This window comes from Carcharhinus amblyrhynchos, chromosome 9 (assembly GCF_965287045.1).
Source record: "Carcharhinus amblyrhynchos chromosome 9, sCarAmb.v2.hapA, whole genome shotgun sequence".
Taxonomy (NCBI): Eukaryota; Metazoa; Chordata; class Chondrichthyes; order Carcharhiniformes; family Carcharhinidae; genus Carcharhinus; species Carcharhinus amblyrhynchos.
Window position 1 is genome coordinate 93,371,402 of NC_137332.1, and position 144,179 is coordinate 93,515,580.

Genomic DNA, 144,179 nt, shown 5'->3' on the forward strand with positions numbered 1-144,179 from the left:
TTACCTGCAAAAATCATTCTAAAGATTTCTACAGTGTCCCCCCTCAGCCTTCTCTTTCCTAGAAGAGGAAGTGCTAGCCTGTTCAATCTTTCCTGATCATCTACAATCTCTTAATTCTTAACATCATTCTTATTGATGATTTTTTTGTACTTTCTTCAGTTCCTTTCTGTCCTTTTTCAATATGCTGATCTGAACCATACACAAGCTCTCCAAGTGTGATCTAAACAAGGCTCTAGGCAAGTTTAACATCGCTCCTCAGCTTTTCAATTCTGGTCATTATCAGATTGCTGTGTGTGGGAGCTTGCCATATACAAATTGGCTGCCATATTTCTTATATTACAACAGAGACCACACTTAAAACAGTGTTTCATTTTTACAAAGTATTTTGAGATGCTGAATTTATGACAGTTGATATATAAATGCAAAGCAATGAAGATGTGATGAAGGGTCATCCAGACTGTAAACATTGGCTTTATTCTCTCTCCACAGATGCTGTCAGACCTGTTGAGATTTTCCAACATTTTCTGTTTTTGTGTGTGATATAAATGCAAGTCATTTTTTCCTTAGGGAAATGTTCAGCTTCCTGTGAACTGAAAATTCTAAACTCATTGATGGAGAAAGTATACCAGCCCCCAGTGACATTGACCAATATATTATTGTTAAAAATTGGGCAAAATTAAGATTAAAACGTGAAATTGAGATAAACTAAAAGGCGTAATTGATAAGGGTAACAGACTGACAGGGTTTTGATATGCAAATTAGCATATCAATGAGGTCGAGTGACTCGGGGAAAACAATGGGGTATTCAAGAGGTAGCTTCAAAGTGGGGAGATAATGAAATTAACACGTGCAAAAAGCCACAGGGTGGGTAACATCAAAGAGAAAAAATGATATATCCTTAGCACAGTAATTGAAGAAAGGAACACAGTAGCAGGAGCAACCATCACAGCCACACCCAGCTGCAGAGAACAGCCTCCTGAAAACCAGGAAAAAAGGCAGCTGGTTAAGATCCAAAAAACAAACCCCTTCACTGAAACTGAAGGCAGTTTTCCCAATCATCAACAAATATCTTCTGCATGTTAATTATCCAATTATGGATTTAACTTGGAGTTGTATAATATTGGATGTTATTTGGGATGTTTCAGAGTTGGTCATGTAATACTGTGTGTGTGTAGCTGTCTGTGTAGTTAAGTGTTATAGTTTATTCCTTGTGTCTTTTTATGTTAATATTCTTTTATTAATTGATCTCAAAATGACTGGGATATTCATCTCTGCATATCTTTTCTCACAGTATGTCAAATTGAAAATGTACACCACTAAGAACCAGTGTTCCAAGTTACTGTTTTGGGTTTTGGGATGCCCTCACATTTAACATTATGTTTAACAGAGTTATAGTATTGTGTACAGGACTCTTACTGTAGCTCCTGAGTATTTCAATGACGATGAACACACCATGCTGATGAACCAGGTAGTCTGGTTTAAACATCAAAATGTGAGTTATAAATTGATACAGGGCATTGATAAAACAGCAAACAAACAACAACACAATATTCAGCTTACACCAAACATCAACCAAAATAACAAAGTATTTGAAAATGACTCAAGATCTTTCTCAGAACATGAAATGAATCTTGGAAGAATGTAAGGTAACATATCACACTGTTATTATATTGAGGTATGATGGGCTGAGGGAATTCAGGTCTGTAGAGACTCAGCCCCACTCCCCCACCATACTCAAGATAGCAGTCCTCCCAGACAGGAGAGTACAAACATTACCCATGGTACTCGTCAAATATGCATCACCTGAGGAGGATCTGTCTATAATTCACATCACCAACTAAAGCAGGGTTTGATCCTACCCCATACCCACTCCTTAGAGCTGACTCACTTTACTAACACACACACACACAAATCTAATTTTCAACTCTCTGCCCTTTGACTCCCCATTTACCACAATGCTTCTGTAGCTGTCAATCTGGTAATCCAACCTCTAGACAATTGTTCCCAAATTACCTTTACTCTCTTCCTTCCTGGTTGATCACTCTGCTTCTCAAGCTCAAAGAGTTAAAGATTTGAATGTATCTGGTCATCCATTGCCTGATCAGCTAAAACTGCACTCTCACAGGAAGGTTTTGTGAGAACAGGTCATGTGACAAGTAACCATTTTGAAATCTCCTTCTTACAGTTACTATGCTGAGAAGCAGTAGCGGAAATACTGCCAATGAAGTACCAAAGTAACATCTCACTCTCTCAAATTAAAGTCCCAGTACAGCCTAAAAGTCCTGCACGGAGATAGCGCATTTTCATCAAAGGGAACTTCAAGGGAAAACTCTTTGATTTCAAGAAAAGACAGATTAAGGAATGAAATTTTGTGCAGAAAGTGCAGTTACACAGACTTCAAGCCAGCCTCTGGAATTTTGACCAGCAAATTATTTTCATCTTTCAGCATTGACATTCCAATTTGGCAAAAAATGTATAACTGGTAAAATCTTCCATCCTTATGTCTGATCAAATATGTATCCCAGAAGCATGGGTTTACATGTTTTAAAATTTTGCTTTCTTTACCTGGGTGGGTTTTAACTCAATAAAAATTAACCCTTTGGTTAAGAAAACATAAATGAAACATTGAGAAAATTTCTTCATCCTCCTAAATTCAGAAAAAGTCAGATCTGGAGGTGTAAATTAGGTGATTCAGCTTTGACCCCTCCTCATGTGTTCATCATGGATCTGACAACTGTGTGAAGACTTTATTATAGAACTCATACTGATCTGTTTTGTCCCCATGTGAGTACATTGATGGATACACTGATTGTGTGAAAGCTCTTTCACACACCTCACATCTGAATGGTTTCTCTGGTTCTTCTGGAGGAGTGGTGAGAACTTCATCACAAACACTGCACCTGAAAAGTTTTTCCCCTGTGTGAATCCTCTGCTGCCCCAGGCAGGTCAAAGGCATCACCAAAGATTGTCACCACAATCATCATATTTTAAGATTTATTCCCGTGTGGATCTTCTGATGGAGCAGGAGGTACAATGACCTTGAGATGTTGCCCATCTCAGACGTGAATGATTTCTCCCTATGTAAATCCTCAGGAGTTTCATAGACATCACAAAGTTTTTATCACAAACATCACATTTAAAAGGTTTTTTCCCCGTGTGGACTGTCTGAAGATGGAGGAGGCTTCTTAACTCTGTGAAAGCTTTGTCTCACACCTCATACTTAACTAGTTCTACCCCATGTGAATGTGTTGAGATGATGTGGGTATGCCGGCGTTGGACTGGCGTAAACACAGTAAAAAGTCTGACAACACCAGGTTTTAGTCCAACCTATTTATTTGATAATATACTCACTAGCTTTCGGGGTTACCCCCTTCATCAGGTGTCTGAGGCCAGAACTCTCCATTCACCTGACGAAGGGGGTAACCCCGAAAGCTAGTGAGTATATTATCAAATAAATAGGTTGGACTAAAACCTGGTGTTGTCAGACTTTTTAATGTGTTGAGATACAGAGGTTCAGTAAGTGTGAGAATGACTTGAAAGACATCTCACATATGACGATTTCTCCTCACAGAAGCTGAGGGAAGACCTGATAGAGATATACAAAATTGTGAGAGGCATAGACAGGGAGGGTATCCAGAGCCTTTTACCCAGGGTGGAGGTGTCAATGACAAGGGGACACAGGTTCAAGGTGAGAGGAGAAAAGTTTAAGGGAGATGTGCAGGAGAGGTTTTCACATAGATTGGTGGGAATGCACTGCCAGAGGAGGTAGTGGAAGCAGGCACACTAACAACATTTAAGAGGCATCTGGATGGGCACATGAATAGGGAGGGATATGGACTGAATAAGGGCAAGTTTTTTTTTAAGTTTAGTGAGGGCATCATGATCAGCACAGGTTTGGAGGGCTGAAGGGTCCATTCCTGTGCTGTACTTTTCTTTGTTCTCTGTGATTATGTTGATGTAACAGTAGATCGGAAGATTGGGTGAAAGCTTTCCCACAAACCTAGTGACTGAATGTCTTCTCGCCTGCATGAATACGCTGATATTTCCTGAGTTTTGGAGAATGACTTGTCACATACCACGCACGTGAATGGCTTCTCCCCTTTGTGACTCCGTTGATGCGTGTGGAGGTTCGGTAACTGTGAGATTGATTTGTCATACATCTCACACTTGGATAGTTTCTTTTCTGTGCAAAAGTGTTGATGCACATGGAGGGACGAGGACTGTGCGAATGATTTGTTGCACACTATGCACATGAATGGTACCTGTGCGAATGCATTGGTACTTATGGAGATTCCATGCTTTGGAGAAGGATTTGTTACACACATTGCATTTGAATGGTTTCTCCCCATGCATAGGCAATAATATCACCTCCACAATCATCCTCAACACTGTTCCCCCACAAGGCTATGTTCTCAGCCCTTACTACACTTCTTATAAACCTATGACTGTGTGGCCAAATTTTGCTCCAACTCAACTTTCAAGTTTGCTGACAACACCACCATAGTGGGTCAGATCTCAAACAATGATGAGACAGAGTATAGGAATGACATAGAGAATCTGATGAACTGGTGACAATAATCTCTCTCTAAATGTCAACAAAATGAAGGAGATTGTCATCAACTTTAGGAAGCATGGAAGAAAACATACCCCTGTCTACATCAACAGGGACGAAGTGGAAAGGGTCAAAAGCTTTAGGTTTTTAGGTGTCCAGATCACCTGGAACCCCCATGCCGACATTATAGTTAAGAAAGCCCACCAATGCCTCTACTTTCTCAGAAGACTAAGGAAATTTGGCATGTTAGCTGTAACTCTCACCAATTTTTACAGATGTACCATAGAAAGCATTCCGTTTGGCTGTATCACAACTTGGTATGACTCCTTAAGATAGTCATTAAGACACACTGCTTGGCTTTTCTTAGGTACCGGGATGATGGTCATCTTTTTGAAGCAGATAGAGACCTCAGATTGTTGTAAAGAAAGGTTGAAGATGTCTGTGAATACCCCCTCCAGCTGATCCACGCAGGATCTGAGTCCTTGTCCAGTCGCTTTCCGTGGGTTGACCTTCAACGAAGCTGCTCTGACATCTGCAATGGTGACGCCAGATACAGGTTCATCCGAGGCTTCCAGAGTGGACCAAGAGGTCTCACTGACCTCTTGCTCAAAACGAGCATAGAATGCATTGAGCTCATCAAGGAGGGGTGCATTGGAGCTGGCGATTTTACATGCCTTCATCTTGCAGCCTGTTATGTCTTGCAGACCTTGCCATAGTTGGCGGGGGTCGGTGTGGCTGGCCTGGGTCTCTAGCTTGGTCCAGTACTGTCTTTTGGCATCTTTGATGGATCTCCCTCAATCGTATCTGGCTTTCTTGTATAGGTCAGGGTCGCCTGACTTGAATGCCTCAGATCTGGACTGCAGCAAGCAGTGGATATCCCCTTTGATCCATGGTTTCCATTTGGGGATTATGCAGATTTGCTTCTTTGGCACACAGTCTTCCATTCACCTACTAATGAAGTCAGTTACTGTAGTGGTGTACTTGTTTAGAGTTTTTAAATACTGACCAATCCACTGACTCTAAGCAGTCCCCATTCAAAATTTATCCCATTTAGCATAATGATAGTGCCACACAACACAATGGAAAAGCAGTGCTGTGCAGTGATCACTCCCACAGATACTGTCAGGGCCTTTTGGCTAATATCAAGTATAGTATCGACATGCTGTGCTTGGCTGAAGTCACTAGGTTACAATTTAGCTTCATTTGAAGCAATTTTTAAAAATGCCATCTCAGCCTTTTAGCTAAGGTGCAAATGAGATCAAGCCTTGGAGGAGGAGCTATGCCTACTCCAATCAGCTTGGATCATGTAGATCAAACCCAAGACAGGAGGTGAGAGTCCTGTCTTGTCAGCTTGGATCGGGAATGTCTCAATTTGTGGAGATTCTGATTTGGACTTAATTTGATTGAACTGGATTTAAAAAAATACTGTCAGGGACAGATGCATCTGAAGCAGGGAGGTTAGTGAGGACAGTGTCAAGTGTATTGGATTCTCAGAGGCTTTTTCCCAGGGCTGAAATGGCTGCCACAAGAGGACACAGGTTTAGGGTGCTGGGGAGTAGGTACAGAGGAGATATCAGGGGAAGTTTTTCACTCAGAGGGTGGTGGGTGAGTGGAATTGGCTGCCGTCGGTGGTGGTGGAGGCAAATACAATAGGGTCTTTTAAGAGACTTCTGGATGAGTACATGGGACTTAAGAGGATTGAGGGTTATAGGTAAGCCTACTAGGTGGAGATATGATCGGCGCAACTTGTGGGCCGAAGGGCTTGTTCGTGCTGTAGTTTTTCTATGTTCTATAGTTTTCCTTCTGATAAAAACAAAATACTGCTGATGCTAGAATCAGAAACAAAAATGAATTAGATTTAAAAAAACAGAATTTGCTGGAAAATCTCAGCCTGTCTGACAGCATCTGTGGAGAGAATAGAGCTAATGTTTTGAGTCTGGATGACCCTTCTTCAGAGCTAAGAGCAAAGGGAATTAGCAGAGATTTATACTATGGGGGGAGGAGTGGAATGGGACAAAGGGAATGTAAATGAGGATGCAGAAGGCCAAGAATGGTGTTTCAGCTCTGACAAAGGGTCATCAGACTCAAAATGTTGGCTCTATTCTCTCTCCATGGGTCTTTTCCTCTTGGTTCCCTTACCACCTGCCCCTATCTATCAGCTATTCCTTTAGGACCTGGCCAGCTGAGTCTGTGCTACTACTGAGCCACTCTTGAAGTCTGTCACTCAGAATATGTCCTGTGCCCCAGCCACTTCCCAGAGTGAAGTGGTGTTCAGTGTCGAAGAGTACCGATTCATTTGCTGAGGAGTGTTAAAGTATGTCGTGCCTAGGTTGATGCTGGTGGTTTCATTTCCTTTTGTAGACTTTCTAGCAGTTTTATTTGACAAAACTCAGTGGTTGGCTGGGCCATTTCAGAGGCCATTAAAGAGTTGACCATATTGCTGTGGGTCTGGAATTAACCATGCCAGACAAGGTATGGATGGCTTATGTTGTCTGCCTACCACCCCCCCCCGCCAATCCCCCACCTTGTCTCCCTCTTTCCAGTGCCCCCCTCCCCCTCTTTCCCATGCCCCCTTTTCCTGGTGTCCCACTCTCCACTCTCCCAAAGCCCACCTTCCCCATGTGGGGCCCATCTCTAGCTCTCGTATCTCTCTCCTACATGTGCTGATCCCAGGATTCTGTGAATATTCCTCTTCTGATCTACTGTCAAACACATCCAAGGCTACATACTGATGTTGTCAGTTTGACAGCCTTCAAGGATGAAGAATGCTATTTCCACGCTAGAAATCTCTGTCAAACTTTTACCGGGGGAACTGAGACAGCAGCTGCAATAAGTGAGGTTTTATTCAGATGGGACAATGACAAGTTTAAATCCCCACCTGATCTGCTGCTCAAAGTCTCCTCCGTTTCCCTGGTCAGTTTCCCAAACTTCAGGAAACTCCTGTTACTCCAGAAATATTGGGATTGGCTGTGAGAGACGTCAATCAGAGAGCCCACCCACTCTGCCCATTCTCTCCTCTTCCTCTTTCACAGCTGCTTCACTTCCTGTAGGGACTGAAAACCAAGTCAGGAGATGGTGAGTGAAGTGTGTCTAATTTCGCAGCATAACTCGAGCTCGTAGTGAATCGATAGCCTGTTTCACACTCCACCTAACGGCCTTTTCCATTGCCCTCACGGTGCCTGGGAAGTTGGAGACTGGATGGATGAAAGAAAGTAGCCACGTTGTCTGCTCCAAGTCACTATCCAGTGTCCTTGCTGGAAACACAGGATTTGTGACAGTTAAGTGAGAAAAGAGAAAGGATTTGTTTCTGATTTCCCCCACACAGGGTAATAGCAGACTAACACTCTCTGTGGAACAATCACTAACTGAGGAGCCAGACCCTTCATCAAAGGAGGAAAGGGAGTTGGAGGAAATCATGTTTCCTTTTCCTGTTTTACAGAAGAATTGTACCATACTACACCAGAGAATACGGAGAGGATAGACCCTGACCATCCCAAGGAACAACTGCACAACTGTGGGAAGACATCCAGTCCCTTCACAGCATTGCTCAATACAGAAAAGGTTGGGGAGCAAATCTGGAAATTGGATGGGTCAGGGGAACTTTGAAGTATCATCAGATCTGAAACAGGTCAGCGGTGTGGAACCTTCCATCGGAACCAAACTTTCTGAAGGTTCAGCCGTGGGTGTTCAGTCAGGGTGAGGCTGGGAAGAAGTGTGAGTGGATTCCAAGTGTGGTGAGAACTTCAATCATTCATCGAGCATCATGAACCAGTAACTCATTTCTACAGCTGAGAGGCTGTTCAAGTTTGAGGTGTATTGGAGATTTCACAGTTCAAAGATCTTCTAAGGTGCATTTATTACAAGTACTGTTGGCAGAAGAGCAGGGCACATGGAAGGGAAACTATTCAGGTGTGATGTTTGTGATGAAGATTTTATGACGTCTCTGAATCTTCTAAAACACCAGATGATTCACACAGAGGAGAAACCCTTCAGGTGTGATGTTTGTGACAAGGCTTTCACTCGATCCTTCCATCTTCTATCACACCAGAGAACTCATAGAGGGGAGAAACCATTCAAGTGTGATGTGTGTGACAAATCATTTATATGGTCATCAAGCCTCAGCGAACACCAGCGCCTTCACACTGGGGACAAAGATAAACTGTTCGGGTGTGATGTTTGTACAATGACTTTTAACCGAAATTCCCATCTTCTATCACACCAGAGGATTCATACAGGAGAGAGACCCTTCACATGCGAGGTGTGTAACAAATCATTCTCGGAGTCATCGACTCTCCGTAAACACCAACAAACTCACACAGGAGAAAAACCCTTTAAATGTGAGGTGTGTGGTAAATCCTTCTCGCGGTTATCAAATGTACGTGAACACCAAAGCATTCACACAGGGGAGAAAGGAAAACGCTTCAAGTGTGATGTTTGTAAGATGGCTTTCAGCCGACCCTCTCATCTTATATCACACCAGAGGATTCACACAGGGGAGAAACCCTTCACATGTGGGGTGTGTGGCAAATTATTCTCGTGGTCATCGGCCCTCCGTAAACACCAACGCCTTCATGCAGGGGAGAAACCATTCATACGCGAGGTGTGTGACATATCATTCTCGCAGTTGTCACACCTACACGAACAACAATGCCTTCACATAGGGGAGAACCCTTTCCCATGCAAGGTACGTGACAAGTTATTCTTGGACTAACTGGTTTTGGCATACACCGACATATTCACATGTAAGGTATTTGACAAATTATTTCTTAAGTCATCGACCCTGCACACAGACCCATTCATTCACACCATTTATATGAGAGGTGTGCAACAAATTATTCTCATGGTCATCAGCCTCCAAGACACCAGCGTTTTCACACTGCGGCTCACCTGCTTCCATTATACTGACAGTTGTCTGTGTCCCTTACTCTCCAAATCACTGTCTGTCTCAGCATTCTGTCTCCAATCTCTCCCACTATCAGTCCAATCGTTTCACCAAAAGAAGACATCAATATGTACAGAAACTTCTGCTTATGCACAAGTTTCCCAACAACGGATAAGAGGGCAATATCTGAATATTAAATATATATATGTTAATTTCTGAATTTTAGTTGAAAGTACAGAAAGATCACAAGATTATTTCACTAATGTTATGCGGTGTTGTAAAATGCAATCATCTTGGAGATGGCTCTGACTTTGCCATAAGATTGATCTCTAATCAGATGCCCCCTGGGTGCAGGCTAAAAGCTGTCTCCAGCACTCAGAAAATGTGTCACAAGACATCACAGCAAAATCTGGACCATGATTCATTTTTAATTTTCATTTCTTCCTTTAGGTAAAGCTGGCCCAGAACACCCAGGAGCGCTCGTTGACTGGAGGGCAGGTTCCGTACATCAACACAATGAATGGTAGGATGCCAGGAAATGCAGAGGACCAGAGAGATCTTGTTGTGCATGTCCAAAGATTCCTAAAGTCAGCAAGACAGATAGATCAGGTGATTAAAAAGGCAAATGGGACACTTGCCTTTATAGCCGAGGCATAGATTATAAGAGCTGAGAGGTTGCGATGGAGCAGTTTAAAATGCTTGTTACCCCAAAGTGTAAGGATGTGATTGCACTAGAAAGAGTGCAGAGGAGATTCACCAGGATGTTGACGTAGCTGAAGCATTTCAGCTTTGAAGAGCGTCTGGATATTCTGGGGTTATTTTCCTTAGAGTAGAGAAAGCTAAGTAGGGACCTGATTGAAGTGCGCAAAATTATGTGGGATATAGGGTAAAATAGGAATAATTTTTTCCCCAGAACAGAAGGGTCAATAACTGGGCTGTAGATTTAAGGTAAGGAGCAGAAAATTTAGAGGGGAATTTGAGGAAAATGTTTTTTCACCCAGAGGGTGGTGGAAATCCAGAACTCACTGTCTGAATGGGTGGTAGAGGTGGGAACCCTCACAACATTTCAGGAACATTTAGATGAGCATTTAAAACACTATTGCACTATAAGGCTATGGACCAGTTGCTGGAAGTTGGGATTAGAGTAGATAGGTGTTTGATGGCAGGTGCAGTCTCTTCTGTGCTGTAAAAACCTATGACTCACAAGGAAGCTGTTTGGCCTCCAATCCCACGATAATCAATGGTGGATCAGATATGGGAATGAATGAAGGTGATGTCAGCAGCTGAGTGTTTGAACCATCAGGAGGAATTTATTTGACAGAAGAAAATAATTGTGATTTTCTTCCTCTGACAGATACACAAGTGTCGATGGTCACTTCAGAGGGTGATAGAGGAGAGTTGGCAGCAGCATCTGAGGTTCCTGGAACGGCTTTTGAGGAAGGGACGAAGGTGAATACATCACAGCAATGTGGCATGGCAGCTGCAGAGGAGGGAGAGGAGTGTCAGGAGGGTAAGATGTCTGATCTGGAGGGTAGTATTGATGAGTTAAAGTTAAATATTGTGGTTGTGAAGGAGGAGCCCTGTGATGCTCTAGCTGGTGTGGTGGAAGGAGGGCGAAATTCAGAAATTCTTCAAAATTCAGAACCTCCCAGAGATGAGGAACCTATGGCTTTGGGAGCAGAAGCTCTGCCCTCTCCGAGAGCACACGGACAACATCAAGCCCAAACTGCTGGTAAAGATCATGAAGATGATCTGAAATTTCTTAAGCGTTTATATCAGGAACAGGTTCAAAGTACGGAGAGTTATCAGGCTACTTCTAATTTGCTACAGCAAACTTTATCTGAATTTAAGACAGATGTTAGCCAGAATCTGCAAAGGAACAATGAAATTCTTCAGCAGCAGAATGAGGTTCTGAGACGGCAGAATGAGATACAGAACCAGCACCTACAAAGAAACAATGAGATTCTTCAGCAACAGAATGAGATTCTTTGTCAGCTTCTACAAAGAAGCAACGAAACTTTGAATGAAATGAGGCAGATTCTGTCTCAGATTGTAGTCCCTTCACCTTCTGGCCAGCAGCAGCCCAGTGCAGAGACACCTGCTGCTCGACTTGCCTCTGACACAGGAGAGGTCACATTACTGGGATGAGGGACACACAGGAGGAGATCCCTCCCTCTTTACTAGGTCCTGTGTCATTATTCTCCCCTCTTTTTTATATCATGAGGGATATTTTTCTTTTTGGTCTGGATTTTTTTGTCACAACAGAGAGTCTCTCCTTCATGAGGACAATAATGGAAGAGGACTGAATCTGAAAGTCCTACCCTTCCCTTCCCCTGCCACAGATTATTTTCATGGATCTTGATTGGTCTGAGTTGGAATTTGCACATTTCACAGAGCTGCTGCCAATAAAAATCAGCAGTTGCCTCCACTCGTAGTGTTGGGTGAGGGGTGTCTGAAACCTGACATGCAGATTAGATAAGCTAGGAGCTGGTCTGAACTTCATGTATTTGTTTGGATAGATTGGGTCCCTTTGTTGAGTGGAACATTTGGATATGGTCCCCTTTGGGAGAAGTCAGTGTTCTTTAAAAATTTTAAATATAAAATATTTAAAAATTAGACATAGATTATGCATAAACATGGAACTGAAAGGTCTTCAAAATTGTCAAAACAATTGTCAAGAAATTCAAAATGAACTGTCAAGGGAGCTGTCAAGGTAAAAAGCCATTTAAAACTCCTGCATTTAACTCTTTGAAAAAGCTATCGGGATGTAACAAAATTATTGCCTTTCCTTTTATCTGTTGACACAAGCCTCAGAGATTGATAGAATTAAGATGAATGAGAGATGTCACAACCACCATTGTCACAGTAGGGTGCCTGTCAATTTGATTGACAGCTTCAACTGGTTATGGACACTTGAAGTGGGACAATTAATTTCAATTCTTGTTTTTATAGGGGATGATTCAAATGAATAAAATGTTTGTAGTTATAATGATTAACATTATTGAAAGAATTTAAATGTAGCCATTGTTTTTTGATGAATCGGTGTTGTTTGAAAAAATAAAGTCTACAACTGTCACTTGGAACTTTATTTTGTTTATCTCAGCATGGGTCTTAATGTTTGGATTGTGGGTGAGTGATGTGGGTGGTGTAAGGGCAATGGGTAGTGGGTATGAGGTTTTTTGAGTTGACCAAGTTGGCACAGAGGTAGAAAGGACAAATAGAGTGGATGAGGGGCAGAGGTTGGATATAGGATATGAGGGGCCATGGGAATGGCTGGGGTATTGTTTGACATGGATGGGAGGTGGAGAATGTGTGAAGGTTTTAGAACTTTGATTACAGTTCCTATGCTCCTTCCAGCCAGCTCACCTCCTCACCCAGCATCCTCTACATTCATTCCAAGGTTACCCAGCATGACACAGCCTAGAATGAATGTCTCAACACCCAGATTGTTTTGCTTCAGTCAATCAGCTCAGCACAAAGCACCAAGTAAACGGGTCCCCTTGCTGGATCTTCTCACACAGCATAAGGGACATTTCCACACCTGATTCCCCACAGGATAGTCAGACTGCCTGAATGTTTGTGCGGAAATTATGGGGTTAATAGGAATCTTCATAATTCACTTACTCACATTCGTTCCTGAATGAGTGTGGATATTACAGAATGCCATTTCAAAAAAAAACTGCTTCTTTCCTGGTAAATGTTTGACAGAGATTTGTAGTGTGGGAATCGCATCCTTCATCCTCGGAGACTGACAACATCAGTGTGCGATATGTAGCCTCGGATGTGTTTGACAGTGGATCAGAAGAGGAAGACCTTTAGCATCCAAGCGAGTGTTGATGTGCAGTGGTGGAATCAGCACATGCACAGGAGAGAGACACACAGGAGGGAATGAATAAAAGATTCATTCTGTGACTGGGTTTATGACTTCATCCCTCACTCCTCGGCAGACCTCACTACTGACCTCTTGTCCCTCACCTGTTATTATGCCCTGAACCTGACCACCTAATATAGTGGCGACTAGGGGATTTTCACAGTAATTTCATTGCAGTGTTAATGTAAGCCTACTCGTAAATAAACTTAAACTAAAACTTGATACATGCCTCACCTCTTCCCTGACCCCATGTCCCTTTCCAGGATTTGGGAGGTTTAAGGAATTTGGAGAGAAAAGGTAGGTTGGAGATGGGGCAGTAGCTTACAAGGACAGTATCCAAGTTTTTTTTGGTTGAGCAGTGGGATTAAAAACAGCAGATTTAGAGGGAAGAGGTACAACGTCTGAACAGAGAGAACTGTGAACAGTATCGGCGAACATGGAGACCAGGAGGGGCACTTAAGTGCTCAGCAATTTAGTGAGAATAGGGTTGAGGGAACAGAAGATGGGTCTCATGGACAAGGTGAACTCAGAGAGGACATGAGGGGAGATAGGAGAGCAACTAGAGAAAGATGTGAGTTCAGGGCTCAGGCAGGGGGGAGCAGTAATTTGTCCAGGTGGGCTAGTGAAGGAGAGGAAGTGGCAGAGGCAGCTGGTGGAATTGTTTCAATCTTATTACCCTGAGCAGAGACATCAATAACCAGAGCACAGAGCTTTAAAGTCATTGATGGAAGGATTAGAGAAGAGTTGAGAAGTGATTTTTATTAATCAGTGGATGGTGAGGGTCTGGAACTCACTGTCTGAAAGGGTAATAGAGACAGAAACCCTCATCACATTTAAAAAACACTGGGATATGTACTTGAAGGAATAACTTTTCCACATTTAAGATGGGAATGGAGTAATTTCTCCATGTTGACATTGTTCCATCAAACACTCACAGAGAAGGTACAGAAAGGGTTTGATACAGAGTCAGCTCCTGCACACTCCTCTGGAGTATGGAATTAACACAGTAAAAAGTCTGACAACACCAGGTTTTAGTCCAACCAATTAATTTGATAGTAAACACACAAGCTTTCGAGGTTTCTCTCTTCGTCAGGTGAATGGAGAGTTCTGGCCTCGGACAGAGCATATAAAGCACAGTATTCCCACCCACCACTAGTTGTGCTGGAAGGACTCTCTCCCTATTTACCTGGCTCCTGCTTCCAAATATCACATCCAATGACATTAAGGTCAGTACTACAGGTGTGTCTGGGTAACTGAGGCAGGTGAGTCTTGATCCTGATCTGAGTCTGTGAGTGACCTGGGTTAATTCCATACTGTGGGTGTGCCGGCATTGGACTGGGGTAAACACAGTAAAAAGTCTGACAACACCAGGTTTTAGTCCAACCGATTTATTTGATAGTAAACGCACAAGCTTTCGAGGTTTCCCTCTTCGTCAGGTGAATGGAGAGTTCTGGCCTCAGACAGAGCATATAAAGCACAGACAGTTTACAGATTACTGATTAGAATGCGAATCTTTACACCTAACCTGCTGTTCAAGTCCTAAAGTGGCTGACAATGTGAGTGGAAGGAGCACTGATCACAGGTTAAAGAGTTGTGTATTGTCTCCAGACAGCACAGTGAGTGAGGTTTTGCAAACCCAGGCAAGTCACGGGGGTTACAGATAGTGCGACATGAACCCAAGATCCCTGTTGAGACCGTCCTCATGTGTGTGGAACTTGGCTATCAGTCTCTGCTCAGCGACTCTGCACTGTCGTGTGTCGTGAAGGCCGCCTTGGAGAACGCTTACCCGAAGGTCAGAGGCTGAATGCCCGTGACCACTGAAGTGTTCGCCAACAGGAAGGGAAAAGTCTTGCCTGGTGATTGTCGAGCGATGTTCATTCATCTGTTGTCATGGCGTCTGCATGGTCTCCCCAATATACCATGCTTCGGGACATCCTTTCTTGCAACGTATCAGTTAGACAATGTTGGCCGAGTTGCAAGAGTATTTACCGTGTACCTGGTGGATGGTATTCTCACGTGTGATGATGGTATCCATGTCGATCATCCGGCATGTCTTGCGGAGGTTGCTGTGGCAAGGTTGTGTGGTGTTGTGATCACTGTTCTCCTGAAGACTGGGTAGTTTGCTGCCAACAATGGTCTGTTTGAGGTTGTGTGGTTGTCTGAAGGCAAGAAGTGGGGGAGTGGGGATGGCCCTGGCGAGATGTGCGTCTTCATCAATGATATGTTGAAGACTCCGGAGAAGATGTCGTAGCTTCTCCGCTCCGGGGAAGTACTGGACGACGAAGGGTACTCTGTCCACTGTGTCAACCTTGCCACAGCAACCTCTGCAAGACATGCCGGATGATCGACATGGATACCATCATCACACGTGAGAATACCATCCACCAGGTACACGGTAAATACTCTTGCAACTCGGCCAACATTGTCTAACTGATACGTTGCAAGAAAGGATGTCCCGAAGCATGGTATATTGGGGAGACCATGCAGACGCCACGACAACGGATGAATGAACATCGCTCGACAATCACCAGGCAAGACTTTTCCCTTCCTGTTGGCAAACACTTCAGTGGTCACGGGCATTCAGCCTCTGACCTTCGGGTAAGCGTTCTCCAAGGCGGCCTTCACGACACACGACAGTGCAGAGTCGCTGAGCAGAGACTGATAGCCAAGTTCCACACACATGAGGACGGTCTCAACAGGGATCTTGGGTTCATGTCGCACTATCTGTAACCCCCGTGACTTGCCTGGGTTTGCAAAACCTCACTCACTGTGCTGTCTGGAGACAATACACATCTCTTTAACCTGTGATCAGTGCTCCTTCCACTCACATTGTCAGCCACTTTAGGACTTGAACAGCAGGTTAGGTGTAAAGATTCGCATTCTAATCAGTAATCTGTAAACTGTCTGTGCTTTATATGCTCTGTCTGAGGCCAGAACTCTCCATTCACCTGACGAAGAGGGAAACCTCGAAAGCTTGTGCGTTTACTATCAAATAAATCGGTTGGACTAAAACCTGGTGTTGTCAGACTTTTTACTGTGTTTACCCCAGTCCAATGCCGGCACACCCACAGTATGGAATTAACCCAGGTCACTCACAGACTCAGATCAGGATCAAGACTCACCTGCCTCAGTTACCCAGACACACCTGTAGTACTGACCTTAATGGGTGGAGGCTGCCTCGCTAAATATTTTTAAGAAGCGGGTTGATGGGTTTTTGATAAGAGAGGGGATTAAGGGTTATGGGGAGAGGGCGGGAAAGTGGAACTGAGCCACGACAGATCAGCCATGATCTTATTGAATGGCGGGGCAGGCTCGAAGGGCCAGATGGCCTACTCCTGCTCCTATTTCTTATGTTCTTATGTCATTGGATGTGATATTTGGAAGCAGGAGCCAGGTAAATAGGGAGAGAGTCCTTCCAGCACAACTAGTGGTGGGTGAGAATACTGCAGACCTTCATCATTCAGGAATACCAGGAATTTTCAGACAATGGTTGTTCTGGAGTGTGGCTCTATTTGAATCCTTGAGATTTAGGATATTTAGGTTTTTGCTTTATGTGCAGATCCTCTTTTAGTACCAAGTCTGTAGGTTGTTCCCCGCTTCTGAAGTCTACAATCTTTTCTCCTCCTTCCCCCCCGATTCCAGGGAATTTACCATCTTTCAAAGTTTCAGGAACAGCACATTGGTGTTTGTGAGAGCTTGTTGTGTGCAGTTTCCTTTCCTACATTGCAACAGTGACTACACTTCAAAAAGCTCTTCATTGACTGTGTTGTGGACAAATGCTACTAGGGATCTAGAGTTGGTCAGAAAAAGGTATTCTTTATTACAAACTCAGAGGAGAAATATTCAGAGCTGCAGAAACTCTCAGAATGACAGTCACAATACACAGCACAGCATAGGTTAGCCCCATGCCTGAGTGTCTTTTGTCTGCTCATGGCCTTATGTGTCCCTGATAAATATGTACTATAATAATCTCACAGAAGGAGGTGCATAGCAAAGTATCTTGTCTAACTTCATCTCTGTATATATATATATATAGAGAAAAATATCAGATGTATGGGCCAAGATTTGTGTTGGATAAATACAGTGAGAGAGAGAGAGGCAACTGTTATGAGTATATCTTGAATATCACTTTATAACATATTATTCATATTAAGCCTTTGCTTCCCACATCTGGCTGTGAGGTGCTTTTCGACACTGTTATGGTTCAGGTTAGAAATTCCAAAGTGTTTTATGAAGCCCACCTGAATCATAGAGCCATAGAGGTTTACAGCATGGAAACAGGCCCTTTTTTTAAAAATCCCTAAGCTAATCCCAATTGCCCACATTTGACCCATATCCCTTTATACTCATCTTACAGATGTAAATGTCTAAATGCTTTTTATAAGACAAAATTGTACCTGCCTCTACTACTACTGTGACAGCTTGTTCCAGACACTGCACCCTGTGTGTGAAAAAATTGCCCCTCTGGACACTTTTGTATCTTGCCCCTCTCACCTTAAACCTATGCCCTCTAGTTTTAGACTCCCTTTACCTTTGGGAAAATATATAGACTATCTAGCTGATCTGTGCCCTTCATTCTTTTATAGACCTCTATAAGATCACCCCTCAGCTTCTACGCTCCAGAGAAATCCTGTCCTTATAACTCAAACCACCGAGTCCCAGGAGCATCCTAGTAAATCTTTTCTGCAGTCTTTCTAGTTTAATAATATCCTTTCTATAAGTTTTGCATCTTGAATTTGGCTAGGATAAGCATAACATGTTCTGCTTCAGGTATGATTCAAGAGACCCACTAGAAGCTTTTATCAAACAAAGTTTACTTAAGAATATAGTTAACATGTACAGTAAGAAAATTAGCAATAACTTTTATCAAGTACAAACAAGAAACAAAACAATCAATATAATTGTATAACCTTTAACAAAGATATCTAATGTGTTCCAATCAAAGCAAAACAGGTGCAATACAGCAAAGTCTACTGCTCACATGATAATGAAAATTGAGTCCTTCGATTGGAGAATTGAAAACTCAGTCTTGGCTTATTCAGAACAAAAATTGCATTTTTGGGCGCCGCACCTGCGCAAAGATATTTTGGCCTTGGAGGGAGTGCAGAGGAGGTTTACTAGGCTGATACCGGAGTTGAGGGGGTTGAGCTATGAGGAGAGGCTGAATAAACTGGGCTTGTACTCGTTAGAGTTTAGAAGAATGAGAGGAGATCTCATTGAGACGTATAAGATGATGAATGGGATGGATAGGATAGAGGTGGAAAGACTCTTCCCGCTCAAAAAAGACAATAGGATTAGGGGGCACAGCCTCAAGATAAAAGGGGAGCGGTTTAGAACGGAGTTGAGGAGGAACTTCTTCACTCAAAGGGTGGTGAATCTCTGGAATTCTCTGCCCGTTGAAGTGGTGGAGGCTACCTCGCTAAATATTTTTAAGACGCGGGTTGATGGGTTTTTGATAGGAGAGGGGATTAAGGGTTATGGGGAGAAGGCGGGAAAGTGGAACTGAGCAGCGACAGATCAGCCATGATCTTATTGAATGGCGGGGCAGGCTCGAAGGGCTGGATGGCCTACTCCTGCTCCTATTTCTTATGTTCTTATGTTCTTATGTCAGCTACAACTCTCACCAACTTTTACAGATGCACGACAGAAAGCATTCTTTCTGTTTGTATCACAGCTTGATATGGCTTCTGCTCTGCCCAAGACTTCAAGAAACTACAAAAGGTCGTGAATGTAGCCCAATCCATCACGTAAATCAGCCTCCCATCCAGTGACTCTGTCTCCACTTCCTGCTGCCTTGGCAAAGCAGCCAGCATAATTAAAGACCCCATGCATCCCGGACATTCTCTCTTCCACCTTCTTCTGTCAGAAAAAAGATACAAAAGTCTGACATCATGTACCAACCAACTCAAGAACAACTTCTTCCCTGCTGCCATCAGACTTTTGAATGGGCCTATCCTGCATTAAGCTGATCTTTCTCTACACTCTAGCTATAACTGTAACACTACATTCTGCTCTCTCTCATTTCCTTCTCTATGAACGATATGCTTTATCTGTATAGTGCGCAAGAAACAATACTTTTCACTATATGTGACTACATGTGACAATAATAATCAAATCAAATCTGACTCGACCTATTTCCAGATGATGGTTTCATTGCCCAAGCTTCTTAATATTCAGCAATGCTGTGAAGGGGCTGGATGTCTTTCCACAGTTGTGCAGTTATTATTTATTGCCCATTCCAAATTGCCCTTGAGAAGGTGATGGTGAGCTGCCTTCTAAAATGACAGATTCATCATTCACTAAAGTAGCTAGACAGATCAACAAGGACGTTCTACTTATAAAAATCCCACTAAGTACTGGGGTCCGATTTTGGAGAAATAGAATTGAAAGAGAAGTGATGCTAAACTTGCATAGAACCTTGGTTAGACCACACTTAGTTCAGATCAACATACTGAAAAAGGACAGTAAGGTACTGAAGAAGGTGCAAAAACATTGATAAGGATGATATTGCAAACTGAGGTACTGTAACTATCAGGAATGACTGAACAGTCTAGCAGTCTTTTCCCCAGAAAAGCGAAGACTGGTGGAGAAAATCAAAGAAATCTTCAAAATTATGAATTGTAAAATTAAGAATTTGAGGGTAAATATAAAGAAAATGTTCCCACTTGTGTGAGCGAGTCCAAAATTAGGGACCAGAAATATAAGATGATCAATAATAAATCCAATGAAGAATTCAGGAGAAACTTCTTTCCCAAGAAAATGATTAGAATGTGGAACTTGCTTCCACAGGGAATGGTTGAAGCAAATAGATTTGATGTATTTGGTGGGAATCCTGGTAAATAGATAAAGGAGAAAGGAATACAAAGATCTGCTTACTGACAGGTAGCTGCAATGGAACAGCTTGGCTGGAAGCGCAGCAATTTCTGGAACACAGGTTGTTGGTGGGGTGCCTGAGGTGACCAGTACTGTCAAGACAATACATGAATCACAAGGCCAGTGTTTCTGAATCAAAGACTTTATTTAAACCAGAAGCTGCTAGGAGTTCAGCAAAGGGTTAAGTGGTTCTGGCATAGAACAACAGAACCTCTCGATGAATCTAATGATACAATCAAAAAACAGATCAATTATAGATTTTTCTTATCAATCATCTTCAAGATACACAAATCAACAATAATACCTGTCGAATACTTTGGCCGATCGCATTCCACTGCTCAACTTAACAGTAACTCCTGTCTTGGCTGACCCCACAACTAGAAGCCTTAGATGCTTTGCCCAGAGAACAAATTACATTCTCACGGGTTTCCTTGAAGTTCACTGTCTAACCAGACAGATTCAAGGCACTACGTCTGGGCACCAGTCTATCTCGTCTAAAACAGTGAATTAGCCCCATTCATCAATTATGATTCTAACTGTTCTTCATCCAAACCTTTAGCTGATAAAACTTGCATATTCCCAAGATTGAAATATTCTCTTGAAATATGACTTTGCCCTAATGATTTTTACCATGATACTTTGTGATAAAATGCTCTTTGACCAAAGGATGGGAATATTTTTCAGAGCTTCCTCCAATTGGTTGTTTGGTTGCCAAGTACCATTCACGACTGCAGAGATTAAATCTGATCCGCTGGTTGTAGAATAGCTGTGTATCCCTTCAACTATCACCATTCTGACAGTTAACATTGACCAGAAGCTGAACTGGACCAACCATATAAATACTGTGGCTACAAGAGCAGGTCAGACGCTGGGAATCCTGCAGTGAGTTCCCAAAGCTTGTTCAGCATCTACAAGGCACAAATCAGAAATGTGGTGGAATGCTCTGCACTTGCCTAGATAAGTACAGTGCCAACAACACCCTAGATATCTAACACCATCCAGGACAAAGCAGCCTGCTTAATTGAATGCTCATCCACAAGCATTCATTCCATTTGCCATCTACGCAGAATGACAGCAGTTTGCACAATGTTAAAAAAAATGCCCTGAAGTAACTTACCAAGATTCCTTTGAGAACACCATCAAATATGCCGGGGCGATCTTACTAAAAAAGTTCTAAGTATCAAACAAGCATGAAAATGGGAGAGTTTCAGATCTGTTTTTTCGGCGAGGCCACAAATGAAATGTTATGGCACTTAATGTAAAAAACGATCTGATCGCAATCTGATTCCTGCCAGTAGAGGCTGGGGACAGAGTCTATTCTCACTGGAAAGCCAGCTGCTCACACTAGAGGGCACTATCATGCATGTGCAGATCTCTCTGTTCTGTGCAACAGAGATTTGTTAGTCATCCCCTCACCTGGATATCACTTCGTCTCCCCCATTGCCCACCCTGGTCCAGCTGATCACCCCCTCCCAGTCGATCATTTCCCTCCCTCAAGGCCCAGTTGACCTCGCCTTCCAGGCCAGTCAATCGCCTTCCCAGTCAATCACCGTTTGCAGAGTACACAGCTAACCTCCTCCACCCCAGCCAATCCTCAGTCGCAGACCATCTGCCTCATAGGTCCTGTCCCATCATGGTCCTGCCTCTCCCCTAAGGCCTCGCCCTTTGCACTGCCCAGTGATCAAAGGGTAGTGCATGGCTGACAGTGCCCGTTGAGTAGTGCCAGGATCCCAGCTGGCAGTCAGGCTGGCACTGCTCAAGGGGCATCACGCAATGCCTCTGACCACCCATCAGTAACACAAGAACAGCGACATGGAAGAGAAACCATTCAAGAGTGAAGCGTATGATAGAGCTTTCACACATTCATCAACATTGCGCACTCACCGACGCAATCACATAGGAGAGAAACCTTTCAAATGTGAGTTCTGTAACAAATCATTTTTACAGTCCTGGTGCCTCCTGTAGTATCAGAGGAATTCACACAGGAAAGAAACCCTTTAACTTTGAGGAGTGCGACAAATAGTTCTTTCGGTCATCAAGTCTCCTGATCCATCAGAGGATTCACACAGGAGAAACTGCAAGGTTTATGTTGAGTTTGCTGATGTCTTTGATCTTTCAGATATCAGATGATTCAGATCGGGGAGAAACTCTTCAGCTGTGGTATTTCTGTCAAGACTTTTACTCTCCCCTCAAACTTTCTAAGATAAGCTTTTCCATATGGGCCAGGTTGTGGCTCAGGGTGCCCTTCTATGTAGTCCATGGAAGCCCTCTTTATGACCCTGTGTGTGTGAGGGGCATATGTGTGCATGTGGGGGTGGGGGGGAGGGGGTGTGGCTGTGCACATGAGGAGGTTGTGTTTGTGTGTAACGGAGGGAGGTATGTGTATGTGGGGTGAGAGGGAGGCCAGAATGTGATCACATTCACTCAGTCTCTAGCTCACTCAGTCTCAGTGTTCAGAATCACTCTCATCCAAACACATCAACTCACCTGGTGGTAGGGAAGTGAGGCAGCACATGAGCCTGGGAGACAACTGGACACATTCTCACTCTCTGACACTCCAATGGTCATCATTATTTGTCACTCAATTTTTAATAAATGATCAATTTATTAATTTGACCTGTTCTTTTTCTCAACAAGTTGTTTCCCTTCATAAGTCAGCTATTTTTAAAATTCACATTGAACGTTGTTTCAAACTTTTAATATCTGAAATATCTGAGTGAGAAAAACTGAAATGTCGCCCCGCCCTCTCCATGCAAAAAGGTTTAATAAGCCTCTTGTAGAAGGTGGCTGTGAGGGAACGATTAAAGCAGATTGACAGCTACAGGAGCACTGTGGTAAATGGAGGGTCAAAGGGCAGACACTTGGGAATTAGAAAGCACTAACGAACTCACCTGGGCGAGGAGTGTCTTCCAGAAATGGAAACTGATTGGTCCATGGACCCACTTGACCACTGGATCTCTGTAACCATTGCTGGGTTTGTACGATGGAAATGAGCTCCATCCTGTGTCATTAAAGTTCGGTGTCATTTCTGACATCGGAATTGGGAGCCAAACTATAGCACAGGGATTTTAAAGAAACTTCTGTATGTAGTATTTAGAAAGAATTTCCCCTGATATGAATGTGTGAGTGTGTGTAAGTAAAGTGAGCCAGTTCTCAGGAGCAGGTATGGGGTAGAATAAGACCTTGCTTCAGTTGGTGATGCGAATTATAGACAGATCCTCTTCAGGTGACGGGTGTTGACTAACACCATGGGTAATATTTGTGCTCTTCTGTCAGGGAGGACTAATATCCTAAGCATGATGATGGAGTGGGGCTGAGTCTCTACAGACTTGAGTTCCCTCAGCTCATCATACCTCGATGTAATAACAGTGTGATATTTTCCCTTATATTCTTCCAAGATTTACTGGGAAGGGTCTTGAGTCATTTTCAAATGCTTTGTTATTTTGATTGATTGAATGTTTGATGCAAGCTGGACATTGTATCTGTTTGCTGTTTTATCAATCTTCTGCATAGATTTATAACTCACAATAATTTTACGTTTTTTGCTTAACTCTAACTACCTGATCTATTAGCATGGTGTGCTCCGATTCACTGAAACACTCAGAAGCCTACAGTATGAGTCCTGTACGCAATACATTGGTCAATGTCACTGTGGGCTGGTGTACTTTCTCCATCAAAGGGTTTATAATTTCCAGTTCACAGGAAACAGAATGCTTTCCTGAGAAAGAAAGCTTAAATTTATACATCATCTGCTCTCACAAACAGAAGTATAACAGCTTCAGTGTTCAAGACTATGGACTTTGCCTTAAACTCACAACCTTCTGACTCAGACAAAAGTGCTAACTAAGCCTCAGCTGACAATAAAATATAATATTTCTGCTATATTAGATTCAGTTTCTAAGGGGTTAAGTCCCCAGGCTGTGTACAGAATGTTTTTCATTCTGTAAACTGGCATCCTGAAAGTTTGATTTGAGTTAAAGTGATTACAAGTTAGAGCTGCAGGTGTCAGTGTTGTCTTTGTGTTTGGGCTCCTGAAGCAGTGAAAAGTGTTAAAGTCCTGAGTGTCAGAAGTGAATCTGATGGAGAAAAGAAGGTAGACTCCAGGGGTGAGGAATAACCTACAGACTTGGCACTGGTAGAGGATCAAGCAAAAAATTCAAACATCCTAAATCCCACTGACTCAAATAGAACCACACTCCACAGCAACCATCCACTGTCTGAAAATCTCTGTATTTCTGAGTGATACTGGTCTGCAGTGTGCCCTGCCACCATTAGATGTGTTGTGTCTGGAGGACTCCCTATTTACCTGGCACCTGCTCCCAAGCACTACATCCAATGACATTAAGGTCAGTACTACAGGAGTGTCTGAGTAATTCAGACAGGTGAGGCTTGATCCTGATCTGGGCGTGTGAGTAGCCTGAGTTAATCCCGGTTTAGGCGGACCTTGTCTCTGTAATCTAACCCATGCTGTACCTTCTCTGTGAGTGTTTGATGCATTTATACATCATCTTTACCCTGGTGTTGTGAGACTTCTTAGTGTTTGATGGGACAGGGTCAACGTGAAGAAGTTATTTAATCCCCATTTCAAATGTGCAGAAGCCATTCATAGAACCCTACAGTGCAGAAAGAGGCCCATTGGCCCATCAAGTCTGCAGCCAACACAATACCACCCAGGCCCTACCCCCATATCCCTACATATATAACCCACTAATCCCTCTAACCTATGCATCCCAGGACACTAAGGAGCAATTTCTTAGCATGGCCAATCAACCTAACCCATACATCTTTGGACTGTGGGAGGAAACTGGAGTACCCAGAGGAAACCCACGCAGACATGAGGAGAATGTGCAAACTCTACACAGACAGTGACCCGAGCCGGGAATCGAACCCAGGTTGCTGGAGCTGTGAAGCAGCAGTGCTAACCACTGTGCTATTGTACCGCTCGTTCCTTCACTTTCGTATCTCAGTTTTTAAAAAAAATGTGATGAGGGTTTCTGCCTCCATCATCCTTACAGACAGTAAGTTCTGTCTTACCTTTGGGTGAAAACATTACCCCTGAATTCCCCTCTAATTCTTCCATCATTAAATCTTTAAAGGTTTAATGGGTTATTGACCTCTCTGTTCAGGGAAATAAAATTGGAACAATCCCATCCGCTGCCTCTGCCACTTCCCTTTCTTTCACTTGCCCGCCTGGAAAACGTTTAAATCCCACCTGATCTTTGGCCTAAATTCGCCTCCGTTTCCCTGGTCAGTTTCCCAAACTTCAGGAAACTCCTGTTACTCCAGAAATATTTTGATTGGCTGTGAGAGACGTCAATCAGAGAGCCCACCCACTCTGCCCATTCTCTCCTCTTCCTCTTTCACAGCTGCTTCACTTCCTGTAGGGACTGAAAACCAAGTCAGGAGATGGTGAGTGAAGGAGCAGAATTTATAATAATTACATTGCATCATATCCACACTAATGTTCAGGCAGTCTGACTATCCTGTGGGGAATCAGGTGTGGAAATGCCCCTTATGCTGTGTGAGAAGATTCAGCTGAGAGACCTGTTTACTCGGTGCTTCGTGCTGAGCTGTTTGATTGGAGCTGTGTGTTGGATATTGAGTGTGTTTATTGGAAGCATTTCCCTTCTGATTTACAGGCTGAGTTTTGTCGATGGGTCATTGCTGAATATGAGATGAGGTGTAATTATCTGGGAGGGGCAGAGATGCATTTATTGAATTATCTTTTAATGTCTTCTTTAAAGATTTTACCTGAAGGCCTCAGCCTTCCCCAAAAGCCTGGGCTTGGATTTGATAGTTTTGTCCTGTGCTGTGTCTGATAGCTGAATTTGGGATGTGCAGTCTGAGTGCAGTGTATCTAATTTCCCAGGATACCAGAACTCTTCAATCAGCTACACTGAAGCTACACTTCTAGCTCTTCCTATCTACTGTGTCTTTTAATCCTTCTGGAAAACAACAGGACAAATTTCAAAATTGCCACTGAATTAATATTTCTCTTCAATTTTTTTAATATTAAACATGCACTCTAAAGGTAAAACTGGTTTTCACCAGCCTGACTCAAACTCTTAGTGAATTAATAGCCAGCTTTATGTTCTGCTAGACTATCTTTTCCATTGCTGATTGGGAAGATGGGGCCTGGGCAGAAGAAAAAAAAGTAGCCACGCTGTCTGCACTGGTCACTATGTAGTGTCCCTGCTGGGAGCAGAGGTTGTGTGACAGTCAAATGAGAAAAAAGGAAGGACTTGTATCTGAGCCCAACACAGGGGAACGGCAGACTGACACTCACTATGGAACAGTCTTGAACTGAGGAGTCAGTCCCTTCAGCAAAGTTGGAGGAAATCATGTTTCCTTTTCCTGTTTTACAGAAGGATTGTACTGTACTACACCAGAGAATACAGAGAGGATAGACACTGTAGCTAGATCCTGACCATCATCCAAGGAACGACTGCACAACTATGAGAAGACATCCAGTCTCTTCACAGCATTACTCAACACAGAGAAGGTTGGACAGTGAAACCATCATCTGGAAATTGGTTGGGTCTGGGGAGTTTTGACATATCATCTAATAATAAACTGGTCAGTGATGTGGAACCTTCCATCAGAGTCAACCTTTCCAAAAGTTGAGCTGTGGGTGATCAGTCAGGTTGAAGCTGAGAAGAAGTGAGTTGTTCAAGTGTGGTGAGAGCTTCAATCATTCATTAAGCCTCATAAATCACTGACTCATTCCCACAGCAGAGAGGCTGTTCATTTGTGAGGATGGCTTCACAAGCTCATACGATCTCCTAATATGTACCTGTTGTATAACTGGTAACACAAAGGGAGCCACATGGAAGAGAAACCGTTCAAGTGTGAAGTGTGCGACAGAGCCTTCGCACAGTCATCAACACTCGTGAATCACCGACGCATTCACACTGGGGAAAAACCATTTAAGTGTGAGGTGTGTAACAAGAGCTTTACGCAATTATCAGGTCTGGTGAATCACCAGCCCATTCACACAGGGGAAAAGCCATTTACCTGTGAAGTGTGCAACAAATCATTCTCGCAGTCATCGACCCTTCTTGTACACAAACGCATTCACACAGGGGAGAAACCATTCCGGTGCAAAGTATGTATGAAATCATTTTCAGATTCATCAACCCTCCGCAGGCACCAACGCATTCACACAGGGGAGAAACCATTCATATGTGACATCTGTGATAAACCATTCTCGTCGTCATCAGATCTCCGCATACACCAACGTATTCACACAGGGGAGAAACCGTTCATGTGTGAGGTGTGTGACAAATCATTTTCGTCATCATCAGACCTCTGTGTACACCAACGCATTCACACTGGGGAGAAGCCATTCAAGTGCGAGGTCTGTAACAAATCATTCTCACAGTCAGGGAACCTCCGCACACACCAACGCACCCACACAGGAGAGAAACTGTTCAAATGTAACTTGTGTGAAAAATCATTCTCTGACTCAACGAGACTTCTTCTCCATCAGAGGATTCACACAGGGGAAAAACCATTTAAGTGTGAGGTGTGTGGCAAATTATTCTCAGTGTCATCGAGCCTCCGTGTACACCAACGTATTCACACTGGGGAGAAACCATTCACATGCATTGTGTGCAACAAATCGTTCTCAAGGTCATGTAACCTTCTTGTCCATCAGAGGATTCACACAAGGGGAGTAACCCTTGAAGTGTGAGGTTTGTGGTGTGGATTCACATAGTGGAGAAGCACTTCGGGTGCGATGTTTGTGACAAGGATTTCACCCAATCCTGATATCCTAAAGCCTCAGCAGATTCACAGTAAGAGAAACCGTTCAGGTGTGTGACAAGGCTTTCGTACAGTCAGTGTATCTCTTGGTCCATCAATACACTCACAGGGGAGAAACTCTATTAGTGTGAGATCCGCAATAAAGTTTTCACAGTTCTCATAACTCCTGGAAGGTCAGTGAACATACACGAGAGACAGACCCTTTCACTGGACGTGTACCAGGATTATTTCACTAACTCTTCCTCACAAAGCACCAACTTCTCCACAGGGACTTTGAACTGGGTCACCTTCTCTCTAATTCTCTTTGAAGGAAGTGATGATGTTGGTACAGAGTGTGAAATCTTCAGATTCAACAACAAGGAACAGCACAACATGCTCTGGAATCATCAACTCAGCAGAGACATTGAATCTGACATGACAAGGGTGTTGCTCAGAGCAAGCCAACTATAGACACACTTGTTACTGAGAGAGGTTATTGGGCAGATAGAGCTGAAATGATTTACAAGTTGGCAACTTGTACAAAGGGATTGGTGTCCTTGTACAGATCCCTGTGGTACCCAACTAGTCACTGCTTGGGAAAAAGACCTTTTTTATGCAAACTCTGTGCCTCCTATTTGATAACCAGCTTTCTATCCATCTCAAGACACTACCTGCAATACCATGTGCTTTAATTTGACATAGTAGCATGCTATGTGAGACCTAACTTAGCTTGATCCCTAAAGAGATGAGAAAAGAGATATTGAAGCATATTGACACAAACACAATCAAGGATTCGAGTCTGAGGAAGGAAAGAGAAGTGCTCTACTGGTCAAACATGAGCAAGGAGATTAAGGGCCACATTCACCAGTGCACTGCTTGTACTGAATATCAATTTGAGCAAAATCTCATACAGCAGACTATTATGTGAAGTCAAAGCACATGGAATTGTGAGTAGTGTCTTGAGATGAATAGAAAGCTGATTAGCAGATAGGAAACAAAGAATTGGTGTAAGTGGCTCTTTTTCTGATTGACAGGCAGTGACTAGAAGGGTACCACTGTGATCTGTGCTAGGACCTCAACTGTTCACATTATATATTAATGTTTTGGACAAGGGAACTAAATGTATTACCCTTAAGTTTGCAGATGATACAAAGTTGGGTGGGAGGGTGAGCTGTGAGGAGGATGTAGAGATACTTCAGCATGGACAGGCTGCCTAAGTGTATATGAATGGCAGATGCAATATAATGTGGATAAATAGCAACTTTGCTAGCAATAATAGGAATACAGATTATTATTTGAATGGGTATAAATTGAGAGAGGTGGATACTCAGCGAAACCTTGGTGTCTTTGTGCATCAGTTGCTGAAAGTAAGCATACAGGTACTGCAGGCAGTAAAGAAGGCAAATAGTATGTTGGCCTTCATAGTGAGAGGATTTAAGTATAGGAATAGTGATGTTTTAGTGCAGTTCTATAGGGCCACACCTGGAGTATTGTATGCAGTTTTGGTGTCCTTATCTGAGGAAGGATGTTCTTGCTATTGAAGGAGTGCAGCAAACATTTACCAGGCTGATTCCTGGGATGGCAGTTCTGTCATACGAGGAGAGACTAAGCCAGTTAGGATTATATTCATTGGAGTTTATAAGAGTGAGAAGGGATCTCATAGAAACTTATGAAATTCTAACAGAATTGATAAATTCAGAAAGAATGTTCCCAATGATGGGGGAGTCCAGAACTAGGGATCATAGTTTGAGGAAAAGGGGTAGAACTGAGGTGAGGAGAAATTTCTTCACCCAGAGAGTGGTGAACCTGTGAAATTCGCTACCATAAAAAAGTAATTGAGGCCAAGGTGTTATGTGATTTCAAGAAGAAATTAGATATAGGTCTTGGGGCTAAAGGGACCAAAGGACATGGAGGGCGGGGGGAAGGGGAGGTGAGGCAGGGGAATAGTGGGATCAGGATATTGAATTTGATGATCAACCATGATCAACAGGTACAACAGGCTCAAAGGGCTGAATGGCCTACACCTCCTATAAAGAGCTGCTCATGACTCATGACATCTCAGGCAGGTCATGGATGAAGCTTGGAATAGAGCTCGTCACACTGTTTGGAACTGTTTTTCTCATCACAGTCGACTGTTGTTCAGACACCTGGAGTTAACCTAGCTGACATCAATAACTACCAGAATGCCTAAAAAACATACTTCAATCGCCATGGTATCCCTGATATTGTGATGAGTAACAATGGCCCTCAATTCATGAGTGAAGAATTCAGACACTTGATCAATGATTGGAAAATTCAGCACTACACGTCATGTCTACACTAACCCCAGTCAAATGAGGCTGCGGTGAAAAAGATCATTTAAAAATTGACTCTCCAGATATGTGCAAGGCAATGTTGAAGTAGAGAAACACACCTACTGAAGGCATGGAAAGTTGTCCAGTGCAGTGGCTAATGTCATGCTGCACCCAAAATACTCTTCCAACAGCTAAAAAAAACTACTGAGGCCAGAAGTAGTAACAGGAATGAGTGACAAGATCAAAGTGAAATTTCAGAAAGACAAATTTTGCTTTAATAATGCTGCCACTTCATTACCTGAGCTGAGAGTTAGAGAATTGATACAGTGCAAACATTCAACAAACAATAATAGTTAGCTCACTGGGCAACTTGGGACCTGTGTACAGAAGTTGTCACCTTGACTGTACACAGTGAAAGTGAACGACCAGATCTATTGTCACAACCTCAAACATCGATATGTAACTGGAGAAGCTACTCCTTCACAGCAGACTGCTGATGAAGAAGATCTGATTTCACCAAATGAGCAAGGAACTGAGTGACCATCAGTCCTAGAGGTTAACTGGTCCATAACAAATGTAACAGATCAGCAGCAACAACATATGCCACTTGCCACAGCAACAACATTCCCCAGAGAGACAACATCACCTCAGGAACTAGCAGACACCAGATGAACAGCTAACAAAGAAAATTACAGGAACAGACCCTTTGGCCCTCCAAGCCTGTACTAACCATGCAACCCGACTGAACTAAAGCCCTCTATCCCCATCCTATTCACGTTATTTGTCAAGAAGCCCTTTAAAAGTCAGTAACATATCTGGTTCCATTACTTCTCCAGGCAGCGAATTCCAGGTACCCACCACCCTTGTGTAAAAAAAAACTTGCCTTGTACATCTCCTTCAAACCTTGCCTCTCACATCTTAATCCCATGCCCCCCTAATAATTGACTCTTCCACCCTGGGAAAAAGCTTCTGACTGTCCACTCTGTCCATGTCTGTCATTATCTTGTAGACTTCTATCTGGTCGCACTCAACCTTTGTCATTCCAGTGAGAACAAACCAAGTTTCTCTAACCTTTCCTCATAGCTAATGCTCTCCAGAGTAGGCTACATCATTGTAAATCTTTTCTGTACCCTCTCCAAAGCCTCCACATTCTTCTGGTAGTGTGGTGACCAGAATTGAACATGATATTCCAAGTGCAGCCTAACTAAGGTTCTTTAAAGCTGCAAACATAACTTGCCAATTTTTAAATTCAGTATCCCGGCCAATAAAGGCAAGTATGCCATATGCCTTCTTGACTACCTTCTCCACCTGCATTGCCACTTTCAGTAATCTATGTACCTGTTCACCCCGATCCGTCTACCTCTTAAAGGTTCTGTCATTTACTGTATATTTCCTATCTGTATTAGATTTTCCAAAATGCATTCCCTCACATTTGTCCGGATTAAACTCCACCTGCCATCTCTCTGCCCAAGTCTCCAACCAGTCTATATCCTGCTGTATCCTCTGATGGTCCTCATCACTACCCGCAAATCCACCTACCTTTGTGTAGTCCACAAACTTAGTAATCAAACCAGTTACGTTTTTTTCCAAATCATTTATATAAAATACGAAGAGCAAAGGTCCCAGCATTGATCCCTGAGGAACCCCACTTGTCACAGCCTCCATTCAGAAATGCACCCTTCCAGTGCTACCCTCTGTCTTCGATGACAAGACACTTCTGTATCCATCTTACCAGCCCACCTTGGATCCCATGCGACTTCACTTTCTGCACCAGTTTGCCATGAGGGACCTTGTCAAAGGCCTTACTGAAGTCCATATAGACAACATCCGTTGCCCTATCCTCATCAATCATCTTCGTCACCTCATCGAAAAACTCGATTAAGTTAGTGGGACATGACCTTCACAAAACTATGTTGCCCCTCGCCAATATTTCCACATATTTCCAAGTGGGAGTAAATTCTGTTCTCGAATAATCCTTTCCAATAATTTCCCTACTACCAATGTAAGGCTCACTGGCCAGTAACTACCTAGATTATCCTTGCTACCCTTAAATGAAGGAATAACATTGGCTATTCTCCAATCCTCTGGGACCTCCCCTGTAGCCAGTAAGAATACAAAGATTTCTCTCAAGGCCTCAGCAAGTTCTTCCCTTGCCCCTCTCAGTATTGGGGTATACCCCATTAGACCCTGGAGACTTGTCTACCTTAATGTTTCTCAAGAACTCCAATACCCTCTCCTTTTTGATCTCAATGGGACTCAAACTATCTACACACCCTTTCCCAGACCCATCATCTACCAAGTCCTTCTCTTTGGTGAATACTGAGGCAAAGTACTCATTTAATACCTCACCCATTTCCTCTGGCTCCATGCATAGATTCTCTCCCCTGTTCTTGAGTGGGGCTACCCTCGCTCTTATATATATAAAGCCTTGGGGTTTTCCTTAATCCTGCTGGCCAATGACTTTTCGTGACCTCTTTTAGCCCTCCTTACTCCTTGCTTAAGTTTCTTTCTACTTTCCTTGTATTCCACACTTGTTTTTTGTGGTCCCAGCATCCTAGCCTTGAAAAATGCTTCCTTTTCCTTTTTGACTAGGTTCACAATATCTCTCATTATCCAAGGTTCCCAAAATTTGCCATATTTATCCATCATCCCTACAGGAATGTGCCGGTTGTGAATTCCTATCAACTTACACTTGAAAGCCTCCCACATGTCAGATGTTGATTTGCCCTCAAACATCTGCCCCCAATCTACATTCTTCAGTTCCTGCCTAATATTGTTGTAATTAGTCTTCCCCCAGTTTAGCACCTTAACTTGAGGACTACACTTATCTTTATCTATCAGTACCTTAAAGCTTACTGAATTGTGGTCACTGTTCCCGAACTGCTCCCCAACTGAAACGTTGACCACCTGGTCAGACTCATTCCCCAATACCAGGTCCAGTATGGCCCCTTTCCTAGTTGGACTATCTACATACAGTTTTAAGGAGCCCTCCTGGATGCTCCTTACACATTCTGCCCCATCCGTACCCCCCAGCACTGAGTCCCAGTCAATATAGGGGAAGTTAAAATCTCCCACCACAACAACCCTGTTACTTCTACACCTTGCCAAAATTTGCCTACATATCTGTTCATTTATCTCCTGCTGGCAGTTGAGCTGCCTATAGTAAATCCCCAATATTGTGATATGCCTATTCCTGAGCTCTACCCATATTGTGTCGTTGTATGAGCCCTCTGAGATGTCTTCCTGCAGTTCAGCTGCGATATTCTCCTTAACCAGTAGTGCAACTCCCCCACCCCTTTTACATCCCTCTTTATTGCGCCTGAAACATCTGTATCCTGGGACATTAAGTTGCCAATCCTGTCTTTCCCTTAACTAAGTCTCTGAAATAGCAACAACATCATAGTCCTAAGTACTAATCCAAGCTCTAAGTTCATCTGCCTTACCTGTTACACTTCTCGCATTGAAACAAATGCACTTCAGTCCAGCAGACCCTCTTTGATTAGCAATCACACCCTGTCTGCTCTTCCTCTGAGTCTTACTGGCCTTGCTCTCTGGTTCCCTTTCAATTAAATTGCCTTTGCTTTGGTTCCTACCCTCCTCTGCCAAACCAGTTTAAATCCTCCCATGCGACACTAGCAAACAACTCACACACGTACCATAGGAAGACCTGAACACGTTAAAGATTATATCTGCAATGTGCAGTGAGTGGGGAAATTGGAACAGACTTTAAAGAACAAACAGCTTTTTATTCACGTGTTCATTTTTATTATGGATTCTGTGGAGTAACTTGTAAATAATAGTAAATGGGACTTTTGTTCTTTTTATGACCAGTAAGATGTTTGGGCAAATTCCTTTGTACACTGTGGATCCCATATTAATGTGACCTCTGATGTTGTCATTTGTAAATAAAGGTTTGAGGACAGTAACCATTTTACACACCACCTGGAATATTGTTTAAAATTGAAATAATCCAATTATTTCTGGAGTAACATGAGTTTCCTGAAGTTTGGGAAACTTGTGAAACAGAGGTGACTTTGAGCAGCAGATCAGGAAGGGATTTAAAATTGTCATTGTCCCATCTGAATAAAACCTCACTTATTACAGCTGCTGTCTCAATTCCCCCGGTAAATGTTTGACAGAGATTTCTAGTGTGGGAATAGCATTCTTCATCCTCGGAGGCTTTCAAACTGACAACATCAGTGTGGGATGTGTAGCCTCAGATGTGTCTGACAGCAGATCAGAAGAGGAAGATTCACAGCATCCAAGACAGTGGTGGGATCTGCACATGCACAGGAGAGAGACATTGATGGGAGAGAGATCCAGAGAGGAGAGATTGATCCAGTACTCAGGGAGTGTCTCTATTTCTGGGAGAGTGACTTGATGATTCAGGAACTGTGTTGGGGCTCATTGTGTGAATAGATGCTCCATGGTTTAATAACTTACAGCCCTAGCTTATCCAGGGGACGCCTGCTGCGGAGGTTCAGCTACCTTCAGATCCAATTTCTGAGATTTATTTCGTCATTCTGATTATTCTCTTGGAATTTCCTGATCCATTCACCTCTCCTGGGATCTCCTGCTTCATTTTCCTCTCCTGGCATGTCCCAGCCCAAGCAGTTGGTGTCTGAATACCCAGAAACCTTGAATGTAATTTGAAGAGTCATTACAAATAGGCACATTTGGCAGAAAATCATCACTGCCATTATTCTCATCTGGAACTATGGTCATTTCTGTGATTGATGCCAGTTTCTGGGTGATGTTCAATAAACAGGTGTTAAAGATTGTTAATGGTCAATTCATACATGATGCAATGTACAATTCCTGAAACGGTCAATTACAGCCAATTATGCTGATACAACCAAACTTGATCACAACCTGTACATTTCTGATTGTTGCATATTTGTCAAGGGGTTTCACTAAAAGAAACATTATTAAATTGATCAATTGAAGCAGTTTTATTTAAAGCTGGTACATTGTGATCTGATTGAATTTGTGGTCAATGCAGTATATAAATATTTATAGGATAATTTCTTCAACCATTTTATAACATGTTTGTGTTTCAATAAATGGTGGGTGGGCTTGTACAGGGAGTCCAGAGTCAGAGGAATTATTTGTGTAGCCCTGACAACATAGAACATTACAGCGCAGAACAGGCCCTTCGGCCCACGATGTTGCGCCGACCAGTTAAAAAGCAATGACCCTCTAACCTAAACCAAACCCTTTCCATCCATAAACCTATCCACAGATCTCTTAAACGCCCCCAAACTAGGCGCATTTACAACTGCAGCAGGCAGGGCATTCCAATCCCTCGCCACCCTCTGGGTAAAGAACCTACCCCTGACATCCGTCCTATAACTACCACCCCTTAATTTAAAGCTATGCCCCCTCGTGCTAGCTTTCTCCATCCGAGGAAAAAGGCTATCACTGTCCACCCTATCTAAACCTCTAATCATCTTATATGTTTCAATAAGATCCCCTCTTAGCTGCCTTCTTTCTAACGAAAACAACCCCAAATCCCTCAGTCTCTCCTCGTAGGACCTCCCCTCCATACCAGGCAACATCCTGGTAAACCTCCTCTGCACCCTCTCCAAAGCCTCCACATCCTTCCTATAATGTGGGGACCAGGACTGCACACAATACTCCATGTGCGGCCACACCAGAGTCTTGTACAGTTGCAACATGACGCTGTGGCTCCTAAATTCAATCCCCCTACCAATAAACGCCAAGACACCGTATGCCTTCCTAACAACCTTATCTACTTGATTCCCAACTTTCAGGGATCTATGTACACATACACCTAGATCCTTCTGTTCATCCACACTATTCAGAGTCCTACCGTTAGCCCTATACTCTACACATCTGTTATTCCTACAGACCCAGTCTATTTAGTCTCTTTTCATAGGCCAACCCCCTCACCTCCGGTATCAGCCTAGTAAACCTCCTCTGCACTGCCTCCAAGGCCAAAATATCCTTGCGTCAGTGCGGCGACCAAAACTGCACACAGTACTCCAGCTGCAGCCTCACCAGTGCCCTGTACAGTTGCAGCAAGACCACCCTACCTTTATATTCAATCCCCCGCGCCATGAAGGCCAGCATCCCATTTGCCTTCCTGACCACCTGCTGCACCTGCAGGCTGGGTTTTTGCGACTCATGCACAAGGACCCCGAGGTCCCTCTGCACCGTCGCATGCTACAGTTTTTTGCCATGAAAGTAGTAGTCCTTCCTACCATTATTCCTACCAAAGTGGACAACTTCACACTTGCCAACATTAAATTCCATTTGCCAGTTTCTGGCCCATTCGCCCAGCCTATCTAGATCCTTCTGCAGACTTTCCACACCCTCCGCACAATTTGCCGTTCCACCAATCTTGGTGTCATCAGCAAATTTCGACACCATACACTCGGTTCCCTCCTCCAGATCATCTATATAAATGGTAAATAGCTGAGGCCCCAGCACAGACCCCTGGGGCACTTCACTAGTCACCAACCGCCAATCCGAATAGCACCCATTGAGCCCCACTCTCTGCCTCCTATTTGACAGCCAATCCCCTATCTACGCTAACACCCTACCCCCAACTCCATGCCCCCTAACCTTCTGTAATAACCTCTTGTGCGGCACCTTATCAAACGCCTTCTGAAAATCAAGAAACACCACATCCGCCGGCTCTCCTCTATCCACCGCCCTAGACACATCCTCATAGAACTCCAATAAATTCGTCAGACATGACGGCCCCTTAACGAAACCGTGCTGCATCTGCTCTATCAAACAATTCTCCTCAAGGTGCCTTGCTATTTTCTCCTTGATAACGGATTCTAGCATTTTACCTACCGCAGACGTTAAACTAACCAGCCTATAATTCCCTGCCATATACAGACACAAACACAATTTACAAGATAATGGTTGGAATGCAAGTCCTTACAGGTAATCAAGACTTATAGATACAGACAATGTGAGTGGAGAGAGGGTTAAGCACAGGTTAAAGAGATGTGCATTGTTTGCAGCCAGGACAGTTAGTGAGATTTTGCAAGCTCAGGCAAGTCATGTGGATGACAGGTTATGTGATATGAACCCAACATCCCGGTTGACGCTGTCCTCATGTGCGAGCAACTTAGCTGTCAGATTCTGCTTAGCGAGTCTGCATTGTTATGTGCCTGAAGATCAGAGGCTGAATGCCCATGACTGAAGAAGTGTTCCCCGACTGAAAGAGAACACTCCTACCTGGTGATTGTCGAGCAGTATACTTCGTCCTCTCTCCACTCACAAGACTTGACACAGATTTAAGGTGCAGGGAAGCAAGTACAGAGGTGATGTTAGGGGTAAGTTTTTCACTCAGAGGGTGGTGAGTGAATGGAATCGGCTGCCATCAGTGGTGGTGGAGGCGAACTCGCTGGGGTCTTTTAAAAGACTTCTGGATGAGTATATGGGATTTAATAGGATTGGGGGTTATTGATAGATAGGTCTATGGATTGGTAGGTATTGATGTGATCGGCGCAACTTGTGGGCCGAAGGGCCTGTTTGTGCTGTAGTGTTCTATGTTCTATAAAGACTCGCAGTCCAACCATTATCCTGCAAATTGAGCCTGTGATTGTCTATGCCCTCTTTATCAACACGACACCCACTCGCCTGAAGAAGGAGCAACACTCCGAAAGCTCGTGCTGCCAAATAAATCTGTTGGACTTTAATCTGATGTTAATCTGAAGACTACTTACTGTGCCCACCCGAGTCCAATGCCGGCATCTTTGTATCATGTCAATTTTCAGCCCATGCAGTTCTGTACCACCTCCTTTGTCACAATGACTTTGGCAGCATTATGGTTCCCACGGATCATTGCTTAGTTCAAGCTTACTCTCATCATCACACACTATCACAATCATTCTCATTTTTGGCTCATGGCACATCAGACTCTCTCAACAGTACCCCCATGTCTGCATCACACAAATTCTGCTACATTACATCCATCAACTTAGCAGAGACAGAGCTTCCTGAATGCACTAACCCTGTACCTGCTCACCTGCATGTGTCACAGCCAACAGATGGCAATCCACAGACTCCGAGCTCTCTATCACTGCAATGTGGACTATCGGTTTGAAGACAGCACGATCTATGGTCCTGGCTATGTTACCTGCTGCAGAAACTATGGAATTCTGCGATAAGGAAGCCACTCTGGCCATCCCTTGGCCATCAAGACCAAGGTCATAGGCCATCTTCATTGGAATAATCCATCCGCTTGTTCTCTGAGTCAGACGGTTTGATTCAACCCCATATTGACTCCTGAGAGCTGGCTCACTTTACTAACACACACACACATACACACACACACACTCACATCAGGGGTAACTCTCTCAGAATGCTACAGCCAGAAGTGACACGGACTCTTTACAGGTGTTTCTCCAAAGTGCCTGTGAACAATGTGTTTCAGAGAATGGATTGCTTACCCTTGCAGTGACAGTCAATTCATAATAAGCCAGCAACAAAGCCTTTTGTACTTGAAAAGTAAAGGATAGTTTATTTCGACACTCTTGGTCTGGAAATTACTTCAGGAAAAATGATTTCATTTGCACATACACATAAAAATTAGTTACAGGTGGAGATAAAACAATAGTTATAAAAATTGGATCTGTTAAGTTCATATTCAGTAAAGGCATGATAGGTTTTGAAGTCAAGATGTTGCATTGTCTGAAGTTGTAGAAGTGTCTCTGCAGCAGTGATGGCTCCCATTGTTGAATTGCCCGATGTTGCTTGAACAAGTGAGCTTAAGTCGATGGAAACACATTCACGTGGAGGAGAGAAGGCTCCTTAACGCTGTCCTGCTGGCATGGCACATTTAACTGTCAAGTTATTTTAAACTGTAATTCAGACAAGTTTAGCGTTGTCGAGCAATGGCAGGTAGACAGATCAACCATGATGTATTTGATGTCAAAAGCTTGAGGGATGACTCCAGATCTTTCTTAAATTCCTCTTGCTTTCCTCTTCCACTCTCATCTCAAACAATAATTTGTTCTGTTCAACCTCCAGCTGAGCTTCCAAACCTGGCACCCTCCAACACAAAGAGCACTGCTGCCTTATAGCACCAAGGATCCAGGTTCGATACCTGGCTTGGCTCACTGTCTGTGTGGAGTCTGCACATTCTCCCCATGGCTGCATGGGTTTCCTGTAGGTGCTCCGGTTTCCTCCCACAGTCTGAAAGATGTGCTGATTAGGTGCATTGGCCATGCTAAATTCTCCCTCAATGTAACCAAACAGGTGCTGGAGTGTGGCGCTATGGGATTATCACAGTAACTTAACTGTACTGTTAATGTAAGCCTACTTGTGACACTAATAAACTTAAATTTTACCACTTATTTCCCCATGTGAGTGTGCTGATGGACGTGGAAATACGCTATGTGAAAGTCTTGTCATATATCTTACATTTGAATGGTTTCTTCCATGTGAATCATCTGATGCAGCAGGAGCTTTGATGAGCTCAAGAAGGATTTGCTGCACATGTTGTAAGTGAATGATTTCTCCCTAGTGAGAATGCGTCAGTGACTCACCATGGTCAATGATTGTGCAAAGAGCTCCTGTTACAAACCTCACACTTGAATGGTTTTTTTTCCCAGTGTGCATCCTTTGGTGTACAGAGACGTTCCCTGACTTCAAGAAGGCTTGGTCATACACCTCACACTTAAATAGTTTCTTCCCAGTATGGATGAGTTTGTGCTTCAGGAGTGTTAATGACTAAGCAAAGGGTCAATCACGTACCTCACATTTAAAGGGTTTCTCCCCTGTGTGAATCCACTGGTGTATCAGGAGATCAGAGGAGCAGGTAATGGCTTTCTCACATAACTCACACTTGAAGGGTTTCTCCCTGTTTGAATTCTCTGGTGTATCAGGAGGCTTGTGGACTTCACAAATACCTTTTTGCAAACTTCATTCATGAACCTCCCCCATGTGAATACATCGATGTGTGCAGAGATTGGATGACACCGAGAATGATTTGTTACCTTGCATGTGAAGGGTTTCACTCCTGTGTGAGCATGAATCATGAGTGCTAATGACTAAGTGAAGGTTCGGTCACACACCTCACACTAGAATGGTTCTCTGCCATGTGGCTGTCATTGTGTGACACAATAGACACCTTATGTCATAGGAGATCTAATAAGCCTGTGGAGCCTTCCCCACACACCTCACAGTTGAACAGTCACTTACCTGTAAAATGAGTCCATGGTTTATGAGGCTCGATGAATTATTGAAGCACTCGCCACACTTGGAGCCCACTCACTTCTTCCCAGCCTCGCCCTGATCGATCATACAGCTGAAGCTTCAAAAATGTTGGTTCTGATGGAAGATTCTACATCACTGACCAGTTTCAGGTCTGATATGTCAAAGCTTGACTGATTTCCAGATGATGCTTTCACTGGCCAACCCTTTGTGTTGAGCAGTGCTGCGAAGGGACTGGATGTCTTCCCACAGTTGTGCAATTGTCCCTAGGATGATGGTCAAGATTTATCTGTGGTGTCTATTCTGTCTGCATTCTCTGGTGTAGTATGATGCAGTCCTTCTGTAAAATAGGAAAAGGAAACATGATTTCCTCCAATTCCCCTCCTCCTTTGCTGAAGGGATTGACACCTCAGTCAGAGATTGTTCTACAGTGAGCACCAGTCTGCAATTCCCCTGTGTAAGGATTAGATACAATCCTTTCTTTTTCCTCTGTTTCCAGCAGGGACACTGGATAGTGACCAGGAGCAATCAACTTTCTTTCCTCCACCCAGTCCCCTATCATCCCATTGTATGTTTAATACAAAAAATAACACTCATGAGAAACGTTAATTCAGTTGAGATTTTGAAATTTTTCCTCCCAAATTATTTGAAGAAAGCATGATGGGCAGGAAGTGCTGGATGCTGGGGAAATATTGCTTCTACGCTGACTGAAGGGTTTTGGTTTGTCTTGGTGTATACTAAATATTCTGTAATGACCCATCAACAAAACTCAGCCTATTTTTATTCACAATCTTAAGTATCTGCAGTGTTTTGCTTGGGTTTTAATGCTTTCTTCTCCCCTGTGTGAATTTGTCAGTGACACAACAGGTCATTAGGCAAAGCTCTTAGGACACACCTTACACATGAACAGTTTCTCCCCATTGTGAAGGCATTGGTGAGCACAAAGGATCAATGAATTTGAGGATGATTTGTCACAAACTTGCATGGTTCCTCCCCTGTGTGAGTGCTCTGGTGTATCAACAGCCTTGTAGATCTTGAGGAAGCTTTCTCACAAGCCTCACGCTTGAAAGGTTTTTTCCCTGCGTGGATTGTCTTATGTACTAAGAGGCTTGATAAGATGATGGGTACAGAGTGAATGCAAGCAGGCTTTTTCCACTGAGGCTAGGGGAGAAAAAAACCAGAGGGCATGGGTTAAGGGTGAAGGAAGAAAAGTTTAAAGGGAATATTAGGGGGTGCTTCTTCACGCAGTGAGTGGTGGGAGTGTGAAATGAGCTGCCGGATAAAGTGGTAAATGTGGGGTCACTTTTAACATTTAGGAAGAACTTGGATGGGTTCATGGATGAGAGGGGTGTGGAGGGATATGGTCCAAGTGCAGGTCAGTGGGTCTGGGCAAAAAAATGGTTTGGCACAAAGGCCTGTTTCTGAGCGGTAATTTTCTATTATTCTAATAGTGTAAATGCTTTACCAGATCTCAGATGTGAATGGTTTCTCCCTTTTGTGGGTATATTGATATGTGATTTTGAGAATAGTTTCTCACACTGGAAGGATTTATCTCCTCTTCTGAGTGTATTCATGCTTCTGGCGGTCCCATGCCTTTGAGAAGGAGTTGTCACACACATCAAACACCAACGGTTTCTCCCCAGTGTGGCTGCTTCGGTAAAACACGAGAGTGTGGAGGAGTTTGTGAAGGTTTGGTCACACACCTGACATTTGAACAGCTGCTCCCCTTGTAAACACCTTAATGAATCAAGAGCACTGATATCCAACGCTCAGTCACGCACCTCACACTTGAATAGTTTCTCTGCCAAGGGGCTCTCCGCGTGTTAAAGATGGTAGAAAGGATGCACTTGATGTGTTTGGAGATCTTATGATCCTGTTGGAGTGAAGGAATAGGCTGGAGGAAGTGAGGGGGTTTAAACGGCTGCGATTTACAGGTGCGCACCGCCAATTCCAGCCCCTCCCACGTGACAGCCGCTTGGGGCTCGCGCTTCCTCACATTCCAACTCCCGAACGCTGGGAGCCAACTGCCGCTGCGTGCGGCAGAACTACAATTCCCGTCAATCACCGCGGGCTGGCGCCCAATGCCGCTCCTCAGTGCGCAGGCCCGGGGACACCCGCAGCCTGGGTAATACACGATGTGGAGATGCCGGCGTCGGACTGGGCTAAAACAGATCACAAACTGATCAGAACTCCCACCCACCTGACTAAGAACAGCGTGTTCCGAAAACTGGGGGCGTTCGCTACAAAGAAACTTGTTGCACTTTAAGCTGGTGTTGTGAGATTTCTTCCTGCATGGGTAATACACCAGGCGAGAATCTGTCTCAAAAGCGGCTGCGCAGCATTGGGCGGAGCGCAGAGTCGGGAAGGTTCATTCACATGATCGGCTGAGCAGAGTGATTGACATGTGAGCTGTGGGCGGAGCTAGTCGCAGCTCCCTCATTGGCTGTGAGAGCCGTCAATCAGAGCGCTGAGCTGTGTGTTGGATATTGAGTGTGTTTATTGGAAGTATTTCCCTTCTGATTTACAGGCTGAGTTTTGTTGATGGGTCATTGCTGAATATGAGAAGGTGAGGTGCAGTTATCTGGGAGGGGCAGAGAAACATTTATTGAAATGTCTTTTAATGTCTTTTTTTTAAAAATTACCAGAAGGCCTCAGTCTTTTCCAAAAGCCTGGGTTTGGATTTGATAGTTTTGCCCAGTGCTGTGTCTGATGGCTGAATTTGGGATGTGCAGTCTGAGTGTGTGCATTGTGTCTAATTTCCCAGGATAAACCCTTCAATCAGCTACACTGAAGCAATATTTTTCTCAGTTCCAGCACTTCCTCCCCAGTGGGTTTCAAAAATTAAGAAAACAAGGAGAAAAATTTGAAAATCTCCATTGAATTAACATTTCTCCTGAGTATTTGATATTAGACACATACTCCCAGGGAAAAACTGGCGTTCGATGGCATGGTGAATTGTTATCTATTTTACACTTGGTGCCTGGGGAGATGAAGGTCTGGTTGGTGGAAAGAAAGTAGCCACGTTGTCTGCTCCTGGTCACTATGCAGTGACCCTGCTGGAAACAGTGTGTGAGTCAGATGAGGGGAAAAAGAGGACTTGTATCTGATCCCTACATAGGGGAATAGCAGATTGGCACTCACTGTGGAACAGTCTCTAACTGAGGAGTCAGCACCTTCTTCAAAGGAAGAGAGGCAGTGGAGGAAATCATGTTTCCATTTCCTGTTTTACAAAAGGATTGTACAGTACCATACCAGAGAATACAGAGAATTTAAGTTTATTTATTAATGTCACAGTAGGCTTACATTATCACTCCAATGCCTTTTTGGGCACACTGAGGGAGAATTTAGCATAGCGAATGCATCTAACCAACAGATCTTTCGGACTGTGGGAAACCTACGCAGACATGAGGAGAACGTGCAGACTCTGCACAGACATGTGATCCAAGCCGGGAATTGTATCTGGGTTCCTGGAGCTGTGAGGCAGCAGTGCTAACCACTGTGCCACCACGCCGAGCATTAGCATTGCATATAGTTCCTGAAGGAACAACTGCATATCAATTTGTTTGTACAATTACTGGATGGGCATCATCTGGAAATCATATGGGTCAGGGGAGGTTTGACATATCATCAGATCTGAAACTGGTCAGTGGTGTGGAACCTTCCATCAGAACCAACCTTTTTGAAGTTCAGCTGTTAGTGATCGGTCAGAGTGAAGCTGGAAAGAAGTGATTGGTCTCCAAGTGTGGTGAGTGCTTCGGCCATTCATCGAGACTCATGAACCACTAATTCATTTCTGCAGGTGAGAGGCTGTTCAAGTGCATGCTGTGTGATGAGGACTCTACAGGCTCACAAAACCGCTGAAGATGGAAGAGAAAATATTCAAATGTGAGTTGTGTGATCGAGCCTTCAGAAAGTCGTCGACCCTCATGAAACACCGACGCATTCACGCAGTGGAGAAGCCGTTCAAGTGTGAGGTGTGTAACAAAGGGTTTGCAGAATCTTGGGGCTTGGTAAATCACTGGCGCATTCACACTGGAGAAAAACCATTTACATGCAAGGTCTGCAAAAAATCATTCTCAGACTTATCAAATTTCCATGCACATCAACGGATTCACACAGGGGAGAAACCATTCAGGTGTGAGTTTTGTGATAAAGCCTTTGTGACATCTTCAAACCTACTTATGCACCAGAGGATCCACACGGGTGAGAAACCATTCAGGTGTGAGATTTGTGAGACCACTTTCACTTACTCCTCTGAACTTGTGACACATCGGAGGATTCACACAGGGGAGAAACCCTTTAATTGTGAAGTGTGTGACAAATCTTTCACACGGTCGTCAACCCTTCGTGCACACCAATGCATTCACACAGGGGAGAAACGATTCACATGCGAGATGTGTGACAAGTCATTCTCGGACTCAGCAAATCTCCGCAGGCACCATCGCAGTCACAAGTGTGAGGCTTGTGTCAAATCATTCACTGAATCATCAAATCTGCTCCATCAGAATGTGTATTCAGGGGAGTAACCACTTGAACATAACATTTATGATAAAGCTCTTGTGATGCCTTTGGACTTTGGACTCACAGGGTAGAAACTTATTGCTGTGACTTCGGTCATAAAGCCTCCACACAGTTGCTCAATCTCCTGGAACATCAGTGAGCCCACATGGGAGACAAACTCTTCCATTGTGACATGTGCCAGGATTGTTTCACCTACTCCTCTCCCTCCAAACACCAATATCTCCACACAGACTTGAAGCCGACCCACCTGCTTCCCTTACATTGAGAGTTATCTGTGTTGTTTACCTTCCAGTGCTCACAAAGGGAAGCTGTCCTTCCAAAGCACTATCTGTCTCAGCAGTGTCTGTCTCTAACTTCTCCCATCATCAGTCCAATTGTTTCAAGAAGGTCAATTTAATCTTTGACCAGATCATCAAATGTCACCAGAAGAAGACGTCAATATGTATAGAAGCTGCTGCTTATTCTGGGAAGATTTTCTCAGCCACTGGAAGTAGGTATTTCAGGAGAATGTGTGTCAGGAATTTTCCTGCGCTGGACAAATGGGAAATACTTTAATTGTTTCCACAACATGACTTGTCAATTTTCTTTAAATATATCACATTCCTGAATTTGAGGAGGGGGGGGGTTCTTTTTCCTCCCAAATACATAGGTGAGTTTATGGAGTCTTGATGTGAGCAGAAGTCCACCAGCTTTGACGTCCTCAGCTGCAATACCATTGGGCCATAGGCTTTGTTGTTTTCCATCCATTTAATTGTTTGTTGCAGCTCTCCCATTGATAGTGACTCACCCATGGGTTCTACGACAGGCACTAGGAAACAGACTGGAGGGTATCAGCTGCCACTGTGGATTCTGGGTGAGTTGTTCAAGATGTACTTTCCAGTATTAACAGATGGCATTGTCACCCCTAAAAAGAGAAACCCTATCCTGTGAACAAAGAAGATTTTGTCCATTTGACCTCAGTCTATAGATGGCCCTAGTGATTTCATGTCATGATGATGAGAATATTGTTGGATGTCTCAGAATTTCTCTTCCCACCACATGTCCTTTATCTTCCAGATTTGCCTTTGAGAATCAGTCATGAGCTGTTGAAATGCCCCCTGGGTCGTGACTTGGGTTGTCCTACTAGGCAATGAAGGCCGATCATTTTTGTTCTGGGAGGTCACATATTTCAGCATCATGTTCATCGCGCCAGTCCTGGTGATGATGATACTCAAATCAAATGGTCTGGATACAGGAGTTTAGTACAGCTGACTTTATTTTGATCCCACTGTTCAGGAATTGAGTTGTATTTGTGAAGCTTTCCCAGATTGTCCATGAGCTGCTCCTGGAATTCCTCTCTATGGCTGGGCTGTTTTAGGGCTGAGACATTGATCATCATCTTCTTGATGTTTTGAGTCTTGTGATGTGTTAGTGCTGGGTGGATGTTCATCACTGATTGAACAAGTCTATAACCTGTCCAGTAGGTATCAGTCTCCCACATGGATCAACTGATACAGTCTTCACCGAGAACTTTGAATTGGCTTTAAATTATCCAGAGGAATCTCTGACATGGTCTTTGTTTCCAGACAAACCCAAGAAAAAGGTCAAGAACAACACCAGGAACCCTTCATTACATTCATCAATGTGACCAAAGCATTTGACTCAATAAACCACGAGCGTCTGTAGATTCTGCTCCAATGATCTGGATGTCCAAGAAACTTCATCATAATCCTGCAATTGCTCCAGGATGATATGACTGTAACTGATTTGAGTGGGAGGTCTGAAACAGAACCCTTCAAAATCCAGACTGGTGTTAAGCAAAGCTGTGTGATAGCCTCCATTCTATTTACAATATATCTGATAGTGACTATTCACCTCATCAAAGATCAACTGCCCTCTGGTGTCAGTACTAAATACCATCTCAATGGGAAATTCATTTATCCCAGTCACCGGCCTGCCAAAACGAAACTGACCACCACAAATACACATGATCTACAATTTGTAGATGGCTGCAGTGTCATTATTCACTTTGCAATAGATTTCAAACCTCTCTCAATCTCTTCAATTCTCCATGAGTTTGTATGTTGAAAACGAGCTCCATCATATGTCATTAAAGTTCAGTGTCATTTCTGATCAGCAGAATTCGGACTTAGATGAAAGCACAGGGATGTTAAAGAAACTTCTGTCTGTAGTATTCTGAGAGAAATTTTCCTGATGTGTGTGTGTGTGTGTGTGTGTGTTAGCAAAGTGAGCCAGCTCTCAAGAGTGGGTATGGGGTAGAATCAGACTCTGCTTTAGTTGGTGATGTGAATTATAGACAGATCTTATTCAGTTGATGGGTGTTTGATTAATATCCTGGGTAATGTTTGTAATCTCCTGTCTGGGAGAACTACTATCCTGAGTATGGTGAGGGAGTGGGGGTGAGTCTCTACAGATCTGAGTTCCCTCAGCCCATCATGGCACAATGTCTTAATGGTGTAATATGTTCACTTTACCCTCTTCATTGATTAATTTCATATTCTGGGAAAGATCTTGAGTCATATTTAAATGCTTTGTTATTTTGGTTGATTCAAATTTGGTGTAAGTTGAATATTGTGTTTGCTGTTTAATTAATGTCTATAGATTTATAACTCAAAATAAATTCACTTTTTAGGTTAATGCGGATTATTTGTGAGATCTATCTTGACCAAGAGATCAGGGTTTAAATTTGTCAGAGTCATACAAATAATTCCTCAGACTCTGGGCTCCCTGTACAAACCCCACCTACTGTTTATTGAAACACAAATATGTTGTAAAATGAGATGTTTACTCACTGTATTGAAGCCAATCAGATCTCAAGGTACCACCCTTAAATAAAATGACTTTAATTGGTCACACTTTTGTTTAAAGTTTGATTTAGTGAAACTGCAGCACGTCTGAAATGAAAAAAAACAGGAAGTGCTTGGAAAATCTCCACAGATCTGACAGCCTCTGTGAAAAGAATCAGAGTTAATGTTTCAAGCCCAACATGAACATATTTGACTTGAAACAACTCCCAGATCCTTGCCATTTGGAAAATGTCCTCATTTATCTTTCTGAGGTTCAATATAAATGATCTTCCATTTCCCCAGATTGAAGTTCAGTTACTGAGGTTTAATCCCCTCACTTTACCTATCAATGTCCCTTTGTAACCTTTCACTCCCATCTACATTACTGACTGTGTCACCTCACTTAGTGTCATCAGTAAATTTCCCCAGACTATTCCTCCATCAAAGACAACCATAAATATAATGAAAAACTGAGTCTCTAGTTTAGATCTCGAGGGAACATCCCAAGCACATCTTGAGAAACAGAGAACATTCCCTTTATCCTGACTCTCTGTTTTCAATCTCCCAAATAAATCAACCCCCATGTCACAAGGTTCCCTCCAATTCCACACACGTTCGTTTTGGTGAATAATCTTCTGTGCGGGGCACAAATGCCTTTGGAAGTCCGTGTAGACAAACCTCCAGCAACCCTGTCCAGCATGTTAATGATCTCCTCAAACTGTTTTATTAAATTGATCATGTTTACAATGATTTGCTGCACCTGAATGTAATAAAAGGTGTGTAACCACCCAGAGAACACAATAAACAGAAGAACATTCAGCCCCAGCTGCCCCATTCAATACAGTAAAAAGTCTGACAACACCAGGTTTTAGTCCAACCTATTTATTTGACAATATACTCACAAGCTTTCGGGTTAGCCCCTTCGTATTCACCTGACGAAGGGGCTAACCCGAAAGCTTGTGAGTATATTATCAAATAAATAGGTTGGACTAAAACCTGGTGTTGTCAGACTTTTTACTGTGTTTACGCCAGTCCAACGCCGGCATACCCACATCATGACTACCATTCAATACAATCAGGACTAAGCTTCTACCGCAATCCCACTTTTCCACACTATCACCATACCTCTTATCTCAGGATCTAAAAATCCATCAAATCTCCACCTTGAATGTATCAGAACATCCACAGTTCTCTGGGGGAGAGAATTCCAAAGACTTACAACCCTCTCAGTGTAGACATTTCCCATTTCCGTCCTCACTGAGTGATGTCCAATTCTGAAGCTCGAATGATAGTCTGAAACAAATCTTCTGCAGCAACTAGCTTCCAAGTGTCAGCAAGCGAATGATATTTCCATTGTCACAGTCAGGGCAGTTCCCTTTCCTTCACTCAGACTGGCTGTGCTGCCTTGTGCCTCAAACTGAACCCTTTAAAACTACTGTGATGCCTGATCTGTCTGGGATATGCAGTGTGAGTGGGAGGCTTGTCCCGTGATCACATGGTTTGACCCAGTCCAGTTAAAGGACAATCACTTTGATTAAACAGAGCTTGTCAAACCTTTTGTCTTCATTTTGTTGACAATGTCTTATTGTGCTGGAATCCAATAGCCATGTTTCCACTCAGTACAACCCAGGGAACAGGAAGCATGGGGCATGGATAGGGATGGGATTGTTTACCTCGGAACAATGATGTTTCGTTGTTGTAAACATTTACAGCAACAGGTGGAGGCCATTCAATCCATTGATCTTGGTCCCAAGTTAATTCAATGATGACCGATTCATATCTCGTATCCATTTTCCTGTCTTTTAATTGTGATCCCCATTAAATTTAGAAACATTGGAGCAGGAGGAGCCCATTCAGCCCTTCAAGTCAGTTCCACCATTCAATTAGATTTGTATATTAACCCATCCATCCCAATTGTTTTCATATTCCTCAATCCTCTTCCTAACGTAAAATTCTCAATTTAATTTTACATATCAGTTGACATTTCAAAATAGTGTCTGTATTTGGGGTGTTGGTAAACTGAAGACAGGAGTTAGAGGGACAGTGTTTGGCTGGAAACTGGAGGTGACATTTTTCCTAAGTGTTGGGATGATGCACAGCTTGGGAGAAATATAAAATATTTAACTTACTGGATATGAGTGGACTTTATTGACTAGGATAGTATTTATTACCCATCCCTAATAGCTCTTGAGAAGTGAGCTGCCTTCTTGAACCGCTGCAGACCATGTAGTGTAGGTACACTCACAATGCTGTAAGGAAGGGAGTTCCAGGATTTTGACCCAATGTCAGTAAAGGAACAGCAGTTTCCAGGTCAGAATGGTGAGTGATTTGGCAGGAAAATTCCTGTTCGTGTGTTCCTATGTGTCAGCTACCTTGTCCTTCTAGATGGTAGCAGTCGTGGGTTTGGAAAGTGCTGCCTATCAAGCTTTGGTGATATCATGCAGAACATCTTGTAGATGGTCACACAGCTGCTATTGTTCGTCAGTGGTGGAGGGAGTAAATATTTGTGAAAGAAATGTCAGTCAAGCAGGGTGCTTGGCCCTGGGTGGTGTTGCGCTTCTTGAGTGTTATTGGAGCTGCACTCATCCAGGCAAGGGGAGAGTATTCCATCACTCCAATTTTTGCCTGGTAAATGATGGACAGGCTTTGGGGAGTTAGGCGGAGAGCTATTGACCACAGAATTCTCAGCCCCTGACCTGCTGTTGTAGCTGCAGTATTTATATGACTTTATATTATGTCTTCAGTTACTGCCCCAAGAATTTTCCTATTAGACATGTCAATGTTAAAGTTATTCACTCTGTAGGGACGACCCTTAATTATCTCCCAGTCCTCTGGAGAATTCTCCTCAGCTCCAGCTATTCTCACAGGTAAAACTATCATTTCCCCTCTCTTGACTGTGGCAACCTCAATCACTTTTTTTTGGTTACTTTTCTAATACTTCCAAACTAATCTGCTGTTCATATTCTTTTGCAATGAGATACTGTGAGGCCCACTGTAGATTCTTTTAATTGCTTCAAACTAGGTAATCTTCCAGCTTCTGTTCCTCATAAAATTCAAATGGAGAATAAGCCTCACTCTCCTTCAATGTGTTAAATTATTTATTTATTCTGCTTAGGGTGCAGGTCTGACTAACTGTTATTTATTCTGCCTACCTTCTCACTGCAAATCACACAAGGTTCAAGTGCAAAAATAGGAAAAGGAAACGTGGTTTCCTCCAGATCCTCCTGTTTTGTTGAAGGGACTGACTCCACAGTTAGAGACTGTTCCGCAATGATTTTCAGTCTGCTATTCCCGTGTGCAGGATTAGTTGCAAGTCCTTTCTTTTTTCTCACTGTCGCACACCCTCTGTTTCCAGCAGGGACACTGGGTAGTGACCAGAAGCAGACAACGTGACTACTTTCTTTCCTCCATCCAATCTCCCATCATCTCAGGCACCATGAGGGCAATGGAAAGGACAGTTAGGCGGAGTGTAAAATGGACTATCAATTCACTACAAGATCAATAAAAGCAAATTACTGCAGATGCTGGAATCTGAAACCAAAAGAGAAAATGCTGGAAAATCTCAGCAGGTCTGGTAGCATCTGTAAAGGGAGAAAAGAGCTGATGTTTCGAGTCCAGATGACTCTTTGTCAAAGCTAAGAGACATAGGAAATGGGAGATATTTATACTGCAGGGCAAGGGAATGAAATATGAGTCATAGCCACAAAAGGGCAATGGCAGTCCACAGAGAATAGAAAGTGTGAATGGCCAGACGGCAAAGAAACTGAAATCAGAGGGTAAACTGCGACAGATGAAGATGGGGGGAGGGGGGAACGGGTGGCAGAGAGATAAAATAGAGAAAAAGGAGGAGAAAAGGTAAGGAAAGGGGATTAAAATTGTGGGGGGAAGAAATAAAGAAAAATAAAGAAATAAAAGGTAGAGAACGGTTAAAAATTATATGAAATGAAATGAAAAAATGGTTGAGGTGGAGTTAATCATCTGAAGTTGTTGAATTCAATGTTGAGACTGGAAGGCTGTAATGTCTAGTCGGAAGATGAAATGCTGTTCCTCCAGTTTGTGTTGAGCTTCACTGGAACATTGCAGCTGGCCAAGGAAGACGTGCGCATTGGAGCAGGATTGTGTGTTAAACAACTGAAAGGTCAGGGTCACACAGACTGAAGTTGCTCAGCAAAGCGATCACCCAGTCTATCTTTGGTCTCTCCGATATAGAGGAGACTACATTCGGAGCAGCAAATACGATAGACTAAATTGAAAGAGGTGCAAGTGAAACACTGCTTAACTTGGAATGAGTGTTTTGGACCTTGGATAGTAAGCATGGGCGAGGTAAAAGGGCAGGTGTTGCACCTTCTGTGATTGCATGGGAAGGTGCCATGGGTGATGGGAGAGTTGTTGGGTATTGTAGAGGAGTGGACTAGGTTATTCTGAAGGGAATGGTCTCTGTGGAATGCTGACAGAAGGGGTGAAGGGAAGATGTGTTTGGTGGTGGCATCACACTTGGAGTTGGTGAAAATGGTGGAGGATTATGCTTTGCATGCAGAAGCTAGTGGGGTAAAATGTGAGAACAAGGGGGACTCTATCCTTGTTCTGGGAGGAGGCGAGGGTCGTAGCACCAGAGATGGACTGCACACTGTTGAGAGCCCTGTCATGACGATACATGGGAAACCACGGTTGAGGATGGAACACCTATTACAAGCACCATCTTGGAAAGTGGCATCTTCAGAACAAATGTGACAGAGGCAAAGGAGCTGAGAGAAAGGGATGGAATCCTCACAGAATGTGAAGAGCTGTAGTCCAGATAGCTGTGGGAGTCAGTGGGTTTGTAATGGATATTCGTAGATAGTCAATTGCTGGAAATGGAGACAGAAAGGTCAGGGAAGGGAAGAGAAGTGTCTGAGATAGACCAGGTGAAGGTGTTGGAGGGGTGGAAATTGGAAGCGAAGTTGATGAATTTTTCCAGGTCTGGATGACAGCATGAAGCAGCATCAAAATAGTCATTAATGTACTGATAAAGAAGTTGTGGCAGGGGACCCGGGTAGGCCAGGCACAAGGAATGTTCCATATACTCCATAAAAAAATAAGCTTAGCTAGGAGCCATGCAGGTACCCATTGCTACATCTTTGATTTGGAGAAAGTGGGATGAGTTAAAGGAGAAGTCGTTGAGACAGAGAACGATTTCAGCCAGGTGGAGGTGAATGGTGGTGGGTGGGAATTGTTTAGACCTCTTTTCAAGAAAGAAATGAAGAGCTCTCAAACCATCCTGGTGTGGGATGGAGGTGTAGGGAGATTGCACATCCATGGTGAATCGGAGGTGGTTCAAGCTTGTGAATTGGAAGCTGTCAATATGACACCGGGTATCAGAGGAATATACTATAAGATCGAGTTCTGCTGATGAAGGGCAGTGTTACCCTTAGAGTATGTTTTTAATGTAAAAACTCAGGGGAAATATTAATTCAGTGAAGATTTTGCAATTTCTTCCCTTTTCCAAAATTAGTTGAAGAAAACACACTGGGCAGGAAGTCCTGGAAGCTAAGGAGAATATTGCTTCATTGTAGCTGTTTGAAGGGTTCTGGTTTATCCTGGGAAATTAGATATACTGCACTCACTCAGACTGCACATCCCAAATTCAACTATCAGACACAGCACTGGGTAAAATATCAAATCCAAGCCCAGGCTTCTGGGAAAGGCCAAGGTCTTTAAAGAAGACATTAAAAGACATTTCAATAAATGTGTCTCTGCCTCTCCCAGATAATTACACCTTACCTTTTCATATTCAGTAAGGACCCATCAACAAAACTCAGCCTGTAAATCAGAAGGGAAATACTTCCAATAAACACACTCAATATCCAACACACAGCTCCAATCAAACAGCTCAGCGCTCTGATTGACAGATCAAACAGCCAATCAGGACGACAGTAAACAATATTCTTGCCCTGCAACGGACAAGTGGAGATCCCAGGGCCTAGGGGGTGGGATGGGTGGGTAACCGTTAGGAAGGAGATGAAGAAGAATAGTCCTGGTCCAAAGACTACCCCAGTAGTCCCCCAAAAGGCATCAACAGGGGTACAAAAGGTAAGACAGGAGGACCAGAATGCCTCAGAGGGAAGGAAGGGGCCTGGCAATGAGATAGTGGTGGGGGATGGGAGGGTTAAAGGAATAGATAGGCGGTTCTGTGGACAAAAGCATGACTCCAGGATGGTAGTCTGCCTTCCTGGAGCAGGGGTACAGGACGTATCAGAAAGGATAGAGGGAATTTTGAAGGGTGAAGGGACCCAGGCTGATGTAATTGTACACATAGGAGAGAAGGACGTAGGAAGGAAGAGCAGGGGGAATGTACGTAGGCAATTCAGGGAGTTGGGGGCCAAGCTGAAGAGCAGGGCATCCAGGGTGGCATTGTCTGGGCTGCTGCCTAGTAACAGCAGGGCTAGGAGTAATGAGATCCTGCAGCTGAATGCATGGCTGAGGGATTGGTGCAAGGTAGAGGACTTTACTTTTGTCGATCACTGGGAAGTATTTGTGAGAGAAGGGCACCTGTACAGGAGGGATGGGGAACATTTGAATGGGAGGGGGACAAATATCTTAGCTGGGAGGTTAGCTGGAGTGTTTTGGCAAGGTTTAAACTAATAGGGAGTGGGGATGAGACTGATAGCTCATTTAGCACTGGGATTGGGAGCGAGTTGGGTGATAGGGTAGGTTTGGTTGAGAGGAAAACTATCCAGGGGAAGGAAGATCCGAGTGGGCCTGGAGGTTTAGATTGCGTCTGTTTTAATGCGAGGAGTGTAACGGGTAAAACGGATGAGCTTAGGGCCTTAATGTTCGTGAGGAATTTAGATGTGGTGGCAGTGACGGAGACGTGGCTAAAGGAAGGGCAGGACTGGCAGCTAAATATTCCTGGGTGTAAGTGTTTTAGGTGTGACAGAGGAGGGTTGAAGAGAGGTGGTGGGGTGGCGTTGTTAGTTAAGGAGCACATCACAGCGGTGCAGAGGGAGGATAATATGGAGGAGTTAGGGATTGAGTCGCTGTGGGTGGAGTTGGGGAATAAGAAGGGAGCAATTACTATGCTAGGGGTGTACTATAGGCCACCCAACAGCCCACGGGCAGTGGAAGAAGGCATATGTAAAGACATTTTGGATAGGTGTAGAAGGAATAGGGTTGTTGTCGTGGGAGATTTTAATCTTCCTGGAGTGGATTGGAAGGTGCCTAGAGCTGGGGGTTTGGATGGGGAGGAATTTGTAAAATGTGTCCTTGGAGCAGTACGTAACTAGCCTGACTCGGGAGGGGGCTATACTGGATTTAGTTCTGGGTAATGAGCCAGGTCAGGTGGTTGAGGTTGCAGTGGGTGAACATGTGGCTAACAGTGACCACAAGTCTGTCTAGGATAATAATGGAAAAAGATGAGTGCTGTTTGAAGGGGAGGGTGTTGAACTGGGGGAAGGCAAACTATAGCCGGATTAGGCAAGAGCTGATGGATACTGATTGGGAGAGGTTGTTTGCGGTTAAGTCCACGGTCGGCAAGTGGGAGGCTTTCAAGGGAAAACTGAAAAGGTTGCAGGAAAGACGTGCCAGTAAAGAAGAAGGATGGGAAAGGCAGGATTAGAGAGCCGTGGATTACAGGGGATATTGAGGACTTGGTCAGGAAGAAGAGAGAGGCATATGTTAGGTCTAAGCAACTGGGAACGGAGAGAGCACTGGAGGAATATAGAGAGAGTAGGAGGGAGCTCAAAAGGGGAGTTAGAAGGGCGAAAAGGGGGCATGAAATGGCTTTGGCGGATAGGATTAAGGAAAATCCAAAGGCATTTTACTCTTATATTAGGAACAAAAGGGTGGTTAGAGGGAAAATAGGTCCTGTTAGGGACAAAGGAGGGGAACTGTGCATAGAGTCTGAGGGAATGGGGGAGATCCTGAATGAATACGTTGGTATTCACGAAGGAGAATTGGTGTCTTGTAATGTCTTGGAGGGAGCTGTAGACCAGTTGAAGGAAATATCCATTACGAGGGAGGAAGTGTTAGGGTTTTTAGGCAGCATAAAAACTGATAAAGCTCCGGGGCCTGATGGCATTTATCCCAGGCTGCTTAGGGAGGTGAGTGATGAAATTGCTGGGCCTCTGACACAAATCTTTGTCTCTTCTTTGGACACAGGTGAGGTCCCAGAGGACTGGAGGGCAGCTAATGTGGTACCGCTGTTTAAAAAGGGCAGTAGGGATAACCCTGGTACTTATAGGCCAGTGAGTTTGACGTCAGTGGTGGGAAAGTTGTTGGAAAAAATTCTTAGGGGTAGGATGTATAAACATTTGGAGCGTTGCGGTCTGATTAGGGATACACAGCATGGCTTTGTTAAGGGGAGGTCTTGCCTTATGAATCTGGTAGAATTTTTTGAGGAGAGATAAAAACAGTTGACGAAGGATGAGCTGTTGATGTTGTCTATATGGATTTCAGTAAGGCGTTTGACAAAGTCCCTCATGGTAGATTGGTTGTAAAGGTTAAGGCTCATGGGATACAGGGACAGGTAGCTAGATGGATTGAAAACTGGCTAGGTAACAGGAGACAGAGTAGTAGTGGAAGGGTCCTTTTCTAGCTGGAGGTTTGTCACCAGTGGTGTGCCGCAGGGCTCAGTACTGGGACCTCTTCTATTCGTAATATATATAAATGACTTGGAAGAGGGCATACGTGGTGTGATCAGCAAGTTTGCAGATGACACAAAGATGGCAGGATTGGCGGATAGTGAGGAGGAGTGTCAGGTGACACAGCAGGATATAGATAGGCTGGTATATTGGGCAGATAAATGGCAGATGGAATTTAATCCTGATAAATGCGAGGTGATGCATTTTGGAAGGAATAATGTAGAGGGGAGTTACATGATAAAGGGTAGACCTATTAAGAGTATAGAAATGCAGAGGGACCTGGGAGTGCAAGTGCACAGGTCTCTGAAGGTGGCAACACAGGTGGAGAAGGTTGTGAAGAAAGCTTATGGTATGCTAGCTTTTATAGGAAGGGGTATAGAGTACAAGAGCTGGCGTCTAATGCTACAGTTGTACAGAACGTTGGTTAGACCGCATTTGGAGTACTGCATCCAGTCCTGGTTACCTTACTACCGGAAGGACGTGGAGACCCAGGAGAGAGTGCAGAGGAGGTTTACCAGGATGCTGCCTGGTATGGAAGGACTGGGTTATGAGGAAAGATTGGGTAAACTGGGGCTCTTTTCCTTAGAAAGACGGAGACTAAGGGGGGATCTGATAGAGGTGTATAAAATAGTGAAGGGTATAGATAGAGTAAACAGTGGCAGGCTTTTTCCTAGATTGGAGACAAATATCACGAGGGGCCACAGGCTTAAGTTGAGGGGGGAGAGGTATAATTTGGATGCTAGAGGGAGGTTTTTCACACAGAGGGTCGTTGGGGTATGGAATGCACTGCCAAGTAAGGTGGTGGAGGCAGGCATGCTGGACTTGTTTAAGGTTTACTTAGATAGGCACATGAGCGAAACAGGGATGGAGCGTTATAGGAGACTGTTTTAAATAAAGGATCAGAGCCTCGGGACGTTCTTGGAAATCAACTGTTGCATGTGTTGATGTTTTTCTCTTTTACTCCGCAGGTGTGTTGGTCCACCTTGTTGCCTAATGAGGGGCATGCACACGGTGGGTCGAGCATGGGCTGCTCTTGGATGTTTCGAGAGTAGCCTAGTATTTCGTGTCGTTTGTGTATGCTTAAACTGGACCAGCAGATGGGCACCACAACAGCTCAGTGACTATCACTGTTAGCTGTGCAGATACATGGATTTGGGCCAGTGTCTGTGGGAGTTTGCGCATTCTCCCTGTGGTTGCGTGGGTTTCCTCCAAGTGCTCCAGTTTCCTCTCACACCCCAAAGATGTGCTCTTAGGCTGATTGGCGTAACAAATTGTCCCTAAATTATTCTCCCCTTAATCTGGTTTCCAATGGGGTTATCATAAGCATAGACATGGGTCAAGGGTGGAGGAGGAAAAACACATTGTTAAGATGGCGGCGCGGGCTCATTGGGCCGAAGGGCCTGTTTCCCATGCTGTGCTGTTCTTTGTTCTTCTTTGTTCTTTGCTCAGCCAATCGCATGAGACAGACGGGACACGTTGCTCCGCCCAGTTCTGTGCAGCCGCGTTTCGGACAGACTGACCCGCTGGGAAGTACATTAGCCATGTCGCACGTGGTGCTGGGTCTGCACAATGAGGAGAGGCAGTGTGGAATCAGGACTGAGGGAGAACCGTCTCCTAATAGGAACAATACTGAGGGAGAGTCTGATTAGCAGGCCAGGGGAATTGGGGGGACATGCAAATATGAGTTGGCCGTTTAGTATCTTGAGCATATTCCACCAGTGAGATCATGGTGCATCTGAATTCTAACTCCATATACCTGCCCTTTCCCAAAGTTTCCATTCATGAAGGATAATACCTGCGTTTTTAGGACAATCTGAAAACTTTTATAGGTTGTTTTGACTCTGTTCCACATATTTCTTTATTTATTAAATTCAGTTTCACAATATGAAGTGACGAATAACACAGATGCCTTTAAGGGGAAAGTAGATAAGTACATGAGAGAGAAAGGAAAGGAGGATGTATTGATAGGGTGAGAGGAGGTTAGTGTAAATCATGAACATCAGCATGGACCAAATGGGCTGACTGGCCTGTTTCTGCGCTGTAATTCTATGTATGTAACATTCTGTGGTTGGATTTGAAATCACAGTTTCTTTGATTTGATTTGATTTATTATTGCCACATGTAGCAACATGGTGTTTTTTGAGTGCTATACAGATAGAGCATATTGTTCATGCAGAAGGAAACGAGAAAGTGCAGAATATAGTGTTAGTCATAGCTAGGATGTAGGGAAAGATCAACTTAATGCAAGGTAGGTCCATTCAAAAGTCTGACGCTAGCAGGGAAGAAGCTGTTCTTGAGTCGGTTGGTACATGACCTCAGATTTCTGATCTTTTTCCCAATAGAAGAAGGTGAAAGAGAGAGAATGTCCGGGGTGCATGGGGTCCTTAATTATGCTGGCTGCTTTGCCGAGGCAGTGGGAAGTGTAGGTAGAGTCAATGGATGGAAGGTTGGTTTGCGTGATGGCTTGGGCTATGTTCACAACCTTTTGTAGTTTCTTATGGTCTTGGACAGAGCAAGAGCCGTACTAAGCTGTGACACTACCAGAAAGAATGCTTTCAGTGGTGCATTTGTAGAAGTTGGTGAAAGATGTAGTTGATATGTTAAATTTCCTTCATATTCTGAGAAAATAGAGGCATTGGTGAGCTTTCTTAACTATAGTGTCAGCATGAGGGGACCAGGATAGGTTGATGATGATCTGGACATCTAAAAACTTGAAGCTCTTGACCCTTTCTAATTCGTCTCCATTGATATTGACAGGGGCATTTTCTCCACAGTGCTTCCTGAAGCCAATGACAGTCTCCTTCATTTTGTTGACATTGCAGGAGAGATTATTGTCACCTCACCAGTTTACCAGATTCTCTATCTCATGCCTATACTCTGTCTCTGTTTGAGATCCAATCCACTACAGCAGTGTCATCAGCAAACTTGAAAATCGAATTGGAGGGGAATTTGGCCGCACATCATAGATGTATAAGGGGTATAGTAGGGGGCTGAGAATACAACCTTATGGGGCACTGGTGTTGAGGATGATTGTGGAAGAGGTGTTGTTGCCTATTCTTACTGACTATGGCCTGTGGGTTAGGAAGTTCAGGATCCATTCGTAGAGGGAGGTGTTGAGGCCTAGGTCATGGAGTTTGGAGATGAATTTCATAAGAATATTGACCACCTATAGTGCAGAAAGAGGCCATTTGGTCCATTGAGTCTGCACCGACCATGATCCCACCCAGGCCTACCCTCATATCCCTACACATTTACCCACTAATCCCTCTAAACTATGCATTGCAGGACACTAAGGGGCAATTTTAGCATGGCCAATCAACCTAACCCGCACGTCTTTGGGCTGTGGGAGGAAACCCACACAGACACGGAGAATGTGCAAACTCCACACAGACAGTGACTCAAACCGGGAATCAAACCCAGATCCCTGGGGCTGTGAAGCAGCAGTGCTAACCACTATGCCACCGTGCTGAAGGCTGAGCTGTAGTCAATAAATATGAGTCTGACATAGGTGTCTTTGTTACCTAGTTGTTCCAGGGTTGATTGCAGGACCAGGGAGATGGCGTTTGCTGTTGACCTGTTGTGACAGTAGTGGATCATTGCAATCCACGAGGCTGGAATTGATTTGTGCCATGACTAACCTTTCAAAGCATTTCATAATGATGAATGTCAGAGTCACTGGCTATTAGTCATTAGGGACACTGCTTGGTTTTTCTGAGGTACCAAGATGATGGTCATCATCTTGAAGCAGATAGAGACCTCAGATTGTTGTAAAGAGAAGTGAAGATGTTTGCTAATACCCCCTCCAGCTGATCTGTGGAGGAGCTAAGTGCTCGTCCAGGTACCTCATTCAAACCAGTCTCTTTCCATGAATTGATCGTCAAGAAAGCTGCTCTGACATTTGTAATGGTGACTTCAGATACAGGTTCATCCAGGGTGGTGGGCATGCTCTTGCTATCTCTTGCTCAAAACGGGCATAGAATGCATTGAGCTCATCAGGGAGGGGCATGTTGGAGCTGACAATTTTATATAAGAACATAAGAAATAGGAGCAGGAGTAGGCCATCTAGCCCTTCGAGCCTGCCCCGCCATTCAATAAGATCATGGCTGATCCGTCGTGGCTCAGTTCCACATTTCCGCCCTCTCCCCATAACCCTTAATCCCCTCTCTTATCAAAAACCCATCAACCCGCATCTTAAAAATATTTAGCGAGGTCGCCTCCACCACTTCAACGGGCAGAGAATTCCAGAGATTCACCACCCTTTGAGTGAAGAAGTTCCTCCTCAACTCCATTCTAAACCGCCCCCCCTTTATCTTGAGGCTGTGCCCCCTAGTCCTACTATCCTTTCTGAGCGGGAAGAGTCTCTCCACCTCTATCCTATCCATCCCATTCATCTTATACGTCTCAATGAGATCTCCCCTCATTCTTCTAAACTCTAACGAGTACAAGCCTAATTTATTCAGCCTCTCCTCATAGCTCAACCCCCTCAACTCCAGCATCAGCCTAGTAAACCTCCTCTGCACTCCCTCCAAGGCCAAAATATCCTTGCGTAAGTACGGCGCCCAAAACTGCACACAGTACTCCAGCTGCGGCCTCACCAATGCCCTATACAGCTGCAGCAAGACCTCCCTACTTTTATATTCAATCCCCCTCGCTATGAAGGCCAGCATCCCATTTGCCTTCCTGACCACCTGCTGCACCTGCAAGCTGGGTTTTTGTGACTCATGCACAAGGACCCCGAGGTCCCTCTGCACCGTCGCCTGCTGCAGTTTTTCGCCACTTAAGTAATAACCCTTTCTACCATTATTCCTACCAAAGTGGACCACCTCGCACTTGCCAACATTAAATTCCATTTGCCATTTCCTGGCCCATTCGCCCAGCCTATCTAGATCCTTCTGCAGACTCTCCACACCCTCCTCACAATTTGCCGTTCCACCAATCTTGGTGTCATCAGCAATGCCTTCATCTTGTCGCCTGTTATGTCTTGCAGACCTCGTCATAGTTGGTGAGGGTCTGTGTGGTTAGCTTGCGAGTCTAGTTTGGACCGGTACTGTCTTTTGGCATCTTTGATGGATCTCCTTAGATTGTATCTGGCTTTCTTGCATAGGTCAGGGCTGTCTGACTTGAACGCCTCAGACCTGGACTTCAGCAAGCAGTGGATATCCCTGTTCATCAATGGTTTCCGGTTGGGAAACACGCAGATTTGTTTCTTTGGCACACAGTCTTTTACACACTTACTCGTGGAGTCAGTTACTGTAGTGGTGTACTCGTTCAGGAAGGTTGCAGAGTTTCTAAATATTGACAGTCCATTAACCACAAGCAGTCCTCATTGGAGATCATCCGATTCCTCAGACCAACATTGCACGACTTTCTTTGTTGGATTCTCCTGCTCCAGTTTGTGCTTGTAAGCTGTTTGTTTGTTGATCCAGCACATAGCAATTCAGCTGCCATATCTGACACATATTTATTGAAATTACTTTTATCTGAAGGCCTTGGCTTTCCCAAGGTTATGATTGTTTTGTGTCTGACAGCTGAAATTGGGATGTGCAGTCTGAGTGAGTGCAGTGTATCTAATTTCCCAGGATAAACCAGAACCCTTCAATCAGCTACACTGAAGCAACATTTTCTTTTTAGCACTTCTTGCCCAGTGCATTTTCTTCAAATAAATTTGGAAAATAAGGGGGAAATTTAAAAATATTCATTGAATTAATGCTTCTCCTGAGTGTTATTATATTGAACACATAGTCTAAGGATAAAATAAAGAAGTCTCACAACACCAGGTTAAAGTCCAATAGGTTTTTTTTGGAATCACAAGCTTTTGGAGTGCTGCTCCTTCATCACTCACCTAACCTCTTAGTGTGCCCACCCCAGTCCAACACGTGCATCTCCACATCTAAGAGTAAAACTGGTCTTCAACATCACCCATTCAGGCTCACAGTGAATTGATTGCTCATTTTATATTCCACCCAAGTGCCCTGGGAAGATGGAGGTCTGCGTGGAGGAATAAAGTCACCATATTATCTGCTCCTGGTTACTATCCAGTGTCCCTGCTGGAAACAGAGGGTGTGTGACAATCAAGTGAGGGGAAAAAAAGGACTTGCATCTCATCGTCCGCACAGCGGGAATAGCTGACTGACACTCACTGTGGAACAGGCAAAATACTGCAGATGCTAAAATCTAAAACAAAAACAAAACATGCTGGAAAAACTCAGCAGGTCTGACAGCATATGTGGAGAGAGAATAGAGCCAGTGTTTTAAATCAGGATGACCCTTTGTCAGAGCCCTTACTGTGGAACAGCCGCTAACTGAGGAGTCAGTCCCTTCAGAAAAGGAAGAGAAGGAATTGGAGGAAATCATGTTTACTTTTCCGGTTTACAGAAAATTTGCAGCATTTTACACAAGAGAATTCAGAGAGGATAGACATCGCAGATAGATCCTGACCATCACCCAAGGAAAACTGCACAATGGTGGGAAGATATCCAGTCCCTTTCACAGCATTGCTCAACACAGAAAAGGCTGAGTGGTGAAACCAACATCTGGGGAGCTTTGACATATCATCAGATCTGAAACTGGTCAGTAGTGTGCAACCTTCCATTAGAACCATCCTTTTCAAAGGTTCGGCTCTGGATGGTCAGTTGGGTAAGGCTGGGAAAAAAATGAGTGAATTCCAAGTGTGATGCGAGCTTCAATCATTTATCGAGCCTCATGAACTACTGACTCATTCCGGCTGGTGAAAGGCCGTTCAAGTGTGAGGTTAACAATGTGTCGTAATACGTAAGAACTAGGAGCAGGAATTGGACATTCAGCCCCTCGAGCCTGCTCTGCCATTCAATAAGATCATGGCTGATCTTTTCGTGGACTCAGCTCCACTTACCCGCCCGCTCACCATAACCCTTAATTCCTTTACAGTTCAAAAATATATCTATCCGTGCCTTAAAAACATTCAATGAGGTAGCCTCAACTGTTTCAATGGACAGGGAGTTCCACTGATTCACACCCCTTTGGGTGAGTAAGTTTCTCCTCAACTCAGCCCTAAATCTGCTCCCCCTTATTTTGAGGCTATGCTCCTTAGTTCTACTTTTACCTGCCAGTGGAAACAACCTCCCTGCTTCTGTCTTATCTGTTCCCTTCATAATCTGAGATGTTTCTGTAAGATCTCCCCTCATTCTTCTGAACTCCAATAAGTACAGTTCCAATCTACTCAGTCTCTCCTCATAAGCCAACACTTTCAATGCCAGACTCAACCTAGTGAATCTCCTTTGCACCTCCTCCAGTGCGAGTATATCCTTTTTCAAGTAAGGAGACCAAAACTATACACAGTACTCCAGATATGGCCTCACCAGCACCTTATATAGCTGCAACATAACCTCACTGTTTTTAAACTCCATTCCTCTAGCAATGAAGGACAAAATTAAATTTGCCTTCTTAGTTTGTTGCTGCACCTGCAAACCAATTTTTTGTTGGTTTACAGCATGCTGCAATTTTTTACCATTTAAATAATAGTCCATTTTGCTGTTATTCCTACCAAAATGGTTGACCTCACATTTACCAACATTGTACTCCAACATTGTACGTGAGGTGCATCTGTTGTAGAACTGAAACACAAGATCTACTTCATGGAAAAGAAACCATTCAAGTGTGAGGTCTGCATTCAAACCTCTGCACACTCATCAACATTTGTGAAACACGAATACATTCACACAGTTCAAGTGTGAAATGTGTAACAAGTGCTCTACACAATCATTGGGCCTCATGAATCATTGACGCACTCACAAAGGTGAGAAACCACTCATGTATGAGGTGTGCAGGAAATCCTTCTCACACTCATCTCAGTTCCGAAGGCACCAACACATGCACAAAGGGGGGAAGCTGTTTAAGTGAGAGATGCGAGACAAAGCCTTCATAAACTCATCAACTCTGCTGAATCACCAACACATTCAGACAGGAGTAAAGCCGTTCAAAGCTGAGGCGTGAAGCAGGATTTTTGCATGATTATTGACTCTGGTGAATCACCAGTGCACTTACACCCGGGAGAAACCATTCACATGAGGTGTGTGATAAATCATTCTCAGTTACCAAATCTCCGCACACACCAATGCACCCACATAAGGGAGAAACCATTCAGGTGTCAGGGATTGTAATATGAATTTCACCCAATCCTCTGATCTCCTCAGATACCAGAGAATTCACACAGGTGAGAAACAGGGGAGAACTCATGAAAGTTCTATTGTTTAGGTAGAGTTTTAACAGACTGCCAGGAATAAAACTCAAGGAATAACCCACTCTTCCCAGGAAAGCTCAGTGTTAGTTTTAGAGGTTTTCAAGCTTGTTTTCAAATCCCTCCATGGCCTCTCCCCTCCCTATTTCTGTAATCTCTTCCATCCCTCAGTGCTACATTGAAGTGTCAGCCAGGATTTTTTAGTGCTCAAGTCCTGGAGTGGGACTTGAACCTACTACCCTCCGAGTCAGAGAACAAGGTTGTGGGCTCAAGTCCAAAAGTGGATGGATTAACCCATGAAGATAGATTAAAGTTGTTGTTGTCAGAGTCACACAAATAACTCCTAAGACTCTGGGCTCCCTGTACAAACTGCTACCCACCATTTATTGAAACAGAAACATTGTAAAGAGTGAAGAAATTATCCTGTCGATGTTTATACACTGCATCAACCATGAAGCCACTTGGGTCACAATGTACCATCCTTAAATAAAACTACTTCAATTGGTCACAGACTATTTGCTTTAGTGAAAACCATTGGCAAATATGCAACAATCACAAGGGCACATGTTGTGCCTGAAAGTTTATGGATGGGTTTTGTCAGCATAATTGAGCTGAAATTGACTGTATCAGGAATTTAAAAAATAACTTAATGAAACACAGATTAATCATTCATGAACTTTAAGATAGGTTTATTCAACAACACCCAGAAAGCTAGTACCAACCACAGAAATGACCACAGCCCCAGATGGGAGTTTCTGCTGATTATGCCTGTTTGAGGTGGCTCTTCAAATTACACTCAGGGTTTTGGGCATTCAGGCACCAACACTCAGTCATACTTATTTTTCCAGTCTATATGCTGTCACCAGCAATTATTTCAGCAAACTACAGACCCACAGATAATAGTTTATTTCAGTTGTGTCACAAAAACAGTAGAAATATTTAATATAGTTATAATTACATCATCACCTGAATATTTTAAGTATCTACGGTAGCGATTAAAACTTTCTCTATTATTTTCAACTTTAAAATGCTGGAGAGGAGGAAATTCAGTTTGAAAGCCTCTGAGGATGAAGAATGTTATTCCCACAGTAGAAATTTCTGTCAAACATTTACCAGGGGAACTGAGACAGCAGCTGCAATAAGTGAGGTTTTATTCAGATGGGACAATGACAAGTTTAAATCCCCACCTGATCTGCTGCTCAAAGTCTCCTCTGTTTCCCTGGTCAGTTTCCCAAACTTCAGGAAACTCCTGTTACTCCAGAAATATTGTGATTGGCTGTGAGAGACGTCAATCAGAGAGCCCACCCACTCTGCCCATTCTCTCCTCTTCCTCTTTCACAGCTGCTTCACTTCCTGTAGGGACTGAAAACCAAGTCAGGAGATGGTGAGTGAAGGAGCAGAATTTATAATAATTACATTGCATCATATCCACACTAATGTTCAGGCAGTCTGACTATCCTGTGGGGAATCAGGTGTGGAAATGCCCCTTATGCTGTGTGAGAAGATCCAGCTGAGAGACCTGTTTACTCGGTGCTTTGTGCTGAGCTGTTTGATTGGAGCTGTGTGTTGGATATTGAGTGTGTTTATTGGAAGCATTTCCCTTCTGATTTACAGGCTGAGTTTTGTTGATGGGTCATTGCTGAATATGAGAAGGTGAGGTGTAATTATCTGGGAGGGGCAGAGTTTTCTAAGGACTTTTCCTGATTTCCTATTGTTCACTTGTTTGTGTTGGGTGCTGGTTTATTATGTGGACTGAATGGTCAGTTCTTTCTGGGAGTTGGGGCCTGGATGTTTCCTTTTCAAATCCCACCAAATCACTCATTCTCTGTAACCTCCTTGTATTATATTGAGTCTTTCACGACCACCAGATGTCCCAAAGCCCTTTATATTGACGCCAGTCTCTGCTCCTCCTGCCTCTGTTTTCATGTGTCATCACTTTGCACCATGATCAGCAAGAGGCTGTTCCCATGGTAACTAAGGCCCCTCACCTCTTGTCAGGCTGAGATGTTAAACCGCAAGTAACGTGATCTTTCCAGGAAATGCTACTTTACCATAAGTTATAAAAATGGATCAAAACACAAGTCTTTTCCAGTTAAAATGCTTTTGCTAAAGGGCCATATTCACACGATGTTACACTTCCAACATCAGTCACCACTGGCTCTGCCGTCCGAGACCAATTCCCAGGAGCTTTCAGATAAGCTGCCTGGCACGGGAGACCAGTCTGCAGGAGAGGCTAACCCAGTCCTGTTCCACCTTCAGTTCCTTCACATCTTAAAAACTGCACATTGATAATCACTCCTGATTTGAGTCTTCTCAAACTGAGCTGTCTTCTGTTACTGGATCGATTGTCCAAAGTTCTCAACAAGATGTGGTGAGATTCTAGAGCTCTGCTCTGGACTGTTTGTGTTGGACTATTTAACTCTGTTTATTCCTGGCTAGCCTTGGTGTTTAGTCTGCATGTAAGACTCTCCAGTATCTTCACCAGGTTCAAACTGAGACTCCAAAGTATCCCCAAATGCTGCTCTTGACATCTCTATTGGTTTGATAATCATGGAATGATGGCTGTCAGATTGCAGTGAATACAATCCTGCTGCTGCTGATGGCTCACTGCTCCTCATGGATAACCCGTTTTGGGATCTGTCCTTACTTCCCCTATGATGATTAACATGGTGAAGTATTCACTCATCAGCTGGGATGGGAATGCTAGTTTTCCATGAATTTGTTTGACCTGAAGCCATGAAACTCCATGGAGTCCAACATGTCTGGAAAAATGGTGCTTGAGGATGAGGAAAGAAAGTAGCCAGAAAGTTGTCTGCTACTTGTCACTATCCAGTGTCCCTGCTGGAAACAGCTGGTGTGTGACAGTCAAATGAGGAAAAAGAAAGGACTAGCATCAGATCAAATCATGTTTCCATTTCCTGTTTTACAGAAGGATTGTACTGCACTACACCAGAGAATTCAGAGAGGATAGTCACTGCAGACCTGACCATCATCCAAGGAACAACTGCACAACTGCACAACTGTGGGAAGACATCCAGTCCCTTTACAGCACTGCTCACAGAGAAGGTTGGGCAGTGAAACCATCATCTAGAAGTTGGTCACATCATCAGATCTGAAACGGGTCAGTGGAACCTTCCATCAGAGCCAACCTTTCCGAAGGTTCAGCTGTGGGTGATTGGTCAGGGTGAGGCTGGGAAGAAGTGTGAGTGGGCTCCAAATGTGGTGAGAGCTTTAATCATTCATCAAGCCTTGTAAACTTATTCCTACACAGTTTTAAAAATTCATTCTTGGGATGTGGGTGTCACCAATTGGGCCAACATTTGCTCTCCAACTCTAATTGCTCTTGAACTGAAGGGTGTTTAAAAGTCAACCACATTTCTGTGGGTCTGGAGTCACATGTAGTCACAGACCAAGTAATGATGGCAAATTTCCTTCTCTAAAAGACATTAGTGAATCAGATGGTTTTTTTTGACAAGGTGATTATTCGACTTTTAATTCCAGATTTTTTAATGAATTCAAATTTAAACATTTTGTTGTGGGATTTCAACCCAGGTCTCCAGGGTCTCTGGATTATCCAGTGACAATACTGGTACACCACCAACAGAGGCTGTTCAAGTGTGAGGCATGTGAGGAGGATTCCACAGGGTTATAGAATTTCCTAACAGAGAAAGTGCATCTGTTGTACAACTGTTAACTCAAGGTCAGCTACATGGAAGAGAAACCATTCAAATGTGAGGTTTGTAACAAGGGCCTTGCACGATTATCAGGCCTGTTGAATCATCGGCTCATTCACACAGGGGAGAAACCATTCACTTGCAATGTTTGTGACAAGTCCTTCAGACAGTTATCAAACCTGCGCATCCATCAACGCATTCACAGTGGAGAAAAACCATTCACCTGTGTAGTGTGCAACAAATCATTCTCCCTGGCATCATCCCTCCGTATCCACCAACGCATTCACACAGGGGAGAAACCGGTCAAGTGTGAGGTGTGCGATAAAGCCTTCACGCAGTTATCAAGTCTCCTGGGCCATCAAGCAATCCACACAGGGCAGAAACCCTTCAAGTGTGAGGTTTGTGATAAAGCTTTTGTGACATCTTCGAGCCTCCTGCTCCACCAGAGATTTCACACAGGGGAGAAACCATTCAGGTGTGAGCTTTGTGAGATTGCTTTCACACAATTGTCTGATCTCCTGATACACAAGAGGATTCACACAGGGGAGAAACCCTTCAAGTGTGAGTTGTGTGACCGAGCATTCACACGGTCAACAATGCTCTTGGAACACCAACGCGTTCACACCGGGGAGAAACCATTCACATGTGAGGTGTGCAATAAATCATTCTCCCAGTCATCAAACCTCCACGTACACCAACGCATTCACACAGGAGAGAAAAGGTTTAGTTGTGAGGTGTGTAATAAGGGCTTTGCACAGTTCTGGCGTCTGGTGAATCACAGGCGCATTCACACCGGAGAGAAACCATTCATGTGCTCACTTTGCAACAAATCATTTTCATTGTTACAGAACCTTCGGATACACCAACGTATTCACACTGGAGAAAAACCACATACATGCGAGGTTTGTGACAAATCATTCTCACAATCATCATCTCTGCGTGCACACCAACGTGTTCACACAGGGGAGAAACCATTCGTGTGTGAGGTGTGTGACAAATCATTCTCACGCTCATCTCACTTTCGTGTACATCAACGCATTCACACTGGAGATAAACCATTCAAGTGTGAGGTGTGCAACAAGGTCTTCAGAAGCTCATCGAACCTCCTGGTCCATCAGAGGATTCATAAAGGGGAGTAACCCCTCAACTATAAGATTTACTTTTAAGTTCTCCTGAAATATTCAAACCTCCTGGAAAACGAGAGGATTCACAACTCTTCAGGTGTTACGATTGTGGCAACAATTTCACCCAATTATCATCCAAAATCCTGAAGCACTAGCAGTTTCGCAATGATGAAAAATCATTCAGCTGTGAGACTTTCACACAGTCTGTGTATCTCCTAGTCCATCAACACATTCAGAGGGGAGATACCTACTGGGTGTGAATTCTGTAACAAAGCCTAAACTATTTCTCTCTCACAAAACACCGACACCTCCACATGGACTTGGAATCGGCTTACCTGCTTCCCTTACACAGAGTTGTCTGTGTTGTTCACCGTTCAGTGGTTACACAGGGGAGCTGTCCTTCCAAAGCATTGTCTGTCTCAGCAGTGTCTGTCTCCAACCTCTCTCACCAATACAGTCCAATCATTTCAAGAGGGCTTTTTATCTTTGGCCAGATCACCAAACATCACCAAAAGAAGACATCAATATGTACTGAAACTGCATATGCCCAGGTATCACTGTTTCTGGAAGAGTTTCCCGATTCACAGCATAAAGGTAATTTTGGGAACAAGAGTGTAGAAATTAGATTGATGGACACCAAACATTTTGCTAAATTGAGGGTCAAAGTGAGTTGGGAATTAGAAAGTGGTTATATATTTAAGTGGTTGTATGATTGCTTTAAGAGGTCAATGATTTGATGTTTCATAGGCTTCATTTTCTCTCTGTACAGCTAACATCTCTTACAATTATTTGATTCTATTTTGAATCTATGCATGCAAACCACATCATTTTCCTTTTGTTTAAAACTCACACATAGCTAATCCATTAAAAAGCACTGCCCAACTCATCTGGGGAAAGAGCGCTTCCAGGAATGGAAACTGATCATCTGGCCACCTGATCTCTGTAACCATTGGTGGGTTTGTATGACGGGAACGAGCTCCATCCTGTCTCACTAAATTTCTGTGTCATTTCTGACCATCGGAATTAGGAACCAGACTAAAGCACAGGGATTTTAAAGAAACTTCTGTCTGTAGTATTCTGGAGTTTTCCCTAATGTGAGTAGGTGTGTGTGAGTAAAGTGAGCCAGCTCTCAGCAATGGGTATGGGGTAGAATTGGACCTTGCTTCAGTTGATGTGAATTACAGACTGATCCTCTTCGGGTATTTGACTAATATTGTGGGTAACGTGTGTACTCTCCTGTCTGGTAGGACTACTAATCTGAGTATGGTGCAGGAGTGGGGTTCTCTTTATACCCTAGTTCCCTCAGCCCATCATACCTCAATGTGAGAACTTCCATCCTACACTCGTCCAAAATTCATGTCACGTTCTGGGAAAGATCTTGTGTTGTTTTCAAGTATGAACATAGAAAGTAGAGGCCGAAGTAGGCCATTTGGCCCTTGAGCAAACTCTATTGACTGCTCTTTGTCCCAATTGTCTGAGAGGGCCACTGGACATTTCTTGGTCTAACTTTGAATCTTCCAGCAGATTTTCCATCATAATATCCAAAGTCATCTGTTTGTGTTTCAAATTCCACATTCCCATCTTCCCCCAATAACCTTTGATTTCCTTGTTTATGAAGAATTGATCTACCTTTTTCTTTAAAATATTCAATGACCCCACCTCCAGTGCCTTCTGAGGCAGATTTCCAAAGATGCACAACATTGTTAGATAATTTTTTCCCCCCAGTCTCTGTCCTAAAAAGCTAACTTTTAATTTTAAAACACTGACTCCTAGTTCTGGACTTACCCACACAAGGAAACATACTTTCCATGTCCACTTCGTTATGACTATTCAGGATATTTTGTCACTTTGTTTTAATGTTTACGATATGCTGAATAATATGTTCTAATTTGTTTGCTGTTTTGCCAGTTTTTTGTATAGATTTATAACTTGCAATAAATTCAGTTTTTTGCTGAACGCAGCCTGATTTGTCAGCATGGTGTGTTCCTATTCACTGAAACACCCAGGAACCCTCAGTAAGAGTCCTGTACACAATGTATTGGTTAATATCACTGTGGGCTGATACACTTTCCCCATCTATGAGTTGATTATGTTTCCTCTGAACTGAAAATTATGTCTCTTTGATATATAAATTCAAGCCTTTATTTCTTAATGTTCATGAACACAAAGCCAGTGAGATACATTCTGAAGTATAGTTATTACTGTAACGTAAGGAACATAGCCAACCTGCCCAGAGTGTCACAATCCTGGCAGTGTCCTTCAGTGTCTGAAGTGAAAGCTGAACATCCCATGATCAACCACACCTTAAGACTTAGGTTTTCAAACAAAAACAAACTTTACTGTCTGTAAAAGAATTAAAACAAAGCAAGCTTAACACTACATTACTACCACATCACTCATGCTACGAACCCAGTTCTACTTCTTTCTTTACTTCCCTCCCGCTTCACCCCTCACCTTCCCAAGAGTCCCCCTGAATCATTGATAGTATCTTTGAGGTTCACTCATATCTTCAGGGACCAAGCCAAAGATATGCCACAGCCCACCATGATCCTGCTATTCTCCATTAGCTTTGTAGCTGAACGACATTTTCAACTTTCCTTTAAAACATCACAAATTCGAATGCTTTAGATTTTTGTTTATTTTATTGGCGAATGCCAAACTAACGCTGCTGACTGCTTTCTGTTAAAAAGCACGAGGACCACTGTAGATTTCTTCCACTAGCTTCAATCTAGGCAATCTTCCAGCTGATTTTCCCTCACACCATCCAAACTGAGCTTGACCTGCAGCCACATTCCTTGCAGTGAATGATAAAGTTAGTATTTTCTCTGGTTAATGTGCATGCCTGATGAACAATCGTCTCCTGTTGTTTCTCTCAATCAAGCAAGATGCAGTTTACATCAAAGCAAAACTGCGGTTGTCTTCTGTGAGCAAACTGCTAGTTAAACTGAACAAAAGAAAACCTGCTACCCTACCCTTTGCTTTCTTAACATTGCTGTATGTGATTGTCCTTTCTCCGAACTCACTAGGCAGATGAAGAAACCCCCCCTGTTCGCTCAGCTTCTCTTCATCTGCAAACCACATCCATAATTTCAACCTTTTTATCCTTTTGGCTCCATTACAAACTTAAAGATGATCCTCTGTTGCTTACTGCTTTCACACCTCTACCCCTGACCTTGTAAGATAAACACAGGTTAGCTTTTAACTGTAATAAACTTCAAGCTTGTTTCAGTTACATTTACATCAATAAGTTATTACCAGTTTCTCAAACAGGTAATCTGATTTATATGCAGTGAAATTTTAATTCCAAAAACTAAAAGTTACATATAAATTATAAACTAGATTTTCACAACAAGAGCAAGTTTCCACAAACAGCAGTGTGATATGACTGCTTTTGTGCTTTTGAGACGTTGATTGTGTAATACATACTGACCAAAATGTCAGCAATAACTTTCTCCCTCTTATGGGGTCTTTTAAGAACAACTCCAGACAGTTTATTCAATGAACATGAATTGAAGTTGTTTACAAGACCATGTTAAAATTCCGAAGGTTCTGTACTGCCTGTACAAAAATCCTCCTCCCCATCAACATTTATTGAAACAAAAATGTATTGTAGAATGAGTGAAGCAATTATCGTGTTTACACACTGCACTGATCATGAAATCAATCACATCACAATCCTTAAATACAACTACTTCAATTAGTTGCCATAATTTTAGAAGTATTTGTTTTAGTAATATTCCTTGTTGGTTTTATCAGGGTAATCTGACAGTAATTCAAAGGATCAAGAATTTCAAATGGAAGTTTTGTCAAAAGTAAATTAAACTTTTGAAATCTTAAACACTGGTTTATTAAACATCACCCAGGAAGCTGGTATCAACCAGAGAAATGACCACGGCCCCAGATGGGAATAATGAGATTGGTGAGTTTCTGCTGATTGCATCTATTTGAGGCAGCTCTTCAAATTACATTCAGGGTTTTTGGGCACCAACAGTCAATCATATTCATGACTCCAGTCTACATGTTGTGAACAGCAATTACATAGAAACTAGGAGCAATAGAAGGCCACGTCCACCACTCAATAAGATCATGGCTGATCTTTTAGTGGACTCAGCTCACCACAATTCCTTTACTGTTCCAAAATCTATCTATCTTAAAAGGATTCAACGAGGTAGCCTCACTGCTTTACTGAGCAGGAAATTCCACAGATTCACAACCCTTTGGGTGAAGAAGTTCCTCCTCAACTCTGTCCTAAATCTGCTTCCCCTTATTTTGAGGCTGTGCCCTTTAGTTATAGTTTCACCCACCAGTAGAGACAACCTCCTTGCTTCTGTCTTATCCATTCCCTTCATAATTTTTTTTTCTATAAGATCTTCCTTCATTCTACTAAATTCCAATGAATATAGCCCCAGTCTACCCAGTGTGTCCTCATAAACCAACCCTCTCAACTCTGGAATCAATTTAATAGATCTCCTCTACATCTTCTCCAGTGTCAGTACATCCTTTCTCAAGTATTTCAGCAAACTACAGACCATTTTTAACTCAGTTACATTGTAGGAGTTTCTGTTTTGTTTTTCATTTTGATAGATTAAAATGGTGAACTTGCTCTCTATCCCTCTCATCGTCAGAACCCTGAAGGAAGGGAAAGAGGAGAGACAATAGAACAGAGCCAAGAGGAGGGGAGCCAGGAGGAGAGCAGGGAGGAACTGAGAAGTGAGGGGTAACAGAAAGAAAGAGATAAAAAGATGGTGGAACTGAAATAGGAGAGGGAGATAGAAGAGACACAGAAGTGAGAAGGAGGAGAGGCAGGAAAGGATGGTAGCGAGGAGAGAAGGGGAGATAGAAGCTGGGAGAGCAGAGGAGAGTAAATAACACTCTCCCTCCTCTGTCATCCTCACTCCTGTGCGACTCTCTCTGTCTCATCAGCTGTCTGTTGCACATAGATGTCTGCAGTTGTGACAATAGATCTGAGCTTTAAAAGTGAGCTGACAATTGTTGAATGTTCGTAACTCTAATCAGGTCTCCAATTCTCAGCTCCGGTAACGATGTGGCAGCGTTATCAAATGAAATTCATCTTTCTCACATCCCACTTTCATCTCGTTACTCAATCCTGTTACTACTTCTGGCCTCAGTAGTTTCTTAGCTGTTGGAAGAGTAGTCTGAGTGCAGCGTGACGTTAGTCACTGGACTGGACAACTTTCCACTACTTCTGTTGACCAACGGAGCATTTCTCTTTCCTTCCTCAGACTAGATTCCATTCCTTGATGATTTCTGTGGCTGTACTTCAGCATCTGTTTAGGGAGAATGACCCCAGTCCCTTTGTACAAGTTACCATCTTGAGAAATAATTTCATCTCTGTCTGCCCAATATTCTTACAGCAACAGGTGTGTCCTTGATGGTTTCAGGCAATCCTTTCATCACAATTTCCTGTAACATTTGAAGAGTTGTATCTGACTGTGTTTGCTTGATCTGAGCAATACCTTTGTCAGATTCAATGTGTCTGCTGGGTTGATGATTCCAGAGCATGTCGTGCTTTTCCTTCTTGTTGTATCTGAAGATTTCACACTGTATCTTCAGTGAGAACTGAAGTGAAGATGACCCAGTTCCAACTCCCTATGGAGATGTCGGTGCTTGGTGAGGAAGACTTAGTAAAATAAACCTGGCACACATCACACTGAAAGGTTTGCTGGTACAGAGATTTCACACTCTGTACCAGCATCATTACAGATCTCCACAGCAAGTTGGCAATGTATATCTGCTTCCCTTGCTCATACTTCACTTTCAAGTGATATCTCTGAAAATGAAGTAACATCCTTTGTAAACATGTTGGAACACTGTGATGATACTGTGTTATTTTGATATATTCTGTGTTTGAGGAAGACTGTGTTAAGATGCAGTCAGTTTGTCTTGGTCTACGTGCAGCTCAGAAGCTGAGAGTAGGATAATAACTCATTTTAGCTAGGAATGTGTTATTTTGTAGAATTAATGGGCTAATGTTTGTTTACTCATATTCTCCTGGATTTTCAGACTGGGTATGTAGAGTCATGTGAGTTTTTGATTGGGTTGATTGACAGGATTGTATAATGATGTAGCAATGGGAGGAGCTAGGCTTGCAGGATAAAACATTTTCATTTTAAATGAAGAACAGTTGCTGCCCAGAGCTGGTGGAAAGAAGAGGCTCGCTCTCTCTGCAGAAGTTTTCTGAAAGCTCCAGGGCAGTTCATAGAATCTGCATTGCAGAAGCAGGCCATTTGGCCATTGAGCCTGCACTGACAACAATCTCTCCCAGTTCCCATCCCAGCAACGCCATATATTTACCCACCTAGTCCCTCACACTAAGGGCTGTTTGTCATAACCTATCAACCTAACGTGCATATCTTTGGAGTGTGGGAGGAAACCGGAGCACCTGGAAGAAACCCTTGCAGACAGAAGGAGAACGTGCAAACTCCACACAGACAGTAATCTGAGGCCAGAATCGAACCTGGGTCCCCAGCGCTGTGAGACAGCAGTGCTAACCACTGTGCCACCATGCTAATCCAAGTATCTCTGGATTTGCTAACTAGTTTTAAACTGCAGTTCTAACTGGGTATTGCTTGAAGTCAGAGGTGTTCTGCTGAAACTAATTCTCTCTCTCTGGAAGTTCCAAGACTATTAACAATGTTTAAACCAAGCATGCCTGTGTTTTGCTAACTATGTTTAAAGTAGGTTTTAAGTCCATAAAATAAATATTGCTTGATTGGAACTGAGTAGTGATAAGGTAGAACTTAGAAGTGTTTCCTTTCATTTTAAGTAGCGATCAACTGTTACAGGTTAAGCAAATTTATTTGTTATAGTTAAACTTTGTTTTGATGAAAGCTCCCTAGTTTGTCAGTAGAATTACACCTAGAGCAAAATAGCCTATCCTCACATTTATGCCAAAACATAAAAATTGTTGGGGTCTAGTCTGGCTTCATAACTTACTTTGAGGTTCCAAACTGGCACCCTAACAGCAGATAGAAGCTATTTGAGAAAGATGCTTTGAAGTAGTTTGTGGTCAGACTCTACTGTCACTATCTTTCTCTCAAACAGGTAACGGTTGAAATGCTGACAAGACAATATCCAATTTCTGAATCTGTGCAGAGCATCGTTCAGTTTGTGTTGACACTTTGGATACAAACACAATCAATTGTCCTTAATGCACGAGGCTTGCTCCATGTCCTGTTTCACTGGCAGCTCTGTGGAGCGACTTCATCATTGACATCATAGTACCTCAGCACTGATGATGTTGTCACTAGTTGTTTGATGTGAGTGAAAGCTGCTTCTTGTTTGAGCCTCAATACCACTGAACATACTTTGCAATGAACCTCTATAGAGATTCACATTCTGATAACAAATTTGCTTGAACTTGGTTTCAATAGTCTATATGTGGATTTGCTGATGTTCCAGGGGTTCCAACAATTGTATGATGGCTTTATTACAGCACTCACATCTATAGGATTTAGTTTCTCCCATGTGAGTGTGTTGATGGACCACGAGATGCACTGACTTTGTGAAAGTTTTGTCACATATGTTACACCGGTGAGGATTTGCTGGTGCCTCAGGAGATTAGGAGTGGTTGAAAGTCTTGTCTCAAGATTACACCCAAAGATTTTCTCTCCTGTGTGAATTGACTGGTGGCCCAGGAGAGTTAAAGACGTCACAAAGACTTCATCACAAACCTCCCATTTGAAGGGTGTGGATCCTCTGATGGAGCAGTTTTGATGACTGTGAGAATGATTTATCACAGGACTCACATCTGAATGGTTTCTCCCCTGTGTGAACGTGTTGGTGTGAGTGAAGATTGGATGATGTTGAGAATGATTTGTCACACACAATACACGTGAATGGTTTCTCTCCTGTGTGAATGCGTTGGTGTACGCGGAGATCTGATGACTGTGAGAATGATTTATCACAGAACTCACATCTGAATGGTTTTTCCCCAGTGTGAATCCTCTGATGGTGCAGCAGACGTGTTGACTGTGAGAATGATTTATCACACACATCACACTTAAATGGTTTCACTCCTGTGTAAACATGTTGGTGTGAGCGAAGATTGGATGACGTTGAGAATGATTTGTCACACACAATACACGTGAATGGTTTCTCTCCTGTGTGAATGCATTGGTGTATGCGGAGATCCGACGACTGTGAGAATGATTTATCACAGGACTCACATCTGAATGGTTTCTCCCCTGCATGAATCCTCTGATGCTGCTGGAGGTGTGTTGATTGTGAGAATGATTTGTCACACACCATACACCTGAATGGTTTCTCTCCTGTGTGAACACGTTGGTGTGAGTGAAGGTTGGATGATGTTGAGAATGATTTGTCACACACAGTACATGTGAATGATTTCTCTCCTGTGTGAATGCGTTGGTGAACACGGAGATCTGATGACTGTGAGAGTGATTTGTAACACACCTCACATGTGAATGGTTTCTCTCCTGTGTGACTCCTCTGATGATGCAAGAGGTGCGTTGACTGTGAAAATGATTCGTCATACATCATACATCTGAATGGTTTCTCTCCTGTGTGAAAGCGTTGGTGCGAGCAAAGTACTGATGGTGATGAGAATGATTTGTCACACATCTCACATCTGAATACTTTCTTTTCCATGTTCCTTTTATTGTTATAGGTGGAACTTTTGATGCAACTGTGTGTTCAGAGATCTTACAAGCCCATGGAGCTCTCCCCATACACCTCACTGTTGAACAGTCTATCGTCTATAGGAGTGAGTCTCTAGTTCGTGAAGCTCAATGAATGATTGAAGCCCTCATCACACTTGGAATCCACTCACACTTCCCAACCTCAACCTGACCAACTGCCCACAGTCAAACCTTCAGAAAGGTTGGTTCTGATGGGAGGCTCCATACCACTAACCTGGTTCAGATCTGATGATATGTCAAAGCTCCCCTGACCTGACTGATTTCCAGGTGATGGTTTCACTTTTGCCCAACCTTCTCTGTGTTGAGCAATGCTGTGAAAGGACTGGATGTCATCCCCCAATTATGCAGCTGTTCCTAGGGTGATGGTCAGGATCTATCTGTGGTGTCTATTCTCTCTGTATTCTCTGGTGTGGCACAGTGCAATCCTTCTGTAAAACAGGAAAAGTAAACACGATTTCCTCCAAGTTCCTCTCTTCCTTTGTTGAAGGGACTGATTTCTCAGAGACTGTTTCATAGTGCATTTTTCAATATAAAAGCTGACTGGAACTCAACTATCAGTTTACTCTGAGCTCAAGTATGCTGGCAAAAAACAGCATTACCCTTTGTTTTTATATAAAATACAAACTCTTGCAGGAGAAACAGTAATTCAATGGAAATTTTGAAATTTCTCCCCTTACTTTCTAAAATTATATGAAGGAAACATTGGGCAGGAAGTGCTGAAAGCTAAGGAAAATATCATTGCAGTGTAGTTGATTGAAGGATCCTGGCTTGTCCTGGGAAATTAGACACACTGCACTCACTCAGACTGCACATCCCAAATTCAGACACAGCACTGGGCAAAACTATCAACTCCAAGCCCAGACTACTGGGAAAGGCCAAAGGCCGTCAGGTAAAATCTTTAAAGAAGATATTTCAATAAATATGTCTTTGCCCCTCCCAGATAATTACACCTCACCTTCTCATATCCAGTAATGACCCATCAACAAAACTCAGCCTGTAAATCAGAAGGGAAATACTTCCAATAAACACACTCAATATCCAACACACAGCTCCAATCAAACAGCTCAGCACAAAGCACCGAGTAAACAGGTCTCTCAGCTGGATCTTCTCACACAGCATAAGGGGCATTTCCACACCTGATTCCCCACAGGATAGTCAGACTGCCTGAACATTAGTGTGGATATGATGCAATGTAATTATTATAAATTCTGCTCCTTCACTCACCATCTCCTGACTTGGTTTTCAGTCCCTACAGGAAGTGAAGCAGCTGTGAAAGAGGAAGAGGAGAGAATGGGCAGAGTGGGTGGGCTCTCTGATTGACGTCTCTCACAGCCAATCACAATATTTCTGGAGTAACAGGAGTTTCCTGAAGTTTGGGAAACTGACCGGGGAAACGGAGGTGACTTTGAGCAGCAGATCAGGTGGGGATTTAAACTTGTCATTGTCCCATCTGAATAAAACCTCACTTATTGCAGCTGCTGTCTCAGTTCCCCCGGTAAATGTTTGACAGAGATTTCTAGTGTGGGAATAACATTCTTCATCCTCAGAGGCTTTCAAACTGACAACATCAGTGTGGGATGTTCAGGGGCAAAGACAGAATACCTGATGGGAGCTGTAGTTCTGCCACACGCAGCGGCCATTAGTGCCCAGCGTTTGGGAGTTGGAATAAAAGTTAATGTTTATTTGTTAGTCACAAGTAAGGCTCACATTAACACTGCAGTTAAGTTACTGTGAAATTCTCCTAGTCACCACCGTTGGGTGCCTGTTTGGGTCAATGCACTTAACCAGCACGTCTTTCAGAATGTGGGAGGAAACCACACAGACACAGGGAGAACGTACAAACTCCACGTAGACAGTGACCCAACCAGGAATCAAACTGTGAGGTGCCAGAGACTTTGCTAGTGCTACACTGCGCTACCGTGCTGCCCACATTGGAAATGTGAGGAAGCGCAAACCCAAGTGGCCGAATCAAATTGAAAAAGAGAGATTGGTCCTTGGTAGGAACCAGAGCAATGACAGTGCGAAGATCCACCATTGCAGGAGATTCTCTGTGCATAACTGAAGAGGATAAAGTCACACAAGTCGCAGCATCCACTGACTGGACAACACAGAAGAGTTGCAGTAGAAGAAGAGTGTGGTTGGTCATGTCAAAGGCTGCAGAGAGGTTGGTTCTCTCTCCACAGATGTTTCCTGATCTGGGGATTTCCAGCATTTTCTGAATCTCTATCAGATTTCATGTAGTCACAGGATTTTTCCCCATTGGATTCCAATGTGCACTTTAGGGAAGTGTAGAATATTGGCTGATTTGGTGGAGTTCGTGGAACCTCCTGCTCCATCAGAGAATCCACACAGGAGATTCTGAGGTTCCTGATGAAGCTTTTGTGATAACTTTAACTTCTGGCATACCAGACAATTTATACACAGGAGTAACTCTTCAGTTGCGATGTTTGTGACAAGGTTTTCACACGCCGTTCTGCCTTTCTGAGACACCTGTGCATACATGCTAATGAAAAACCATTCAGCAGTGAGGTAGATGTGTGAAAAGGTTTTCACAGAGTCAGTGTATCTCCTGACCCAACGCATCCACACAGGGGAGGCAATGGCCTCGTGGTATTATCCCTAGACTATTAATCCAGAAATTTGACTAATGTTCTAGGGACCTGAGTTTGCAACCCGCCATGGCAGATGGTGGAATTTGAATTCAATAAAAATAATCTAGAATTAAGAATCTATTGATGACCGTGAGACCATTGTCGATTGTCAGAATGACCCACCTGGTTCACTAATGTCCTTTAGGGAAGAAAATCTGTCATCCTTTGCCTGTCTGGCCTACATGTGACTCCAGAGCCACAGCAATGTGGTTGACTCTCAACTGCCCTTGGGCAACTAGGGATGGGCAATAAATGCTGGCTAGCCAGTAATGCCCACATCCCACAAATGAATAAAAAAAACACTCACGCACGGGAGAAATCTGATGTAGAATGCAGCTTTTACACAGGGAGGAATTCAGTTACTGAAGCATCTGTAAACCGACAAGCAAACCACCTAAATCAAATTGATGCCTAATCTGTCATCAGAGTGTGAATCTCTACACAAGCCGACTGCAAAGGATGTTCAGTGGCACTGGGACACAGAACAAGAAGCAACTTTCATTCACATCAAACAACTAATGACAACAATGCCAGTGCTAAGATACTATGATGTCAATGATGAAGCCACCCTCCAGTGAAATGCCAGTGAAACAGGACTTGGAGCAACCCTCATGCAGCAAGGACAACCAGTTGTGTTTGTATCCAGACCATCATGACAAACTGAATGATGCTATGCAGATTGAGAAAGAGTTTCTGGATATTGTCTGTGCTTGTCAGCATTTCAACCAGTACCTGTTTGGGAGAAAGAAAGTGATGATAGAATCTGACCACAAACCATTTCAAAGTATCTTTCTCAAACGACTTCTATCTGCTCCAAAGTGTTTACAAAGGATGTTACCTAATTTGCAGAGATACCATTTGGAAGTGAAGACCTGAGCACTTTAAAGATTATGGCTGTGATTTTACTGGCTGGCCCCACCCATTGATGGTTCCCCTGGTAAATGTTTGACAGAGATTTCTAGTGTGGGAATAAGATTCTCCATCCTCGGAGGCTTTTAAACTGACAACATCAGTGTGGGATGTGTAACCTCAGATGTGTTTGACAGCAGATCAGCAGAGAAAGACCCACAGCATCCGAGGCTGTGACGACATGCTGCCTTGGTCAGCAGCACATGCACCGAAGGGAGAAGGGCCCAGGAGAGAGTGGGAACAGGAGAGAAGGGCACAGGAGGGAGAGGAACATGAGAAAGTTGAGACAGAGGGAAGAGATAAAGAAGAGTGGATACACAGGAGACTCCAGGAGTGACCTTGGGAGTGACTCAGAGATTGACTGTGTGACTGGGGAGTGACTGTGACTCAGAGTTTGACTCTGTTGGGAGTGGACTGTGACTCATAGATTGATTCTATGACTGTGCCAGGACTGTAGGTGGAACTTTTCCATCCTGTACATGTCAAGTTTTGTGTCGGGTATGATTGGAGACTTTAGCAGGAGTCAACATATTGGAATCTGGCTGGCGTGAACATAGTTTGCAATTCTCCCAGTGGTGGGTTAATGGCTGCTTGGGTATCCCACTGCTAAGTGATGTGAATGACTTTAGCATTCAGTAATATTTCTTATATGTTCATTAAATCCAATGCTGGTCAGAATCATGTGCCACCTTTCAATCTTGCATCAGTCCAGCGGGAAATCAGTGAGTCTGAATCACAAGTGAAAAAGGTGGCATTCAGCGGTCTGTCCTAAATTTATCTGCAATTTTAAGATGAGTCCAATATTGCCACAGTGCTGCACCTGTCCCATTGCAAATCCAGTGGAGTGCCACAGTGCTGGCATTGTAGGGTTGGACCATCTCCGGTGTGTGCCTCTATAATCACAGGGGCAGCACCGTGCAGTGGTACTCAGACAGGGCTGAACATTCAGAGGGTAGGGGGGAAATGAATGATAAACACATGGCAGCAAAGGGGCAGGGAGGCATTATATGAAGTTTCAGGGAAGGGGGATCAATGGAAGGCAGAGGGCCAGGATGGCATTGCCAGGTGTCAGAAGTGCATCTCTGTTCTTGTATTCTAGCCCACTCAACATGAATGCTAACATTGCATTTGCCTTCCTAACTGCCGACTGAACCTGCACATTAACCTTAAGAGAATCTCGAGCAAGGATTCCCATGTCCCTTGTGTTTCTGATTTCCTAAGATTTCCCTATTTAAAGAATAGTCTTTGTCTCCACTCCTCCTTCCAAAGTGCATAACCTCACACTTTTCCACACTGTATTTCCTCTGCTACTTCTTTGGCCACTCTCCTCGCTGTCCAAGTCCTTCTGCAGTCCCCCTGCTTCCTCAATGCGACCTGTCCCTCTACGTATCTTTGTATCATCTGCAAACTCAGCAGCGGTGCCTTCAGTTCCTTCTTCCAAATTGTTAATGTATATTAGGAAAAGTTGTGGTCCTAGCACCAACTCCTGAGGCGCACCACTAGTCACTGGCTGCCATCCTGAAAGAAGACTTCTTTATCTCCACTCTCTGCCTTCTGCCAGTAAGCCAATCATCTATCCATGCCAGGATCTTACCCTGAACACCAAGGGCTCTTAACTTATTTAACAGTCTCCAATGTAGCACCTTGTCAAAGGCCTTCTGGAAATCTAAATAAATCATGTTTTATCTAACTTCCTTGTTACCTCCTCAAAGAACTCTAACCGATTTGTCTGATATGACCTCCCTTTGACGAAGCCATGCTGAGTCAGTCTTATTTTATCATGCACTTCCAAGTACTTAGCGATCTCATCTTTAATAATGGACTCTAAAATCTTGCCAGTGATCGAAGTCAGGCTAACCAGCCTATAATTTCTCATCTGCTGCCTCCCTCACTTCTTAAACAGCGGTGTTACATTTCCAGTCCTTTGTGACTCTCCCTGCCTCTAGTGATTCCTGAAAGATTCCTGAAAATTACTCCTGCAAGTATCCCCCAGTCTCCCTGTATATTTGTTCTTCTAATTCCCATTGACTATTTGGGGCCTATAGTACAGCCCCAATAAGGTCACCATCCCCATCTCATTTTTTAGTTCCACTCACAAAGCCTCTTTGGATGATCCCTCAGTTATTTCAGCTCTGACTACTGCTGTGATGCTCCCCTTAATCAAGAATACAACTCCCCTTTTCTCTTTCCTCCTTCTCTGTCCCACCTAAAGCACCTGTACCCTGGAACATTAAGCTGCCAGTTCTGTCCCTCCCTTAGCCATGTTTCAGTTATGACTATAATATCCCAGTCCCACGTACCTATCCATACCCTGAGTTCATCACTCTTACCTGCCAGCCCTCTTGCATTGAAATACAGGCAATTGAATCCAACAGATTTTCCTTGGTCCCTGCTATGCTCCTCCCTATCATGTCTATTCAGCTGTCATTGCTGAGTACTGCATCTCCTTTCAACCCATCATTTGCTTACCCACTGCTGAGGTCCCCCCCGCCACGCCCCACCCAACCTACTTTAAACCCTCCCTTGTAGCATGAGCTACAAAAATCTCCCTAGGATTTTAGTCCCCTTCCACTTCAGATGCAACTCGTCTCTCTTACACAATTCACATCTGCTGTGGAAAAGATCCCAATGATCTAAGAATCTGAATCCTTGCCTTCTGCACCAATTCTTTAGCCATGCATTCATCTGCTATATTCTCCTATTCTTACTCTCACTAGCGAATGGCACTGGAAGTAATCCAGAGATTACCACCCTCGAGATCCTGATTCTTCACCTTTTTCCTAGCTGTCCATGTACACTTCCTAGGATCTCTTCCCTAACTACATAGCCTCCAGGGTAGGAAAGGGTATTGTGTGTGTGCATGTGTTTGTGTGGCACATGATAGGTGGATCGTACAGGAACTCAGAAAGGGTGCGAGGAGCAGAGACTGTAGCTTTCTTTTGTGAAGCTAATGGGGAAGTCATTGAAAGGCAGTGTCCTTAGTCTGGGTCCAAAGAGTAAAAGCAGTACTTGGGTCAAAGCCAAAGCAGGGAGCGAACAGATTGTCTTTTGCTCATAGTTAGGAGTCAGAGAATACTATCTGTTATTAGGATCACAGAGAGTACAAATTGTCCTTGGACCACGTGGCACTCAGTCAAAGCTGACAGAGAAGAGACAGTCATGAACTGCAGTTGAATGGGCAGAGAAGGAGATAGAGATAAATTAGTGGAATGGACAGACAAGGAATATACGAATTAGGAACAAAAGTAGGTAATTCAGCCCTTCGAGCCTGCTTCACCATCTTCATCTCATCCTAACTCCACTTCCCTACCTTTTCCTTAAAACCCTTTATCACACTTTTGATCAAATATTTATCTATCTCTTTCTTAAATCCATGATTGATTCTGCCTCTACTGCACTCTGGGGCAGTGAGTTCCATAGATTCACAATCCTCTGTGAAAAGTAGATGTTCCTTATCTCTGTCTTGAACTCCCCTCCTCTTAGTCTACAGCTATGACCTCTCGTCCTAAACTCTTCTAGAATGGGGAACATTTGATTAATATTTACTTTATCAATGCCATTGAGTATTTTATATACCCTCGTTTTTCTATACTCCAGCGAGTACAAGCCCAAACCACTCAACCACTTCTCATATGACAGCCCCTTCAAACCTGTAATCAATCTAGTGAATCTCTTCTGAACTGCCTCCAGTGCCACTACATCCTTCCTTAAAGAACGTGACCAAAACTGAACACAGTACTTTAATTGTGGTCTCACCAATGCCTTATACAATTGTAACAACACTTCTCTACCTTTTTATTCTACACCTTTTGCAATAAACACCAAGTTTCCATTTGCCTTCCTTATAACATTCTGCACTGCATACCCACTTTCTGAGACTTGTGCACAAGGACACCTAGTTCCCTCTGTACAGACACCTTTTGCATCTGTTTCCCATTTAAATAATAATTTGCCACTTTATTTTTCCGGACAAAATGGATAAACTCGCATTTATCCACATTAAACTCATATGCCAAATTCTGGCCCATTCCCCTAGCCTATCAATATCCATTTGTTAACTTTTTATCTCCTCATCACAACCTGCTTTCCCAAGTATTTTTGTGTCATTAGCAAATTTTGCCAAGTTACATTCTGTCCCTGCTTGTAAATCATTGATATAGATTGTAAATAGTTGTGGTCCAAGAACTGAACCCTGCAGGACCCCACTAGTTACAGATCGCCAACTGGAGAAGAACCCATTTACCCCAACCCTCTGCTCTTTATCAGTCAACCAATCCCCAATCCAAGCCACTATTCCACCCCAACACCTTGGGATCTAACCTTCTGGACCAGTCTCTTGTGTGATACCTTATCAAATGCCTTCTGGAAGTCCAGATAGATCACATCCTGTTATCTACCTTGCTGATTACATCCTCAAAACTCTAGCAGGTTTGTCAAAGAAAACTTGCCCTTCACAAAATAGTGCTGACACTGGTGAATTGAGCTTTGCTTTTCCAGATGCCCAGTCACCTCCTCCTTAATGATTGACTCCAGCAACTTTCATACCACAGAGATCAATTGTAGTTTATAGTTTCCCTTCTTTCTAAGGGTGTCCAATTAGTATGTTTCCAGTCCACCAGGGAACCTTTCTGGAATCCAGAGAATTTTGGAATATCATAACTAATGCATCCACTATCTCTGCTGTCACCTGCTTTAACACCCTAGGGTGTAGGCCATCAGGTACCTGGGACTTGCCTACTTTTAAACCCTTCAATTTACTGAGTACCTTCTCCCTGGTTACAGTAATTTCACCATGTTCCACTGTTTTATTGGCAGTTTTTGGGACAGAATTATTATCTTCTACTGTGAAGACAGAGACAAAGTATTGGTTCAGTGCCTCTGCCACCTCTGAGTTTTCCATTATTACCCCACCATTTCCATCCTCTAAGGGCCAACATCTACTTTCACATTTCTCATCTCTCAAGATCCTAGGATTTCTTGAGGCTGCCAGCGGAGCTAATGTCTTTCTTTTTTTCTGCCTTTAAAGTGATGGTGAAATGTATCCGGAAGAGTTATCCTCCTTGGTATCACTGTGCCAACAAAGATCACGATTTCTCAACACTCGCTCCTCAGTTTCATTAATTGCAGCTTCCTTCTTTTGGAAATGGTACAAATTTGTCTCTTCTATTGGCTATAGGTTGCAAATTGTCTTGTGTCAATCCATTTCTATAACTGGAGCAATGTAAACTAAAGACGAATATTTGTCACAGTTCCCCTGTTTCATGGGTCATAAACTTAGACCCAGTTCTATTTCTTGCTTCCTTTGAAGTTTACGTTCATTACAAACAAATGACACTCTTATCCCCCTCACAGAACAGACACAAAGAAAGTCAAAGTCAGACTAGTTAAGAACACTTACAGAGAACAATAAACAAAACAGCCCGGGAAACAGGCCCTTCTGCCCAACGAGCCCGCGCCGCCATTTTAACATTATGAGTCCCCCCTCCACCCATGACCCTTGTCTATGCTAATGGCATTCCACACTGAGGGAAGACTAATTTAGGGACAATTTATTACACCAATCAGCCTAATAGCACATCTTTGGGGTGTGGGATGAAACCAGAGCACCCGGAGAAAACCCACACTTCCTATCATAATATCAGAAAATTATATTATTCCTTCACTACAGATGTCCTGCTCCACAAATATGGTTAATAAATTCAATTAATCTATGGTTCGCTAAAAAAATGTGTCATCTTAAGTTCAGACTGTTGAAGCCATTGCTGGAAACCCTTTGTATTCAGACTTTGTGGCACTTTTGAAGTTATAAATTCATCAAGTATAGATTTTGACATGCAACTTGCCTTCTTGTTCCCCAATTACCTTCGTATCTAATTTTTAACAAAAATTTTAACTGAACCATTCATTTAAACTGTGGTTACAAAATAAAACCCAAATATGTTGCAGACTCTAAAAATTAGGAGAATTATCAAAATCTTGCAGTGGGGAGGTTCTGCTTCAGTTATACTGGAGACTAGCGAAACCACTTCTGGCTGGAATTTTACCAGCCGGCCGGGGAGAGCAAGGCTCACAGAACAGCATTCTTCATTAGCCTCAGGTGGGATTATACAAGCCTTGGACGGGCGTGCCAGTAAAATTCCGACTCTGGAATACTGTGTACAGTATTGGTCATGTTGTTTAAATAAGGATGTAAATTATATTGAAGCAGTTTAGAGATGGTTTACCAGACTAAGATCTGGAATGGGCAGTTGCCTTATATGGAAAGTTCATAAGGCAAAGTTTGTATCTGCTAGAGTTTAGAAGAGTATGAGATGACTTATAAGGTAAGATCCTGAGCAGTCTTGTCAGCATGGATGCGGGAGGATGTTTCCGCTTATGGGAGAATCTAGAACTGGGGTCATTAATTTTAAAAAAGTGGTTGTCCTTTTGAAATGAATATAAGGTGACCTTTTTTTCTCTCAAAGGGACGTGAGTATTTGTAACTCTCTTCCTGAAAAAGACAGAGAAGCAGTGTCTTTATGGCAGAGATGGATAGATTCTTGTGAAGTATGGGGGTGATAGGTTAACTGGGGTAGGCAGAATGCAGGTTTGAGATTACCATTAAATCAGCCATAATCTTATTAAATGGTGGAGGTGCCACAAGGGTCTGAATGGCATAGTCTTGCTCTTTGTTTGTATGTTTGCAAAGTTAGATTGGAGAAGAGGGTGGCACTCTCCTTGTATCAAAGGTTGATTGACGGGAAATCTGATAGACGTGTACAAGATTGTAGCATGTTTAGGTAATGTGGTTAAATAAAAATTGATCCCATTGGCTGAAACACACTCTGCTAGGATCTAGCCAAGTATTCAGCCAACCAACAGTGCAGATTGCGCTTGATTGCTTATTACAATCATGGAAATGAGGAGGTGGCAGAAATGAAAAGACTTTTATCCAACGAACCATGCAGACAAACCATGTGGTTTGTGATTATAAAAGCAGCAAACACTCTGAGATTAGAGATTACACCTGCATCCTGACCTTAACTTGGAGAAACTCTACTGAAGATGATGAAAAGACTGCTCTTCATTCTGGTTATTCTGGTGCTGATTCAACCCAGTCCAACCGGAGCAAAGCCAGATGATGGCTCTGATCGTACAGGTCTGTAAATGTCTCTGCTCTGTCAGCAGCCATTGCTTAAATAGTTTAATTTTTCAACTACTCTATTATTTTTCAATGTCATGGTTTGATTTGTCGAACAATTATGATTATGAGATTCAAAGAAAGTTTAAAGAATTTAATGCAAACCAGCTCCATAGATAAAGCCCCTGATGGTTTAGTTACTCTCTGGGTGGGTTGAAAGGAAAGTGGGTGTTAGGAGCTGATCCAAACAGACCCACAATGAAAACACAAATTACTGGGTGCAACCGAGTTGTTGGATCTCAGCTGGAGCATTGAACCAGATGGAAGACTATATCTGTCCTAGTATCCAGCATTACAGAGCGGGAATTCAGAGATATTGCTCCCGATCACTGCCACCTATTGCAGAACGTGAGAATGTGGACTCTGTGCGAGGACAGGATCAGAAGCTCCTTCAGTCCATTTTCTCCCACACTCACTGTCCAGTCTCCCAGGTGAAGAATGGGGAATTGAGAGCGATACTGGAGGTGTCTGTGGAACCAGTCCACAGATGGAGTCAACTTTTCATTTCATGAGTGGAGGGAACTTAGACTAAAATAGTTTCATGCAGTTATTTAAATGGATTAACACTGCAGTTTTCAGAGTTGGGAATGTAAAAAAATTGATTAAGTAGAAGTGACAAAGGATGAAATGATTCATTGTCATTAACTGGGGATCAGTCTCTATCACAATTGGGAATTGAGTAAATACGCTGAGCATTGTTGTCTCACTCTGGTACACATAGCTGACCGCTGTGAGAGTGCTACCCTGTTATGAATTGTCGTCCCACTCTAGTACACACAGCCAAGCACATCAGGAATGCTGAACTGTTATGGCTTGATGTCCCACTCCAGTAATTAGAGCCCAGCACTGCAGGAGTGCTACAATGTTGTCGGTTGACGTTTCACTCCATTGACTTTGTCTAAATTTCCCACTGCATGGCGAAGCACCCAGCATAATTAAGGACCCCACACATCCCAGACATTCTGTCTTCTACCTTCTTCCTTTGGGAAAAAGATACAAAACTCTGAGGTCATGCACCAACTGACTCAAGAACAGCTTCTTCCCTGCTGCCATCACTTTTGAATGGACCTACGTTGTATTCCATTGATCTTTCTCTACACTCTAGCTATAACTGTAACACTACATACTGCACTCTCTCATTTCCTTCTCTATGAATGGTATGCTTTGTCTGGATAGCATGCAAGAAACAATACTTTTCACAGCTAATAAATGTGACAATAATAAATCAAATCACACCATCACTACGGCAGTGCTGCACTGTTATGGATTGATGTCTCATTCCAATACATACAGCCTAGAACTCCTGGAGTGCTGCTCTTTTCGGCATGTCATGTTTTAGATGAAACATTAAATGGGGATCCTGTTGACTTGTTCCTGGGACACAGAATATCTGGTATATTGTATGACGATCTGGGAGTTCTCCTAGTGTACCAATATCACTGTCTCCATCTGTCAAATCTCATTGCCTGTGTGGATCTTTGCTGAAAACAAATTATATTCTAAGGTTCTGACACATAAATGGTTAAAGTGGGACTGGACACACTCTGTGATGTAGCAGAACACATGACCCACAACTAGAGGTCAGTGGACAGAGCTGTGCGTAGAAGCAAGCATGGAGACTGCTCCTAGCTTAGACCATTTATTGTATACTTGTCATACTTGTAATGAATATGGTCTTACTGTTAAGCTACTTAAGACTGGAACAAGTTAATTAGGAGCTACTGAACTCTAACCAATTTGTTGCAATATTGCAGATCTCTCACAACACCTCCTCCCCCCCCCCACCTCCTCATCCCTGGCCTGTTCCAACTCAGTAAAAAGTCTGACAACACCAGGTTTTAGTCCAACCTAATTCTCCATTCACCTGACGAAGAGGGTGTCCCTCGAAAGCTTGTGAGTATATTATCAAATAAATAGGTTGGACTAAAACCTGGTGTTGTCAGACTTTTTACTGTGTTTACGCCAGTCCAACGCCAGCATACCCACATCATGACTGTTCCAACTCCCCATTCTCCCCTTAGGTAAGAATTAAATTTAATGTTTGGTCTGGTTTCAGTGAGAGAATCAGCTTCATGTGTTCTCATTGTTCTCTCTTCCTCAGTATATAGATACCTCACTCAATTCATTCTTCATTCTGAATTTCAGTCCGGGGTCTTACATGCAAAGACTTCAAACGAATTTGTGGAGAATGCTTTAAACCTAATAAACTGGAAATTGACAATCCTATTTGCAGCTCTCACATGAAAATGCGTTGTTGTGTGGCAATATGAAAGATCCATTGAGGAATTACCAGCGGCCCAAGCTCCCTATATTCTCACTTAATGAAGACTCCAATTCCTGGGAAAATGCTGTGTTTGATTGCTTCACTTCTAACTCTTTACCCTGAATTACTGCTGTCTGAATAATGGGCTGTAATCAGAAATAAAACTTACTGCATTGATCACTGCTTCATATCCCTGTCTTGTTTCTTTTTAGGATCAGGGCAACTGTAAACAAGGTGTCTGGGGTGGAATGAGGCTGGGAACAGATGTGGGAATTCCAAGAAATGGGAATGGGAGCTCAGTGGAGAGAAACATTGAAAGTTCAGAATACCACATTCAGACATGCACTGAGATCAGAAGGACACCTACAGTGTCAGCTCTCTGACCATTCCTAGATCAAGATATCTCATAAATATCAGGGTATGGAGAATTTGTTGAGGGCCTCGAAGTGGTTGAAGGTTATGGGGAAATTGGTTCCAGAGTTGGGGAATTGATTCAGTAAACGGGGAAAAGTTTCAGAGGAAAGGTGGAGGATTTGCAAGTGGACAAGTATTTCATGGCGGAGCAATGATTTCACTGGCTAATGAAATAGTTCAGGGGCTTAGGAAATAATTCAGGGGGTGATGCAGGGTGTTCAGAGGGTGAGGAAAGGGTTCAGTGGTGGGGAGTTTTTCAGTACAAGGGGAAGGGTTAACTTATGTGAGGAAAGACTCCATTGGGTGGGATATGTATCAGGGTTTTGGGAAGGGTTTTGGTGAATGAAGAATGGGTAAAGGGTGAGGTGTAATGTCCTAACCATATTAGCGGTTGTGGGTTTTAAACAAAAAGAAATGCTGTTCTTTTAACATGTAGATTCAGACGAACACACAAAGGGTTTATTGAAAGAGATGTTCTTTGAACTGCACAATATACAAACTGAAAGTAAAACAGCGATTTGAAACTCCCTAAGGAAATCACCATCACATCATGTGATCAGCTCATAAAACAACCTGCAACCCTTTTATATCTATAACATTCCTCCCCCTGTTGTGGTCATGATGATAAATTACTCTGATTTTACACATAAGAGCAATAATACCCTTGACATAGTGGTCTACATCATTAATCACTATACACAATAAAATAAGAAAGTTGATCAGGAGGACATCTATTCCTTTTTGGTTGTATATGATGTTCCAGAAATTGGCTGTTCTTGACCCTAGAAATATGATTTGGAATTTCAGTGGACACTTCTTCTGGAACTTGACCTATATCATTCTCACTTGGTTTAGCAGCATAGAGAAAAAAATCAGGCAATTTGATCTAAGTCTTCTATAGTTTATTCACAACATGAGGGACTAAAGTTGGAACTCCTGGAGATGATTCTGAGAAATAACTTTAAGATGATAACAATTGGCCAACATGGCATTGCCAAACTAGTTAATTTTTGGTTTGAACCATACTTTTGCTAAAACTGGTCGATTCCCATTTCTCAATGGTGGCATAATTATGCACTAAAACCTGATCTCCTTGTTGAAATGAGTGTTGTTTTGCTCTCACTTCTCCTCTAGCAACTTGAAATTGTTGTTGATACTCTACCACCTCTGAGGCTTTTGCAGGTAATAGAAAATCAAGCATAGTTCTCAACTTTCATTTAAGAATAATAATGCTGGTGAAGTTTGGGTAGTCACGTGAGTAGTTTTTCTATAAGAAGCCAAAAAGCTATTCGTACAAGGTGATAATGAACCTTGCTCTTTCAAAACCTTGAAAGAATTTTTCAGGGATTGTACAAATCTTTCAGCTGATCCATTGGTTGATGGTAAAGGTGCATATTTTAAATGCTGAATACCATTTGCTTTGAGATAATCCTCAAACTCTTGTGAAGTAAATTGAAGAATTATTGCTAACAGTCTGGTCCAACAAAATTTTCTTCAAGTTTTTCAATGGTTTGTTCAGATGTAGTAGATTGCATGATAACAAGGGCTGGCCACTTTGATGTGCATCAGTTATGAGAGATCATTGAAAGACCTTGGCGGAAGAATGGCTCTGATGAGGTTATAGATCATAGAACATAGAACTCTACAGTACAAAAAGAGGCCCTTCGGCCCATCGAGTCTGCACCGACCACAATCCCACCCAATTGGAGGAGGAGAGGAAATGATGAAATACAGGGGGAAGACTGAGGGGTGGGAAGTTGGAGTTCAAAAAGGAAAACAGATGCTGAGAAACAACAGAATGGATGGGAAGTGAAAATTAGAAATGAGACCGGATGTTTATAGCCTGCAGAATAGAAAAAGTTACTGTGTGCGTACATGTATTTGTGTGGCCCATGACAGGTGAGTCGTACAAAAACTCAAAAAGAATGTGAGGAGCAGAGTGTGTAGCTTTCAGTTGTGAAGCTAATCGGGAACTCGTTGAAAGGCAATGTCCTCAGTCTGGGTCCAAAGAGTAAAGACAGTACTTGGGTCAAAGCCAGGGAGAACACAGATTGTCCTGTGTTCAAAGTTCGGAGTCAGAGACTACTGCCTGTGTTTAGGATCACACAGAGTACGGACTGTCCTTCGACTACGTGGCACTCACAGTCAATGCTGACAAAGAGGAGACAGTCATAGTTTGCAGTTGAATGGGTGGGCAAGAGCACAGAGATAGACAAGTGGAATGGACACACAAGATGATAAATAGACTGGTGGAATCGGCAGACAAGACATAGATAGACTAGTGGAATGGACAGAAAAGAGACAGATGCAATTTAATAGGTAGATGTGTGAAGTGATGTTTTTTGACGGAACTGGTAGGAATAAATAACAGAAACAGAATTACACCGTTCTAATCAGTGAGCAGGCACAGAAGGATTTGGGGGTACATGTATATAGATCTATGAAAGGCATGATATATAATGAGAGTGTAATTAGCAAAGCATATGGAATTTTAGACATCATATTTAGAGATATTGAGTACAAAAGCAAGTAGGTTATGGTCAGCCTATATACAGCAGTAGTTAAGATACAAATAGAATACTTTGTCCAGTTCTGGTCAGCACATTTTTGGATAGATGTGAGGATCCTTGACAAGATGTGGAGAATATTTATCAGGATGGATCCAGGGAGATGTGTTACAAGATTAATGGGAAAATGTAAAATTGTCCTTTTCGGCAAGAAGAATATAAGAGCATATTATCTAAATGGTGAGAGATGCAGAGAAATATCGGTGTCCTAGTGCATGAATCACAAAAGATTGGAATGCAGGTACAGCACATAATTTGGAAAGCTAATAAATTGTTATTTATTGTGAGGGGAATTCAGTTCAAAAGTGGGGAAGTTATTTTTCTGTATATGAATAGCAAGACCACGTTTTTTAAAGGAAGCATATAAACATGTTGGGAGTAATTCGAAGAATGTTTACCAGAATACAACAGTAGTGTAAGGTTTTGTATTTTGAGGTATAAACTTCTGATTAAAAAAGCTCTTAAGTTCCAAAACCTAATGCTAGGGGAAAATTAGGCTTGACCTAAAAAGTGCAAATAATTAGTAATTATGAATCAACTGGAATTTATTCAGCAGGGAGAAATTTGCCCCCTTGGAGTGACTAGGGGGCATAAATTTAAGGTAGGGGGCAGGAGCTATAGCGGGGATGTGAGGAAAAACATTTTCACCCAAAGGTGGTGGGACTCACTGCCTGAAAGGATGTTGGAGGCAGAGGGCCTTATAGCATTTAAGGACTGGTTAAATGTTGGAAGGCACACAAAGCTAAGGACCAAGTGCTGGAGAATGGGGTTAGAATAGTTGTGTAGTTTATTTTTGACTGGTACTGATGTGATGGGCCGAAGTGCCCTTTTCTGTGCCATAGATATCTATGCTATAGACCCTATGACTAATATTTTGCCTCTACTTAACAACTAGCAGTGAAGACAACATATATATTTCTGATCTCTCAAGATCCTAGGATTTCTTGATGCTGCCAGCACAGCTGATGTCTTTCTTTCTCTCTGTCTTTAAAAAGATATTGAAATGTGTCCAGAAGAGTTATACTCCAGAAGCCTTGGCATCATTGTGCCAACAAAGATCATGCTTTCTCAACTTTCACTCTTCAGTTTCGTTAATTGGGGCTTCCTTCTTTTGGAAGGAATTTGTCTCTTCTATTGCCTATAGGTTGCAAATTGTTTTACGTTAATCCATCCCTGTAACTAGAGCAATGTAGACTATTTCATGGGTCATAAATTGAGACCTAGCTCTATTTCTTACTTCCTTTGAAGTTCACAAACAAATGACATGCTTATCCCCACACATGGGAGGGTGGCACAGTAGCACAGTGGTTAGCACTGCTGCTTCACAGCGCCAGGGACCTGGCTTCAATTCCCAACTTGTGTTACTGTCTGTGTGGAGTTTGCATGTTCTCCCTGTGCCTGCATGGGTTTCCTCTGGGTGCTCTGGTTTCCTCCCACATTCTGAAAGATGTGCTGGTTAGATGCATTGATCTGAACAGGCACCGGACTTTGGTGACAAGGGGAATTTTCACAGTAACTTCATTGCAATGTTAATGTAAGGCTTACTTGTGATTAATAAATAAACTTTAAAAAGAACAGACACAAAGTCAATATCAGATTCTTTTGTCAACATATCTTAATTCAAGCCCCACATTAAAGCTATTAAAATGAACAGTTAAGAACACTTCATATCATAATATCAGAAAATTATGGTTTCCTTTACTACAGATATCCTGCCCCACAAGCATGGTTAATAAATTTAATTAATATATGGTTTGTTTAAAGTAAGGTGTCATTCTAAGTTCAGACTGTTGAACTCAATGGAGGAGACTCCTTGAATTCAAATTTTGTTACAGATAATACCCACTATGTTGCAGGCTCTAAAAAATTAGGAGTATTATCAAACTTTTATAGTGGGAAGTCTCTGTTTCAGTTATACAGAGTACTAATAAAATCACTTCTGGAGTACAATGTACAGTCTTGGTCATGTTATTTTAAAAAGGATGCGAATACTTCGAAACAGTTTAGAAATGGTTTGCCATACTAAGACCTGGAATATGCTGGTTTTCTTATAAGGAACGTTTGTACAGGCAAAGCTTGTATCTGCTAGTGGCCTAGTCTTGCTCTTTGTTCGTAGTTTTCAAGGTTAGGTTTTGGGGTTGGATAGAATCATAGAATCATAGAACATAGAACCCTACAGTGCAGAAAGAGGCCCTTCGGCCCATCGAATATACACCGACCACAATCCCACCCAGGCCCTACCCCCATATCCCTACATATTATACTCACTAATCCCTCTAACCTACACACTAAGGGACAATTTCTTTACATGGCCAATCAACCTAACCCGCACATCTTTGGGCTATGGGAGGAAACCAGAGCACACGGCAGAAACCCACGCAGACACGGGGAGAATGTGCAAACTCCACACAGAAAGAGGACATGTCCCCTTTTCTTCATGCTCTGCCACTTTTCTTTCAGCCCATGCACAACCCTTATATTTTGCCCCGTGTGATGCCTCCCCCTTATATTTTAGCTTGTTGTCTTATTGTTTCCTGGGCCTTTTCCTTTTTTAAAATATATTATTACTCCTGTTAGTCTTTTCTTGTGCAGAATGATGAATGGGAGGGAATGGGGTTTGGGGGGGGCAGGCAGAGTGGGAGTTGTGGGGGGTGGAGTGGAGAACAGGGTGACGGTCTGAATCTGCTGTGTTTTAGGTGGTTTGGGGAGGTGGTTGTTGAAGTGGTGTGTGTTGGGAGAGGGGGCTATTACTTTGGGGGTTTATGTGTTTCTGGGGTTGGGGTGGATGTCAAGGTAGTATGTGTGTTGGAGAGTTTTTTTGCGGGAGCAGCGGGGTTCCTGGCTGGGAAGGTTTTGTATCTGTTGCTGAGTCAGACTCTTTTTTTTGGGGGGGAAGGGGGTGCGGCGGGGTAGCAGCTGTGCAACAGGTGGGAGATCAGGTGGTGGGGGAAAAGTCGTGAGGGTTTCCTGAGAGGGATGTTGGTGGGTAAGTTGTGGGTTGAAGGGTGGTTTGTTGTTTTCCCATGTCTTGGCACTTTTATTTCCCATATGTGTCTGTTAGGGTGGATGGGGCGGGGGGCTCACAGAGCTGGTGGGAGGAGGTGACTTTTTATTTGTGTGTATTTTATGTTGTGGTGGGCAGGAAGGTGTTGGGTGGACTTGGGTAGTATTTATTGGATTGGTGTGGGGGCATTAGTTGGTAGAGCAAGAGGGTGTAGGGGCATCATTGTTTATCTGGATGGTTTATGGGTTTGACATGAGGCAAGAACTTTTTTGGCAGTATAAAGATGACTCCTTTGACCATTCATTTCTTTATTTATTAGTTAGTGTCCCAAGTAGGCTTACATTAACAATGTAATGAAGTTACTGTGGAAGGGTACACTGGGAGAATTTAATCACGGCTAATCTACCTAACCTACACATCTTTGGAGTGTGGGAGGAAACACATGCAGACACAGGGAGAATGTGCAGACTCGGCACAGATTGTTATCTAAATCGGAAATCCAGCCTATGAGGCAGCAGTGCTAACCACTGTGCCAGCCCATAAATGAATTTCACATATATTATTTTAAAATGATCCAGGAGATTAGTTCTTGCCCTTCTTGGGAGAGTTTTTTTTGTCAGTGATGGTAAGTTACCCTGTGTCCATAGTTCTTTCCATTGTCAAGGTGATTCAGGGAATATAGACATTTGCATTTTTAAGGGATAGCCGTTTTGTTAGCTGTGGTGACCTATCCTGTGTCCAGCTTTCTCCTATTGTTTCCAGTAATTGAATACTTACAGATTTGTATGTTGCCTAGATCTGCCTGTGGAGTGTATGGAGTCACCATGTGGCCAGTGGTTTTATATCTTGCTTGAAAAGTTACAGATTTATATTTTTGTTTTAAGGGTTTACACTTCTCTGAGTGGATTATTTTGAGAGTTCTAATAGGTTCCCATGTGTTTTGGATTATTCCCATTGATTAAGGTGAACCTATATTGATCCGTGGACCATACCATCCAAGAGTCTTTATTTTTGTGTGGATGTAGAAGCTTCACTCACCCTAGGGCTGCTGAAGGTCCAGACCAGGTCCAGCTGAGGTTCACTTAGCTCCCATTCATCCCATGCCTGGGGCTGGCTGTGGATTATGTCTGGCCATTCTTGCCTTTCCTTTCCTGTAGAGTCCCAACTGGGGTTTAATACTGTTAAGTGAAGATAAGGTGATCTTTATTCTCTCAAAGAGTCGTGAGTCTCTCTTCCTGAAAAAGCTAGGGAAGCAGAGTCTTTGACTATCTTTAAGGCAGAGATAGATAGATTCTTGCTAAACAGAGGAGTGATAGGTTATCTGGGGTAGGTGGAATGCAGATTTGACATTACTATTAAATCAGTCATAATCTTATTTAACGGTGGAGCAGCCTCAACGACCTGAGTGGCCTGGTCTTGCTCTTCGTTGGTACATTGTGTTGGAGAAGAGGGTGGCACTCTTACTGTATTAAAGGGGATTGAGGGGAAATCTGAGAGATATATACATGATTATAGCAGGTTTAGATAAGATAGTTAAATAAAAGTTGATCTCATTAGCTGGAACACTTGGCACACACTCTGCCAGGATCCAGCCAAGTGTTCAGGCAACCTAAAGTGCAGATCGTGCTTAATTGGATATTACAATGATGGAAATGAGGAGGCGGCAGAAATGGAAAGACTTTTATCTAACAAAGCTAGCAGGAAGCAAGCATCCCCCCGTGGGAATTGATTATATATGCAGCAAACACTCCTAGATTAGAAACAGAACATTTCTGCACTTGCATTCTGACCCTGACTCGGAGAAACTCTGCTGAAGATGATGAAAAGCCTTCTCTTCATTCTGGTTATTCTGGTGCTGACTCAACCCAATCCAACCGGAGCGAAGCCAAATGATGGCCCTGATCATACAGGTCTGTAAATATCTCTGCTCTCTCAGCAGCCATTGCTTAAATAGTTTAACTTTTCAACTACTCTAATATTTTTCAATGTCATTGTTGATTTGTCAAACAATGATGATTGTGAGATTCAAAGAAAGTTTGGAGAATTTAATGTAAACCAGCTCCACAGGTAAAGCCCCTGATGGTTTAGTTACTCTCTGAGTGGGTTGAGGGGATGGTGGGCGTTAGGAGCTGATCTAAACAGACCCACAATAAAAATACAAATTACCAGATGTGGCTGAGTTGTTGGATCTCAGCTGGAGCATTGAACCAGATGGAAGATTGTACGTGTCTTCAGTATCCAGCATTACAGAGCAGGAACTCAGAGATATTGCTCCCGATCACTGCCACCTGCTGCAGAATGTGGACTCTGCATGAGGACAGGATCAGGAACTCCTTCAGTCCCTTTCCCAACATACTCACTGTCCAGTCTCCTGGGTGAAGAATGGGGAATTGAGAGCAATACTGAAGTGTCTGTGGAACCAGTCCACAGATGGAGTCAACTTTTCATTACATGAGTGGAGGGAACTTAGACTAAAATGGTTTCATGCAGAGTTATTTAAATGGATTAACACTGCAGCTTCCATAGAGATGGGAATGTAAAAAATTGATTAAGTAGAAGTGACAAGGGATGAGATGATTCATTGTCAGTAACTGGGGATCAGTCTCTGTCACAGTTGGCAGTTGAGTGAACAAGTTGTGGATTGATGTCCCACCCCAGTACACAAAGCTGAGCGCTGTGTGAGTGGTATCTCACTCCAGTACACACAGCCCAGCACTTCAGGAATGCTGCACCATTGCAGGTTGATGCCTCACTCTTATAAATGCAGCCCAGCACTGCGGGAGTTCTGCGCTGTTGTAGATTAATGCCTCACTCCAGTACATATAACCCAGAACTGCAGGAATGCTGCACTATTGGGCATATCATGTTTTGGATGAAACATTAAATGGAGATCCTATTGACTTGTTCCTGGGACAGGAATACCTGGTATATTACGTGAAGAACTGAGAGTTCTCCTCGTATACCAATATCATTGGCTCCCTCTGTCAAACCTCATCGATTGTGGATTTTTTCTGAAAACAAATTATATTCTGACACATAAAGTGTTATGGTTGGACTAAATACAGCATCACTCATTCTGTGATGTTGCACAACACATGACCCACAACTGGAGCTCAGTGTAGTGTTAGAAGAACTGTGTGTAGAAACAAGCATGGAGACTGTGCCTAGCTTAGACCATTTATTGTATATTTTTACATAATTCTGAATATGGTCTTACAGTTAAGCTACTTAAGACTGGAACAACTTAATTAAGAGCTACTGAATCCTAACCAATCTGTTAGAGTATTCCAAATCCCACCCCCTCCCTCCTCCAACCCCACACCCCGCCTCCCCCAGCCCCCAGCCCCAGTTTGTTCCCGCTCCCAATTCTTCCCTTAGGTAAGAGTCAAGTTTATGTTTGATCTGAAGTTAGACTCAATAACAGTAAGAGAATCAGATTCATGTTTTCTCATTGTTCTCTCTTTCTCACTGTATCTCACCCAATTCATTCTGTATTTTAGTCCGGGAGGTTACATGCAGAGACTTTGAACGAGCTTGTGGAGGATGCTTTAAACCTATCAAAGAGGGAACTGAGGATCTTCTTTGCAACTCTCGAATGAAAACGTATTGTTGTGTGACAATTTGAAAGATCCAGTGAGGAATCACCAACAGCCTGAGCTCTCCATATTCTCACTGAATGAAACCTTCCTGGAAAACAGAGTGTGTTTGATTGCATCACTCTCCTAACCCTTTACCCCATATTACTGCTGTCTGAATAATGGGCTGTAATCAGAAATAAAACTTACTGCATTGATCACCACTTCATATCCCTGTATTGTTTCTCTTTAGGATCAGGGTGTCTCTAGACAAGGTGCCTGGCGGGGAATGAGGCTCAGAACAGATGTGGGAATTCCAGAAAATGGGAAGGGAGGTAAGTGCAGGGAAACACAGGAAGTTCAGAATACCACATTTGGAAATGAACAGAGATCAGACAGGAGACCCATACGGCCCAATTTTATCATTGTGTTGAGCCCGTTTTCAGGCATGAAATCTTGGTAAAGTCGGGTGTGAGGTAAGTCGTGTGATCCGCACTCACCTCCATGCTGGTTCCCCTTTTTCCAAGTGCTGAAAAGGGTCACCATCTGGACCACACCCAAGAGGGGCATGATGTCAATTTAAATTCATTTGCATGGTTTTAAATTGACTTAATGGGCTCCACGCTCAAACTTATCGGCACTTCTCCCTTTACTGCCACATTAGCCTGTCCAGATTTGGCACAAAATGGACATGGTCCACAAAGGTCCAATTCAGGCGCTCCAGATTCTGAGGAGGAAACTTCGAAGTGTTTGGCAGCTCTCTGACTCAGATCATTTGGTGGGGGGGGGGAGGGCAGATGGGGGTCAGATGGCTCCATGCAGATCAGTTGGGAGGCGGGGAGTGGGGGCAACAGGTGGGTCAGATGGCTCCATTCAGATTGGTGGGGGGATGGCTGGAGGGGGGGTGGGGGTGACAGTGGTGGGGGGAGTAGAGGGGGGGGTCTGCTGCGTCTGCTCAGTGAGGGGGAAGGAGGATCCACTGTCACTCTGTGATTGGTGGGGGGGGGAGGGGATCTGCTGCCATTCTGCATGTGATCAGTGGGGAGGAATAGGGGGGGGTCCGCTGCCACTCTGCATGTGATTGTTGCGGGGGGGGAGAAATAGTGGGTCCACTGCCACGCTGCATGTGGTTGGTGGGTGGGGGGTGGGGGCGGAAAATCGGTCTGGGTAGCAGGGGGTGGGGGGATAAGGGAATCAGTAATGCTTTGGGGGTGGGGCAGTGTCTGGGGGGCCAGGAAAAGACATTATCCGGTCAGGGAGTGATGTGGCAGGGGAGCATTTTTCTATTTTTTAACTGCACAACTGGTGGCATGATCAGAGCTGCAGGGTTTTGGGTGCATTAAACCCCGCCCACAGGCTTCTGCAGTACGATTCAGATTCGCTGATACTTTTTCAGGTACAGTGCTTTTGGGGACGCCTGAGAACAGGTCTAAAAGTCAGATCAGAAACACTCCCAGTTTCAAGTCCGCCCAGAACTTAGAATCAAAATGGTAAAACGGCACCCACAGTGTCAGCACTCTGACCATTCCTACACCAGGATATCTCACAGATATCAGGGTATGGAGAAGGAGCTGAGGGTTTGGAAGTGGTTGAAGGTTATGGAAAAATTGGTTCCGGAGTTGGGGAGTTGATTCAGGAGATGGGGAAGAGTTTCAGAAGAAGGGTAAGAGGTTCAGCAGGTGGACAAGGATTTCACGGCAGAGAAATGATTTCACTCACTAATGAAATGGTTCAGGGGTTTAAGAAGTAATTCAGGGGGTGATGCAGGGGGTTCAAAGGGTGAGGAAAGGGTTCAGTGGTGGGGAGTTTTTCAGTACGAAGGGAAGGGTTAACTTATGTGAGAAAGACTCCATTGGGTGGGATATGTTTCAGTGTTTTGGGAAGGGTTTTGGTGGAAGGAGAATGGATATAGGGTGGTGGGGGTTGGGGTGGGGTGTAATGTCCTAACTATGTTAGCAGTTGTGGGTTTTAAACAAAACAAAATGCTGTGCTTTGCATGTGTAGATTCAAACTAATGCACAAAGGTTTTATTGAAAGAGATGTTCTCTGCACTGTATAGCATACAAACCGAAAGTAAAACAGCAATCTGAAACTCCTGAAGGAAATCACTGTTGTAGGTAAAATAGTACCTCTGAGTCAGTGAGTCAAAATACAGTGGTTTTTATTCCAACGTTTTGGAAAGAGACTGGCTCCAATTAAGGCTTACCAGACTTCTCATAGAACACAAACACAAGTGGACATTTATACATTCTGAGCGCCAGCAGGAATCATGGTTCAAAGTTCCAATTCTTGCCAGACCTCCAGTTCTTCCTTCCTGGGTGATGATGCAGCCCCAGAGTTAATCAGGAATTACAGTCCTGCAGGCAGGACACAGGAAATCCCTTCTCTAGCAGTGCTGGCATCCCTTCTTTGAAGTTACTTGTGTGATCGTGGCTGTCCCAGCAGGACTCTTCCTGTTAAAAGCCGGTATCGTGATCTGCCATCAGCAGCTGTTAAAAGCCGGTATCGTAAACTACCGTCTGTGTAACGATTCCCACTAATACAAACAGGTAAGATTTGCAAAGTCTACAAAATAACAGTCACATTTAACTATCAGCTGTTATAAAAGTTTCACATACTTTAACATGAACAAATAACTTACATTACTGCCAGGAACAGTAGAAGTTTAAGGAGATCAGTCATGAGGAAGGGTTTTGTTTGTGACATATTCTAGGTACAAAATCCATTAACCCTTTCCCTTCAGGTACAAAATGCATTCATCCTTTTCCCTACTTATTCACCATCAAATTATGTGATCAGCTCTTCAAACAATCCTTTTAAATATGTAAAATTCTTCTTTTTGTGGTCATGATGACAAATTACTCTGATTTTATATATAAGATAAATAATACTCTCGACATAGTGGTATGCATCATGAATCACTATACACAGTAAAATAAGAAAGTTGATCGGGGGACATCTATTCCTTTTTGGAATTTGGCTGTCCTTGACCCTAGAAGCACGATTTGGAATTTCAGTGGACACTTCTTCTCTTGGAACTTATTCTGTATCATTCTTGGTATAGTAGCATAGAAACAATTTAGATACAATTAACAGACAAGTGAGAGCAAAACAAAGTTATTTCAACAAGGAGACTGAGTTTTCTTTTGAGTTTACGGGCGGCATAATGACACAGTGGTTAGCACTGCTCCTCACAGTGTAAGGGACTAGGGTTCGATTCCCAGCTTGGGTCATTGTCTGTGTGGAGCTTGCACATTCTCCCCATGTCTGCATGGGTTTCCTCCGGGTGCTCTGGTTTCCATCCACAATCCAAACATGTGCGGGTTAGGCGGACTGACCATGCTAAATTATTCCTTACTGTCAGAGGGGCTAACTGGGGTGAAAGCATGGGGTAATGGGGATAGGGCCTGGGTGGGATTGTGATTGATGCAGATTCAATGGGCTGAATGGCCTTCTTCTGCACTGTAGGGATTCTATGATTCTATGAAGTTTTCTACAGTATTGTTCACAACATGAGGGACTAAAGAAGTTGAAACTTCAGGAGATGATTCTGAGAAATAACTTTGAAATGATAAGAATTGGTCAAGATGGCATTGCCAAACTAGTTAATCTTTGGTTTGAACCGTGTAAGAAATTAAACCTACTTTTGCTAAAGCTTTGGCTTGTTCCCATTTCTCAATGGTGGTATAAATATGCACTAAAACATGAGCTCTTCGTTGAATTGAGCATTGTTTTACAAAGAACAAAGAACAAAAACAGCCCGGGAAACAGGCTCTTTGGCCCAACAAGCCTGCACCGCCATTTTAACATTACCAGTCCCTCCTCCACCCATGGCCCTTATCTATGCTTATGGCATTCCACATTGAGGGAAAACTAATTTAGGGACAATTTATTACCTCCAATCAGCCTAATAGCACATCTTTGGGGTGTGGGAGGAAACCAGAGCACCCGGAGAAAACCCACACAAGCATGGGGAGAATGCACAAACTCCCACAGACACTGGCCCAAATCCATGTGTCTGCACAGCAAACAGCGATATTCACTGAGCTGTCGTGTTGCCCAGCATCTGGTCCAGTTTAAGCGTACACTAACAACATGAAGTACAGGGCTACTCTCGAACATCCAAGAGCAGCCCTTGTACAACCCATCGCGTGTATGCCCCTCGTTGGACAACAAGGCGGACCGGCTTAAAACCTGTGAATTAAAAGAGAAAAACATTAGTATCATTCCACATCCTTATACATTACCAGGGACGTCCCAAGGCTACTGAACCTTATTTAAAACAATTTCCTATATCCCTCCATCTCCAGCCCACTCATGTGCCTGTCTAAGTAACTCTTAAACAACTCCAGCATGCCTGCCTCCACCACCTTGCTTGGCAGAGCATTCCATAACTCCACTACCCTCTGTGTGAAAAACCTCCCTCTAACATCCGTGTTATACCTCACCCCCCCGCCCCCTCACCCTAGGCCCGTGGCCCCTCATACTGTGCGTTTCTAACATAGGAAAAAGCTTACCACTGTTTACTCTATCTATACCCTTCACAATCTTATATACCTCTATTAGATCTCCCCTCAGTCATCATCTTTCAAGGGAAAACTGCCCCAATTTTCTCAATCTTTCCTCATAACCCAGTCCTTCCATACCAGGCAGCATCCTGGTAAACCTCCTCTGCACTCTCTCCTGGATCTCCACGTCTTTCCGGTAGTGAGGCGACCAGAACTGGATGCAGTACTCCAAATGCAGCCGAACCAACGGTCTATACAACTGCAACATTAGACTCCAGCTCTTATACTCTATACCCCTTCCTATAAAGGCTAACATACCATAAGCTTTCTTCACAGCCTTCTCCACTTGTACTGCCACCTTCAAAGATTTGTGCACTTGCACCCCCAGGTCCCGCTGCGTTTCTATACTCTTTATAGGTCTACCCTTTATCATATAACTCCCCCCTACATTATTTTGGCCAAAATGCATCACCTCTCATTTATCAGGATTAAACTCCATTTGCCATATATTTGCCCAATATACCAGCCTATCTATATCCCATTGTATTGCCAGACACTGCTCCTCACTGCCCGCCAATCCTGCCATCTTAGTGTCATCTGCAAATTTGCTGATCACACCACTTACTCCCTCTTCCAAGTCATTTATATATACTACAAAAAGAAGAGGTCCCAGTACTGAGTCCTGTGGCACACCACTAGTGAAAGACCTCCAGCTAGAAAAGGACCCTTCCACTACCACTCTCTGTCTCCTCTCACCAAGCCAGTTCTCAACCCATCTAGATACTTGGCCTTGTATTCCATGAGCCTTAACCTTTTCAACCAACCTACCATGAGGGACTTTGTCAAACGCCTTACTGAAATCCATGTAGACAACATCAATGGCTCGTCCTTCGTCGACCGTTTTTGTCACCTCCTCAAAAAATGTTACCAGTTTCGTAAGGCAAGACTTCCCCTTAACAAAGCCTCTCATTTCTCCTCTAGCAACTTGAGATTGTTGTTCATGCTCTACCATCTCTCAGGATTTTGGAAGCATATTTCTCAACTTTCATTTAAGAGTAATAATGCAGGTGAACCTTAGGTAGTCACATGAGTAGTGTTTCTATAAGATGCCAAAAAGCTATTCTCACAATGTGGTAATGAACCTTGCTCTTTTGAACCATTTAAAGATTTTTTCAGGATTGTACAAATCTTTCAGCTGATCCATTGGTTAATGTTAAATATGCACATTTTATATGTTGAATACTATTTACTTTGAGATAATCCTCAAACTCTTAAGTAAACTGTGAATCATTATTGCTAACAATCTGGTACAGTTGAAAAAATCCTGTAAAAATCTCATCAAATGTTTTCAATGATTTGGTCAGATGTGGTAGATCTCATGATAACATGTTCACAAACATTTTGAATGTGCCTTAATTAAGATTAAAAACATGTCACCCTCAAACAGACCAGCAAAATCTATATGCAATTGTTGGATGGCATTTTAGGCCACTCCCAAAGATGTAAGGGACACAACAGTGGCATATTTCTTATTTGTGCACAACATTGACACTGTTCCACTTTTTCAATTTGAGTATCCACAACCAGCCAACAAAAATAACTATGTACTTACTCTGTCATCCGGACTACACTAGGAATCCTTCATATAGTTGTTCAAGAACTCTTCTGCACAGACTAGGAGGACAGCCTGAAATCTTATCCTTCTCTAATAGGAAGCCTCCCCTTCTAAAACCACACAGAGATTTGTCTGACTCGGGCTTCCTGACACTTCTATTTTAATCCTGTTGTTGCTTCTCCCCAACTTTCTCATATTTGAAGTGTGAGAATCCCTTTTTTAACTTTAGGAGGTTTTCTATCTCTCGCTGTTTACAATGAAACAAATTCCTGACTCATCACCAATTTTCTTTTTGTATAATATGCTAACTATTTTAGCTGTTGTGAGTTTTAAACAAAAAGAAAAGCTGTTGTTTACACATGTAAAATCAAGCAACACATAACAGATTTTATTGAAAGAGAAGTTCTTGGCACTGCACAGGGTACAAACAAAAAGAAATATGGCAAGTTGTGCAAACACCTCAAATGATATTACTATCATGTCATATGAGCAACTTTTACAGCAACCTGCAACTCTTTTAAATTTATATTGGGGGGGGTGCTGCAAACAGATGTTTCTTTCATAGGGATAGGGTTTATAATGTCACAAAATAATTAATTGAATGCCACGATGTTTAGAGGTAAGGTGAGTTGGAGTGGTGAAATGGGAAAAGAATCCATGGAGATGAAATGTTTTAGTGGGTAGGGGGACGATGTCAGAGTCAGTATGGGGATCAGGAGGTGAGAAAATGGGAGTCAGGGTTAGAGAAGGGGATCAGGGACTGGGAAAAAGTTTTATTGGGCAGGGAAGAGTTTCAGTTGGTGGGAAAGGGCTTAGAGGGTGGGGAGGGAGAACAGAGGGTGAGAATGAGTTTCAGTGGATGGGGAAGGAAAGCAGATGGGGGTAAGGAGATTAGAGAGTGGGGAAGGGGATCAGGGGGTTGGGGAAGGGATCAGTGGGTTGGGGAGAGGATTCCAGAGTGGGGAAGGGGATGTAGGTTGGGAAGGGGATGAGGGGTTGGGTGGAAAGGAATCAGTGGGTGGGACTGGGGGTCGAGTAAGAATCAGGGGATGGAAAAGAGGCTCTGGGGATGGGAAAGGTGAAATGAATACATGTCTCAAATCTGACCTTTTGGAACAAAATCTCTTCCATTTCAAGTTAATGATTAAGATCCAACCAGGATCTCAGTTGGAAACAATGCCAGTTGGATGAATAGTAAACTTTAAATAAATAAATAGAAACTTTATAAAATTCTAACAGGGTTAGACAGTGTAGTTTCAGAAAGAATGTTCCTAATGGTGGGGCAGTCCAGAATTAGGGGCCACAGTTTGAGGATAAGGGATAAACCCTTTAGAACTGAGCTGAGGAAAAATTTCTTCAACCAGAGAGTGGTGACTCTGGAATTCATTACCAAAGAAAGTAGTTGAGGCCAAAATATTTTGTGATTTCAAGAAGTTAGACATAGCTGTTGGTGTAAAAGGCATATGGGGGGAAGGCAAGATCAGGATATTGAATTTGATGATTAGTCATGATCAGAATTAATGTTGGAGCAGGCTCAAAGGGCTGCATGGCCTCCTCCTACTTCTAGTTTCTATGTTTCAATGTAGCAAAACATTGTGGATGCTGATAATTGAAATAAAAAGATGATGAATGGGATGGATAGGATAGAGGTGGAGAGACTCTTCCCGCTCAGAAAGGATAGCAGGACTAGGGGGCACAGCCTCAAGATAAAGGGAGGGCGGTTTAGAACGGAGTTGAGGAGGAACTTCTTCACTCAAAGGGTGGTGAATCTCTGGAATTCTCTGCCCGTTGAAGTGGTGGAGGCTGCCTCGCTAAATATTTTTAAGACGCGGGTTGTTGGGTTTTTGATAAGAGAGGGGATTAAGGGTTATGGGGAGAGGGCGGGAATGTGGAACTGAGCCACGACAGATCAGCCATGATCTTATTGAATGGCGGGGCAGGCTCGAAGGGCTAGATGGCCTACTCCTGCTCCTATTTCTTATGTTCTTAGGTCAGGCAGCATACATCACATATCCCTGTTCATCAATCAACCAGCCAACCTCCCATCCATTGACTCAGTCTATGCTTCCTGCTGCCTCGGAAAAGCAGCCAGCAAAATCAGGGACCCCATGCACCCTGGACATATTCTTTTCCACCTTTTATCAGGAAAATGATACAAAAGTCTGGGATCATGCACCAACTGACTCAAGAACAGCTTCTTCCCTGCTGCCATCAGACTTCTGAATGGACCTACCTTATATTAAGTTGATCTTTCTCGAAACCCTAGCTATGACTGTAACAATATATTTTGTAACCCCTCCTTTCCCTCTCCACTCCCTTTTGAATGGACCTACCTTATATTAAGTTGATCTTTCTCGAAACCCTTGCTATGACTGTAACAATACATCTTGCACCGTCTCCTTTCCCTCTCCCCTACGTACTCTATGAACATATGTTTTGTCTGTAAAGTGCGCAATAAAAATACTTTTCACTGTATACCAATACATAAATAATAAATCAAATCAGCATATATGGAGCGAGGGAAAGTTAACATTGAAAGTGCGTGACCTTCCCTCAGCCTGCAATAAAACATTTGCTGACAAACGATGACTAATGGTGACTGTGGTGCCCACAATCCTCCGCGCCCCAGACACCGTTCTATCATTGTCCCCACGCGCTGAGTGCGCATGCTCCCCTGATAGTTCCAATTAGACTTCCGTGTGTGTGCTCGGTGCCGCCCAGCTTCCGCGATCCGCACCCAGTGCGCATGTTCTCTGCTGTCGGTAGGTCCGTCCAATGGGCCGACTTGCGCCTGCGAATTGTGGCTCCTCTATTTACTGTGGAGTATATTTACCCACGCTATGTAGTCTGGGTAGGACCGCCCTCCATTACCTTTGTCTACAGTCATTCCAGAAACAACTGTCTGCTGCAATGGAAGATCATTATTCTGAATGAATGAATTAAAAAAGGATCACATCGTCTCTTCGTCAAACCTGTTTCTCTATCTTGTGATTCAAGTGATACAACCTCTGCTGATGGCTCGGCGCCACTGTACAAGCGAATGGAAAATCATCAAAAAATCATCAGTACCACATAGCATCAATCAATGACAAATAACAAGGAAAAAACATTTAGTTTTAAAAGTCATAGCATCGCCCTTTTCTAAATCTGCTGCCACTCCAACAGGTCAATATTTCCCAAGTATCCCAGTGCATGATTGAATGCTCCTCTAGAGAATAGGCTGCAGTGATACAGATCGTCCCTCGCTTGTTTACTCTGTCTCTCTCTTCACACAGACCCGCTGACTATGTGCAACATTTTTGTTTTAATGTCACTGTCATAGTTCGGGGCACTTTCTTTTTCCTTCCAGAAATGTGACTGAGCTTTGCAAAGAGGATGCAGAGTTGGGAGGCAGCATGGATAATATTGTAGTTGCAGTGGACCAGGCATGACGATTGAGTATAGACGGACAGGTGGGAAATTCATAAAATCATAGAATCATCCAGTGCAGAAGAGGCCCATTGAGTCTGCACCGACACATTAGAAACACCTGAACTCCCACCTAATCCCATCTGCCAGTACTACCTTGAATGTTATGAGGGGCATGCACACGGTGGATTGTGCGTGGGCTGCTCTTGGATGTTTCAAGAGTGGCCTAGTACTTCGCGTTGTTTGTGTATGCTTAAAACTGGACCAGCAGATGGGCACCACAACAGCTCAGTGACTATCACTATTAGCTGTGCAGATACGTGGATGTGGGCCAGTGTCTGTGGGAGTTTGCGCATTCTCCCTGTGGTTGCGTGCGTTTCCTCTGGGTGCTCCAGTTTCCTCCCACACCCCAAAGATGTGCTCTTAGGCTGATTGGTGCAACAAATTGTCTCTAAATTATTCTCCCCTGAATCTGGTTTCCAATGGGGGTACCATAAGCAAAGACACAGGTCAAGGGTGGTGTAGGAAAAATACATTGTTAAGGTGGTGGCGTGGGCTCGTTGGGCCGAAGGGCCTGTTTCCCATGCTGTGTTGTTCTTTGTTCTTTGATGTGCTAAATGCTCATCCAGATACTTTTTAGAGGATGTGAGGCAACCTGCCTTTACCACCCTTGCAGGCAGCGCATTCCAGGCTGTCACCACTGTCTGGGTAAAAAAGCTTTTCCTCACATTTCCCACCTCGAACTTACGTCTCTTGTGACTGACCCTTCATGTAAGGGAAACAGCTGTTTCTTATCCACTCTGTCCATGTCTTTCATAATCTTGTACACCTCCATCAGGTCATCCATCAGTCTTCTCTACTCCAATGAAAACAACCCAAGCCTACGCAACCTCTTCTCATAACTTAAATGTTCCATCCCAGGTAGCGTCCTGGTGAATCTCCTCTGCACCCTCTCCAGTTACAATCACATCCTTCCAATAACGTGGCGACCAGAACTGCACACAATACTCCAGCTTTGGCTTCATCAAAATTCTATACAACTCCAGTGTGACTTCCCTGCTTTTGTAATCTATGCCTCAATTGATAAAGGCAAGTGTCCCGTATGTCTTTTTCACCAGCCTACAATGTCCTTCTGCTTTCAGAGATCTGTGGACAAACATGCCAAGGTCCCTTTGTTCCACAGAACTTCCTAGTGTCCTACCATTCATTGAGTGTTTTCTTGTCAAATTACTCCTTTCAAAGTGTATTACCTCACACTTTTCAGGGTTAAATTCCATCTGCTACTTATCTGTCCATTTGATGATTCTATATCTTCTTGTAACCCAAGACACTCCGCCTCACTGTTAACCATCCGGCCAATTTTTATGTCATCTGCAAACTTGCTAATCCTACCCCCAACACAGTCATCAATGGCATTTATATAAATGACAAATAATAGAGGGTCCAACACAGATGCCTGTGTTACACCACTAGACACTGGCTTTCAGTCACTAAAGCAGCCTTCTATCATCCCCCTCTGTCTCCAACAACTAAGCCAATGTTAATCCACTTTATCAAATTACCTTTTATCCCGTGTGAATTTAACTTCTTTACAAGTCTCCCATATAGGATTGTGTCAAAGGCTTTGCTGAAATCCATATAAGCTACACTGCCTGCACTACTCTCATCAACACACCTGGCCACTTCCTCAAAAATTCAATCAAAGTAGGCATGACCCCGCACCCACCCCCCCATCCCGATTAAGCTATGCTGACTATCCCCAATCAAGCTTTCCTTCTCCACGTGGAGATAGATGCTCTCCTTCAGATGTTTTTCTAATAGTTTCCCTACCACTGACGTGAAACTCACTGGTCTGTAGTCCCCTCGTTTATCTCTATAGCCCTTCTTAAATAGTAGAACTACATTAGCTGTTCTCCAGTTGTCTGGCACCTTCACCGTGGCCAGATAGGAATTGAAAATTTGGGTCTCAGCCTCTGCAATATGCTCCCTTGTCTCCCACAGCAGCTTAGGTCACAATTCATCTGGATCTGGAGATTTATCCACTTATAAGCCTGCCGACAACTCTAATATCTTGCCCTTCATTACACCAATTTGCTTAAGAACTTCACAGTCTCTCTTTCCCTGAATTCCAAACCATCATTCTCATTCTCTTGGGTAAAGATGGATGTGAAGTATTCATTCAACACTCTACCAAAATCCTTTGGCTCCACCCACAGATTGCCCCGTTAGTCACTAATGGGCTCTACTCTTTCCATGGTTATCCTCTTCCCATTGACATACTTATAGAATATTTTGGGATTTTCCCTACTGTTACCAGCCAGAGCTTTCTCATGTCCCCTTTTTGCATTGCTTTCTTAAGATGAACACATAAGAGTTATAGCAGGAGGATAGTGTATTTGGCCCTTTCAAAGACTGCATAGAGGTTGCTTCTCTCTCCACAGATGTTTCTTCACCTGAGGATTTCCAGCATCTTCTGAATCTCTATCAGATTTCCAGCATTTACTGGATTTTGTCCCATTGGATTCCAAGAGCTGATTGTGTGTACTTTAGGGAGAGCTTTGAAAATAACAACAGTTCATCTTCATGACTAAAAAGAACATAGAATCACACAGGAGAAGCCTTTTGGCCAGTTGAGTCTGTAGTGACATGTGAGAAATACCTGACCTCCCACCTAATTCCATTTGCCTATGCTGCAGGGCGAGGGAATAAAAGATGAGTCACAGCCACAAAAATAAGGGAAAGGCTGTCAATGGCAGTCCATAGAGAGAATAGAAGGTGTGAATGGCCCATGGCAGAGAAGCTGAAATCAGAAGGTAAGCTGTGATAAATGAAGATGTGGGGGGTGCGTAAAATGGAGAAAAAGGGGGAGAAAGGTAAGGAAAGGGGAAAAGAGTGGGGGAAATGAAAAAATAAAGAAAAATACAGAAGTAAAAAGGTAGAGAACAGTTAAAAATTAAATTAAATTAAAGTAAAGGAGGTCAAGGTGGGATAGCGCTAATCACATGAAGTTGTTGAATTCGATTTTGAGACCAGAAGGCTGTAATGTGCCTAGTCAGAAGATGAGGTGCTGTTCCTCCAGTTTGCACAACAGACATGTGGGCACTGGAGCAGCATCGTGTGTTAAAATGGCAAGCAACAAGAAGGTCAGGATCCTGACTGCACACAAACCGGAAGTGCTCAGCAAAGCAATCATCCAGTCTACGTTTGGTCTCTCGGGTATAGAGGAGACCACATTGGGAGCAGCGAATGCAATAGAACAAATTGAAAGAGGTGCAAGTGAAATGCTGCTTAACCTGGAATGAGTGTTTTGGACCTTGGATGGTAAGCATGGGAGAGGTGGTGGCATCACATTGGAGTTGGCGAAAATTTCATAGATTTTTTTTAAAAACTGAATTAAAAATGGTGGAGGATTATGCTTTGCATGTGGAGGTTGGTGGGGCGAAATGTGAGAACATTCTTATCCTGGGAGGGAGGGAGGGGATGAGGGTCATGGCGCGGGAGACGGACTGCATCCCTGTTGAGGGCCCTGTCGACAGATAGGCTGAATGGTCTATTTCTGTGCTTAAAAAAAAACTGGTAATATTCAGGTCAGGTAATAGCCCGTCTATTCTCTCTCTCATGTGTTTCCCTCTCTGCACACATGCTGACTCCCCCTGCTGCACATCATGGCTGACTTGGATGCTGTGGGTCTTTCTCTTCTGATCTGCTGTCAAACACATCCAAGGCTACACATCCCACACTGATGTTGTCAGTTTGAAAGCCTCTGAGGATGAAGAATGTTATTCCCACACTAGAAATCTCTGTCAAACATTTACCAGGGGAACTGAGACAGCAGCTGCAATAAGTGAGGTTTTATTCAGATGGGACAATGACAAGTTTAAATCCCCACCTGATCTGCTGCTCAAAGTCGCCTCCGTTTCCCTGGTCAGTTTCCCAAACTTCAGGAAACTCCTGTTACTCCAGAAATATTTGGATTGGCTGTGAGAGACGTCAATCAGAGAGCCCACCCACTCTGCCCATTCTCTCCTCTTCCTCTTTCATAGCTGCTTCACTTCCTGTAGGGACTGAAAACCAAGTCAGGAGATGGTGAGTGAAGGAGCAGAATTTATAATAATTACATTGCATCATATCCACACTAATGTTCAGGCAGTCTGACTATCCTGTGGCGAATCAGGTGTGGAAATGTCCCTTATGCTGTGTGAGAAGATCCAGCTGAGAGACCTGTTTACTCGGTGATTTGTGCTGAGCTGTTTGACTGAAGCAAATTCAACCTGTGAGAAAGGGCCTGGAAGTTGGAATATTCATACCATGGTGGTGGATAACAGTGGAAGTTGGGCCAGGTGACCCTGGAATGGGTGAGAAGGCAGACTGGGTGAAAGGCCTGTCCTGGAGTACCAGCATTGTATCGAAGTTTAAAAATTGAATAACATAAAACAGCTGCCATCCCTCACATAGTGCCCACATTCCATCTGTGCCAATGTCACCCCATCTCCCCACAACCTCCATGTCATCTTACGCCACCAACCATGACTACCCCATGCTTTCCATGCCAACTTATGTATCCAACCATTTCCATAGCTACTCATACCCTCCATGCCAATCTGTGTCCCCCATCCAAGCCACATGGCTCTTTATAGCTTCTATCCCAAATTTGTGCTAATTCCAATCAGCCCACACCACCCCCCATTGTTTTTAACCACCCATACCAGCTAACCTACTATCCAGAATGGACACAGGTCAGAAACCAGACTGAAGTTAAATAAAATGAAGTTTCAATTGTCTGTTGCAGACTTAAATTTTTAAACCATTTGTTTATTAAAAAAGTTAGCATATTTACATTTCTTATCACAAACATATCATTCAAGTGCATAATCCAATTTAAGAAAAAATTGTAATTCATAGTCCCAATTCAACTTAACATAACTCCTTGGAGCAGTCAATCAAAATGACATAGCAGGTACCCTACTGTGATAATAAGTGGTTTTCAAATGTGTCTTGCAATAGTAATCCAGTCAATCCCTGAGGTTTATGTCAACAGACAGAGTGAAAGGCAACAATTTAACATTCAGTTTATTCAGAGATAAAGGCAGAAGGTTTAAATGCCTGGATATCTTGACAGCTCCCTTTAACAGTTCTTGACACTTGTGACAATTGTTTTTAACTGTTGAGCTCTCAGTTTAAATGAGTTTACACACTTTTCATTCACTTTCATTTCTACTTTCATTAATCTCAAAGAGCAGCTTATCTCCCACAAAGGTGTCTGGGGACCTTATCCTCTACAAAAGGTTAACACTGTCTGTCCAAACAAATCCACAGAGTTTAGGCTTACTTCTACTGAATGTCTGAAACCTGCACAAATCAGGTTTCAGACACCTCTCACTCAAAACTGCATGAGGTGAGGCAACTGGTTTTGTGAAATGTGCAAATCAGGACCTGGCCAATTTCTGTGTTTGGGCAGGGGGGAGAAGATGTGGTGGCTGGATTCTCAGATTCAGGTTTCCTCCACCATTGTCCTCAGAAGAGAGAGGCTCTCTGTGATGGCAAAAATCCAGACATAAAAATAGTCCTCATGATGGAGAGGTCACGGGGTCAGGAGGGAAATGTCCTAATCTCTTCTGTGTCTCCTACATCCCCATGAGTCATCTCTCCTGTGTCAGTGGTGTGTCCAGCAGCAGATGTCTCTGCACTGCACTGCTGCTGGCCAGAAGGTGCAGGGGCTGCAACCTGAGACAGAATCTGCCTCATTTCATTCAAAGTTTCATGGCTTCTTTGTAGAAGCTGACAAAGAACCTCATTCTGCTGCTGAAGAATCTTGTTGTTTCTTTGTAGACTCTGGCTAACATCCATTTTAAATTCAGTCCAGGTTACTGAAGCAAGTTAGAAGTGGCCTGATAACTCTCTGTACTTAGAATCTATTCCTGATATAAGCGTGTAAAAAGCTTCAAATCATTTTCTTCACCAGCAGCATGGGCCTGATGTTGTCCGTGTGTTCGTGAAGACAGAGGAGCTTCTGCTCCCAAAGCTGCAAGTTCCTCAGCTCTGGACAGTTCTGAGTGCCCTCCCTCCAGCACAGCAGCCAAAGCATCAAAGGCCTCCTCATTTACACAAACCACAATATTTAACTTTGACTCATCAACACTACCCTCCAAATCAGACATCTCATCCTCCTGACAATCCTTTTCCTCCTCCACTGCAGCTGCCATGCCACATTGCTGTGAGGTATTCACCTCTGTACCTTCCTCATCAGTCCTTTCAGGAATCCTGGACGATGCTGCCGACTCTCCTCCATCACCATCTGATGTGTCCATGGACACTTGTGTATCTGTCAGAGGAAGAAAATCAAAATTATTATCTTTTGTCACATAAATTACCTCTCTTCCTGATGGTTTAAACACTCAGCTGCTGACATCACCTTTATTCATCCCTATATCTGATCCACCATTGCTTATCATGGAGTTGGAGAGGTCGAACAGCTTCCTCGTGAACTCCTCCTGTTCCGGCAGCTCCTTGATGTACGGAACCCACCCTCCAGTCAATGAGTGCTCCTGGGTGTCATGGACCAGCTTTACCTAAAGGAAGAAATGAAAATTTAAATGAAATCATGGTCCAAACTTTGCTGTGCTGACTTGTGACACATTTTCTGAATGCTGGAGAAAGCTTTCCGCTGCACCCAAGGGGACTTCTGATTAGAGATCAATCTTATGACAAAGTCAGAGACATCTTCCAGACACTTACATTTTACAACAGCTCGTAAAATTAGTAAAAACAATCTCATAATCTTTCTGTATTTTCAACCTAAAAACTATGATTTAATGTTTCAAAAATTATATATATATATTTTTAATATTTAGATATTGCACTGTTGTTCAGAAGCTGCTATACATATTGATGTCTTCTTTTTGGTGATGTTTGGAGATCTAGTCAAAGTTAAATTGACTTTCTTGAAACAATTGGCCTAATGGTGGGAGAGACACTGCTCAGTCAGACAGTGCTTTGGAAGGACAGCTCCCCTGTGTGAGCACAAGAGAGTAAACAACAGACAACTCTCAGTGTAAGGGAAGGTGAGCTGCTGTGTGAACGCGTTGGTGTCTCTGGAGGTCTGATAACAGTGGGAATGATTTATCGCACACCTCACATATGATAGTTTCTCACCAGTGTGCAGAGGGCTGATTAGTCTGAGAATGATTTGTTACATACTATACATGTGAATGGTCTGTCTCTTTTGTAAATGTGTTGCTGTGCACAGGAGGAAGGTAACTCACTGAATGATCTGTCACATATCATACATGTGAATCTGTTAGTATGCGTGGAAGCCAATGAGCCCAAGAATAATTTGTCACATACCTTGCATAGGAAGGGTTTCTCCCGTGTGAATCCTCTGGCGTGATAGAAGGTTGCCTTATCGGTTGAAAGTTGTCTTGCAAGCATCACACCTGAAAGTTTTCTCCCCTGAGTGAAGACGTTTGTGTTTATTGAGGCTTGATGACTGTGTGAATGATTTGCCACACCTCTCACACATGAAGGGTTTCTCACCTGTGTGAATCCTCTGATGTGATAAAAAGCTGGCTTTTCGGCTGAAAGTCATCTTACACACATCACAGCTGAAGGATCTCTCCCCTGTGCAAAGGTGTTTGCGTTCATTGAGGTTTGACGACAATGAGAATGATTTTTCACACACCCTCACATATGAATGTTTTCTCCCCTGTGTGAACACGCTGGTGCAATAGAAGATTGTCATCCTGGCTGAAAGTCATCTTATAAACATCACATCTGAAAGCTTTCTCCTGTATGTGAAGACGTTTGTGTTTATTGAGGCTGGAAGACTGTGTGAATGATTTGTCGCACACCTCACATGTGAAGGGTTTCTCACCTGTGTGAACACGCTGGTGTTTATGAAGGTTCGATGACATTGAAAATGATCTGTCACACACCTTACACTTGAAGGGTTTCTCCCCTGTGTGAATCCTCTGATGTAATAGAAGGCTGTATTTTCGGATGAAAGTCATCTTACAAACATCACAGCTGAATGGTTTCTCCCCTGTGTGAAGACGTTTGTGTTCACTGAGGCTTGATGAATGTGTGAATGATTTTTCACATACCTCACACGTGAACGTTTTCTCCCCTGTATGAATCCTCTGGTGCAACAGAAGGTTGTCAGTTTGGCTGAAAGTCATCTTACAAACATTACACCTGAAAGGTTTCTCCGCTGTGTGAACACGTTTGTGTTTATTGAGGCTTGATGACCACGTGAATGATTTGTCACACACCTCACACATGAAGGGTTTCTCACCTGTGTGAACTTGCTGGTGTTGACGGAGGGTTGATAATTGTGAGAAGGATTTCTCACAAACATCACACTGGAATGGTTTCTCTCCTGTGTGAATCATTTGATGTCTCAGGAGCATTGAAGATGTCACAAAACCTTTATCACAAACCTCACACTTGAAACGTTTTGCTTCCATGTGGCTGCCCTTGTTGTAACATTAGTTGTGACAAATGCACCTCAGACCTCGTACTTGAACAGTCTCTCACCTGTAGGAATGAGACAGGGATTCATGAGGTTCGATGATTAAAGTTCTGACCGTACAAAGTCTACTCACACTTCTTCCCAACCTTACCCTAACAAATTAGCAAAAGTTGAATCTTTGGTAAGATTCTGATGGAAGGTTTCACACTACTGACCAATTTAAGATTTGACGATATATCAAAGCTCCCCTGACCTGACAGATTTCCTGTCCAACCTTCCCTGTGTTGAACAATGCCCTGAAGGGACTGAATGTCTTCCCACATTTGTGCACTTGTTGCTTGGGTGATGGTCAGGATCTATCTGTGGTGACTATCCTCTCTGTACTCTCTGGTGTGCAATCCTTCTGTAAAACAGGAAAAGAAAACATGATTTCCTCCAACTCCCTCTCCTGTGCTGAAGTGGCTGAACTCCTCAGTTTGAGACTGTTTCACAGCAAGCACCAGACTGCTGTGATACTTCAATACAGTCAAAGATAGGTTACAGCCATTTTAAAATGCTCTTTACAAATTATTTTATTTATTTATTAATCACAAGTAGGCTTACATTAACACTGCAATGAAATTACTGTGAAAATCCCCTAGTTGCCACACTCCGGTGCCAGTTCAGAAACATTGAGGGAGAATTTAACATAGCCAAAGCACCTAACCAACATGTCTTTCAGACTGAGAGAGGAAACTGGGGCACCCAGAGGAAACCCACGGAGACACAGGAAGAAGTTGCAAACTCCACACAGACGGTGACCCATGCCGGGAATTGAACCCAGGTCCCTGGTACTTTGAGGCAGCAGTGCTAACCACTGTACCACCGTGCCATGGTGCAAAGGTATTCAAGTGTTGTCTACATAGATCAAGTTGCACTTTGAGGTGCTTCAGTTTATTTTTGGCCTCCAGATGAAGTGGAAAATGATTGTACATTTCAAAATGTTTTTACTCCATTCTTAAAGTTACAAAGTCAATCCTCATAGTGCACTGGGCAGACCCAACTCTATTCCTTGCTTGCTCCAAAAGCCAAATTCAAAATCTAATTGAATCCAATTCATGGTCCCCACAAGAAAGACAAACAAAATCCAAACTGACAAGATAAGACATTGCATAAGGCATTATAATATTTACTATACATTCAGTGAGTCATTCTGCATGAGGAGGTTCTGCATTAGGATTAGTGTTTGGTGGAGGCAGTGACGGATTGCCTTTCAGGGTGATGATTTGAAGCTGTTGTCCTCTATTTTGGATTGATTGCTTATGTGAAAGTGTGGAACTGGTAGAATTTCACTGACACTCTCCATATATTCTGCCTCTATTAGTGAGCTGGTAAGTTTCTAAAATTTAGTCATGATCAATAAACTTTGATACTATTTACTGATGTGAGTCTGAGTCTTTGTTTAATAGTTACACCTCTGTCAAACTCCAAAACAGTTTGAAAGGGGAATTTGGGTTCCAATATGTGGTTGTACACATCTAAATTAAACAAGTGTAAAATATCAAAATACCCCTTGTAAAACTCACAATAGTATGAACATTCATACAAACATTTGAATGAGGAGGAGGAGTAGGTCACTCGGCCCCTCGAACCTCCTGCAACATCCAATAAGATCGTGGCTGATCTGATCATAGAATCCCTACAGTGCAGAAGAAGGTCATTTAGCCCATCAAGTATGCACCAGTTCTCTGAAACAGCATCTCACACAGCTCCTATCCTGATAACCCTACTGTATTTACCCCACTAATCCCCATAACCTACACATCTTGGGACACTGAGGAGCAATTTAGCACGGCCAATCAACGTAACCTGCACATCTTTGGAGTGTGGGAGGAAACCCACACAGACACAGGGAGAACGTGCAAACTCCACGCAGACAGTCACCCAACACCGGAATTGAATCTGGGTCCCTGGTGCTGTGAGGCAGCAGTGCTAACCATTGTGTCACCATGCTGCCCAGAAGAAATGATAGCAACTTCAACCCCACATTCTTGCCTACACCTTATAACTTTTTACCCTCCCCCTCAATAATCAATCTACCTCAGTCTTAAAAATGAGAATCTGCTTTCACTACCTTTTGAAGAAGAGAATTTCAAAGTTCCCGGTGAATTGTTTCTCCCGGTGTGAATGCTTTAGGTACATGGAGCCTCGACGATGCGGAGAAAGGTCATCTCATGCCTTACACCAGTGTGAATCCCTTGATGGAGCAAGAATCTTGATGAATGAAAGACTGATTTATCACAACATTAGATTTGAACAATTTCTCCTGTGAGAGTGTAGTGGTGTGTGCAGAGTTCGATGAGTCAGAGACTTTACTTGACCAGTTTCTCTCCCGTGTGGAACACTCCTAACTCAACTGATTTCCAGATGATAGAGAAGGTTGGGCAGAGAAACTGTGTTGAGCAATGCTGTGAAGAGACTGGATGACTTCCCACTACTATTCCTTGAGTGATGGGCAGGAACTATCGGCAGTGTCTATCCTCTTTGCAATTCCCTGGTGTAATACAATGCAATTCTTCTGTAAAACAGGAAAGGGAAACTTGATTTCCTCCAACTCCCTCTCCTTCTTTGCTGAAGGGGCTGACTCCTCAGTTAGAGACTGTTCCACAATGAGTGCCAGTCTGCTATTCCCTTTTGTGGGGATCAGATACAAAGCCTTTCTTGTTCCTCATTTGACTGTCACACACCCTCTGTTTCCAGCAGGAACAGTGGATAGTGACCAGTAGCAGGTAACATGGTTACTTGTTTTCCTCCATCCAGGCCCCATCTTCCCCAGGCACCGTGAGGGCAATGGAAAAGACAGTCGGGCCGAGTATAAAATGGGCTATTAATTTACTACGAGTTCAAGTCATTCTGTTGGAGACCATAGAAATCATAGAAACCCTACAGTACAGAGAGAGGTCATTTGGCCCATCGAGCCTGCACTGACCACAATCCCACCCAGGCCCTACACCCATATCCCTACATGTTTTACCCACTAATCCCTCTAACCTACACATAGGACACTAAGGGGCAATTTTAAGCATGGCCAATCAACCTAACCCATTCATCTTTGGATTGTGGGAGGAAACCGGAGCACCATGAGGAAACCCACACAGACACAAGGAGAATGTGCAAACTCCACACAGACAGTGACCCAAGCCAGGAATCGAACCCAGGTCCCTGAAGCTGTGAAGCAGCAGTGCTAACCACTGTGCTACCGTGCCGCCCCAAGACCAGCTTTACCCTTGTACTTAATATACTCAGGAGAAATGTTAGTTCAATGGAGATTTTGAAATTTCTTCCTGGTTTTCCAGAAATATTTGAAGAAAACACACTGGGCAGGAGGTACTAGAAGGTAAGGAAAATATTGCTGCAATGGAGCTCATTGTAAGGTTCGGGTTTATCATAGAATCCCTACAATGCAGAAGGATGCCAATCAGCCCACTGAGTCCGCATTGACTACAATCCCACCCTGGCCTTATTCCCATAACCCCACATATTTACCCTGCTAATCCCCCTGACACTAGGGTCAATTTAGCATGGCCAATCAACCTAACCCGCACATCTCTGGTGGTAACGAGAGCAGCTGGAGGAAACCCATGCAGTGACGGGGAGAACGTGCAAAACTCCACACAGACAGTGACCTGAGGCCGGAATTGAACAACAGTCACAGGTGTTCTGAGGCAGCGGTGCTATCCACTATGAAATTACACCCATGATGTGGAAATGCCAGCATTGGACTGGGGTAAACAGAGTAAGAAGTCTCACAACACCAGGTTAGAAAGCTACAGCTGAAAGCTAGTGACGTTTGCTATCAAATAAACCTGTTGGACTCAACCTGCTGTTGTAAGACTTCTTACTGAAATTACACTCACTCAGACTGCACATCCTAAATTCAGCTATCAGACACAGCACTGGGCAAAACTCATCAACTCCAAACCCAGGCTTCTGCGAAAGGCCGAGGCCTTCAGATAAAATCTTTAAAGAAGGCATTAAGAGACATTTCAATAAATTGTCTCTGCCCCTCCCAGATAATTACACCTCACCTTCTCATATTCAGCAATGACCCATCAACAAAACTCAGCCTGTAAATCAGAAGGGAAATACTTCCAATAAACACACTCAATATCCAACACAGCTCCAATCAAACAGCTCAGCGCTCTGATTGACAGCTCTCACAGCCAATCAGGACGAGAGGAAGCACTTGTACCGCCCGGATTTGATACGTCAATCACTCTGCTCGGCCCATCAGAGCGGAGGGGGTCGATCGTCATTGACGCTGCGCTCCACCCAGTTCTGCGCAGCCGCTTTCCAGGCAGACTCTCATCCGGTCAGAACTACATTACCCATGCTGCATGTGGCCCTGGGCCTACGCAGTGAGAAGCGGCATGAAATGGTATGGGGGGGGGGGGGAGGAGAGAGAGAGACAGACAGAGAGAGAGAGAGAGAGCGCGCCAGGCCGCGGTGCCTGATGGGAGTTGTAGTTCTGCCGCGCACAGCGGCGGTTCGCTCCCAGCGCTCGGGAGTTGGAATGTGAGGAAGCGCGAGCCCCGAGCGGTTGAACGGAATTGAAAAGCAGAGACTGACCCTTGGTCGGAACCAGAGCGATGGCGGTGGGAAGATTCACCATTGCAGGAGATTCTCTGTGTACAACTGAAGAGGAGAAAGTTACACAAGTCACAGTAGTCCCACAGCAGAGAATGGGAGGAGAGTGTGATTGGCCACTCAAAGGTTGCAGTGAGGTTGCTTTTCTCGCCGCAGAGGTTTCCTGACCTGAATTTTCTGAATCTGGGCTGATTTGATGGAGCTTTAAAAATAACAAGTTTGACTTCATGACTTCGTGTGGACAAACGATTTCAATTGGAGAGACTAGGGAAGATCAGAGTTGTGCAAGGGCAGAAAAACATTCATCAATCATTAAAAGTAACAAGGCAGCTCAACAAGGGAACTTGGGAAAAAAAAAATCAAGCAATAACTCTGTTTTTGGAGGTATAGAATTGAAAAGCAAAGAAGTGATGTTGAACTTAGAATCCCTACAGTACAGAAAGAGGCCATTCGGCCCATTGAGTCTGCACCGACCACAAGCCCACCCAGGCCCTATCCCCATATCCCTTCATATTTACCCACTAATCCCTCTAACCTATATATCTCAGGACACTAAGGGCAATTTTAGCATAGCCAATCAACCTAACCTGCACATCTTTGGACTGTGGGAGGAAACCCACACAGACATGAGGAGAATGTGCAAACTCCACACAGTCAGTGGCCAAGCTGGGAATCAAACCCAGGTCCCTGGAGCTGTGAAGCAGCAGTGCTAACCACTGTGCTACTGTGCCGCCCAAACTTGTCAAGAGCTTTGCTTAGACTGCACTTGGAAACTGCACAGTTCTGATCTGATCAACATATTGAAAAAGGAATTAGAGTTATAGAGGTTGACAGCATGGAAACAGCCCCTTCGGCCCAACTTGTCCGTGCTGCCCTTTCTTTAAACGCCTAAGCTAGTCCCAATTGCTCGCGTTTGGCCCATATCCCTCGATACCCATCTTACCCTTGTAACCGTCTAAACTCTTTTAAAAAGACAAAATTATACCTGTCTCTACTACTACCTCTAGCAGCTTGTTCCAGAGACTCACCATCCTCTGTGTGGAAATATTTGTCCCTCTGGACCCTTTTGTATCTCTTCCCTCTCACGTTAAACCTATGCCCTCTGGTTTTAAACTCCCCTATCTTTCGGAAAAGATATTGAGTATCTAGCTGATCTATGCCCCTCATTATTTTATAGATCTCAATAAGATCACCTCTCAGCGTTCTATGCTCCAGAGAAAAAAGTCCAGCCTCTCCTTATAACTCAACCCATCAAGTCCCAGTAGCATCGTTTAATAAGATCCTTTCTATAATATAGTGACCAGAACTATACATAGTATTCCAAGTGTGGCCTTACCAATGTCTTGTACAACTTCAACAAGATGTCTCACCTCCTGTATTCAATGTTGTGACTAATGAAACCATGCATCCTGAATGTCTTCTTCACCACTCTGTCTACCTGTGACTCCACTTTCAAGGAGCTAGGATCCTATACTCCTAGATCTCTTTGTTCTGTAACTCTCCCCAATGCCTACCATTAACTGAGTAAGTTCTGCCCCGTTCAATTGACCAAAATGCACCATCTCACATTTATCTAAATTGAATTCCATCTGCCATTCGTCAGCCAACTGGCCCAATTGATCAAGATCCCATTAAAATCCGAAATAACCTTCTTCACTGTCCACTTTGCCACCAATCTTGGTGTTATCTGCAAACTTACTACCCATGCCTCCAATATTCTCATCCAAATCATTAATATAAATGACAAATAACAGTGGACCCAGCACTGATTCCTGAGGCATACTGCTGGTCACGGATCTCCAGTATGGAAAAACAACCATCTGCAACCACCCTCTGTCTTCTGTCATCAAGCCATTTTGTATCCATTTAGCTATTCTACCCTGGATCCCGCGAGATTTAACCATATGCAACAATCTACAATGTGGTACCTTGTCAGAGGCTTCGCTAAAGTCCATGTAAACAACATCAACTGTGCTGCCCTCATCTACCTTCTTAGTCACCTCTTCAAAAAACTCAATCAAATTTGTGAGACATGATTTTCCATTCACAAAGCCATGCTGCCTGTCCCTAATCAGTCCTGCATCTCTAAATTACTGTAGATCCTGACTCTCAAACTACCTTCCACCAACTTACCCACCACGATGTGAGATTCACTGGCTTGTAGTTCCCAGGCTTTTCCCTGCAGCCCTTTTTAAACAAAGGCACAACATTTGCCACCCTCCAATTTTCAGGCACCTCACCTCTGACTATCGATGATTTAAATATCTCTGCTAGGGGATCGCAATTTCCTTTCTAGCCTCTCACAATGTCCTGGGATATACTTCATCAGGTCCTCGGGACTAATCTATCTTGCGCTTTAAGATTTCCAGCACCTCCTCCTCTGTAATATGTACACTCCTCAAGACATCACTATTTATTTCCCCAAGTTTCCGAACATCCATGCTTTTCTCAACAGTAAAAAGTGATGAGAAATATTCATTTAGGATCTCATCCATCTCTTGTGGATCTGCAATAGATGACCTTATTGATCCTTAAGAGGCCCTGCTCTCTTCCTTGTCACTCTTTGGTCTTTATGTATTTGTAGAAACTCTTTGGGTTCTCCTTTGTTTTATCTGCCAAAAAAATCTTGTGTCCCCTTTTCACCCTCCTGATTTCACTCTCAACTCTACTCCTACACCCCTTATACTCTTCAAGCTGTCAACGCATGTCATGTGCCTCCTCCTTCTTCTTGACCAGGGCCTCAATACCCTGAGTCAACCAGGGTTCCCTACTTCTACGAGCTTTGTCCTTCACTCTAAGAGGAATGTGCTTCCACGAACCCTGGTTAACACACTTTTGAAAGCCTCCCACTTACCAGATGTCCCTTTGCTTCCCACAGATTCCCCCATTAACTGTTGAAAGTTCCTGCCTAAGACAATCAAAATTGGCCTTGCCCCAATTTAGAATTTTAACTTTTGGGCCAGACTTATCATTTTCCATAGCTATCTTAAAAGTAATAGAATTATGGTCACTGGTCCCAAAATGATCCCTCATTAACACTTCTGTCACCTGCACTTCCTTATTTACCAAGAGGTGGTCAAATTTTCTTCCCTCTCTAGTCGGGCCATCCACATATTGAATGAGAAATTCCTCCTGAATACACTCAACAAATTTCTCTCCATCCAACTCTCTAATACTATGGCTGTCCCAATCAATGTTGGGAAAGTTAAAATCCCCTACCATTACTGCCTTATTTTACTTGGCGCTGTCTGTAATCTCCTTACATATTTGCTTCTCAATTTCCCACTGACTATTTGGAAGCCTATAGTACAACCCTATCAAAGTGATTTCCCCCTTCTTTTCTCTCAGTTCTACCCTCAGATATATCCCCTCTAAGTACTGCTGTGATGTTTTCCCTAATCAAAAATGCAATTCCCCCACCTCTCTTACCTCCTGTTCAATCTTTCCTATAGCATCTGTACCCTGGAACGTTGAGCTGCCAGTCCTGTCCTTCCGTTAACCATGTTTCAGTAATTGCTATAATATCCCAATCCCACGTATTCATCCATGCCCTGAGTTCATCCGCCTTACCCACCAGGCCTCTTGCATTGAAATAAGTGCGGTTTAGTTTGGACTTCCCTAGGGAACATGCAAAAAAAAAGTGATAAGTATGATATTAAAAATTGAGGATTATAACTGTCAGGAAAGACTAAACAGGCTAGCACTCTTTTCCTGAGAAAAGTGAAGGCTGAGAGGGCGTATCTTAGATATCTTTAAAATGATGAATTATAAAACTAAAAATTTGGGCTTAAATGGAGAGAAGGTGTTTCTACCTGTGGGGCAGTCAAAAACAGGAGCCAGAAATTTTAGATAGTCAATAATAAATCCAATCTGAAATTCAGGAGAACCTTCTTTCCCAAGAGAATGATCAGAATGTGGAACTTGCTGCCACAGGGCATTGAGGCAAGTAGTTTTGATGTTTGTGAGGAGAAGTCAGGTAAGTAGATGAGGGGAAAGAAATAGAAGGATCTGCTGATGATAACATTGGGAGGCAGAAGACTAACGTGGAGCTTAAGCACCAATCAAAAGCAAATGGTCTATTTCTGTGATTTAAAAACTGGAATCAAAACAGAAAATGCTGGAAATATTCAGCAGATCAGTCAACATCTGTGGAGAGAAAGAGAGTTAACACTTCAGCTCGAGATGACATTTAATCAGAAACTACATTGTGGGTGGGAGGGAGGAGGGGGGCTCTTCATTTCACTCCCGCTCTCACCAGCGCTGTACCTCATCTCCCCATCTCCCTATTCTGACTGCTGCATTACCTACACCAATATGTCCATGGCCCATGGTTAACCCTTGTTCTATTTCCTCAGAGTTAGTCTCTGTTACAGTCAATTTCCAAGCCCAGAGCATGGAATCACACGCAAGGTCACTGCAATATACAGAATCACTCCCCAAGACTTGACTCAATCTCTTCTCCAACATCTCTTTTCCTTCTGCCAGTACCCTACTTTCTCCTAAACACATGCTGATCACGCCTCTTCCCATCATCATTGCATTGGATGCTGTGAGTCTTCCTGTTCTGATCTGTTGTCAAATACGTCCAAGGTTACACATCCCACACTGATGCTGTCAGTTTAAAAGCCTCTGAGGATGAAGAATGTTATTCCCACACTAGAAATCTCTGTCAAACATTTACCAGGGGAACTGAGACAGCAGCTGTAATAAGTGAGGTTTTATTCAGATGGGACAATGACAAGTTTAAATCCCCACCTGATCTGTTGCTCAAAGTCGCCTCTGTTTCACCGGTCAGTTTCCCAAGCTTCAGAAAACTGAAGTTACTCTAGAAATATTTGGATTGGCTGTGAGAGATGTCAATCAGAGAACCCTTACACTCTGCCCATCCTCTCCTCATAGAATCCCTACTGTGACTGCATTGACTCACCGGCTTAGCAACTTCCCTTAACCCCACATATTTACCCTGCTAATTCCCCCAATCTACACATCCTGGGACACTAAGGGGCAATTTATCATGGTCAATCAAACTAACCTGCACATCTTTGGATTACGAGAGGAAACCAGAGCACCTAGAGGAAACTCATTCAGACATAGGGAGCCGTGCAAACCACACAGTCACGCAAGGCTGGAATTGAACATGGGTCCCTTGTGTTGTGAGGCAGTAGTGTCACTGTGCTCCCCTCCCTTCCACAGCTGCTTCACTTTCTGTAGGGACTGAAAACCAACTAAGGAGATGGTGAGTGAAATAACAAAGTTCATTGGAATAGTAAACGATCCTGATTTTTGTTGATGGCTCATTACTGAATATGAGTAGGTGAGGTGCAATTATCTGGGAGGTGCAGATTGTGCGAGGATTCTTACTGATTTCCTATTATTGACTTTGTGTGTGTGTGTTGTATGTGTGTGTGTTGGGAGCTGGTTATTATCCCATGGACTGTGAATGGTCAGTTGCGTGTGTGTGTTGGGATCTGGCTGTAAAGTCTCTCTTACCAAAGTCCAAGGACAAGTCCCCAAGTGAAAAGAGCTGCCCCACAGACTGATCAATTAGCAGTGATACTCACTGAATTGTATCAATCTGGAAACATCCCAGACTCCTCCCTCACCATCCCTGGGAATGTCCTGTCCACTTGCAGGTGCGAAAGTCCTCAATATTGACTCCATGGAGTCTCATGGCTTCAGGTCAAACAACTTCAAGAAAAACTACCATTCTCCTCCCAGCTGAGTGAGTATTTCACCTGTTAATCATCACCAGGAGAATAAACTAAGGACAGATCCCAAAACTGGGTATCCATGAGGTGCAGTGAGCCATCAGCAGCGGCAGGTTTGATTTCACCATAATCTCACAGCCCGACAGCCATCATTCCATGATTATCATTAAACTAGCCTCATGATGTCTGGGAAGATAGGTTCTGCCCCTTCTGCTCACCAATCTGAAATCTACAGTGTTTTATCACCTAATTCCAAAGACAATATCAATGTGCTAATCAATGCCATCTTGTAACAATTTGCTCATTACCTAAATTAATTGACTTTATTTTTGTAATCTGTCAGCAAAGGAAGAGAGGGAGTTGGAGGAAATCATGTTTTCTTTTCCTGTTTTACAGAAGGATTGCACTGTACTACACTAGAGAATACAGAGAGGATAGACACCACAGGTAGATCCTGACCATCACCCAAGGAACAACTGCACAACTGTGGGAAGCCATCTGGTCCCTTCACAGCATTGCTCAACACAGAGAAAGTTGGGCAGTGAAACCATCATCTGGAAATCAGTTGGGTCAGGGGAGCTTTTACATGTTATCGGATCTGAAACTAGTCAATAGTGTGGAACTTTCTATCAGAACAAACTCTTCTTTAAGTTCAGCTGTGGGTTATTGGTCAGGGTGAGGCTGGGAAGAAGTGTGTTGAGAACTTCAATCATTCATTGAACCTCATGAATCATTGACTCATTCCTACAGGTGAGAGGCTGTTCAAATGGGAGTTGGGTAAGGAGGAAGCCACAGGCTGAAAGAGGTGAAATTAGGCAGCACAGTGGCACAATGGTTAGTACTGCTGCCTCACAGTGCCAGGGATCCGGATTCGATTCCCAGCTTGATTCACTGTCTGTGTGAAGTTTGCATGTTCCCTGCACCTCTGGATTCTCCAGTTTCCTCCCACAGTCCAAAGATGTGTGGGTTAGATGGATTGGCCATGCTAAATTGCCCCTTAGTGTCAGTGGGACTAGCTAGGGTAACTGCATGCCTAGGGGTTATGGAGATGAGGTCTGGATGGAATTGTGGTCAGTGCAGACTCAATGGGCTGAATGGCCTCCTTCTGTACTGTAGGATTCTATTCTATGAGATGGCTTTTGCCAACTCCTCAGATCTCTTGATGGATGAGAAAACCCACATGGGAGAAACCATTCAAGTGTGACATTTGTGATAAGGTTTTTGTGACATCTTCAACACTTCTGATTCACCAGAGAATTCACACAGGGAACAAATCCTTCAGGCGTGGAGTTTGTGAGGAAGCTTTTGCGATGTCTCCTATGCTGAGACACCAAATGATTCACATTGGGCAGCGGAACCCTTCAAGTGTGACGTTTGTGATAAAGGTTTTGTGGCATCTTGGACCTCCTGAGATACCAGAGCATTCACACAGAAGAGAAACTATTGATGTGCGAGGTGTGTGACAAATCATTCTCAATTTCATTGAATCTCAGTGTACATTAATGTATTTACACAGGGAAAAAAATCATTCACATGTGAGAACATAAGAAATAGGAGCAGGAGTAGGCCATCTAGCCCCTTGAGCCTGCCCCACCATTCAACAAGATCATGGCTGATCTGAAGTGGATCAGTTCCACTTTCCTGCTTTCTCCCCATAACCCTTAATTCCCTTGTCTATCAGAAACCTATCTACCCGTGACTTAAATATATTCAGTGAGGTAGCCTCCACCACTTCAATGGGCAGAAAATTCCAGAGACTCACCACCCTTTGAGTGAAGAAGTTCCTCCTCAACTCTGATCTAAACTGCGCCCCCCCACCCTTATTTTGAGGCTGTGCCCTCTAGTTCTGCTATCCTTTCTAAGCGGGAAGAATCTCTCTACTTCTACCCTATCTAGCCCCTTCATTACCTTATATGTCTCTATAAGATCCCCCCTCAGCCTTCTAAACTCCAACGAGTACAGACCCAGTCTATTCAATCTCTCCTCATAGGCTAGCCCCCTCATCTACGGTATCAGCATAGTGAACCTTCTCTGCACTCCCTCCAAGGCCAATGTATCCTTTCGTAAATGCGGCAACCAAACTGCACACAGTACTCCAGTTGCGGCCTCACCAGTGCCCTGTACAGTTGAAGCAAGACCTCCTTGCTTTTATATTCTATCCCCCTCGCTATAAAGGCCAACATTCCATTCGCCTTCTTGATCACCTGCTGCACCTGCAGACTGGGTTTTTGCGATTTGTGCACAAGGACCCCCAGGTCCCTCTGCACTGTAGCATGCTGCAGCTTTTCGCCCTTTAAGTAATAATTCCTCCTACTATTATTTCTACCGAAGTGGATAACATTTGCTAACATTATACTCCATCTGCCAGGTCCTCACCCGCTCACTCAGCCTATCCAGGTCTCTCTGCAGACTTTCCGTGCCTTCCACGCAATTTGCTTTTCCACTCATCTTCGTGTCATCAGCAAATTTCATTACCCTACACTCAGCCCCCTCCTCCAGATCGTCTATGTAAATGGTAAACAGTTGAGGCCCCCACACCGATCCCTGCGGCACGCCACAAGTCACCAACTGCCAACCAGAATAGCACCCATTGATTCCAACTCTCTGCTTCCTATTAGACAACCAATCCTCTATCCATGCTAACACGTTACCCCCAACTCCATGCACCCTAACCTTTTGCAGCAACCTTTTGTGAGGCACCTTATCAAACGCCTTCTGGAAATCTAAAAACACCACATCCACCAGTTCCCCTCTGTCTACCACACTCGTCACATCCTCATAGAAATCCAATAAATTCATCAAACACGACTTCCCCTTCACAAATCTGTGCTGCGTCTGCTTGATCAAACCGTTCTTTTCTGGGTGACTCGCTATTTCTTCTTTGATGATGGATTCTAGCATTTTTCCAACTACGGATGTTAAACTAACCGGCCTATAATTCCCTGCCTTTTGTCTGCTACCTTTTTTAAACAGTGGCGTAACATTAGCCATTTTCCAATCTTCCGGCACCTCCCTAGAGTCCAGCGAATATTGATAAATAATTACTAAGGCATCCGCTATCACCTCTGCCATTTCTTTCAGAACCCTGGGATGCATTCCATCTGGTCCTGGGGACTTGTCTACCTTCAGTCCCGTTCAAGCACTACCTCTCTAGTGACAGTAATTGCATTAAGGACCTCATCTCCTACTATCCTTCTATCTTTAATATTCGGCAAGCTATTTGTGTCCTCCTCCTTGAAGATCAACACAAAAAACTTATTTAAAGCCTCAGCCGTTTCTTCGTCACTCACCGCTAAATCCCGCCTCTCATCCTCCAAGGGTCCAACATTCACTCTAGCCAGTCTCCTCTTCTTTATATATTTGTAAAAACTTTTACTATCATTTTTTATATTTAGAGCTAGTTTAGCTTCATATTTTATCTTTCCTTTCTTTATCGCTTTCTTAGTCATTCTTTGTTGATTTTTAAATCTTTCCCAATCTTCTAATCGCCCACTATTTTTAGCTGCTCTGAACACATCAGCTTTTAATTTAATACTCTCCTTTATTTCCTTTGATAACCACGGCTGGTTATCTCTTCTCTTCTGAGGTGTGTGAAAAATCATTCTTGCTGTCATTGACTCTCCACAAACAACAATGCATTTACATCGGAGAAAGCCACAAAGTATGAAGTTGTGATAAACCTTTTGTAATGGCTTTGGACCTCCGGGGCCACCAGTGGAATCACATGATGTTTGTGACAAGGCTTTCACCCACTCATTTGATCTCCTGAGGCACTGGCAAATCCACACTAGGTGAGAAACTATTCAGGGATGAGATGTGTGAGAAGGCTTTCACACATTCAGCATCTCCTGGTCCATCAACACACAAAGACATAGACATACACACACACACGCAGCAGAGAGACTCTATCTGTAATAAAGTTCTGTAATAAAACTGTCACACAATTTTCTTGGACCTGTTGGAACATCAGTGAATCCATGCAGGAGACAAACCCTTCCTGTGTGGCATGTCAGGATTGTTTCATTTACTTCTCCTCTGTCTTCAAACAACGACATCTCCCCACAGACTTGGAACCTGCTTCCCTTACACTGAGAGTTGGCTGTGTTGTTTACCCTCCAGTGCTCACACATGGGAGCTCTCCTTCCAGAACAGTGTCTGTCTCCAATCTCTCCCACCATCAGTCCAATTGTTTCAAGAAGGTCAATTTAACCTTTGACCAGATCACCAAAAAGAGACATCAATATGCATAAAAGTTGCTGCATAAACTTAGCATCCATTCAGTCCAGTGTCAGGTACAAGTCACTCATTGACTCTCACTCTGACCAAGGGGATCTGAGACAGCAGCTGCAGTAAGTGAGGTTTTATTCAAATGGGTCAATGACAAGTTTAAATCTCCACCTGATCTGCTGCTCAAAGTCACCTCCGTTTCACCAGTGAGTTTCCCAAGCTTCAGGAAACTCGTGTTACTCCAGAAATATTTAGATTGACATCTGACAGCCAATCAGAGAACTCACCTACTCTGCCCATCCTCTCCTCATAGAATCCCTACAGTGCAGAAGGACACCATTGATTCTGCACCGACTCTCTGACGTAGCATTCCCTGGTATCTGATAATCAGATACTCAGTGGTTAGGAAGGCTTCAACTTCTAATTTACCGGCACAAGCTCACTGCTGCACTGGAATGTCAGCCATAGCTTTCAGGAGTGGGCATCGGGTAGAATCAGACTCTACTTTAGTTGGCGATGTGAATTATAGACAGATCCTCTTCAGTTGATGGGTTATGTTTGTAGTCTCCTGTCTGGGAGGATTTCTATCCTGAGTATGGCAAGGGAGTGGGGGTGAGTGTCTACGGACCTGAATTCCCTCAGCCCATTATAACTTGATGTAATAACAGTGTGATATGTTCACCTTACATTCTTCCAAGATTTGTTTCATCTTCTGGGAGATATCTTGAGTCTTTTTCAAATGTTTTGTTAATTAAAGGTTTATAATGTGTTGTTTTTAGCAGACTTTCCGATAGATTTATACCTCACAATAAATTCACCATTTCAACTGCACTCAAACTACCTGATTTGTTAGCATGGTGTGTTCCTGTTCATTGAAACACTCAGGAGCCTACAGTAAGAGTTCTGTACACAGTATATTGGTCACTGTCATTGTGGCCTGGTATACTTTCTCCATCAATAGTCTAGAATATTGAGTTCATAGGTAGCCTTACATTTCCCTAAGAAAGAAGAAAAAATTGCATTCTTATATCAACTTTCATTAACTCAAGTTAATTACTTAACAGTCAATGAAGTGATTTTTTTGAAGTGTAGTCATTGCTTTAACTTAGGAAACATGGCAGTCAATTTGCACACAGCAAGCTCCCACAAACAGCAAATGTGATAATGACATTTAATCTGTTTTTGTGTTATTGATTGCAGGATCCATACTGACTGAGACGTCAGCGATAACTCCCCTGCTCTTCTAAATGTACTGTCATGGGATCTTTTATATTCACCCGAGGAGGCAGATAAAGCCTTGGTTTAATTCGTCTGAAAGATAATACATAATTCTGACAGTGCAGCACTCCCTCAGTACTGCATTGGCATGTCAGCCTCAGAGCTCAAGTCCCTGACTGAGACTTGGATGCATAACTTTCTGACTTAGAGACAAGAGTGCTAACTAAGTTATGGCTGACAACAACGTGTAATATTTTTGTTGAATTAGATTCAGTTTCTAAGGGGTTAAGTCCAAAGGCTGTGTGCAGAGTGCTTTTCATCTGGTAAACTGGCAGCCTAAAAGTTTGATTTGATTTAAAATGGTAATTAGTTCTAACTGCAGAATTCAGCATTGTCTTTCTGTCTGGGTTTCTGTTTTTTTGTTTTGTGAATGCAAATTCCTGAAGCCAAGCAAAAGGCTTCTCATTTGGTGAGTTTACAGTGATTAATCTGTAATCGCTCTTCAGTAATGATCATAATGACCACAAGTGCATAAGGGATTTGTACTGAGGCCCCAGCAATGGAAGTTGTCTGCAGAGCGGCTTGGCCTATTCTGAACCTGTTTAGCAGAGTTTGGCAGCAGATAGATAGGGACATCACCACCTGTAAGCTCCCCTCCAAGTCATATACCATCCTGATTTGGAAATGTATTAGCGTTCCCTCACGGTCACTGATTCAAAATTGGGAGCTCATTCCCTAACAGCACTGTGGGTGCAACTACACTTCATGGTCTTCAGTGGGTCAATAAGGTGGCTCACCACCACCTTCCCAAGGGTAATTAGAGATGGATAATGAGTGCTGCCCACATTTGAGTTGGCTGTTCAAATTACACTCAGGGTTTTTGGGCATTCAGGCACAAACAGTCAGTCATATTCATGACTCCAGTCTACATGCTATGACCAACAATTATTTCAGCAAATTACAGACCCACAGTTAATAGTTTGTTTCCATTGTTTCATATAAAGAGGAGAAAGTTCAAATATATTTAATATGGTTATAATAACATTAGTATCTGAGTAACATCGTATAGAGTTTCTGCTTTGTTATTCATTTATGATAGTTTAGTATATTAAACTTTCTCTATCCCTCTCTAAAATGATACAGGAGGAGGAGGAAAGGGAGAGTGAGAAAGTAAGAGGAGGACGAAAGAGAATTAGTGGGTAGTACAGTGGCAAGCACTGTTGACTCAAAGTTCCAGGGACCTGGGTTTGATTTCCGGCTTAGGTCATTTGTGCAAACTCCACACATTCTCCCAGTATCTGTGTGGGTTTCCTCCAGGTGCTCGGGTTTCCTCCTACTGTCCAAAGATGTGCGGGTTAGGTGCAGTGGCTATGCTAAATAGCCCCTTAGTGTCCCAGGTTGTGTCGTTGACATTGAAGGTCACCTGAGGAGACTCAGAGCTCCATGAACAGAAAATGACTCCTCTCCTTCATGTGGTGTGTAATGGCGGTTTGAGAATATCCCATGTAAACATCACTCACACTGGATCGTCCCAAGATGATATTGTCAGGGCCAGATTAGAAACTCCAAGGTATATTGGGAAGTTAGCCTGTACCCCAACTATTTTTGACTCTGACATTTACGTGAGCTTAAGGTGTTCCACTCCAGATTTGATTCTTTTGACTAGGAAGCTTTTGTTTAACGATAACCAAAATAAATTAGCATAACTTTATCAACTGAAATATGACAAATTATAATTTTTAACTGCTAGCTATCTCTATTCATTCCAATTTAAGCATTATCCTCATGGATGTGAATGCCTTTCCAGAATTTGTTCGCAAAACACAGCCTGACATGGGTTGCTAGTCCTTCAGCCTTTTAACACCTCTGGACAGAGGTGCACCTTTGTTCTGACTCTCAGACAACAGCCTCCAGAGAAAGACTTATCCTCAAACAGCAGAACTCCAGACCAAGTGATAGTGGGGGAATAAACACCTTTTACAGGCCTCTGGAGAGAGATACCTCAGTTCTAGCAGGTCCTAGACAATGGCAAGAGGGAAAGAGAAGGAACTGCTGCTCTGTTCAAATTCAAACAGCAACTGCCTGCTTGTCTCGATATAAGCGTAGCTCCACCCATTCACACAATTTTCTTCTTGTCAGTCACTCTAATCACTTTCCCACTCTGAAACCCCAGGGACATCTTTTGATGTCAACCAAATAAACAAAATCGTATTAACTTAGGGACAACTCAAAAGGGGCAGCTCCCTAAAAGGGGAGGGGAACTGCCCGAAACAAAAGACAAAGCGGAAAGGAAACTTAAAACATTAAATTAAAATGTGATTAAAGGGGTCAATAATACACCCAGTCCTTGCAGTGCCCAGCAGGCACAAAGGCATTAACAGTGCCCTCAGACACTACATGCTCCCTCTCCAGGAACACCCAGCCACAAACGTAGTCGTGGTAGAGGGGCAGAGTCAGGTTGGATGACCCACTCAATCGCCCGCTGCCTGGATCTGTAGATGGCATGCCTTCACAGGTCCAGCAGCAGATCCACGAGGAGGTCCTTCTCCTTCTCTGCCCCGCCCTCCTCTTCGCACTAAGGCAAAACCCCAGGGAACAACCAAACAATAACAAAATTGCATTCAGCTTAAAACAAATGCTCCAATAATAGGATAAATTTGTCCGTATGCTTGACATGTGGACTGTAGGTTGCAGTCAAATAGGCTCACTTTAAGCAGAGTTGAAGTTTAAGTATTCCCTTCACAAGAAGCAAGGTCCAAATGCGCTCTTTAGAGGCACAGTAGTGTCACACACTCATTGTCACGAGCTTGGACATCAAACCCATATTCATTGTCAGCTGATTAGGGATAAGGTTAATCACTCCCTTCTGTGGCTGATGTTATAATTTCATGTCCCATACCCAGGAATGAGTCTGACCTCTCTCTCTCTCCAAGTCACTTTTTAATCTCACAGAGATGCTACCCCAGAGCCCAGTCAGTTTCATCCATCTCCCTGTTTCCCTGTCTTCTGTGCCCCTCTCTCCTGTGCCTGATCTTCTGACCTGCTTTCAAACACATCTGAAACTACACATTCCACACTGATGTTGTCAATTTGAAAGTCTCATAAGAACATAAGAAATAGGAGCAGGAGTAGGCCATCTAGCCCTTTGAGCCTGCCCCGCCATTCAATAAGATCATGGCTGATCTGTCATGGCTCAGTTCCACATTCCCGCCCTCTCCCCATAACCCTTAATTCCCTCGCTTATCAAAAACCCATCAACCCGCGTCTTAAAAATATTTAGCAAGGCAGCCTCCACCACTTCAACGGGCAGAGAATTCCAGAGATTCACCACCCTTTGAGTGAAGAAGTTCCTCCTCAACTCCGTTCTAAACCGCCCCCCCTTTATCTTGAGGCTGTGCCCCCTAGTCCTACTGTCCTTTGAGGCTGTGCCCCCTAGTCCTACTGTCCTTTCTGAGCGGGAAGAGTCTCTCCACCTCTATCCTATCCATCCCATTCATCATCTTATATGTCTCAATGAGATCTCCCCTCATTCTTCTAAACTCTCACGAATACAAGCCTAGTTTATTCAGCCTCTCCTCATAGCTCAACCCCCTCAACTCCGGAATCAGCCTAGTAAACCTCCTCTGCACTCCCTCCCAGGCCAAAATATCCTTGCGTAAGTGCGGCGACCAAAACTGCACACAGTACTCCAGCTGCGGCCTCACCAGTGCCCTATACAGCTGCAGCAAGACCTCCCTACTTTTATATTCAATCCCCCTCGCTATGAAGGCCAGCATCCCATTCGTCTCCTGACCACCTGCTGCACCTGCAAGCTGGGTTTTTGCGACTCGTGCACAAGGACCCCGAGGTCCCTCTGCACCGTCGCATGCTGCAGTTTTTTGCCACGTAAGTAATAGTCCTTCCTACCATTATTCCTACCAAAGTGGACCACCTCGCACTTGCCAACATTAAATTCCATTTGCCAGTTCCTGGCCCATTCGCCCAGCCTATCTAGATCCTTCTGCAGACTCTCCACACCCTCCGCACAATTTGTCGTTCCCCCAATCTTGGTGTCATCAGCAAATTTCGACACCCTACACTCGGTTCCCTCCTCCAGATCATCTATATAAATGGTAAAAAGCTGAGGCCCCAGCACCGACCCCTGGGGCACTCCACTAGTCACCAACCGCCAATCCGAATAGCACCCGTTGACCCCCACTCTCTGCCTCCTATTTGACAGCCAATCCTCTATCCACGCTAACACCCTACCCCCAACTCCATGCCCCCTGACCTTCTGTAATAACCTCTTGTGAGGTACCTTGTCAAACGCCTTCTGAAAATCAAGGAAGACCACATCCACCGGCTCTCCTCTATCCACCGCCCTAGACACATCCTCATAGAACTCCAATAAATTTGTCAGACACGACTTCCCCTTAATGAAACCGTGCTGCGTCTGCTCTATCAAGCAATTCCCCTCAAGATACCTCGCTATTTCCTCCTTGATGACAGATTCTAACATTTTACCTACAACAGACGTTAAACTAACCGGCCTATAATTCCCTGCCTTTTGCCTGCCACCCTTCTTAAACAACGGCGTAACATTAGCCATTTTCCAATCATCCGGCACTTCCCCAGAATCCAGCGACGTTCGGAAAATAACCACCAAGGCATCTACTATCACCTCCGCCATTTCTTTCAGAACCCTTGGATGCATTTCATCCGGTCCTGGGGACTTGTCCACAATCAGTCCCTCCAGTCTGTCGAGCACCGCCTCTCTAGTAACAATAATGTCATTGAGACCCTCCTGTCCTACCATCTTTCCATCGCTAACACCCGGCAAATTATTCACATCCTCCTCCGTGAAGACTGAAACAAAAAAGTTATTCAAGGTCTCGGCCATATCCCCATCCCCTACCACTAAGTCCCCCCTCTCATCCTCTAAGGATGTTCACCCTAGCCAGCTCTTGCTATCCTTTCTTATATTAAGCGCTAGCCCAGCTTCATAGTCTCCACAAGAATGAAGAATGTTATTCCCACACTAGAAATCTCTGTTGAACATTTACCAGGGGAACTGGGACAACAGCTGCAATAAGTGAGGTTTTATTCAGATGGGACAATGACAAGTTTAAATCCCCACCTGATCTGCTGCTCAAAGTCACCTCCGTTTTCGTGGTCAGTTTCCCAAACTTCAGGAAACTCCTGTTACTCCAGAAATATTTGGATTGGCTGTGAGAGACGTCAATCAGAGAGCCCACCCACTCTGCCCATTCTCTCCTCTTCCTCTTTCACAGCTGCTTCACTTCCTGTCGGGACTGAAAACCAAGTCAGGAGATGGTGAGTGAAGGAGCAGAATTTATAATAATTACATTGCATCATATCCACACTAATGTTCAGGCAGTCTGACTATCCTGTGGGGAATCAGGTGTGGAAATGCCCCTTATGCTGTGTGAGAAGATCCAGCTGAGAGACCTGTTTACTCGGTGCTTTGTGCTGAGCTGTTTGATTGGAGCTGTGTGTTGGATATTGAGTGTGTTTATTGGAAGCATTTCCCTTCTGATTTACAGGCTGAGTTTTGTTGATGGGTCATTACTGAATATGAGAAGGTGAGGTGTAATTATCTGGGACGGCAGGGTGTCTGAGGAGTCTTACTGATTTCCTATCGTTATTATTAACCCCTTTAATCACATTTTAATTTAATGTTTTAAGTTATTATCCTGTGGACTGTGAATGGTCAGTTCTGTCTGTGTGTTGGGATCTGCATGTTTCCTGTCTTTTTCATTCCCTCCAAAACCTCCCGAAAATTTCTGTGCCTCAATTTGTCTCTGGACGAATTCACTGTGAATCAGCCTGCTGCTTCTGCTAAAATTGTGTGCTGTGAAGTCAAAGTCTCCAACACTTTTGAGTGAAGGTTGAATTTTGAAGGGAATTTTTTTTCGGTTTGTGTGAAGATCTGCAAACGAATTTCCCATCAGGTCAAGATAGTTTAAATTAAAACATAAACTAATCTTTCCAATTTCCAACTGTGGAAATTTGATCATTACCTGTAATGGGTAACAACTCAGGGAGTATATTTTTGGGAAAATAATGAGCTGAAGATTGATCCCTGCAATAACACAGGATATTTTGATTGAGACAAACAGTGTTAGTCAAAAATCCTTACTTTAACACAAATGAAAGTGTAGCTGAGTGAGCAGCTCCCGCCTCTTGAGATCACTCAACCCAGACTTTGATTTAATGGGAGGGTGAACCCCATAAAGCTCCACTGATCTTTTTATAATCATCCAGGATTCAGTTATCAAACACACAGTGACACCGATTTGCATGAGGAAACTTAAGGACATATTATGAGAAACTTGGTCAATGTGTATGTTTTAACAAGTGTCTGAAAGAAGGAAGCTGAGGTGGACAGGCAGAGAGATTTAGGGACGGAATCCCATGGGTAGGAACTGAGGTAGCTGAATGCATGTCCACCAATGGGAGATGGTCAAGAGGCTGGAATTAGAGGAGTGCAGATATGTCAGGTGATTGTTGAACATAAGAACATAAGAAATAGGAGCAGGAGTAGGCCATCTAGCCCTTCGAGCCTGCCCCGCCATTCAATAAGATCGTGGCTGATCTGTCGTGGCTCAGTTCCACATTCCCGCCCTCTCCCCATAACCCTTAATCCCCTCGCTTATCAAAAACCCATCAACCCGCGTCTTAAAAATATTTAGCGAGGCAGCCTCCACCACCTCAACAGGCAGAGAATTCCAGAGATTCACCACCCTTTGAGTGAAGAAGTTCCTCCTCAACTCCGTTCTAAACCGCCCCCCCTTTATCTTGAGGCTGTGCCCCCTAGTCCTACTGTCCTTTCTGAGCGGGAAGAGTCTCTCCACCTCTATCCTATCCATCCCATTCATCATCTTATATGTCTCAATGAGATCTCCCCTCATTCTTCTAAACTCTAACGAGTACAAGCCTAGTTTATTCAGCCTCTCCTCATAGCTCAACCCCCTCAACTCCGGTATCAGCCTAGTAAACCTCCTCTGCACTCCCTCCAAGGCCAAAATATCCTTGTGTAAGTACGGTGACCAAAACTGCACACAGTACTCCAGCTGCAGCCTCACCAATGCCCTATACAGCCGCAGCAAGACCTCCCTACTTTTATATTCAATCCCCCTCGCTATGAAGGCCAGCATCCCATTAGCCTTCCTGACCACCTGCAGGCTGGGTTTTTGCGACTCATGCACAAGGACCCCGAGGTCCCTCTGCACCGTCGCCTGCTGCAGTTGGGGTGGAGGTGATGACAGAAATAGAGAGGAAAAATGTTGAGGGATTTGAAAACAAGAATAACAAAGGCTTCTGGCCTCAGCACTGGATGGCTGCCTCCCATTCAAATCTTTTGCAATTTTTTAGCACTCCAGCTCACAGACAATCCTCATTGAGTGTCCTCCACAAGAAGTCTTTGGTCAGTTCAGAATCCCTTTCTTTAAATATCATTGCCTTTTCACCTTGAGTTCCATTTTCCTCAAAAGCCTACTTGAACTCAACTTCTCCAAATATAAAAATCTTTCTTGTTTCCTATTTTGCCTCTATTTTCGGGTCAATAAGATTTAATATGTCCCTTTGTAAGGTGTAAATGTTCCTTGTCATCTCTGAGTTCCCTTTTGAATACAACTGCTGAAAAAAAATAATTTTCCCCTTTATCTCACGATGTAAATTTTCAATCCAACTGATTGACTTATAACTTAAACTCACCATAACTCTCATTACAATATCACCTTCAACCTTTCATCTCTTAGACCTCACAGAGAACCTGTCTCTAATAAATTTCCCTCTGTTTAATTAACCCTGCACTCACTGAACTTTTTTTACTTACACTGAGTACCAATATCATCACAAAAAATATAAAAATATACATCTCTCATCATAGTGATTTTTACATATGCATCAGTTTTTCTGGTGAATATCAAATTTTCCAATTCCTGGTTCTTAGTGTGTAGGCTCACCCAGATAACCTCCATGCTGACAAAGAGAAACATGCTCTCTTTTAATTTTAAACCTATAATTGACACCAAGATTTGTCTGGACCAATTGGGCCGAATGGCCTGTTTCTGCACTGTAATTCTATACATCTAACTTTCTATGATTGGATTTGAACTTTTAATCTCTGGATTGTTAATCAGCACCATAGCAATTCTGCTGCCATATTTGGACACATGCTTTCTGATACCTTCTGTTGTGAGGCTATTGGTACTCAGCTTGTTGCAGACTTTATTTGCCTAAAATAGTCAGACCAAGTTTCAGCATTTTAAATCAGTTGTTTATAACTAGTATGCCAGCTAGTGGAGATCAAGAACCCTGAATATAACTTAAAGTTTATTTATTAATGTCACAATTAGGCTTACATTAACACTGCAATGAAATTACTCTGAAAATCCTCTAGTCGGCACACTCCAATGCCTGTCTATCTGCTGATAGACTGATAGCCAAGTTCCGCACATATGAAGACGGCCTCAACCAGGATCTTGGGTTCATGTCGCAGTATGTGTAACTCCCGTGACTTGCCTGGGCTTGCAAAATCTCAGTTACTGTTCTGTCTGGAGACAATACACATCCCTTTAACCTATGCTTAATGCTATCTCCACTCACATTGTGTGCATCTTTAAGACTTGAATAGCAGGTTAGCTGTAAAGACTTGCATTCTAATCAGTATTCTGTAAACTCTGTGACTTTATATGCCCTTCTCTGATCAGAACCTTCCACCCACCTGATGAAGGAACAGTGTTTCTGAACGCTTGTGGGATTACTATCAAATAAACTGGTTGGACTTTAACCTGGTGTTGTGAGTGTACCAACTGATCTAATCTATCACCAGCTGCAAGCTGTCTTTAACACCATGGCTGGTGCCTAGCTTACAGGGGAGGAAATTGATAGCTATGTCCAATTTTTCACAGTTAATGAATACTCTCAGACTAGAGAGATGTGAGAGATAAACAGACCCTGTGTTCAAGCCATAAAGTATGTCGTCTCCGCATGTTATCTTTAGACCAGCTAGTTCTTTAAACACCTACACATTGTTTCAAAATCTGTAATGAATGCCACCTGCAATATTTCTGCCTGAAAACTGACAGCCACAATTTTGTGCCCTTGTGTTAAACTGTGTGTGTGATTTTTCTGTAAAACTTTTGACCTTTTCGCTGAGTGTGATTATTAGTATGGCTACCACTAGTCCTTTTCATCTTCTTTGAAGATTTCAGCTGAAGGCCTCAGCCTTGGAGGGCCTCAACCTTTCTGGGCTTGGATTTGATAGTTTTGCCCAGTGATGTGTCTGATAGCTGAATTTGGGATGTACAGTCTGAGTGAGTATAGTGTATCTAATTTCCCAGGATAAACCAGAGCCCTTCAATCACCTACACTGAAGCAATATTTTTCTTAGTTTCTAGCAGTATGTTTTCTTCAAACAAGTTGGGAAACAAGGGGAGAAATTTCAAAATTGCCATTGAATTAACATTTCTTCTGAGTGTTTTTATATTAAACACGTACTCTAAGATAAAACTGGTCTTCACCAGCAAGACACAAGCTCAATAGCCCGTTTTACACTCCATCTGGTTCTCTTTTTCATTGCTGTCACGGTGCCTGGGAAGATGGGATCTGAGCAGAGGAAAGAAAGTAGCCATGTTGACTGCTTCTAGTCACTATCCAGTGTTCATGTTGTAAACAGAGCGTGTGTCACAGTCAAGTGAGGGAAAACAAAAGACTTGCATCTGATCCCCACACAGGGGAATAGCAGACTGGCACTCACTGTGGAACAGTCTCTAACTGAGGAGTCAGCCCCTTCAGCAAAGGA

At 43.4% G+C, this 144,179-nt stretch overlaps 4 protein-coding genes across 6 annotated transcripts; 2 read left to right on the plus strand and 2 right to left on the minus strand.

The window, feature by feature from the left end:
* The first annotated feature begins 7,495 nt into the window (after positions 1 to 7,495).
* LOC145348009 (uncharacterized) lies at positions 7,496 to 28,847 on the plus strand. 2 transcript variants are annotated; one of them, XM_080196103.1, is made up of 3 exons: positions 7,496 to 9,247; positions 22,029 to 22,066; positions 26,997 to 28,847. In XM_080196103.1, exons 1-3 carry the CDS (start codon positions 8,442 to 8,444, stop codon positions 27,869 to 27,871), a joined length of 1,719 nt encoding a protein of 572 aa, XP_080052229.1. In that variant the 5' UTR covers positions 7,496 to 8,441; the 3' UTR covers positions 27,872 to 28,847. The 2 variants fall into 2 exon arrangements, with proteins under 2 accessions (XP_080052229.1, XP_080052228.1); XM_080196102.1 differs by lacking the exons at positions 22,029 to 22,066; positions 26,997 to 28,847 and adding exons at positions 9,885 to 9,957; positions 10,789 to 12,504 and having other exon boundaries at positions 7,496 to 9,236.
* A 15,473-nt stretch (positions 28,848 to 44,320) lies between these two features.
* On the plus strand, positions 44,321 to 71,306 carry LOC145348032 (uncharacterized). 2 transcript variants are annotated; one of them, XM_080196151.1, is made up of 2 exons: positions 44,321 to 44,386; positions 67,482 to 71,306. In XM_080196151.1, the coding sequence occupies exon 2, from the start codon at positions 68,262 to 68,264 to the stop codon at positions 69,363 to 69,365; it is 1,104 nt and encodes a 367-aa protein (XP_080052277.1). In that variant the 5' UTR covers positions 44,321 to 44,386; positions 67,482 to 68,261; the 3' UTR covers positions 69,366 to 71,306. The 2 variants fall into 2 exon arrangements, with proteins under 2 accessions (XP_080052277.1, XP_080052278.1); XM_080196152.1 differs by lacking the exon at positions 44,321 to 44,386 and adding an exon at positions 65,845 to 65,936.
* A 29-nt stretch (positions 71,307 to 71,335) lies between these two features.
* Positions 71,336 to 120,094, minus strand: LOC145348623 (uncharacterized). Its single transcript, XM_080196794.1, is given in 6 exon segments — positions 71,336 to 77,060; positions 77,062 to 78,018; positions 91,062 to 91,180; positions 98,058 to 98,197; positions 99,268 to 99,390; positions 117,804 to 120,094. Coding segments are annotated over 6 exon segments (2,481 nt in total). The 5' UTR covers positions 118,588 to 120,094; the 3' UTR covers positions 71,336 to 76,702.
* Positions 114,705 to 117,783, minus strand: LOC145348069 (uncharacterized). The gene is made up of 3 exons (XM_080196210.1): positions 117,470 to 117,783; positions 116,538 to 116,694; positions 114,705 to 116,447 (listed from the first exon to the last, which is right to left on the minus strand). The coding sequence occupies exons 1-3, from the start codon at positions 117,551 to 117,553 to the stop codon at positions 116,038 to 116,040; spliced, it is 651 nt and encodes a 216-aa protein (XP_080052336.1). The 5' UTR covers positions 117,554 to 117,783; the 3' UTR covers positions 114,705 to 116,037.
* Positions 120,095 to 144,179: the final 24,085 nt, after the last annotated feature.

Bases quoted from the DNA above. Each gene is read 5' to 3' on its own strand.
- LOC145348009 (XM_080196103.1), top strand. From the start codon at position 8,442: ATGGAAGGGAAACTATTCAGGTGTGATGTTTGTGATGAAGATTTTATG. The intron at 9,248-22,028 runs GTTATTCTTGGA...AGCGTATGATAG, and splicing joins CCATGCAAGGTACGTGACAA to AGCTTTCACACATTCATCAA. The intron at 22,067-26,996 runs GCAATCACATAG...GGTAACACAAAG, and splicing joins AACATTGCGCACTCACCGAC to GGAGCCACATGGAAGAGAAA.
- LOC145348032 (XM_080196151.1), top strand. From the start codon at position 68,262: ATGGAAGAGAAACCATTCAAATGTGAGGTTTGTAACAAGGGCCTTGCA.
- LOC145348069 (XM_080196210.1), bottom strand. From the start codon at position 117,553: ATGCTTGCAAGACAACTTTCAACCGATAAGGCAACCTTCTATCACGCC. The intron at 116,695-117,469 runs GTATGTGACAAA...TTCTTCCTTTAG, and splicing joins AGAAACCCTTCCTATGCAAG to GTAAAGCTGGTCCATGACAC. The intron at 116,448-116,537 runs GTGATGTCAGCA...TTCCTCTGACAG, and splicing joins AGATATAGGGATGAATAAAG to ATACACAAGTGTCCATGGAC.